Here is a 136,332-nt window from a genome sequence, read left to right as displayed (position 1 = left end):
AGTGCTGCCTCCTCATGGTGCCTGCTCTGAGGTTGCGTCGCCTCACGTTGCCTCAACCCATGAGGCAGTGGCTTGGTGTGAGGGGTGCGCTCCCCTCAGAGCAAAGAACACTTCCTCAGCCCTAAAACGGAGTAAACCACCAAAATCATCCCTGCAACTGCTGTCTCCCTCATGGGAGTTTCCATGGCTTGAGCAGCCCTTCAACAAGTTCAGATATGTGGCTTTTCCTTTGAAAATACTCGAAGTAACAAACATAGAGGGCATTAGAATCCTTATGGCTGGAGAAATTAGCCTACTATTTCAAGAGCATTTTGCAATTTTACTTCATGCTTTGCTCTTTTATTCTATATGTAGCTACAGTTTAGCGACAAGCAAACACAATGAGGTTCTGCTCATAAATGGGATTGCATTTACAAGGGAGATGGGCTGTGCGGGCCTTTCCCGCTGTTGAGTTTGCCTCTCTGGTTGAATATTGTTTAATTGCTTTATTTACTCCTCCTTTAATTTGCAGGGCTGGCTGTGACAACCTCTTCCCTCCTTCCTTCCCTGTGTGGATTCCTCCTGCCGACAGTTATACAATATCCGTAACAGCTTATTGCCGTGGTGGGGCCAGAGCAGAGATTGAGTTCATGAGGGTGATAAAGACTTGCAGTCTCAGCACAGGAGGAAGGAGAGAAGAGGACACTGAGCCTACCTGAAACCCAGCTTCAACACTCGACTTCCCTGAGCCAATGTTTATTGTTACGAGCACGCCCAAGCCAATATGCTAATCTCAGTCACGCTGGTGTAAGCCCGAAGTAACCCCATTGAAGACAATAGAGTTACTTCAGATTTACCTCAGCGTGACAGCCTTTGCAGATTTACATCTATTTTTGTGCTGCACCTTCCCGGGGAGCGCCCCCCCCCCCCAGCTGTTTTGCACCAAATGCTTTCTTTCTCTTTCAAATCCTCTCTCATTCTGCAGGGCAAGTTGTTCTCTTGGACTTAGCTGAATTATTTAGACAGGGAAATTTGTCCTGTGTTTCCAGAGGAACCTTCCTGGCCTTTCTGGAAAGATCTTCATCTTATCCTTCAGCCGTTATCCCTTCTCCAGGGACAAGTTCCTCGAGGATTTGAGCACTTTTGGTGGGGTGCTGAGCCCATTTCACTCCTTTTAATGCTCTGGGAAGTGGGGTGGAAGGGAGAGCTTAGCATCTTCCAGGGCGCAAACTGGGAGATGTACTTGGGAATTCAGTGGAAATTGAATTCCCAAGTACATCTTGGACTCGGGAAGTACATCCGTACTTCTGGAAAGAAGGATCCGACTCTTCAAATAACACCATTGAGGGCAAAGAATATATCTCACTCGCTGAACCATATCAGGCAAGGTCCAAAGCACCGTCAATTCTTGTTAAAGGAGGCGTAGCCACGAGGGAAGGAGAGAAGTGACAGATACAGGCAAATCTGTCAGGGCCCCCTCATCACCTCGATCACCAATGTGTCTCCACAGTGACGGCCAGTACTCGGTGTCATGTTTGGAGGGGGCTGTCGTTTTTGCACAAAGTCTTTCACATTTAGGTTTTTGCTGTGTCAATATGAAAAATAAGGACTCTACAGCAGCAAACTCTGCGATGAGCCAGAAATATTAAAATGCCACCACAAAATTATCTTTTAATAACCTATCTTTTCTCTGCTGGAAAGAACAAGCCTCGCCCCACACCAGCTTCTCTGATTAGAAAAGGGACCCAGCCAAGGTATTATAAATATAGACTCATAGGCTCATAATACCAGGTTGGAAGGGACCTCAAGCATCATCTGGTCCAACCTTTCTTGGCAAAAGCACAGTTGACACAATGTTCCAGCACCCTGTACAGCTGAATATTACAAGTGTTCAACGTTGAGGAATCCATCACTTCCCTGGGGAGATTATTCCAATGGCTGATTATTCTCACTATGGATAATTTTATTCCTATGTAATTTGTAGTAAAAGTACCAAACAAGTAACTGAAGCCACAATCTTATGCTGATTTGGTAAAACAACAATATGGATTGAATCCACTATGTTTTAATGTGAGTTCCCAGGCCAATATGCAAGACTAATTTGTTCTCTGGTGTTGCTCACAACAATGAGTTATTTGTAGAGGGGGAACAATGAGGGAAATCCCTTTGTCCTTAAACCCTGCACACTGCTTAAAGCCTTCTGTAATTTTGAAGCTGCGGTTCACATATTCCCCCCTTTTCTATTTGTCTACAATTTGCATTCCACTTTACTACATACATGATGATGTACGGTTTATCTCACTCGCAGCTCTGAGACCTTTGTGTCTTTTCCTCCTTCCCCTCCCCGAAATTCCGCAAATAAATCACTGCTTTGGTAACGTTCCTTGGAAACCTCCATGTAAAATATCTTTCCCCACTGATTTGTCCTCCCTATCTCACGCGCATGCCACTTGGTTTATTGTATGGCTGTTCATAATCTGACTATGTTTAAACATACATGTATCATATATATAATACCCACCAACATACATTATAGTTTTGTACATATATATACATAATATATACTCACACATACATAAACCATGTGTATAAAATAATATGTATGTACACTATATACACATGTATTTGTATATATATGCAGATAATAATAAAGCTCCTTATTTTATCCCTGTATGTAGGTGGATCCTAAGAAATGCGAATCACCCACACTTCCCCTTCTCTTAGATTACATATTTGCTAAGTCCATGAAATTCAATGTGTTTGTGTACATTTCAAACAAAGATCTACACAGGCTGTTCAAACACAGCAAAAACAAGAGCGGGTGACTTGTGGGTCAAATGTTATTTTTCCTCGCTCAATACACAGCCACAATTTCAATGTTTTCATAACTCCTACTGTTTGCCGCCAGATTTTCCTTGTGTTACAATCAAGATAAAGCTTGTTCTTCCATCCTTCTTGCTTCTGATGCCTGAAATATTTTGCTGACCCTCAAATTACAGGTGCTGCAGAGATTTGGGGTAGACGGTGCTGATTTGTCAGGCAAAAGAAGAGCAGCTGGAACATGCCGCGAGGCTGATGTGGAGATGGAGAGGTCCGTGTCCTGCTTGGAAGGGAGCTGATGACGCACAGGCAGGTGTTTTCTTAGTGTCATATTTTATTTACAAAACATGCAAAGCAATGATCTCCCTCCAGCATCAAACCCTGCAAACTGCAGGCAGGTGGCTGCTCCGTGTGGATGTGGTGAGGAGCTGCTGCTCCCGAGCCTCTGGCTTCACCTCGGGTCTCAAACCATGTACAGAAGCCAATTGAAGCCTCATCCCGGACAGCCAGCAGCAGGATTCCTGTTGGAGACACTCTCTCTTCCCACTGGTGTAGCTGCACACCTTGATTTCCACCCAAACCATTGCGCAGTCTCAGCAGCTGGTGTCTGTCTGCAATCTCCCACCAACAGAAGCTGTCAACAACGATGACGAGTTCATCTCAAGTTTGTTCAAATCACATGTTTGATAAAAGATGTGAAAAGATTCTGCTTGGAAAATTTCGAGACAGGCTATTTTGATGTGGGAGAAATGTGATTTGCCATTCCTCCCCTTCTACTACTTCCTTTGGGGTTTTTTTAAAGATGTACTTCATGGGTTTCTGCTGAAAGGTATTTTTCTGAATGAAAACATGTTCTGTTGGTGAGGTTTGGAAAGTTCATACTCCAAAAATGCTACCAATAAAAGTAATAAGTCACTTTTTTTTCTACTATAGTAGTGGCCACAGTAGGATTTTTCCTGCTATAGCTATTTGGATTAAGAAAACAGAGCACATTCCACCCCCTTGGTGGATTTCTTATACAAATCCAACTTTTAAGGCTGGACCAGTCGCAGGACTCATTTTGGTATGTCCTGTCCACACAGGAGCATCCCCCGTCACTTAGAAAGAGAGGAGAAACGGTGCTAAAGGAGGCTTTGTCCTCCTTTAGGTGGAGAACAGCCATGGTGAATCATCAAAGCAGTTGATGCTGCCTTGGGGAGGAGAGGAGCCCCCGTCTTCCCCTCTTTGGTCAGGAATCTCTCCATTCCACCAAAGCCTGAGTTTCATAATGGGTGACAAAGCTCATGTGGCTTTCCACGTGGCTCAGCTGAACTGTTCATGGATAGGGAAAGGGAAAAACGTATGTTTTCAGCCCTTCCTCAGCTGGTTTGTGGTGGAGTGAGGCATAATCTGCCTTTTCTCTTTGCTGTGCAAGGGGAGAGGTGCTGGGCAGTGGAGTGGCTCTCACCTTGGTCTGCCTGGATGTGGTTAGAGGGATGTGGATTGTACCATGGTGTGGAGCAGACCTGGCAAGATGGGGAGAGGCAACTGTTTCTTAGAAAGACTAAGTGGGATTTACTGTGTAGCTTCAGCTTCATGTGGCTTGAAGAAAGCACCATGTGGATGTTCCTCATTGCATTGGCCAGAAATGCACATTAGCAGCCTAGGACACGGCTGCCTTCTCTGCTTCCTCTGATTTTACCCCAGCATAACTCTGCTTCATGGATGAGCTGCTTCTCTAATTAAAACAGATGAAAAAGGAGGACCAGGAGAGCTGTCAGGGGAGTAGGAAAGTGGAAACAAGATGAAGGTCTGTTGATTTGCTGTTGGTCAAAGGGCTGCTGTGCTTCTGCAGACCCCAGTGGGAGGCACATCACTGAACACGAGATGCAGGAGTGAGAAAGAGATCTTCCACGCAGCCTGAGGATCCCTAATTCCGCTGGGGATTTTGAAATGCAGATTAAATACATGGGAAATCCCAACTGCAGGAGCCTGCAGGCTCCCCAAAGGCTGGGACACGCAACAAGTGTTCAGAAGGCAGTGGCTTTCTGGTTCAGGTTTTGTTTTAGCTTTACACTCCTGAAAATCCAGAACAATCCCACTGACGGTTCTTGGACTCCTGGAGTTTCTGCATTTGAAAACGTGGTCCACTGTGCAGGTAGCTGCCATGTGTACTTATTTATTTGTTTCTATTCTCACCACCTCCTTGCTGCTCATGAGCCTGGCACATTTTCAGGAGCTGGGCTGCTCTTACATAACGTGCCAAAATCCGTACAAAAGGATTTGGAGGAATCTGTGACTGGAATCACCTCTGATCCCTGGATTCCTTTCCAGCTTGTCTGCACAGCTTGAGCATGACATTGTGGTGCTCTGGGGCATCCTCTGCCATTGGGATCCTTCGGGATGAGGCACAGTGCAGAGGATGAGGTCTGGTCCCAGCAGGTGTGGTCCTGTGCTGGCTCCCCTGGGCACGCAGCTTCTTACAAGAGCAACATCTCTCAGGTCCCTGAGAGAGTGTGGCCAGAGTTCAACCTTGTATAATTAATGGTAATTATCTGGTTGAGGGAGTGGGTATGAATGGATTTAACTCATCTGAAATCCTCAGCCTGAGTCACACTGAGCTGTGTTCTCGGCTCAACAGACCTGCACCTGCAGCCAGAGGATGCCTTCCCTGATGGAACCCTCTTTCTTCTGGGATGGTTATGGGCAACTTCAGCTGGGCAAAGGCCCTGGCACCCCTTGGAGAGATTGTGGAGGCTCAGCCCAACAGCAGAGAGGGTGACCTTGTAGGTCTCCAGCATGCTGGAGAGCTTGCAAAGTGCTGTGGGGTGCACCCAGTGGAAAGGTGAGCAGGACTTACCACAGACCCACGGTGCTCTGCATGCTGCTGTGACCTGGTTTGAAGCAAACGTGACCTTGGTAGCTGCAATCCCATCTCTGGGTCACAGCACATGGAGCCAAAGCGATGGAGCCAGGCTCTCTCCCATGCTGGTCTCCAGCCAGGTGTCTTTGGTGATAAATCACGAGTGTTTTGGTTTCAATGTGGTAATAAATCTAAGGGCTGTGAATGATAACGTACACAATAGTGGGTTTTAGCCAATAAATTGGTCTTTTACGTAAATGCTTCCATATGCACGTACACTGTCAGGAGGCAGGTGAGGCAGGAGAGTTGGAAACATTAATCTATGGAGAACAGGGAACCTTGGAAACCTGCCACTTTTGTTCCAGTCTCTGCTCTCTCCGGGAACTTGGTTTTCTTCTTCTTTCCCTGCGTGTTTTACTTCATGTGATTTTTTTGCCCTTTAAAAACAGAAGCCTTGTTTGCAGTAAGAACACCCTGCACGTGTTTGCGCGGCGGGTGAGATTCAGCCCAGAGCTAGACTGGGATTGGGTGAGACTTCAGCATTGCATCAGTTCTAGGTCAGCCAGCTGGACATGAGGGCTGATGTTAAACTTCTGCCTCAAAGACAATGTGGGCACGGGCAGTCTGTTTCTTACATCTAAAAAGAAAAGAAACTATTAGAAGCAGCATTCACCCTGCAGCCAGAACAGCTTTAATTATTCAAGGCTGCATTTAGGGTTCAAATATATCATTACGTCTTGTTCCCGAATTCCCATCCTGCCCTCCCAGTCCCTTCCAGGAGATGTTCACCACCAAATTTGGTGGGTTTGGGTTTATTATAGAGGGGATTGCAGAAATTAATGTGCTTTGTGGTAAAGAGAGAGGAGTACAAACAATGGGCAGAGAGTGAAGCCTGAGTGTATGTTGCCTTGGACAATACAAAAGGGGAACACGTGTTATAAAGCAGAGAGGACTGTGCTGGTCCTTTCAGCTCAAGCACTGAGCACTGTCGTGTCTGATCCAGCTGCAGCGGAGGGATTGGCCTCGTGTTGCCATCCAGACACCCACCAGGCAGGACTCATGGCCAGCCACCAGGAAAAATCCCATCTCAGCCCATTGCCACCAAGCTGGCACAAGCAAGGATGCACCAGCTGGCAGTAGCTGTCACATCAGAGTTGGAGTGGACACCCCACACAAGACTCTACGGGTGAGGATCAAACCGAACCTTCTCGTGGCACCTCCCAGCACTCTCATTTAACTTTTCTAACATGGAGTGAGGAAGAGACCAGGGATAGCTGCTCCTGGGTTACTCCATGCACCAATGGATTTACACCACAAGCTCCCCAGGAGATGGGGTTCTCTCTGGGCAGTGCCTGCATGGTGGATGCTTCACCCCACCTCCTGGCTCGGTGACCCCCCCTGCTGAGCCGTGCTACCTTTGCTACTTCTCCCACTGCAACCTCAAACAAATGTTGGGTATCTTTCCTTCTTGGTAGCATGTAGGTCACTGCAGAGCCTTAGGGACCTGACAGCTGACATCCATCCTTGGTTGTGAATCTGTGCGTCAGGCTTTCTGGAGGCGATAGAAGTGCAGTTGCTGGTGAGACCAACTGCCTTTTGTGTGGCTTCAATTAAATGTCTTGGCATGGGATAGTTGCCAGAGCTCTTTTTTGTTGAAATAAATGGTTTTATTTAGATATACATAGAAAAAGTCCCACCTGGCCTTCTGGAAGGGTTTCAGCTGGAATGTAACAGATCCCATATTCTTCTATAAAAAGGTGAGCTGTGTTTTTCAGCTGAACTTTTCTCCCTTTTATAGCTGTGATTTGGCACACACGAGGCATAAGCAGCGGAAGGTCACTGCCCTTCCCCAGATGAGGAAGTAAAGCCATGGCACGTGCTGGAGGCAGCTGCTGAGGACAACCCCAGGGGGAGCATGAGCTGTGGGCTGACCCTCAGGACCTGCTCAATGTTGGGGTCGGCACAGGAGCATTGGGGTGGCTCAGAGACCCCCAAAGGCTGCTGTGGAGCCTGCCTGCCCGATGAAATGCCTTCACAGCCATGATCTCTGGAGAGGACCCATGGGGATGGTTATGGCAGAGCACGTGCTTCCTCTCCCAGCCTTTATTTGCTTGGTTTTCACTGCTCTTTCAACCCAGTTTAACACCAGCTTTCTCTCTATTTCAACAAGAGTGTAAGGATGGGCAACAGGTTAAAACAAGGCAAGCAGCCACCATTGCCTCTATTTTCTTTCTTCCTGCACCCTCGTAAATTGTGGTTGCTCAAATGACATTTTCCAGACCTGGGTGTTCTCCCTCATGAGCCGTGCTGCCTGGTGTCCTTTACACCATGACGGGGTGCTTCCGTCCCTGCTGCCGTCTGTGGAGGAGGAGGTGGTACAAGCCGTCAGCTCTTTGCTGCAGTGTTACATTGCTTGACTGCAGGCATATTTTGATTAATTAATTTCATTAATTTTTATCAAGATTGCACTTATTTTTACTATGCATTTACTTATTATCAAGTGTGCAGTCTTTTCCCAGCCCCAGCTAGTGAAGCGTCCTGCCCCATCTCATCCAGACTTGCTCCTTCCAGCAGCAGGCAATGCCAGAAATGCTCCAGGAGCCACAGCATCTTGACCCAGTGTACCATTTGCATGAGAAAGTGGGGAGCAGGGAGGAAATAAAGACCAAAGACATGTGAGTCACTTGGTGAAACTGCGGTATTGCTGTTGAGCTCCCCAGGGCTGAAAACCAGGGAGCAAGGAGGGATTGGAAATTCCAGGGGTGCAAGTGACCAGGATGGTGAGAACACACTCGATACTCACGTGCTGGGAGCTCAGCCATATGGACAAGCTCAGTTTTGTTTGGTGTTTTTTATTGTGCTGTTATTAATATGGAAACTGCCATATGTACCCAGGCTGGATGACCACACATCCCTGTGCTTTTACTGACCCTGCTCTGGATCTGGGGTGTCCCTGGCTCCCGGTGGGAGTGCAAAAAGATGCTTTAAATCCTCTGCTTGCTGCTCCCAGGTTCTCCCAAGCACAGCCTTTAAATGCTGGGCCATCAACTGCTTGATTAATTAATGCTCTTCTGTTGCACTTGTTTGATGGTGATGTTCAGTGATGTGACTGAAACTCACCTCCCAGGGCGGAGACAGTCTCGTGTACTGAAATGGGCTGAACATGTATTTTTAGTAAAACAGTATTTTCGGCTCAGGATTTGAAGTTTCTGGTCATTTCCTTGTCCTTTTCTGAGTCACACACCAAGTTTTCTCTGTTTATTGCAGATGTTGAAGGTTACAATAATCTGCTCAGCTTTTGGAGGGGGAAGGAAGTGAGCAGCAGGATGAGCTCTGTCATCGGCACCAGGCACACAAGCTCATGGCAAAACTTCCAGGTAGCTCCAGTTTATATATATTGTTATAGAAATAATGTATTGAAAAGGCACATGGCAAGATTTAAGGCCATTCCACATTATTGCTTGGCTCAGCGTGAAAGAGGTGAGAGATCAGCCCTGTTGTCCTGGCCTGGAGATGAGCACAGCAGGGCTGTCTGTCTGTCCTGCAGGGCTCCACTGGCTCATGGCACCAGAGGGGCTGGGGGCTGCAGCACTCGTGGTGACCCAGGGTGCTCTCCTTTACTGCTCTTCAGCAAATATTCCTCATGCGGCTTCTCGCCTCTGCCTGCAGGCAAGGATTTAAGCCAGAAACGTTGTCGATTGTGTTTGTCCTGCCAGATTCAGCTCACCTTGGAGGTGTCAACCCTGCAACAGTGTTTAACCTGCAATGCATCCCTGCAGCCTCTCCAGTGGGGTGCTGGCACCCATCAGGGCTGGATCCTAAAAGCTGGTACCTCTTCGCCCTTACACCCCAGATTTCCAAATTCTTTATCAATAGACATTCAGAGCACCAAGAAGCTTTCGTAGATGGATGGAGCAGGGCTCTGCAGGCTACTGGCACACTGGGCTTGTGCTGCAGTGTTAGAAGGGAGCAATGTGGTTGTGGTTTGGTGCAGGCAGGAGCAAGCAGAGCTCTCACCATTAGGCAATGTGCTCTTCCCGCTCCAGTGGGTCTGTGCTTAACTCAGTGTCAGTCAGAGAAAGAGGACACGTGTGGGGACGAGAGTGTGTGGTAGTGCAGGACCTTCCCAAAGTGTCAGGCTCTTGTGTTGGAGAGGACCAGACAGGCTGTCGGGAGCACTGAGCATCAAAGACACCATGCGGCCTCTGGAGCTTCAGGACTGGGTTTCTTTTCCCTGGGGGTGCATTCCAGGGCATAAAGCCCCCATTTCTGACCCATGGAGGTGCAATGCCTGGGGATGGGAGCAGCAGGGATACAGGGACCACATGGCAGCAGGGCCATCTCCGCATGGTGCTGACTGCCTGCTCCATCACTCACCCCAGCTTTGGGAGCACCAGTTTTTGCCAGAGGGATGTGTGGGACTCTCTGCAGAGCCCTGTGTGCCCTCACCTCTCCCTGGGGATTTCAGAGTGTGTGGGATCATTTTGCAACCCAAAAGAGGATTTCCCACTGGCCTTCTGAGAGCAGCACATCCAGCTACCTCCTGTCTTCCTCTTGGAGGAACAACAAACTCAGCAATGAAAATGGAAGCTGACAACAGCACTAATTGCTAGAGAGAGATGGCATGGAGGCCTGGGGCCGGGGGAGTGGCATTCCATGGTGTTTTAAACCTTCAGATGGGTGCCCAGTGGGATATTTTGCCAGCTCAGAAGGAAGATGGGAGCAGGCTCTGCGCTGGGCCAGGGAATACGCTGCACCGGTGGGATTATAGAAGCAGCACAAGTCGAGCTGGTAAATTATAAAATGCCACGCTTGAGGTCTGTTATATAATGTGCCTTTACAGAACCTGGGAGCTAAATATAAAAGAGAGTTACGTTTTGGGCTGGTGTAAAACGATGCTCCAGAACAGGTTTGTGTGGGAAGGAGCGCTCTGCAGCGCCGCTAGAAGCGGAAGGGATTTCGGGACCCTGGGTTTGCTCCCAGCACTTGTTTTCTCTCCAACCTTGCAAAAAGCATGTACTGCCCGGGTCTCAGTTTCCCTCTCTTTAAATCAGGAACAATAAAACCTCCATTTCCTTGCAGCTGCATTGTCAAGATTAATTCATGTTTGCAAAGTGACCTGAGAATCTATAGAAACCCGAACAGTATATCATTATCCCGATCTAAACTTGGCATAAGATATCAGCAGGCCAAATTCTCCTCCCACGCTGGAGGAGAAGGGGTTGTGTCAGCATAGCCGAGAGGAAAATTCCAGCCTCTCTTCCTAACCAAAAAATCCAGAAGAAAATAGCCCTTTAAGGCTGAGACCATTTTGTTTTCCTCAAGGAAATTCCCCCCTTCATTAGCTCTGAGCAGAAGGATCAGCTCCACACAAACTGGGCAGGTGACAAAGCCAGGAGCATCTCCCATGGGAAATGCAAGCAGGAGCGGAGCAACGTAGAGATGCAGAGGCATGCTGTATGTGTTGGGATCCAGCCTGCTTCGCAGTGATTTGGGGCCATTTTGTGTTTCCTTAACTCCTGCCCTTTCTCTTCAGCTGTATTTCCACCACCAAGCTCAGCATGGCCCCTGCTTTGCTCAGAGGATGCAACCTGGCCCATCTTCTCCTTCCTCTGTGTACTCGGAGTGAGGACTGCTTGCTGGGCAGTCTCAGAAGAGCTAGATGGGTTTTCAGGTCAGGTTTGGCTGCTCAATTTAGGGGCTTAAAGAAGGCAGGTACAGACTGAAGGACAGCTGAAGCATGGGAAGTCAGAGGAAAGCCTGGATGGGATGAGCAGGGAATGGTGCTGCCTCAGCCGTGCTCCATTAGTGATGGAGGGACACAAAGGCTGAGGTAGTATCAGCCTAGTTCAGCTTCTCTTTCAGCCTAGAGAGAGCAAGGAACAGGTAATGGAGAGGCCAGGGAGCAGCTCGCCTGGGCTCACATCAGCCACTCATGTCCCCTCCACAGATGGGGGTCACATCCTATCCATGGGTTGCCTGCAGATGAGAGAAGGGGAGACTGCTCTATCCCCTGTCTTTTGCTAGGACACAGATGATGTAGAGCATCGTGGTCCCTGAACAGGGGCTGAAATGGGGATGTAGGAGCCCCAGGAAGCTTTGTCACCCTCCTTACAGCCCTTCCTGATGTGCGGTGCCCATTGGGAGCTGTGTTTCACAGCCCTTGCCTTTGGCCAGGACCTGGCCAAAGCGGTTGCATGGCCCCTCCAGGTAGGATGTGTGGTTTAACACCACCGGATCAGCCAGGCCTGATCCTGCGCCTGTGAAACCCATTGAATGGCTGGAAAAAATGTTTTCTGACAGGATGGAGATTTTCAGGGGAGTTGCCAAGCAACTGGCGCAGCTCCTCTCCTCCCTCTGAGCAGTGAGCAGGCAGGGGATGGCTGCATCCCTGCATCCCTCTGCCTGGCCAGCCCCGCGCTGGTACCCCATGGGAGGTATCCCTGGGAAAGGCAGGGACTGCTCGTGGCTGGTGGGATGGGATGCTCCTGGCCAGTGGGGATGACCATTCCTGCACACCCAACCCGTGGTAAATCACCATCAGCAGCAGGGTTAGAGACGGGCTTTCTCTTCCAACCCATTTCTGAGCTGAGCAGCTTCCTTTTGAACTAGTCCTAGAATGTGTGCTAACACATGGAGCAAAACACCCAGGAGGACTCATTATAACCCAAGTTTCATTAGTGTCACCTCTGCATTTCCTTGGGAGTAGCTTCAGATTTACACTAAGAGAAATATGCAGCCCAAACCTTTGGGATTTTCTTTTCTAAAGCTTTAATTTAAATCGACTCTTGAGTAACAACAAAAATCAGCTGATGTCCCTCATAAAGCCTTGGACCCGCAGTGAGGGGCATGAGGCAACGGCTGACAGGAGGGAGGCAACTGATAGCTGCAATCTTGCAAAAGATAGTTGCTGAGTGAGTGGCAATAAACAGCAAATCCAGCCAGCTCCTCGAAATGGCAAATGGACCAGACTGTTCAGAACAATCTGTTCCTTCTCCAGAGAAGGGCTGTGGTGCTGGCGGCAGGCTGGGAACGCGGCTATTCTCGGCGTGAGCTGGTCTGAAACTCTGCTTCAGAAAAATGGCAGGGCCGAGACAGGCTAATTACAAGGAGACATGTCCTAAATCAAAGAAGTCTGCAAGTGGCTTTGATGGGCTGACTCTTCTCCAGGGAGGTTTGTGCTGAAGGAGCCCTGCTCTGCCTTGTCCCATGGCCCTGCTCGCTGCTGTGTCCATGGCTTTCTGCCCCGGCTGATGCTTGGGCAGGGAAACCCTGCTGACCCACCTTGTTTGTGTTCGACCGTGCACTTCACTGTCTCAATACCATCACCTACTTAATCAGGCACTAACATCACTAACCCAGAAGGGGAGCAGTTGGTGCACCCAGTTTCTTGCCCACTGCTATGATTCCTGTTGGAAGGGGACACCCCAGAGTTCCTGAACCTCTCCCATAAAGCCCAAACTGGGGAGCCCATCATGCTGGGCTGGACTTGGGGTGCAACTCCTCCAGGCAGCTTTATTTCAGTTGTCCTGCTTTCCTTGGGGCTTGTGGGCTCCCCCAGGATACTTCCCTCCTGTGCTCAACCCAGAGATCAAGTGGCCTTCCTTTGATTTGGAAAAGTAAAAGAAGATAACCTGAATGCAGGTGGTGCAGACTACTCATGCAGCAGCTTAAATAATTGCCTTTAAATGTTAATTCAAAATAGTTTCCCTGAGTGATCTTATACAGGTAAATCCTCAGTTGTCTTAAGCCACTTGCAGAGCGTGTTCAACTAGTAAGGTGGTATTAGTCCTGGCCAAGAGCATTGCATGGGATGGTAATCAGGAATGATTAATTGGAAATAGCTCTTCTAAACCAGGCTGTACCTGCTGTGCTCTCCTGTGCTGCCCAGCTCTGCCCAGAGCTGACACAGAGCTGTTGGGGTTTGTGGAGAAGGGACTTTCCTTCCCAATTCCCATGATGTCCTGCTTTTCCAGCCACAAACCACCCTCTCACCTCTCCTCCTAGTGCTCTCCAGATAGATCTGGCACGGAGGGTTTCCAGCACAGCATCTAGATTGCCAAGAGACATCCCTGGGGAAGAATGGGATCTGGGAGGTCACGGTGGGAATTTGTTAGCTCGGCTTAGCCACAGCCAAGTGCCCTGCCAGACTTTCAGAGCTATTGCATTGCACATCCCACCCCTGAGCAAAAACCCTGCCTCCTGCTTGGGTTTTATGCTGTAAAATGGCTGCGTCCTCCAAACCTGCTGAGGGATCAGCAGCCCTGCTCAGAGTGTTACTTTGTGAGGCTTTGTCTAAATCACAAGCAAAACCCTCATATTATCTACACAGAGAACCCCGTCCCAGTCCGGCGAGACCCTGTGTGGCAGCAGCTTCTGTGATGGCTCTGTCCTTGAGTCTTCTGTTCTCTTCTCTTGCTCTAGCTAAAATCCTCCCTCCTGCAGCAGATGAGTGCTTGCTACGTGCCAGGTTTGACCTCAGGCCAGTGAAATGTTCTGAGGTCTTTTGCTTTCAGATGGCAGCACGTCCTCAGCTATTTTGCTTCTGTGTTTCCCCCCCCCCGCGGCGGCAGCCTTTGAGCAGTAATTCAGCACGGTGTACCTGCTGCAGGCAAAGTTAGCACAGGGAGATGAAGCAAATCCATGTCATTAGGCTCCGCTGGAGGGGCTGAGCCTGCAGTGGAAAAGAGTTTTACTTTCCCAAAGTCGAGCCCTGGGGAACTTGCTCCTAAAATGACCCGTTAAACACTACCAAGTAACGCCACGGAGTCGGTTCACTGCTGGAAATCACATTTTGCTTGGTGTCAGCAATTCAGAAGAGACCCATCTGCAGGAAATTATGATGACAATTTCCTCTTTGAGTGAAGAGGAATTACAGCTGTAATCGAGGAGGCAGTGAACAGCCTCCCCTGCCCTTGCTTAGTACCAATTCCTCATAACACTTAAAGCCATATGTAGAGACATCTCTACCCCATCCTGCTACCTAAAGACCATTGCTGCTGCACTCACAGTCTGTCAGGAAAAACATACCTAGAGGTGAAAACCAACCACTTTTGTGCTATTTTGTCATCTCTAATGATAGATATGATGGATATGCACTTGTTATTTTTACACTGTAGACTTCCAGTGTGAGAATGGTGTCCTGCTGCGTGCTTGTAGAGTCTCTGGCACATTTGGCTTTGATTTTGTTGAGATTTTAAGTGTTAAATCAGGAAAATTGCATCAGATGTTTGCAGTGTTGTTGCAGATGCTGGGCATGAGAGCCTTTTCTCCCAGAAGGGTGCGTGCTGAGGACGGGCAGGCAAGGAGTAGTGATATCATGCAGGGAAAGAATGGCTCAGCATTTGAGGATTAGATGGTGTGTATTTTAAGAAACCTTTTCTGTAAGAAACACACAGCAAAACTGAGCAAAACTCAGGCCAATTGCAGGTCTACAAGTCTCAATGCATTTGAAATGCTTTTAGGACCAAAACTGGTCTTTGTGCATGAAGGTTGGTATGGTTCATGCACGTATCAAGACAGCCATTCTTTAGAGGAAAGAACAAAAACCTGGGTAGAAGATGTGCTCATGGGAGGCCATTCACAAGCCAAGTCTTTGTAAGGTGGCACCATGAGGCCAAGGAATCACTCCAGGTCCATGGGATGACATTTCAGCAAAGATGGTCTGAATCTGGGACCTCTTCTATCAGGTTTTGCCATCGGATTGCTGGTTGAGAAGATCTTTCCCCATCCCCAGCTGCCTTAGCAGTTGTGAACATCTTCCTGCACCTCCCAGTGCTGCTGCTGGAGCTGCCGGGAGTTTGATTATGATTTAATCCAGGCTTTTAGAGGAGGGGAAAAAAGAAAGTTTTGACAGTTCCATATATAGTCCTCTGACTCACAGATTTCATGTGTCAACCACCAAAGACGGGTTAAGTAGAATTAAGTTCTGGATTTGTTATAAATAGGCATTAGGTAACATGAATGTATTAAATTTGCATGAAAATATGGGCCTGATTCCCTAGCTTACCCCAGAGATCTTCTTGGACGTCAGTGGGATGCTCCCAGGTGAGCCCAGGTCAGAGCCAGCCCAGTTCTGACAGTCCCCTGCAGCTACCATTTAACTGGACCCAGTGAAATGGGGAAATCACTGCTGGAATCAGAAAGGATTTATGCTGCTTGCAGAGATCAGAATTGTGCCCTTAAAATAGTACCAGTAGTTTTAATTAGACCCCAAATCTGCAGCTGAAGGAATAATTTCTCCATGTCAATCAGTGCTAAATGTACCTATTAAATCAGGGAAGATGGATTAAGTGAAAATTGCATAGAAAGTCACTTTTCTTCTGTTTTTCCCAGAAGACAAAGGTTTGTTGGATTCAGATGCTGCAGACTATCTCATCCTGCTCTGATTACTGTTCTGCTCAGCCACAGCTTAAAGGTCCATCCAGACAATGAAGTCACCCTCTCTCAGAGCAAGTCTTGACAGTTGAGCATTGTTTGGGTGAAAACAATCTCCTTTAGTAAAATAAATGAGTGTGACAGACACAGACTCTACCAAATCAAAGCCCTCCTCAATAGTTTAATTTACTGACTTGTTCATTGCTAAACAATTGAGAATTGGTCCATGGAGAAGGAACACAAAAAGGACAGATAATATGGGCTGTATTTTGAGGTTGGACTAGTCCAAGCCAATGGAAAACAGGCTTTTGAGCCACTCAGCAGCATTGTTTCTAGGAAAATAATGACCACCACTGCAGCTCTACCTTTATTCTGAGCTGGAGGTTTGGCCTTGTTTCTGCTGAGGGTGAAGAGAAGCAAACTGGAGGGAAGGGATCTGCAGTATGACACAGCCAGGGCCACCGAGACAGAGTGACAACTTCATCCCTGGAGAGGCTGCTGTTATTATCCCACGGAGCTGTCGATCATGCAGGAAAGCACAAAAAGCTCTGGGAGCTTCCCTGAGCCCCTGTGGGACCCTCAGGCTCTGGTGCCTTCCCAGCATCGCTCTGCCCTCGGTTAAGGTTTTTCTTATCTAATGTCACATTCTGCTTTCTGCCATGGAAATCATTTCCAATTAAATGCATCCTCAGAGCCTATCTGGCTGTGAATTAGCCTGGAACTTGATGGCTAGCTTGTTAGCTCATCAAAATCTCCAGGATAACAGGGATGGGCAGCCTCAGGAGTGATGTGCTGGTTGGAGATTTTGCTCATCGCGTTTGAACTCACTGCAGCCCTGCAATCTGGGACACGGATGCCCTTTGCTCACCTTCAGCACTTCTCTATTCCCCTTCATCCCACAGCTGAGTAAGCAGCACCAGGACTACAAAACACAGCCCTGCTGCAGCCTCCAGCTCTGTCTCGTGCTTCTGCCCTCCAGGGATCACAGGGTTTGCCGAGTCCCTGGGAAGAAGCTGGACACGCGCTCCGGCTTATGAGGAAGGGATTATCATAGCTTTTGTGATTCAGCCCACAGCTCCCGTGTGCTTCCCTGCATGGAGAGGAGAGAAGCGGGTATGAATCCTTAGTTTGTTCCCTATGTTGGCTGCCTAAACAGTCTCTGTCTGCAGGCTGGCAGTGCCAACCATTGCTGCTCTCCCAATGACAGGCATCTCGAGGGTGTCCAGATGCTGAGGCAGTGGCAGCGATGTGGTGATTGCTGCTTCTCCATGAGCAAAACAGATAGAAACTAGGTAGGAAGTCCAGGGAGCTGGTGGCAAGGAAGGGAAGGGAATGGCAACTCTATGGCTCTGAACAGCAAAACCCTGGGTTCTGCTTTCCAGTTGGAGCAAAAGGCTTCAAAGTCCCAGGTTATGAGATGATTCAAGCATTGCAAAGGGAAGCAAGAACCAGTAAAACGAGGGCTTCTGCTTGCTGTGGGCATGCAGCCAGGGAGACATCAGAGCACATGCTTCAGGGCTGGGTTTGGGGTATGGAAACCCCTTTGGTCCATTTAATGGGGGCTCCTAGCACTCCCCTGGACACCCTCCTTGGTGATGGTCCCCATGGAGAACCCGTCCACATTCCGGTGTGATGTCGCTGTAGCAACCAGGATCGGACTGGTACCCACTCTCTGATGGGTTCTTACCTCTCCTGTGCTTCCCACTGGAAATAGGGGCTGTTCTTTGGGAATAACTGACTGCCATCGCAGTCCTGTCCCCCTGGAGAGGAACTGCAGCATCCTGCAGCAGGGTGAGCAGCACTGGGGAGTACAGGGGAACCTGGGGGGCTGCAGCGGAGCTGGGGGGGACCAGCTTTGGGGGTGAGGGCTGCGGGGTTGGCCCCAGTGCTGCAGTGGGATGGGGGCTGCATTGAGGCTATTTCCCTGCTCATGCTCCCTGGGGACTCTGCCCGCTGGCACAGGGGGTCTGGCCTCATTGGGATTTCTATGGAAACCCAGGTACCAAATGGGATGGAATAGCTCAAACCATCTGTTTTTCCCCAGCTTATAAGCTGGATAAGAGGAGCGTGCTTCGTGATGACATCCCTACACATGTTCTCCTTTTATTCATTGTGCAGCCATCTGTGATGGTTTCCTCATGTGCCAAAACACCTGAAGGATGGGCAGGGGGACACAACCACACCACTAACCCCTTACCCAGGTTTCGTTTCTCCCCTTGGAAAGCAGGGCTGTGCCCGTGGAGGCTCTTTCTTCCCCTTCCCAAGGTGCCTGCAGAACGACTGCAGGAGTAGCTGGAAGAAATGAAGAAGTCAAAGGTAAAAACTGAAGCACAAATCAAAGCTAAATTGGATCTGCCGTGGAGATCTCTGCAGAAATAAATGCTGTGGTGCAGTGAGCTGGATGGGAGGTGGGGAGGGAGCCAGGCTTTCTCTCGCCAGCAAGGTGCTGGGTTGTGCTGGGGCTGATTCTGCTGGGGATGAGGCCATGGCCTGAGATTTGGGTGTTTGGGAGGGTTGGGAGTTATACCTGAGGACACAGGTAGTGGTGGATCTAAATGTCACAGCTTCAGTGCTTACCTGTTGGGCAGTTTCTCAGCTAGAAGTCACCTTCCCACCGCTGGGGATGTGAGTGCTCCTGCTCCACTCCTGGGCAAAGCTGGGTTTGTTCACATCCCCAGCACGATGGGGTTTGCTCTAAAGTGGGTCAGACCCACTTATGGAGTTGGTTTCTGTGGCTCAGTGGTTTTGGTGGTGATGAACATCTCAGGTGGCAGCAAAGAGCTGATGGTGGTGACAAAGAGCTGGAGGTGATGCCATTAACCCACTCCCCTGTGTCCAGCTCCACTGTCTACCACTGCTGGTTGCATTTGCTCAAGTGACCAAACTCTCCCTCTCTGTGGCAGCGCCGAGGGCCCCCCTCGAGGCAGGATCTTTCAGATGAGCCTGTGAAGGAGTCAGAAAGGATGGTTGTGTCCGAGATCAAGAGACTGCAGAAGCAGTTTCGGATAGCAACGGAGAAGAGGAAGTCTTACAGTACCAACCTGAGACAGCAAATACAGGCTCAGGAGTGAGTTCAGCTTGACTCAGCTGCATTGTGCTCGGAAAGTTCCTCCGTGCCAAGATCTGGGGACCCCGGAGCTGAGACTGAGGGGGTGGGTGGTGGGTGTAGGACCTGCTCTGGTGTTGTAGATGGGATGTGCTAAATGTCATTTGTCATTCTGTTTTTACAGAAAAGAAATAGAGTCTCTGACTCAAGAACAGAGAGAGATGTCACTAACAATAGGCCAGATCATGTCTCCGAGAAATAAGATGCTGGATGACAGAAACCGTAGAGAGGCCCGATACCTTTTGCAGACCAGATATCAGTATGAGTCTCTGATTAGAGAAAGAAAAGCACTATTAGCTGTCCTGGACAACCAGGTAAGAGCATCTGGACTGTTCCCTGCTGAGCATAGTACAGCAGAGCAGAGTCACAGAGTGAGCCCTGGAGGTGAAACTCCTCGATGTAAAATGCATTTCGTTCAGGCCTTGGAATATAATGCTGCCTCCTGGCAAAAGACACATGACAACGACAAACGGATAGAGCCAGGCTCCCGTTCAAGTCAGCAGTGCTGGCTAGAAATGTAAGGTCTGACTCTCAACCTTGCTGTCCCACTGGTCTCTGCAGCTGCTCTTTGATGGCACACACCTGCCTGGGGTCACACAACATCCCTCTGCTTTTCCCTTGAATTTTCCTCCTGAAAAAGAGGCAAAAGTGGAACATTAGTTGTGCAGCCTGAGCCATGGCAAATAGAAGAGCAGCAGCACCTGAGGGATGTCCCATTACTTCTGAGGACAACCTCAGAATTTGGCCAGCAGTGGGGTCTGAGGCCAAGGGAAACCCAGTGCTACAGAAGAGACAGGTCCTTGCTGCTTTCTGCTCTGAACAAGCTGCCCATGACAGAAAGCAGGGAACATGCTTGCATGGTTTATAGTTGCTAGAAGTGCTGCAGAGCTTTCCACAACAGGGTTAGCTTTCAATCAGGGATGTCTTGGCTGAGTCATACCTCTCCCACCTGCTCCCTGCTTCGTTGTTCTCCAACTACTTCATTCTTCTCCTGGATTTATTTCCTCTGGCAGCTCCCCACTTCTGGAAGAAGTTTTCCTCCTCTCAGTCCCAGGGAGGACTGCACAGATCCCTGTCTGGCCAGCACAATGCCACTACCAAAACCCCATCCTCATTGCCTCTTCCACGCTACACAGAGTGCTGCTGTGCCTTGTCCAACACCTGCCGAATTTCCCTCCAGAGGCAGCTGCATTTCCTTCGTGACATGAAAATAAACCCATTCCTAGTTACAGTTTATGTTTCTGCATGTGCAGGATGGGATCCTTTGGGATTAAAGCTGCTTCTATAACTGTGAGCTCATTAATGACATGGTTGCTGTAGTTCAAGTCAACAGAGGGTATTTTCTTTGGCTAAGTGTCCTGACAAGAGTCCAGAACACAGGGGTGGAGATTAAGCTTTCCTTTTATTATGATTATTATTATTTTTAATCCGTGTTGCAGATACAAGAGCTGGAAAAAAAGGTTGTGAAGCAAAACCTGATAGCAACGAAAATAAAGCAAGCAAACTGTAGCAAACAGCTGCAGAAGCGGATTGACACGCTGGAGATGCGTCTATACAACGTAAGCAAACCTATTGCAGACCTTTGGAGACCACGTGTGGGGCCATGCTGGGACCTGTGTGAAACCCACTTTTTGGTCAGGACAAAGGGTAATTGTGCAAATGCATTTGGTTGACCTGAGCTGCATAAAGGACCTGGCTTGTTCCCCTGGCCTGATTGCTCCCAGAATATCTCAAAGGCTCCTTCAAGCTTGGTGACCCAAATGCAGCACTTGTGCCATGCCAACAAGCCTGAAGGTCTGCACCTGTGTAGCGATAAAACCACGCTGCCTGAAGCCACCTTGCGTTGGACAACGCCAGCTCCAGGTCTCTGTTGTGATGAGCCTGACTTACTGTTGCCTCCCCTGTCTTGGGGAGGATAGTGCAGGGCTGACTTAAGATCTCTCAGGCTGTGTTTGTCCTAGGTCTGGTCAAGGTCTTTCAACAGAAACCTGAGTCCTATACCAGCTTCAAGCTTTTTGCATCCCTCTCCCCAGGCCAGTGTCCATTTCAATACCATCCTGGCCAAAAATAAGAAGCTTCGAGAAGAGATTGAAAGCTTGCAAATCCGGAAAGCTGTTTTGGACAACTTCTACTTCAAGCTCCAAACAAAGCTGGATCAGCAGAAGAGAAGGATGAACGCTGCTGTTGAGCAAACCACACAAGCCTACGAGCAGCGGTACGTGGCTTTGAGAACCCTCTGTGGCAAACTCAGCACCAAGAAGCAATGCCAGTGATGAGTGTGGGTGTAAAGAGAGTGATTGCGACTTCAGAGAGAGGGTTCGGTGCTCTTGTCTAGAGCTGGGTGCTAAGGATTAGGTGTCTGATCAGTGCAGGGAGACTGGTACACATGGTGTAACCTGCTGCTGCTCTCTGTGTGCAGGTCGGAGGTGCGGGCAAGGATTGCAGCCATGAGTGAAAGGCACAGGAAAGACACTGCCCAGTATCACATCGAGATGCAGGAGCAGGAGCGTATCCTTGCACGGGAGACCAAACTGAAAGCCTTCATACTTGCTAAATTTACTGATCGCTCTGAACTGGAGGAACAGGCCAAAAAGGAAAGAGGTATCAGAGGAGAGAGAATATGTGCAGCTGGGACTGCCAACCAGGAGTCTGCACAGCTGGCAACGGGGCTCTTTATAGTGATTTATAGCACTGCACCCCAAAGGCAGGACCTCTCCCCTGTCCGAAGGCTCCTTCACCCAACCTTCACCCTACAAGTGAAAAGGATGAACAGTGATAACCACCCATCACTGTGTGTGCCCTTGGGACAGAGGGAGGGACGGGGATACTGCCCCTATGGGCAACCATGTCTCCTTTTATCCTCCTGGGGAGGGATCACACTGTGTTTGCCCCATTCCAATGAGGACAGTGACCTTCCTGCTTAGTTTCTGGGTGAAATCAGGACACCTTCTGCCGCTCTGGCACTGCTCCCCCCTGCCCTGAGCACCACACCAAACCCCACAGCACCTGCAGGAAAGGCTCGGCAAAGGGCAGCCTGCAGGGACACGCACAGCTTGGGCTCTCTGTCTCTCCCTCAGACTTGAAAGCAGCCCAGAGGGCCAAGAAGAGCCAAGGGGAGTGCTTTGAGACCCGGGAGGTGGCTTACAAACGCCTGCTGGAGCTGACAGAGGATGGGAATGTCGACCAGCTGCTGAATAGCTTCACTGAGAAGGAGCAGAAGAGCTTTGCCTGCTTCCTCTATGCCTCTGAGCTCAATGACGATATGGAGAAGATGCAGCGCAAGATCAGGGAACTCCAGGTCTGTTCCAGGCTCTTCATGTCTCCCCTCTCAGCTGGTGGTTTTGGGCTGGAGTGGGTTTTTCCTCTCCCATGTGTCCAGCATTACCACGCACACCAGAGCCCAGCTCTCAGCCTGCCACATGGGTGGGATTAGGGGAATGCAAAGAGGTAGCCAAAAATACAACTCCGATAGACAGAACTCTGTGTTCTCAGAGCTAAAAGTGTCTCAATGCTGCCACCGTGTACCCAGCAAAAATACTGCAGCATCCAGGAGAGTCAAGAGCTGCCTCTGCCTCACTCCTCTGGCTGGGGTGAGAGGAGGGGACATCACCTGCCCTCCTGGCATGGGGACAGTGGTCCCCAGAGGGGTCAAGTGGGATGTCCCTGCTCCCAGGGCGGAGGGATGGTGCCCAGCCTCTGTTGGGCACATCTGATGGGCATTCAGCCAGTATCCCCTTTGTGTGCTTGTGTTTACACAGATTGAAATTGCATCCCTCGTGAAGGGTCGGAAGCATGCAGAGACCAACAACATTCATCTCCTGAAGGAGCTGGAGGTATGGTGACCAGGATTTCCCTCTGCAAGGGCAGCAGATCCCTGTCTGTCTTGGCATGTCTCCTAGGGAGTCTGGTCCTGTCAATGCTGCTCTGGCCAACGGCAGAAAAGGGCCCTGCATTGGCTTTGGCAGCCCTGGCTCCCAGTGCATGGTGAGAGGGTGATTGGAGGGCTCCTGCCAACCCTGCTCCTCCTGGAGCCTTGTCCCTGGCATGAGGAGCTTGGGATCCCCTTCACAGAGCCTTTCCCCTGCAGGGATGGGAGCATCCCACAGCCTCTCCTGGGATGTCTCCACTGTCCAGACTGGAACTGGACAGCACTGGGGTTGTGGGGAGAGCAGGGAACTGGTGTGACACCTCACAAAACCTTTGCTGATAGAGAAATCTAACGGAAACCACTGAGGAAGCCAACCGGTACGAAGACTTATGCAAAGAGAGAAGCAAAATCCTGGGCCAGCTCAAATCCAGCATGGAAGTCCTGCTCAGAGAAATCGGCTGCGATGCTACGGACATAATGAAGCAGCTTGGAGAAAAAGGGGAGATCACAGATCTGAACCTGATGCAGTATTTTGGTGGGTCAGGGCTGCCCATCTGCCCATGCCACATGGCCTGGACCTTGTATGTCCACCACTTGCTTGCACTGTGTTTTAATTGGGCTGTTTTTTCCCCCCCTGCCCTGTCATGGATGAGTGTCCCTAATGTGATTTTGTGATGCTGAATTCCCAGCAAATTCAGGAACTAACCTGGCTGTCCCTGGAAGCGTTCACAAATGCTTAGTAAGGCCCTTAGTGACATGGGTTAGTGGTGAACTTGTCAGTGCTGGGGTAAAGGTTGGACTTGATGATCTTAAAGGTCTTTTCCAACTTAGTTGATTCTATGATTCTATGATCCTAGCGGACCCCCAAGCCCTCATCTTGGCTTTGGGTGTGGGACCCAGCCTTGGATTCTTGTCCCTGGGGAGACAGGCTGCCTGATAGCACTTCCATGGGAAAATCCATGGAAACAGCATGGATTTGCATGCTCAGCAAACATCTGGGGGTGGGTTTGGGCTCACAGAGGCCCTGTAGGATGGTGCTCCTTCTCACCCAGGTCTCATGGAGAAGAAGACCAACGAGCTCCTGCTGCTGGAGTCCATCCTGCGCTATACACTGACTGAAGGCTCCTCTCCGGACCTGCCCTTCACCAACCCACTGCTGGCAGGCTCCGAGCTCCTCCGGGCGATAAACTGGTCCCAGGTCTGCCCACCACCTCCCACCCCGGACGGCAACAACGACGCCATCGATGCCTGTGAGTGCGGGAGGCGGGAGGGAAGAGCTCTGTCCATGAAGCCAGACAATCCATGATTCCTATGGCCCGCTGTCACCCGTCCTCCCCAGCCAATCCCACCCAGCCTGTCCCGCCCCAGCAGGTATATAAGGTGTGTGTGATGGGGTGGATGTTTTCTTGGGCAGTGGAGGTGCCTCTGGACCATGGTCAGCTTTGCCAGATGGTTCTCCAGAATCGCGAGAAGGACTGGGACAACGCTGCTGGCACGGATGAGAACGCACCAGGGATGGAATAAATAAACAGTTTTACTCTTGAGTTCCCCTCTGCTTCTGCATCCTGGACATCATTCCATCTCCCTTCTCCTCTGGAAGGAGCCCAACGCCTTCTGCAGGCTTCAAAAGGTGATATTTCGGCATGGCTTCACCCACTGCTGACAGCCACGGCGGCCAGGGCCCACTGCTCTCCAGTGGGATGCTGTCCCCATGGCACAACCCAGCGTACTTCCTGCAGCCAGGCATTGTGTAGCTGCAAGGGAGGAGATGGAGACCACAGTCCCAGTCCTGCCCCATACCTGCCCAGGGGGAATGGGGGGATATAAGGGGAATGAGTGTGCTTGCTGGGTGTTCCCTGCTAACCTGGCAGGAGCGGGCAGCTCTCTGCTGCCTAAAGTAAAGCTGAGCTCAGTGCTGGTCCCAGGCTGGTGGGACCGGATGGCTGCTTGCCACAGCTCGGTGCCGAACAGGCTGTTTGGGGCTGGGAGGTAGGCCAGGCTGGGTCATGTTGAGGCAGAGGGACTGAGGGCACAGGAGGATGATGTGCAGTGGGGCTGTGACGCTGGGGTGAGGGTCTGGGAGGGATCCAAGGGCACAGACACACCGCACAGACACACTACAGAAGCCCAAGCACCGCTCACACCAGCGGCTGGATTCCCTCTTGCCAAAAGGCAGTTTAATGTGGATGCCATTCGTGTGTTCCCCAGGGAAGGAGGCACAGGGACCTGAGGTGATCTCGCAGTGCCCAGAGACCATGGGTTAGTCCTTCTCTTCACCGTGTGTAATGACATGGACGAGGTTTTTGTAATCCAGGTTGCCAGACATGTCTGGAGGGAAGGCTGCGAACATCTGCTCCACCTAAAGGGAAGGAGACAGGTTGAAAAGGTGGCACAGAAGAGGTTTGTGGCTGGGGGTCTGTCGGGATGGTGGGAAGGAGCTCGTACCTCTTCCTGGGAAAACCTCTCGCCCTGTGTCATCAGCATTTCTTTGATGCTGCAAACAAGAGTGTGGTGAGCACCAGAGAGGCCTCGGCGGGGACACCCACCCTCCCCCTGGCCACCCCTGCACTTACTAGGCAGATTTCAGTCCTTTTCCCTCTGGATCAAACACCTTGAATGCATTCAGGATCGTCTCCTCTGGGTCTGCTCCTGCGGGTGACATGGGCACAGCCATTGGAGGCAGTGGAGGAGGAAGCCACCTGTAGGCTCCTGCTTCCCACAGCCTTTGGGGGGAGAAGGGGCAGGCTGGGAAGCATCATTCCCACAGGAATGTCAACCCTGCAGCTGGGGCCTCAAGCGGAGGTGGTGGCTGTTGAGGAGCCGATGCAGGGCTATGGCGTGGCCACAGAGCAGGCTGTCACCACTGCCCGGCAGCTGGCGTCTATCTTATCTTTGGGTGTATTTATAGAGCTCCAGGCTCTGGGCCTGCAGAGCCTCCTGGAGAGCTGCAGGGAGGCTGCATACCTTGGGTTGTGTGTCAGCAGGCTCAGAGGCACTGCACGATCTCTTTGTCCCCTCTTACAGGGACAGCAGCATCGCAGCCTGTTGGGGTTTTTTGAAGGCTGGAGAAACTGAGGCATGGAGACCTGCTCACACCCCACAACAGGTTGGGGAGACATAGAATGAGATCCAGCCCCAGCCCTGCCTTTGGGACTGTTGGTATTGCAAATCAGTGTGGATTTTTGGGATGCAGGGACCTCACTGGGGTCCCTGATACTGCGTTTGTTCTATCTGTGGTGTCTCAGGACAGGGAAGCAGGGAGAACACCAAGATGTGGAGGATGAAGACTGGAGCTCTTGGGAGGAGAGGTTGTTGCTGGTGAAATCCCACCATAGCCTCTATCTTTGGGAGGTCCCTGTGCTGCCTCTGGGAGAAGGTGGCACTAAGGGATGTGGGAGGGATGGGTAAGAGAGGTAATTTCACAAGTATCCCATGGTTGTCCTCACGTGTGACCTTTTTCCCTGGCATGGGAAGCACCTTTGTTCTTCCCACTTCCCATGCTCTGCATGCTGCAGTACAGCAGCCAGGGCCACTTGCTTTCCTTCAGCAGCTCCCATCTGATGCCTCCATGGACCCTTTGACGGGTCTCCCTGGAAGGGTGATGGAGGCCTTGGGAGTTTGGTGACTTCCTTAGGTGGGACAGGATATTGGTGATGGTGTTGGTGCCCACCGACCCCGCAGCTGCCCTCTCACCCTTGAGTTTCTCCCCAAACATGGTGAGGAACACGGTGAAGTTGATTGGGCCGGGCGCCTCCTTTATCATCTCCTCAATCTCCTCGTTCTTCACGTTCAGGCGCCCTAGGGGAGAGCAGCGGTGGGTGAATTGGGTGTCCATGTCCAGCTGCAGATGTGTGCAGCCCTCCAGGCTCTGCTCTATGTGCTGGAGGCTAAAAGACACACCATGGGAGCCTTCTCCGGAGGTTTTTCCCCCATCTGAAGCAGCACAGCCCTAGGGAGCCACCTCTGACAAGGAAGGGCAGTGGCAGAAGTGAGGATGGGAGAATCATGTGCTGATTTCCATCATCTCCATCTCTGCTTTCTACAGCCTCAGGATCACAGAAAAGAGGGCTGCAAAGGGCTGAGCTGTGCTGCTTCCTTCCCTCACTGCCCCATGGAGCAGCCTGCTTCAGCCCTCCTTGGAAGATGTTTTGGGTTGAAACAACCAGTGCTGCTCCTCCCTATGTCAGAAGGGAACAGGACTGAATACCTACATCCTTTTAGCCAACTTTGCATGTCTTTGGGATCCCCCAGCCCCATCACTGGTTCATGCTGGCCTCTGTGATGAGAGAGCCAAGCTCACAACTTCACAGCTTCCCACAAAGCCCATAAATCCCCCTAATGCCCATACACCCAGGGATGCTGTAGGATGGGCCCAACCAGGTCCTTCTTAGCACACGAAAAGGCAGGAAGCATTTGGCTGTGTATAATCCAGCAGTTGGGTCTCTGGGATAAAACACCCGCTGCTGTGGGATCTGCTCCCTCATGGGAGTCATCCCGGGTGGGATCCCACCAGCTAACAGAAGCGGGTTTGGATCAGGAGGTTTTCAGTGAAGCAACAGATCCAGTTACTGCTGGGGCTTGGTTAAATGGGGGGTCACAGCTGGTTTCTCACGTAATAGGCCTGATGTTGTCTAAGCTGTTAGGAAGGATCCTAAAAGGGGGCTCACCGAGTGCAGCAAAGGTGTCTCTTAGATCTGCCTTGTCTATGAAGCCATCCCGATTCTGATCCATGATGGTGAATGCCTGGAAGCACAGAGGGAGGGCAGGGAGCACAGGGAGAGGGAGACTTGTCAGCCTTTGCAAAGGCTTTAGTACCCTCCTCCTCCTCCCTTCGACTTGGATGGAACAAGAGCACCTTGAGCCCTCCCAGGATGGAGTAACAACCATCACCCAAATCCAGCAGCAATCCTGGCCCCTGCACCCTTGGGTGTTGTGGGGTGATGGCTTCCTATGGCAGCCCAAACCCTAACGCTGTACAGACCCATGTGCCAGCAGTGCAGGGGAACATCATGAGGAGCTGAAGGTCACATCACATCATGGACCCTCGGTCATCCAAATCCACCTACCTCTTTGAATTCCTGGATCTGGGCCTGCTCAAACATGGAGAAGACGTTGGAATTAGCACCTTCAATCCTCTTCTTGGCTTTCTTGGGTGCCTGCAGGGGTTCAAGTATGTATCACTAATTCACTGGCTTTTTATGGTGTGGAATAAAAGCATGAAACTACCCTATTTTTAGGTGAGTCCTTCATGGTAGCTCTGGGCTGGTGCTGCTGCTCTGCTCTCTTCCCTGGGTGCTTGGTGCATTGCTCAGCTCTGGACACATGCAACCCTCCCATATTGAGGGAGATTTAAGATTCCTGCTTAAATTACAGCTCTATCTTTGCTTTCCTGATGAATTTAGCCAAATAGGTCCCAGGAAAGATGAGCTGGGAAATCGCTTCCCTACCAAAGGCTATGGCAGGTAAAAGGGTTGGTACCAGGGTGAGATTGAGATCTCCCTGGGTGGAAATCCAGGTTTGGGAGCGCGCTGCTGAGGTTGCACCTAAGGGCTGTAGTAATTAGGTGCTTCCTTACCCTGCTGTGCCTCACTGAGAGCTCTTATTAAACTGTTTGCTTAATAAAAGAATCTGCCTCCTGCTGCAGTGAGGCTTGAAACAACCAGAAACAGCTCAAAGTGTCTTTTATAAGGAGCAGAGGGCAGAGCCACCCGCCATCCCACCCTGCCCATCATTCCTCTTCCCAACCACGCATGCCGGCAGCCTTTCCCTCTAACTGGGGGGGGGTCTGCCAGAGAAGGGATTTTAGGGAATACAATGGCCCTTCCTCTTGCTGTATGGAGGAAGGGAAAGCAGAAGGATGGTGTTTGGAGCCCAAAACCCTCTGCCCCAGTTAGAAAGCTCTGCTAGTGTGGGATACACCTCTCTGTTCCCCACAGGATGCTGCCAATGCAGCCACATTGCTCACCCCCTCCCAGGGCAGGAGGGACCTTTGGCCATGAGATCCCTGTCGCCTCCGTCATTCCCTGCACGTTAAAGCTATCCTGGTGAAAAAGCTAACAGATTTTGCCTCTTCCCGCTGGAATTCTGGGCGCTCAGTACTCACCATGGCTTCGCACAGGCACTGATGTTGCTGCGAGAGGTGTCTCAGAGGCAAGTCCCTCCTTCCCCTTAGGCTGAAACAATAAATACATCCCACCCCGGGTTAAAAATAGCCTCATGCCCACTTTTGGCTGTAGTAGGTAAATCAGCCACCCCCAACCCTCTTGTCTCAGGCTCTCTCTGTCCCCCTCTCTCTAATCTGGAATAGCAGCTTCTTGTCAGCGGCTGACGTGACATGTGAGAGCCAGAGAGGGTTTCAAGGTTAATCAAGTGGCCCCACAGCTCCCACACTGGAGATGCTGACCCATAGTGGGGACTGCACAGGAGCAATCCCACCTATGTTCGTCACTTGGGATGGGAATGGGCTTTTCCCCTCTGCTGGGACATGCAGGGAGGGTTTGGGCTGTGGGGACCCCCAGATGCAGTCCCCCAAGCCTTGGGATATGGGTGTTTTGTCTCGGTCCTGCCAGGCAGCTTTGGGAGCCTTCATCCTTATCACAGCGTGGCAAAGCAGGATGCTGTGGGTGGCGGAGACCCCCTGCCCAGCCTGCAACCAGGTCCTATCACTGTGATGCTCCAAGAGCCTGAGCCCCTCATCTCCAGCCAAAAGGCAGCCATCCTGCTGCATGCAGCACCCCATTCGATTGCTCCGGGACAAGGCTGGATGTGATGCTGAGCTCCCACAAAGCAGGGCAGGCACGCAGGGCTCCTCTCTCATGTGTCACCCCCCACCGGGGCACCTGTCACACACTTAAGCCAAACACTTGCTCACCCTGGTCCCAGAAAGACGCATGGGATTAACTCTCCCCATCCCGGGTGCGGAGCCGCATCCTGCAGCACCCAAAGGCAGCGGCACTGGTGTCACCAGCCATCATGGCTCACCAGCCCAGGCATGGCACGGCCACCGTGGCCTGAGGCTGCATATCTGCAGCAGGAGCCACCAAACATCAGGGACTGTAATGATAGGACAAGGGGTGATGGATTTAAACTGAAACAGGGGAAGTTCAGGTTAGATATAAAGAAGTTCTTCCCTGTGAGGGTGCTGAGGCGCTGGCACAGGGTGCCCAGAGAAGCTGTGGCTGCCCCATCCCTGGCAGTGTTCAAGGCCAGGTTGGACACAGGGGCTTGGAGCAACCTGCTCTAGTGGAAGGTGTCCCTGCCTGTGGCAGGGGGTTGGAATTGGATGAGCTTTAAGGTCCTTTCCAACCCAAACCATTCTGGGATTCTATGACTCTATGGCCTTGACCTGGTGGCTGGGACACGGGGCACTGCTGAACTCACTGCCTGGAATCATCCCCTCCACATGCCAAGGAGGCTGGAGGGCTGGAACAGAGCTGGGAACAAAAGGGACCATGAAACCAGATCCCCGGAGCTCCAGGCTCTGCCAGACACTGCCCTTGTTCCCCCAGAGGACACAAATACCTTGTTTAATCCCTGACACTTGCCACTCGGATGCACCTCGACTCTGGGCTGCTGCAGCCAAGCCAATGAGGATGGCATTATGGAGAGGATTTAAGAAGCCAGCAGGGAAATGCGTAGGCAAAAGTGCCCAGAGAGGGGAAAATTCCTGATCCAGGAATGACTGCCTCGTCTGGATGGAGCTGCAGCTGAGGGAAGGGATTTCAGGATGGGTTTTGGGGTCTCTCTGAGCAAAAGGGCAGATGAGAGAGCCAAGGGGCAGAGACAGGGCGAGGACCAGCCCTGGGCATAGCCAGGGATGAGAGGGATCAATCTTGGTGTGGATGCTCCCTTCTCCTGCCAAGTTCAGCTGGATTCATCGGCCAGCCGAGCCCAATTACCTTAATTTGTGGCATTAAGGAAAAATCCATAAGCATCAGGGAAGTGATGTGTAGCAGTTAAACGGGACTGGTCGGCCGTGAAGCCGCCGGCGCTGCCTGGATGCTGCCCATCCATGGCTCCATGTCCATGCCCAGGCATGGCTGGTAGTGCAGGAGGCAGCCCTGGAGCCATGGAGATATCCCAGGTTGGGCTTTTTTTGGGGGGAGAAGCACCATTTCTGCCTGCCCAGCCTGGAATAGGTCAGAACTTTGTCTCTCCTCAGTGTTGCCCGTGTTGTGGTTGGGGGTACAATGGTGGCTGGGGGCTTTGAGGGGCTGGATGTACTGAATGTGGCACAGGAATGCTGGCTGGGAATGGGGTGCAGATGGCTGCCTGTGTTTCGGCTGCGATTTGTAAGACGGTGCATCTGCTCCACTGCTCACTTCTCACTGTCAGACCTAATCCTCTGTGCTGCATGGGCCGGATCCTGACCCCACAGTGAGGATCCTGGTCCAGCCTGGGGATGGAGGCAGCTCAAGGCGCATCTTTTCCTTCCGCTGCTGTGGATATTGGGGGATTTATTGGCATCCAGTAAAAAACGAGTGCTTTAAATATGTATGCATGTACATATATGCCTATGGAGCTCCGTAGTGAACAAAAGAGCTGTTGGGAAGTGGCTGCGGCTTGTGAATGGATGTCAGGGAATAACACACATATCTGCGCTGTGGCAAAATCAAGCGCTGTCCTTCTTATCTGCAAAAAAAAGGCCTGTGTTTTACATGAAAAAGCCTTTCTAATTAATAGGACAGCCCCTCTTGAGCTCGATAAAAAATGGAGTCAAAAGGATTTGATTAACCCCTGCTCTGTTCGCGGCGCGTGCTCTGCCTGAGCCAGACGCGTGCCTGAGCCCAGCCACGTCCTGCCCGTGGCCGATAACGGGCTCCATCATCCCATGGAGCCCAGCAGCATCACGCCCAGGGGTAGCCCCATATTTGGACATCAATGGAGATGATTTGGGGTGTTCCAGGCCCCAGGGCTGGCCATGCACAGCCACATCGGTGGGTCAGGGTGCTCTGGAGCCACGGCTCAATCCACGCCATTGCAGTTTCCTTATGAATATCTTCTGCTCCAACGGGTATTCTTCTCTGTGATCAGATACATTTGAATAAACTGATACATATGTATACACACCAGTACATTCCCATTCAAACCAATGTAAATTACCTTTGACCAATACATTTTCCCAGGAAATCGATGCATTTTAACACTGGATAATATTTATGAAATTGAATTTTTTATTGAAGCTAATGCAATTCTCTTCTATTTTATGCATTTTTATTAAACTAATGCATTTTAAATTAAACTGTTGTATATTAACTACAATGGCTGTTGGTACTTACCGTGAAATAATATATGTTTGCTGAAATCAATACATATTCCAAACCTAGGAATTTCCAGTTAACAAGGCTATATCAAATATAACAAATGCATGTAGCTACTTAATTTGATGCTTATATACACTGGCTGCTGTATTTGTTTATTGGTGATGATTATTTTTAAAGGGAGAAAGATTATTAAAGATTGAAGGATGGATTCCTGTGCAGCTGCAGTTTGAAGGTGGTGGTGGTTACTCTATCCCCGGTGCTCACACTGAGGGTGGCCATTGAGGAGGCCAGTGTATCCCAGTGATGAAGCCCATCTCCTCTGCCACCGATGGCCTCTGTGTCCTTGGTCACATCCCTGTGCCTGATTTCCCATTGCATGGGGGCTTGGGGGCATCCTTCCCTTGGGCTCATCACACTGCCCCCACAGCCCCTTTCTGCTGGCAGCATCTTCAGGAGGGTTTTATGCATCTCCCCTTGGAGTTCAGAAGGTTTCCATGTTTAACAGCTTATTCTAGACAGACCTAATTTAGCAGCTTTTCCTGATTCAGCTCCATTTTCACTTGGAAGGATATATCACTGCGGTAATGACCAGGAGTGTTTGCCCAACTCAGGAGCGTGGGGAAGAGCTGCCACCCACAAAACAGAGCTGGGGACCGGCTGACCTGAGGATGGGGATGAGAATGAACAATACCCCCATCCCCAAGTTGGCCTGTCCACGATGTGCCTTGTGCTGTGCACAGGATGTGGCCCCAGGAGGAGGTGGCCATCCCGGCCTCTGGAGCTGCGGCGTTGACAGGGAAAAGCCATAAATAGCAGCATTATCCACCATGCGCGCGCCGAATGGTGCCATAGTTGAGATAATTTGGGAGAAGCAATAAAAGAGGAAAATTAATTAGAGAGCATGTGCTAATTGTAGGGGGAATGTGCCTGGATATAAGTAGCCGTGGCAAAAAGGCGGCTGGTGGAGGGGCCCGAGCATCCCTCCCGCACATCCTGGGTTACCCGGGGGGCACCAAGGGCTGAGGCCGGGCACAGCTCAGTGCATGTCCCGCGGGAGTGATGGGCACGGAAGGGAGATGCTGTGTGTCCCCAGCGATGTCTCAGCCTGCACTGCTGTGCCCCCCATGAACTCCCTCATGTCCCCCAGTGTACCCCACGGGAGGTGTGTGCGTGTCCCCAGCCGCTCCGGTGCCCCCCGGTGCCCCCGCCCCAGCCCTGTGGGACGCGCTGCAGCTGCCGCAGTGGCCACCAGGTGGCGCCGTTGTAGCGGGCGCGGTGCGGGCGCTGCCTGGAGCAGGCGGGGCGGGGGAGAGAAGCAGGGAGAAGGGCAGGAGGGAAAGGGGCCGGAGGGAGAGGGCAGGCTGTTGGAACAGGGGAGATGCCATGAAGCCACATCACCTGCGGAAATGGGCTCCTGCGCCACCAAACACTTTCAGTCATGTGTGAGAAGATGGGAAAGAGACTGAGCGGCCCCATATCCCGCTGTGGGGTTGGCTCCTGCTTCCCCTGGCTGGCAGAGCCAGCCAGCGCTGGGATAGCCCTGGTTTCTCCCACTGGAAGAGACAGAGACCCCGCAGTGAGGGCACTGGGCAGGCAGCCCCTTGTGACAACTGACAAGGGTTGCGCTGCCTTCTCCTGCATGGGATGGGGACAGAGCTCTGGAGCAGTTGTTTGGGTCTTCGCGAGGGTCTTCCTGCTCTGAGAAGCTCCTGACCAGCCCCAGGGCCTGATTTGTCCCCACTCATCCCTTGGTGGGGCTCCTGGTGTCCTACTGCCTGTCCTGGGGACAAGGCCAAGCAAGCCCACCATCACCACTGGTGTCTGGCTCTTGCTGCCAGCATCACCCCTCAGCTGCTATATGGTGCCAGATCACTTCACAAAGGGCTTATGTGGGTCAAAACCATCAGGAAGATGAGAATAAATTAAATGGGAATGTGCTGAAATCTAACTATGATTATATTCTTTTTTTAAGTACACAGAAAAGCCCCTTCCATATTTTAATTAAAAGCCTTTCAGAAGAGGAGGCAAGGGGCTGCCATTTACAACGGGCTATTGTCAGGCACACAAAGCAAACCCTTCTGGAGACAAACTGATTTATTAACCTGCACCTCACAGCACTCCCTGAGGCAGGGGAGCTGGGGGGGGGACACAGTGGGATGGGGGTCCCCCTGCTCTCCCGGGGTGCCCCAGCACCAGCAGGATGGTGCCTGAGGGGACATGGGGACAGGGGGACACATGGGGAGCAGGGATGGAGTGTGCCACCCGCAGCCCTGCATCCCTCTGCATGGCACAGGGTGCAGTTTCTCTCCTCTTCCTTATGGCTCCCATTGATTTGTTAATGATTTGGCCAAACAGAAACATTCCTCCAAAGCCCACAATTTAATTTGCTCACCAAAGATGCCCAGTTAATTTGATTTCTGATTTATGAGCAGGCTCTTCTGCTGCCTCCGTGGCAGAGAGGGGCAGTGATTTATGGGTGTGAGATCAGCTTTGTGGGTGCAGGGGGAAGGCCCCCTTGCTGGGACCTCTCTCTGACAGTGTCCAACAGCAGATGTCTGGAACATCTTGGTCATGAACAGCCCAATCCCTGTCATTAGCTTGGCAAGGACACTTTGGCATCCAACAGCAGAAACCAACACTCACCCCAGCAAAGACCATCCACCCCACCTGAGTTTATTAGCCCATCTATAGCCAAACCTCCCCCTGTGCATGGCCCTTAAAGGGATGAAAACCATTTCCCATGGAGGGATCCTCACCTTGCACAACCTGTGCTCTCATCCCTGCTTAACTACAGCCTCATTAAGCCAAATGTGAAGCACCTTCCTGGCACCACCTGCAGCCCCAATCTCATTACGAATCTCAGTACCTCCCACTGCTTTGGGCTAAGAGAGAACCTATTTATAGGGTTTGGATTCCCAGAGCAAAGTTGGGTCCTTGACGTGGGTGCACCCAAGCAGGGGCAGTGCAGAGGCATGTGGTGGCTGAGGTCTCAGAGCATCCATGGGGTTTGCTGCTGATGATAACAAAGTTGAGGTTTCAGCTTGGCATTTTGAATCTGCACCAGTTCCAAGTGGATGCTTTTGTTGCAGCACCATGAGGAGGATGTTCTGTGGGAGCCCCCTTCTCCAGCCAGCTCTGGAGGTGGGAAAGAAGCTGGACCAGAGCTCGCAGGAGCATTCCAGCTCTAACACAAACTGCCTTGGTTTTTGCAAGTCTTTCCTTTGAACTTTGATTTTCTGTTCACTTGTTCTTTTGCCTGAGGCAATTTGCAATTGTGGGATTGCGAGCAGCTCTGAGTTTCTCTGAGTGGAAGAGATGAGAAGGAGGAGATCATTTGCTAGCTGTTCATGCTATTGCGTGGTGCCAAGGTCACTTTGGGTGTCTGCCTTATTCTTTTGGACTGTTCTCCCAGCCCAGGTGAACTTCAGACAGCAAGAAGGGAAGGAGCAACCCTGTCCCTGTGGCAGCTGGATGTGCCTGCAGAGCAGGGTGCAGTTTGGAGGCTATTCCTTTGATGCCTTCTGAACACAAATGGTGCTTTTTGGTGGAATCCCAAGAGTACCGCACAATGCAGATAATAGCAGCAGAATGATACCTGGGCTGCCAGGTGAGGCCAAGCCACAGGGGCTGTTTCATCCCTGCATCTCCAGTGCAAGATCTCCTGCAACAAAGCTGAGAGCTTTGGGACTGGGATGGTGAAGGACTGAGTGAGAGCTGCAGGAGCACTCGTCCTGGGTTTGCTGGTGTCCACACACACGGGCAATGGAGGCTGCCAGGATCTCTGACCATCTCCCTGTGAGCACTGGGATCTCCACAACGGCAAATGGTGACAGGTAAGACACAGGGGACCAGTGTGATGGTGAAGGATGGGGTGCTGCAGGATGCCCTCATCCTCTCTGCAGTTTTAGAGGAAAAGCAGCTCCTGTGGCTTGCAAGCCCAGAGCAATGCTTCATCCCCTGTTGCGGGGTGGTGGGGACCGCAGCTTGCCCCACACTGGGTCTCAGAGCAGCTGGGAGGTGGGTTTGTGTCACAGCCTGGCAGGAGCCGCAGGCTCTTCCATGCACAGGGACATGCGTGTGTCTGCACGACAGCTTGAGGTGTGCCCTGCTTCTTGGCAGGAATATTGAACTGCTGCATTTGCTTGGGCTGCAAATACCCACCTGCAAAATGTGCCCAAAGGGGCAGCTCAGCCCTTCTCTACTCAACAGTGACTCTTGGCAATCACAGCATGGCTCTGCTTGCAGTTTTATGCTCAAAGCCCTTTCTTTGGATGTTGGTGTGGTTGGTACAACAGGATATGGGGAAACTTGAGGCAGAAACTGTAAAGTTGGGGGGTTTTTTGGTAGGAAAGCAAAGGGGGTGTTTCTTGGACAGGTTTTATTACTGCCCAAATGCTGATATCTGAGCCCCACTGCTCTGTTGAAGTTGGCTCAATTCTTCAGAGCCCAATTGCATTGAGTGATTTAAATACATAGTCCTAAACCAATCTGAATTTGGGGATTTTCCCGGTTGGGCTGTGCTGCGACCGTGTTTGCTGTAGCAATTCCCACCAGGGTCAAAGGTGCTGTGGAAGTGTCAGGTTAGAAGGGAAAACCAACTAAAGTTTAACGGGCGGCTTCTGGATGCCGATTTCCCACCTCCCCGCGGCGCGGGATGTTCTTGAAACACCGGGAAAACCCAAGCCATCAATCGCGCCCCTTTCCCGGCCATAGCGGGGGGGGGGGTCCCATGGACCCGAGCAGGGCTGCGGGCGGGGCGAGGCGGCGGCGGGGCCGCCCCCGGCGGTGGAGGCGGGCAGGCGGCGCGGTGCGGTCCGGTGCGGTGCGCTCCGCTTCTCTCCGCGCCCCTCCGCGCCGCCGGTCTCCCCCAAGATGGCCGCCGACGTGGGATCGATGTTTCGATACCGGACGCGATTTGATGTCCGCCGGCTCCAGGTTGGTGGCGGCGGCGGCCGCGGGGCTGGCGGCGGGCGGAGGATGGATGGAGCGAGCGGGGCGGAGGGGGGGGGGATCCGGGCGGCCGCCCCCATCCCTCCCCTTATTCCCCCCCCCCCATCGCTCCCGCCCTCCCTCCGCCCGCCCTTCCCCATCGATAGGTATCAGAAATTGATCCCCGCCGCCGCCGCTCTTTGTTCGGCGCCGCCCGGGAGCATGGAGCAGCGCTAGCGGCGATGGAGCCGCGCCGCCCCGGCCCCCGCCCCGCCGCCCCCGAGGTGACAGCGCGGCCGCCGCTCCGCCCCGGCGGGAGGGAGGGAGGGAGAGGAGGGAGAGGAGGAAGTTGCGCGGGATGAAGTTGCGGGGAGCGCGGCTCCCCGCGCCGCTCCGCCAAGTTTCTTGCGGTCCCCGCCCGAGGAGCGGAGCCGCAGGTGCCCGCGGGCTGCGAAGTGTTCCCGGTGTTGTCCGTTCTCCCCCCGGGAGCGGGTCTGTAGCGGCATCCCCCGCTCGTGTCTGGAGCGGGCGCGGCGGGGCAGGGGCTCCTCGGTGAGAGGATGGATGCGCGGTAGCCCGGGGATGGCGGAGCGGGGCTGCCCGGAGCCCCGCCGCGCTCCCATTGTTCAGGGCCCGGGGTCCGCGGTGCCGGGGCTCGGTCAGCCCTGAACGTCAGGGAAAGGCGATCGGGACGAGCCCGCTGTTGGCCGGTGCTGCGGTGCCCGGGACTGGCGATGGATGCGGCGGGAGAGAGATCCTTTGTGGCTCCGGGCAGGTCACAGCTGCCGTATCCCGCCGTGGTGCCCTCGGTGTGTGAAATTACCGGTAAGTCCTTTGTTAAGGTGTGAGAGGGAAGGTTTGCTGGGGGACGCTGGCAGTTTGTGACCTTAAATAGGCACCGATGTAGCGGGGAGGCGGATAATTGACACAATAGCTCTCCCAACATAATGGGATGAAACCCAACCTGGATCCACTACAAAAGCTGAAATGCTCATTTACATGGATATTAAATGGGCTTATCCCTGTCGAATATTACGGAGTTTAAAATGTAGCGTGCTTTGTAGGGGAGTAAACAGATTGAAATGCGATTTATGGGGCTTCGGTACTGTATCAACAGTTCCAGCATTTAATGCATTTTGGCTTTTAAGCAGATTACGTCCTATGTCTGTGATATGCGACCCTAAAAGTACTGCAGGTACCACGGCCGGTCGGCTTGCCATAACTGCTCATTGTGGTTGGGAAGGGATTACGGGTCTAAACGCTTTGGATACAAAAGCATTCCCAGCTAAATCACGCTAATGACTTTTCCTGGATGTGCAGACCTTTATTTAAAGGCAAATATTGGCAGCTACTTTTCCGTGGGTCTGTTGGGGGGGAACTTTCCTGGAGGGAGAGGTGGGCAGGGCGGTGGGTGCTCTGCTTGGCTGGGTGGCCGTGTTTGGTGCTAGAGCTGGAGATGGAGCTGTTGGGATTGACTTCTGTCCAGCCGGGATCACGGTGGGAAAGGTGACCTTGTGCCAGCTTGGCCTAATGCCCTCTATTAAAAAGGAAAACAAAAATAAAAGGAAGGGAAACAATCCATTTATTATCTTTCCAAGAGCTTTTCCCGTGTTTTTTCCCTCCCTTTTCCTTTCTAATGCGTGTGCCTGAGCAGCTCTGCTGGCCTGGGGCTGCCTGGGAATGGCAGAGTTTTGAGCAACCCTGATGAATGGTGGGCATATGTAAAACATGTAGATAATGTGCTACTCGGCAGCACTTTGATCGAAACGGCGTTGAGGCTTTTTACAGCAAATAGACTTGGAAATGAGAAGAGATAAAATTCTATCAAAGATAATACCAGACATATTTCATTGGGTTATGAGATTGTTTTATTGTGTACATTACTAATGCAGTATTTTTTTACAGCTTTCTTGTGTATAATAGTCATAGCAGGATTCAGTCCTTTATGGGGTTTTTGTGTTTTAATTTGCTTTTGGTTTATTACGTTCCGGTTGGCACTGTATGGATTACACGCTCCGGATGCCGCTTTAATCTAACCCAAAACTGCAAAAAATGGGAAGAGTTGCAAGCTGCTGATTTGGGATAATAAATACAAGAGCGAGTGAGGGGAGAGAGACTGATTATAGCCATCTTTTATCAATGTCTTCACATCTCATTATGCAGATGAGCTCTGGCTATATGGCTCCAGTGTTTGGTTCGTCAAATAAAATGCTCTCGGTTTGATTTCCTGTAATGCAAATGCTCTCGGCATTCCGGAGTGGAGTTGGGCAGAAACTTCGTCAGGAGCCTTGGAATACGGTGTGGTTGCTGGAATGTTTTTGCTGTTCAAAGTTTAGGGGAAGAGAGGAAAAAAAAAAAAACCCCAACCAACCCCACGACTGTGGATGTGATTAAAATATTATAACCTTATGATATTCTGAAGTGCATAAATTTTACATATCAGCTACAGAGGGAGTTTAGACATCCATTAAATGATATGACAGCTTGACTTATCTAAATGTGCATCATTTAACAATGTGTCAAAATTCTTCTTTATATAGACGACAGCAGTAAATAAGCTATCAGTCCTCTTGGCTGAAGCTTAATTCCTGGAGCTTGGACTAATAGACTTAACCATGTTCTTGTGGTGGGCAGGATAACCTCAGGGGGAGGCCAGGGTGCTTTTGGGGCTATACATGGGGTGGAACTTCACCTCTGCAAATTCCCAGGTCCTGTGGTTTCTAGGGATCTTATGGAGAGAGTGGTGGCACCTTCCAGTTTCCTCCAGCACCAAGGCTGTTCATTCCCACCCCTGCAAAGCGGAGGGTGAGGTGGTGCCTGTGGTCACTCTGCCCAAGGGGAGGAAGGGAGGTGTTGGAGGGGGCTCTGGGTGCCCCATTTTGGGAATTTCATCTTTCCAAGCGGAATGCTCAGGGTTTGTGCAGTTGCGGCCCGTGCCCGGGGCTGGCTGAGAAGTGTTGTGGGGTTACGAATGGTTTGTGCTTCCCGGGGGCTCCGGCTGCTCCCTGTGCATCGGGGTGGGAGCTGCAGAATCATCCTGTTCACACAATTGATATGGATTTAGGAGCAACGGTACTAAGGATGCCTGGTTCTCTGCACATGTCTGTTGTCTGATAGTTGCGTGCTCCTCTTGAGAGGTTCCCAATGACCTGATGGTGCGCTTTATGTGGATTCTCCACTGTCTCCTATTGTGGCTGTGCTACACAGCCTGTCTTTTGGCAGGGACATAAGTGATGTTTCTTTCCTTCACCCAGGAACCCAGTTTCCTTAGACATCTAGGGCTATGGCAGCTAAAAATGCTTGTCCTTTCCATATACCACCAAGGAGGTTCAGCTGAAGTGACCACCAAAGCGTAGCTGATGCTCCAGCATGGCTTGTTCAAACCTTGGTGACTGGGGAATTTGTGTGTCTCTGGATGTCACCATCATTGACTTTGTGATGTCCTCTTCCTCCGCACTTCTACTGCAGCTCCCTGCTTGAGACAGGTTGTGGTGGAGCATCCATCTCACATCCCACTGTTCCTCCCCAAATCGTTCATTAGAAGCAATTACTTGATATTTCTAATATCAAGAACGACCGGGATGGGTCCTGTTCCTGCTCCCACCTGCCATTGGGTTTGGGTTGTACATTGTCAGAAAGTCATTCCATGAAGTTCCTGAAGTCAAATGTATATTTTCCCCCTCTTTTTTTTTTTTTCCTGTGGCTGAATAATTGAGACACTGCCAGACAAGAAGAGAGCTGCAGAAAATGAGAGTTTATCTTTAGCTTCACAGCTCTCGCTTTAGAAACTGATGACCCCAATTCCAGCCCGAAGAGTGACTTCTTCCCTAATTAATAAATCCATTAATTAATTGTGTGCGTGCTGCAGCCCATTAGAGATGTACATGCTGGCCTGCTGATCCAGTTTAGTGAATTGTCTCCATGGCCTTGGAGGGAGAGAGGGGGAAAAAAAGGGATTGGGATCAAGAGGTGAATAGGGGATAGGGATGGGGATGTGATTTGATTTTTATGGGACTGGAGGGAAGGGTATCAGCCCCGGTGGGTTATCCAGTTTGGAGATCAGAATGGGGACAGTGAGCAGAGTGCTTGGGGTTGCTGTGCCCCCTAAATAGGGGAGATTATGGAATGGGGTTCATGGGTGGAGGCAGCTGCCTGCTGCCCTAACTCAGGCCAGCCTGGCCTCTTGCATCAGTGCCCTGCATGGCTTGGTGGCAAGAAGGGAGCCGTTTCACTGTGGTCCCCGGGTTCCTCATTGCCTCCTGCTGCTTGTGGCCATGAGTTTGGCCGGGCTCAGCAGGGCCTTTGTGTTGCAGGTGGAGCTGAATGTTAAAACGTTTGGTGATCTGAATTATTATTTATGACCAGATTAAGCAAGCAGCACACTCCCAGCCCGAGTCCTTTAGGAGGCACTTGCTTAACTAGATAACCTCAGCGGAGCATGCAGAATGCGCTATTCATCTCCCTCCATATGTTGGCACAGGAGCTGCTCCTTTCAGTTAATTTTTCTTGCTGTCTGCAGAGACTTCAACTCAAAATGCAGGCAAAATTGCTGCGTGCGTTGGTCCCGTAGCTACTGTCTTCTCTGCTGAATGGAAAGTTAACTGTTGGCAAAAGAAGCACCAACTTTAAATGCAGAATATGGATTTGGGGGCCTGGAGTGACCCGTCTGCTCCTCAGTTATCCCCTCCTGTTTATGTTGGTTGGAGAAAAGCAGAGTATTTGGGTTCCCAGAGGTGGCTTTGTGTCCTATGGGATGCAGTGATGCTGCTCCCCTCCTCCCTTGGGTGCTGGTATAATAATGGTGCTGTACATTCTGGGCCATGGGAATTCCCACATCTTGAATTCGAGGGAATTATCCCGAGAGCTGCTGATTCAACATGACAAATTGAAAATGCAGGACCATTGTTTGCAGGGCAGGAGGGTGATGGTGAGCTGCAGCATCCTGCTCCTCAACAGTCTGCCTTGAGATGAAGTTAATTTAGGGTTCAGCAGTGATGGTGTGTACTCCCCCCTTGCCAGACCTTGAGATAGAAACCACACAGCAGCTCACTTGCTGTATTAATGGTGTAGCACATTCCCTCTCGGATTGGAAAAGGCACATTATAGGCATCCATCCCCCCAGAAAAAAGCCTGTGTGAAGTTTCTCAGAACATTTTGTACCATCCTGCTCCTATTACCGAAAGATGTAATTCCCCAACTTGGGAGATAATAAGCAGGTATTGACTTCTGCTGGGGTCATTATCAAGATTTATTCAGTCAATATGGCTTCTCAGGTCAATAAATCTTGAGGTTGATAAAGGAGGAATATATACTTGCAGACTTTATTAAAAAGTTTTCCCCTTTTGTAACACTTTCTTGTATGTGTTGCATTAGGATCTATGAGACTGAGTTCTCTTTAATTACCTTTTTGTGCAGCTTTTGGTGTCTCTTGCCAAGACAGCAAGACCTGCGAAGCAGGATTCAGCCCTGTGCTGGGTCTGGCTTGCTTGAGATCACTGCCTTGAAGAGATCTGCCCCCCACCCTGGTTTAGCTTTGGTGATGGAGTCTCTGATGGGGGAGTCACCATCTGATGGGGTTCCCCCTACTCAGGGAGAGTAGGGTCCATGAGTGCCTCACCCCATCATCTTGGGGAGGATGGGGCTGAGCATGGGGTGTTGGGGTTTGCTGTGAGAGGGTTAAAACTCAGGATTCATATTCCCAACCCATTGTAAGATAATGGCATTGTGTCCCCTTCCCCATTGCAGGCTCAGAAACCTCTGGGATTCAGGATGCAATGAAACAAGCATGATGCTCTGTGCTGGGTTGGGCTCTGTCCCAGCACCCTCTTCCTGCCTTGGGTGATGGCTTTGTGCCTCAGTTTCCCTGCTTCTGGGGCACAAGGGATGGAGTATCTCAGGGCAGACACCCCCAAAAAGGGGCCTGGCAGCTGCATGGTGGTTGTGCCCGTTGCCTGTGTGCATGGCTATGTGTGTTATCCGTCTCCTGCAGCAAAGGGCTTTTGGAAGAGTTGCATGTGCCATTTTGGTTGCCCACGCAGAGGATCTTAGGGGAGCATCTCTGCAAAGAGGTCCAGGCTGTATCAGCGCAAGGAAGAACTAGCTCTTGAAGCCAGCAAGCCACCAGCCACAGGAGGTCATCAGCAAAATCCAACCAAAAGGCTTTAGATAGCCTGGAAAGCTCAAGTGCTCGTTATTTACTGCAGTGCTTGTTAATGAACAGGGGCACAGCAGCATCCACCCCTTCCCAGGTCAGATCCAGGTTTGAGGTGGGCAACAACTGCTCACCCCGGGCTTGCAGGCAGGAACCCCATCGGATGATGGGCTCCTTCAACTTCATCTGTATATTTAACATGATTTATTGTGGCCGTGCCTGCTGATGAGCTTTGCAGTATTCCCACAATTGATGGCTTTCCTTTTAAGTTGAAGCTTCCAGATTTCACACAGCTGAATGCCTCCTTCCAAAATGGTTTCAGTGCTGCTTTTCCCCCGCCTCTTAATACGGCCTTGCTGTGTAATTATTTTTTTGACTACTTTGGAGTAGCACTTAATGATTTCCCCAAAGCTGCAACAGGACCCCAGAGTATTGATTTAGCTGCAGTTTAAGCGACTGTATGCGAACGCGGGCCGTTCTAATATTAATTGCTTGGTGGGTGCGTGCTGGTTGGTTTCTTCTGCAACATGGGTTTCTAAAGAAGCAAATAACCAATTTGAACCCCGGGTAAATATCCCTCTGGTGGGAGCTGCGCCGTGCGTCAGCCGCTCGTAGCACGCTGCCGTTGCCTTTGGTAACGCTCCTGTGGTTTTACACCGGAGTCAGGACCTCAGGCATCCTTTGTTTTCTTCCGTCGGGATAACATAATAAAGTATTACCTGGTGCTGGCAGCGGGTCTTGTAATGTGTGGTGTAAGCACAGCAGCTCATTGGCGCCAGAGCCGGTGTGTTATTGCTTAGCCTGGCTGCAGAGGACATTTATTCTTTATTAATCACGCTGACGGGGAGAGCTGCCTTCGGCTGCGGCGCTCAGAGCGCTTTGCAAACATTGCTTCATCCCTGGCAGCTGGGTAATCATTACCCCTCTCATCCGCCTTGGCTGAGGGAGCAATGGGCTCTGCTCTGGGGGGCACGGTTTGGGGAGCGGTGTTGCTAAAAGCCCCCTATGATGTCCACATGCAGCGCATGGTGGCTGGAATGGGGTGATGGGGAGGATGGTGCCCTCCAGGAGCAAGGCTCTTGGGGACCCCCACCCCCAAAGACAGCAGCTTATCACTCTCCCTGATGGGGCAGAGCATCATGTTGGGCCCCCTGAGCAGCACCCTTGGGCTCTGAATTCAGTGCCCAAGTTGCTGTTGAAGGTTCCTCCATCATGTCTCTCTTCCCATGAGTGTTTGCTGATGCCGTATTCATTGTACTGGAGCCAGAGCAGGGTACCCTGGTGGTAATGCTCCAGTTCCCATTCTCCAGCGCTGGTGATGGGCTGTTCTTGGCTGATCCCCTCCACCTCCTCACTGCCCCCAACCGCAGCCCTGGCAGAGTTGGGGCTGGTGGGTACCCAGGGCTGGTGGGGCACAGCTCTGGCACATGTCCCAGCATCCAGGATGGCAACAGCCATCCAGGACCATCAGCTTTGCCCACTCCATCCTCTGCTTGGCGCACGCCGCAGAGGTAGCGTCTCCTGCCACTGCTCTTTTCTTTCAAATAAAAGCAGCTAATTAACATTATTCTTTAATTATTGCCTTTATCAACAAGGGGTCTGGTTTATACCAGCAGGATAGTCGCTTTCCCTTCCACTACCCAAGCGAATGCTTCAATTCCTGTTGCTTTTGAAATGAATTTGATGTCATCTGCCCATTGTCACTTAATGGGGACACTTGGGTAATGATTGCGCGCTCCAGCCCTGTTAGCAGCACTGCGAGCGTGTAATTTAGCCCCTTAGGCAACAGTACTTTTGAAATCTCTGGATAGTTTTGAACTCTCTGTTCTTAATTAAATATGCAATTTTTCACGGTAACCAGGTTAATTCTTTTGTGTTGTGTTGTAATACTGTTAGGAATTTTCATCGTTCTTATTAAACATTATTCAGGCATTGTGAATTCCATAATTAAAAAAAATGAAAAGAACAAAGCTTGATTCACTTCTTTCTTTTCCCTGGTTAATTTATCAAATGAATTTTGCAAATTTTCCTTTTTTTTCCCCAGACGGCGTGCCAAGTGTTTTAAAGGGGAAGGATTTAATTGCTCTGTAGGGATTGGTTGGTTATGAAGGATTTGGCTGTTTGATTAGTAAACCCTATTGGGAATGGTTTAATGCTCCATGATCTTAAAAATTGTCTGATTGTTAGGCTCTCCAAGGATGTTTTCTCTTTTCCTTCTGTACGGCAACAGCTTTGCACAAGTGTGATTATTAGATAGTGAGGAGGGAGTGGAGGGGTAGATGGTTGGTGCTGGGTGAGCCTGGCCTGTCCCGGCAGTGCTGAGGGAGCCGCCGTGGCCCCTGGAGCAGTGGTGATGGTGAGACAAACCAGTGGTTGCTGTGTGCATCCGTATAGATCAGGGGGCTGGATCCTGTGCTCAGTTTCACTTCTAAGACTTGTTCTCCAATATCTACCTTGTAATATATTGAAATTACACAGAAGATCTGATTTACCAAGAGGCAAAACCCTGCTGTGTTCTCCAGGTCTCTGAATCACTCTGGTATCCCACTGGGCAGCATCCCATAAGGATGCTGAAGTGTGTCAGGAGGTCTTGCTGCATCCCATAAGGATGCTGAAGCGTGTCGGGAAGTCTCACTGCATCCTGTAAGAATGCTGAAGTGCGTGGGGAGGTCTTGCTGTGGGGAATCCATGCTATCCTGGGTGGGCAGGACAGCGCATGAGGAGGGATGCAGGGCTGCAGCCTGCTGGGGGTTTAATCCAGGTACCTCATAGTGGGGGGTTTGTAGAGCCCTGGTCCAGGAGTTATGTGTGTGATCAACTTGCTCCGACTGGGGTTGGTTTTGAAGTGCTTTTTGACTTAATATAGGAAAAGCCCCTCAATATCTGGTGGTTTTAGCTATATGGTGACATTTGAGGTGTCCCTGAGGTTGTAGGGTGAAGGATGGTGATGGGCTCACTATTAAATAACTGAAAAGCCCCAGCGTGGTGCTGACCCCCAGCAGCTTTGAGGGGAGGAAGGAGGGGTTTCACCTGCCACCCGATGCATGGAGCATCCCTGGGAGGTGCTGGTGGCTGGGAGACGGCAGTCCAGCCGGGATCGATTGCGGCGAGTCTGAGGGGGCTCCCCAGGGCTTATCTGGGCTTTAAGGAGAGGTCAGAGAGTCATTAAACCCATAAATATATTACTATTTAAGAGAAGAGCCATCGTTACCTTCCAGCTTGGTTTCTGTGACGCCAGTTTTTCCCCATTCTGGTTCCAGCCTCTTAAGCTGGATGGATCAACCAGCAGCTGACCAACCGGGCTGGTGCTACCTGTGACCAGGCAGCTCAGATAGAAAATAAACTGTTCAACAGTGTTGGGCAGGGGATTTTTGCCCCCAAACCTATCAAAACCTGCACTTAAACCTGCTGCTTCCATCCCTCCCCCCTTAAAACTTGCAGAGAGATGTTGATTTGAGGTCTGGGGAGCCAAGCAATGCTGTTGTGGCTCAGCTCTGGATGCTGGCAGCGGTGCTGAGTCGGAGCTTGTCGTTCCTCTGAGTTCCATGTGCTTTTGGGTGAATGGGGTGGTTTTGGGGAGCCCACAGCACGCGGGTGTCAAGGATCACTGCTGGGATCCCAAGCCTGGTCTGTGCCAACTGAGTGTCCCCTGGGCACGGTATGAGCATTGAGGAATGTCACCAGCCCATAAAGCAAGATCCAAGAGTCAACCTGCAGGGTAACACACAGTGGTGGCATCAACCCATTGCAATGTCTCCATCATTGTGTTGGGCAGGAATGCAAGTGGGGCTTAAAATAATGATTTGAATTTTAAAGCATCCCATTTGCTCCTCCAGTTTTTCCCTGTTCCTTCATAGCTGAACAGGCAATGCCGGGCTATGGCTAAAGCAGGGTTGCAAACCATTTGCTATGTATTTTGCTCAATGGCAGTGGCACAGGGCTGCCTGGGCTCTGCTGCACCACTGGCATGGGGCTGCTCCCTGCTGTGCTGTGCTGAATCCATAAAGTCATTTAAAACACAAAAAAACCCACCAAAAAGAGACTAGACATTTGCAAGGCAAAGCTGAGCAGATGCTGGTAATGTATTCCCAGGCATGACACAGAGTGGCAGCGTGTCGTGAACCGTGTCCCCAGAGACCCCTGGGTCTGTGATATTGGCTTTAACCCCCACCAGCTTCGGTCGGGGTGTAAATTCATCAGGCTTACGGGTATTGCTCTTGGACTACTGAATAATTTACAGTTGCAGAGCCCAGCCAGGTTCAGGTCATCGGGGTTCATGGGTTAATAACAGGTTTGGTTTTTGTTGTCAGCAGCTGCCTTGATAACATATGAAAGAATCCTATTCTGTTGATTAGATTTTGAAATGGATCAATTTTTAATCAGCAGAACATCTGACTCACTCAATAAGAGGAGCGTTGGTGGAGACAGGACGAGGGGCTCGTTATTTACAGGATTGTTTGTTTTTACTAATACGCAAATCCTCGCCGGGGCCGGAGCCTGGCCCCCGCCTCCCCTTGCCCTGGCTCCCCCAAAATAAATCTCTGGGATTATCACCATGTATTTCATTCATTTACTGATTCGTTAGGAAATCCATGATGCTATTTGAGAGATCCGAGGGTAGGCTGAAGCTTTGATTTAGCTATTCCGTGATATCGATGGAAAAACATTTACTTACCGATCACTAAATCTTATGTATAAAAGCATCTTGGGGGGTGTTTGGCTCACCCCTTCCCAAGCATCCCTGCAGGAGTTTGCCTCCCCAAAAAAGGGCCTCCAAAAGCACGTTCAAGATGAGCTTGTGGGTGCTGGGAGAGCAGGGGGCAAACCCCAGTGGGATGCAGAGAGCTCTTGGCCAAATTCGTGGGTGCGAGCAAAGTTTGAGGGAATAACTTTGATTTCACCATTAATACTAAAAGAGCTGGATTCCCATTACAAGTTAAATACTGGGCGGGGACCTGGGCAGATGCTTGTTTATTATATTATTACGTATATATATATTTTATATATCTATATTATATTATTACAACAAGCATCCCAAACTTGACACATCGCATTGAACCTTGAGAACTGGGTGCATTTATTTGTGTAAAGACATGTATAAAACCTGTTAATTTTTTTTCCTAAATGGAATCCGCTGCCTTGAAGCATGTATTAACAATCACTATAACGAGACTCCCTGAAAATGAAGCTCTATTTTTTTAATAACAGAAAAGGTAAAAGTCTTGTAAATATAACTTTGGGGAGAGTATCACCGGAGTATGTCTGACTGTGTGGTTGCTGGCTGGGGACGGTCTGTTGCTGGCAGATATAGATATAAATAAGGACTCAGTTGTGCTGGTAATTTGCATGGTTTTGCCCTGGGTGCTTTGGGATTTTACTTTTAAAACTTGTGCCTTCTGGCAGTCTCCTTAACCTAAATAAACATTTTCCCTCTTGCCACAGATCAATTAAGCTCGTGGCTGTGTGGGGGCTTGCTCCTGGCAGGTTTTCCTTCTTCATTTTTGTTCCTGAAAGAGTTGCCTTTTATTTAAAATTGAATGTATTTATGAATTTATATATATAGTTTCTTGCTGATTTGGTGAGGGAGTGATTTAAGCACCAGGAAAAGTGTGCTGAAGCCTTTGGCTGGTACTGGGGATGCCAGTGATGGGATGTGAGCATGGGGATGTTCTCCCTGGTCCCACTGGGTGCTGTAGCCTATTCTAGCCCCACGTGGGCACTCACATCCCCTGTGTTTGCTGACCTCTGGCCACAACCAGCCATGCTCCAAGGTCTCATTTGGGGGCTTGCAGTGCCCGGTGTTATTACAGTACCATAAGCACAAGGGCTCATTTCTTTAACCTGGAAATAACACTGCAGGTAATGAGTGTTTGCTAATAGCCACAGCAGTAGCTTATGGGCTCTTGTGCCTGTCAGTGGGCATGGGCGATATATCAGTTTCTGCTAAAAACATTAGCAACATCAGAAGGTTAAATATGCATATTATATCATCCCTGGCAGTTTTATTTTCAGGAGAGCAATGGGTGTCACAAGTTCATGACTTCAAAATGAAGTTTATTTTAGTGATGGAAAATGTGCTTCTCTGTTAAACATCTGCTGGTTATATTCTGAGGAGAGGTGAAAGAAAAACACTTTTGCAAAGAGGAGAGGGGAAGCTGACCTGGGTTTTATCTAATAATGGGTGCTTAGGAAGCATGGATGGAGGTGATCAGTCTATAGCATCTGTTGTCAATGGGGAGCTGCCCAGTTCTTGTGCTTGAGAGAGGCAATGGCTCCTCTGGTAACTCATTAACTCTCAAAACTGCCCTTGTGTTTAGCAACTGAGTAAATGAATTGCTGATGGGCCCCGGGGTTTTAGTGTCATTGCTCCAGGCTGGATTGACCCAAAACTGAAGTGGGAAATGGGTCCTGTGTGTGGTGGGAGCAAACTGCACTGATGGGGTTGGAAACGGTGCTTTGCCACTTCATTTGTGATTTAAGGGCGTGCAGGGGGTTGCTCCTTTGCAGCTCAGGGTTTGTTTTGGGTCTGTGAATTTGTACTTGTGACAGTCCCGAGGCTGGTGGGTACAACCGTGTGTGTTGCTAGAAAGCTGAGCTGATTTGATCTGGAGTTACTGAGGCTGGTGCATAGTCCTGTCCTTTTTTCTCCTTGATTTTTAAGCCATTTAGCTAGATACGAAGCTCCAACAGTTTTGGGCACCACAGGGTATTTGGGCCCATCAGGTCTTCCTATGGGGGACATGCAGGTTGCCTTTTGGCAGCAGTCCTCCTTACCCATCCCTTGTTCTTCTTGAAGAACCCTCCTTCCCACTATGCATAACCTGAGCCTGGAAGGGTTTCTGTGTTTCAGTCTTTTTTTAGGCTAATAATTAAACAATAACAGAGCCCAGCATCTCTTTATTTAAAGAGCAGATGGAGCATCCTGTATATTAGCATGGTCCTGGCTCTGACAGCGCCAGTGAGTCCTGGAGCTCAGGGTTTGGATGTGCCTCCTGAGGACCATGTTATTGGGCAGGCAGCGGGCAGCAGCCCCATGGGATGCTGCTCAGAATTAAAAGGGCATCGTTAGGTAGAGGTGAGCTGAGATGTTTTTCCTGCCTTCCCTTCCTGTGCCATGGCTGAATCCCAGCGAGCTGCCTGAAAAGCACTTTTAGGCCCTGATGGGTTGTAATTCCTTCCTGCCATGTGAGTCGGCAAAATCCAGCACATGGCGGGTGCCATGGGCTCAACCCAGTGTTGGGCATCTCTTCCTGCATCCCGCCTCTGCAAGCAGCTCCCGAGTGACTGGAGGAGCCGCAGCTTTGATGGTTATAACCGGTGTGGGGTGTTTTTGGTGGCAGACGTTGTAATGGATAATCCCAGGCTGCTGCTTGAAAAAGCTATAAAAGAAATGAGCACAGGCGCTGGCTGCTGAGCTTGCCCGAAGCTGGTCGCTCCCTCCTCACCATCGTGATGCGTTAGGGCTGCAGATGCCATCAAATCAATCATCAGCCAAACTCTTGTCTTTCCCGTTTTGTCTCTAACCAGCATCACCATCTAGCAACTGTGTTGTTTACCTCCCACACTGGCTTCTCATTGAAATGCCCTATTTTTATTTTTTTCTTAAGCAGCTCCAATTGATAATTTAGCTCTGGATAAAGCAACCTTAGAGCTTTTTATTTCTCAGAGGCCAAACATTGGTGTTGTGTGAAATGGGAGCTTTGAGGAGGCTTTGTATGGAACTTAGCTTCCTGAAAAATTTATTTACTGCGACTGTGATCTGCAGGAGTGAATTGATGTTTATCTATAGTAGTTCTTGCCAGAAAAAGAAATGCATAACTGCACTTTCTTGGGAAGCCTTGAAAGGCCTTTTAAATAAGTGTCTAATAGTAGGCTCTCAATAGCAAACAGCCAGCTTGATAGACAGTATACAGTATATTAACTATAAGCAGGCTTAATCTTTTCCTCATGTTTTAGAGAATGCTTTATAACCTTGTGGCCAAAGAATTCATGATCACCAGGTACTTGAAGCTAAGCAAAATTATACTGGCTGTTACTGCTGAGAGATCGATACTGCTGGGAAGCATGCGAGGCTGCGAGCTCCTGCTCGCAGCCCATGTTCTGGCTGTGGAGCTTGGATTTAGGCGGCTCATCCATAACACGGAGGTTACACTGGTGAGGGATGTGTGGGGAGGGTGGTGTATTTATGTAGTTATTCTCTTTTGCAATTGCCACGTGGGAGATGGGAGTCCCGGCATCACGCTGGAGTCATGTGCAAGTCCCAGTCTGGCGATGGAACTGCATCAGAGAGCAGTATTTGGGTCTGGTGGGGTGGAGGCAGGTCTGGATGATGGCAAGTCTGGCTCATCTGCATCTTCCCATTGCTGGAGGTGGCAAAAATACAGCAGTTTTCTGACTGGCAGCATTTGCTCCAAGTTGAGAGCGCTGAAGTCCCTGGTGAGCATCCAGCCGTCACCTTCACTCGCGGTCGGGGGCCTTTGCTTTCTTCGGGGTGATCTCAGCTGTGTGCTTCACTGCCCTCATTTGCAGTCATGTTTTTCTGCTTTTCCTGCCCGTGCTGTGTTGGATCCTGGGAGCTCTGGCCAGGAGTCAGGGAATCGATAGATGGTTAAGGTGATAAGTGGCTTTGCTAAAAACCAATTTTGCAAGAGGAGTTTGCAAAGAGGTTAGTGGAGAGGATCTGCATCCATGCCCCAAAGAGCTTGCTCCAGCCAGGAGCTCAACTCTGACCTGAATTAACCTGGGAAGCATCCTTAGTGCAGGCTGTGGCTGCTCTTCTCCTGCTTCTGTAAATCCGTGTGGATCCTATGGGAGGGTGAGCCTGAAGAATAGTTCTTCTTCCTCCAGATAGAGTGTTTGGGGAAAATCAGAGAGGTGAATGTGCCTGAAGGCGATATAAAATGAAACAAGCAGAATTTGTTCAGCTGATAACTTCTAGCTGCTCTCGGAGCCGGCGGATCTGCTGGCATTACAGTGGCAGTATTTACATAGGGATGAAGCGTTCCCGTACGGCTCCTCCAGTGCGGCCAGGTCTAAGCAGGCTTTTCTCTAATCTCCACCATGGCTGGCTGCTGCTTCCAACTCTATTTTCCCTTGAACAAACATATTCGTTGCACTGTCAAGAAGATCCCATAGCCCGTTTGTGGGGTGCTTACGGGTTTTGGCATAGCTTGGTGGTGCTGATGCCGTGGTGCCGATGGTGGGATGATGCTGTGCTGAGGCGCTGTGCTGCTTCCTGGCACCAAGCACGAGTGCCCCTTAGGCACCTAGTTCATTGGGCTGGTGATTTAGTCGAGGGCTTTGTAATGTTCCTCTGGTTCATCTGTTCCTCCTGCATCCTCATTTCTGCCACACATGGGCTGCAAGGCGGGAAAGGTGTGAGCTTTCCCACCTATGCATTTGATTTTCCGTGGGCAACAAGATTGGTTTTAGGCTTTCTGGCATTTCTCAATCTTGACTCATCTTTTCTTACCTACAAGGCCCATATTCCAGCCTCAGGGCACAGGGGCTGGTGACGGGATGAGCCAGCAGCAGTATCCCCTCTCCCCTCAGGCAGTGGTTCTTTATTTTCGCTCTGTTTCCCATTCATCAGCTGGAGTTTCCCTTTGGCCAGTGAGCCCAGAAGGAGCATCGTGGGATGCTCCTGCGTTGCTGTTGGGTTTGCTTTTGTGCCATTATTTATTACTACGCTGCTTCATTACACAGCTGCGGTTCGAATGCTGTGGCTGAAACCACCTTATTATTTGATTTTTTTCTAATCATCGTGGGGAGGCTGTTTCTGGATGCTGATTGATGGAAACATCTTATCTCCTCTAGTCAAAGTGTCTCTGCTTTGCGTGGTAATGAAATAGTTTGACACTTTGACACGAGTGTCAAACACTTTCCCGAAGATGCAGACAGCGGAGGCTTTGATCTAGGTGCAAACTGGTTTCATTACAACAAACATACCCCCCCTTTCATCCAGAGAAGGAGATAAGGGGTTTCAATTGGTGCTAAGTAGTAGCTGCTCTTAATGGTTTTAGAACTAAAAATAAGAAAAAATATAAGACTAGAATAGTTAAGCTGTTATATCATGTTAGAAACTGGCCCCAGTGCTGTGCAGTGGAATACGGTAAAGCCAACAGTATGAACAATAAACATGAGAGAATCCTCCTAAAATAAACCAGAAATCTTCTCTTCTGTTTGGATTTGGTTTTCCCAGTATTTCAAGCAAGAACATTTTCAGAAATGCCTTTTCTGGAGAAAAATGCGTCTTGTTTTTCATAAAAGTGACGTTTTCTGTGAAAACATTCCTACTATTAGCCTTTTTTTAATGAAGAGGGGAGGGCAGGCAACCCTTTTGGGCACTCTGGTTTGGTGCTATCATCTGGACCTCAGGTCCTGCCCTGAGGCTGCATCTGGGATGCCTCCAGGAGATGCTGGGGCACTTGTGGGATCTGCAGGGCAATGACAATGGCCCCCACTTTCCCATCCCATCCTCTTTCTGGGGAGGGGATGCAGCTTTACCTTCTCTTCCCCCCTATTGCCTCCCAGCCAAGCCTGGAGATATTTTGGGTCCTGGTGGGAGGACTGGAGGGAGAAATCCCAAACATAACCCCAGGATGACAAAATTCTGCTCAGTCATGAGCTTTTTCCAAGACAATTTTGAGGAGTAATGGGTAAAATTCCTCCCTGGCATAATTATTTTGGCATTAGGCTGTACTATGCCTGGATTCGGCTCAAGTGTGGCTAATTAAACACAGCAGCACCTTCTTTCTATTTTGAGCACTGAGCTGAGCACAAATACCCCATGAGCAGCTGAAGAGAATTTAAGTGATGTATGGAAATCATTTGGTTACAGCAAATCCTGAGATTTACATGAAGGTTTCCTCTTCCCTCTCTGCTGTGTGGACACGAGCAGTGTCAGCTCGGGCAGTGTGTTCAGTCTTCTCACTTTTAACTGTTTTCTTAGTCTTTTCCCTTTGAACATCTTGGACTAGGTAATCGTTGTAGGTCCCTCTCAACTGAACCATCGCAGGTCCTGTGCCATGTCCCATCTTTCACTTCCAAGAACTGGTGCAGCAATCCCAGCCTGGCACCGGTAGCAGGATGTCCCTTTGGCAATACAACACTATGGAACCATGTCCCCTCTCCTAAAGAGCGACTGTACATCCCAAGCAGCTCATCCTGGGGTTGGGATACTGGGGACAGTCCCCTCCCTGTCCATCCCATCACCAGCTAGGATCAATCCTGTCACCATTCAGTGTCACTGTGAGGGTCACTCCATGGGCTGTGCTGACCCCTGATGTCATGCCCAGCATTCGTGACCCAGGACTGGCTTTGTCCCCTGTTCTGCCCTTGGGCATTGCCCCCTGAGGTGCCTCTGCCCAGAGCCATGGGGTGAGCAAGCAAGGAAGTGGTCACGCATGGGCAGAAGCACTTAATTTAGTGCCTCCTTAATTAGAGCAGCAATTCCTGCTCCTTGCCCTCATCCCTGCCCGCTTCATGCCGGAGGCTTGGAGCACAGCAAAATCCTCCCCAGGAGATGCTGTATTCGGAAATGACAGGAGATTTGGGGCTTAATTTTAGCCAGAACATGTGGCTCATTTTCAGATGCTTCTCAAGTCAAGTCGTGGTGGCTTTGTTACAGTCTGGGAAAGAAAACACAAAAACCCTAGAAAGGCAGCGCGGTTCAGATGGTATCTCTCTGCAGCTGGAGTTATGGAATTTAATACAAGGAAGCTTTTGCGAGTTTCCCGCTCTGCATCAGAGCACAGAGAGCCTGCATTTGAGATTAAACCTCACATTTCATTTTTATACACTGTGCTTAATCCAATAATGATTCCATGTTACAAATGGCAATAATATCTTTCAGCATAGTTAATCAGAAGAGACTTAATGCTGTCACTATTTATTAACCTTTGTTGAAAAGCAAGAAGTTTTCTTACTAATCTGTGATTGTTGCTCTTGTCAGGCTCTATCAAGTGCAAACCAGATTTGGCATTTGTTACAGCGGGGACGATCTGCTGCTTTCCCTGCTGTCTGCTGCATCCGACCCGTGTGTAGGGATGTGGTCCTGTGCCTTGCAAGGGGAGGATGCTTTGGGCGGTACAGGGTCCAGGCTGGCTTGTCCCCTGTCTCCTGTCCCCATACTTGCAGCTCCCAGATGGGTTACAACCTCATCTGCTCCTGCAGCTGCATGGATCCTGGTGCTGTATATAACCCTGAGGGTTATTTTTTGGCTGCCTGACCCATGGTTCTGCATCTAGGTCCCTGTTGTTTGAGCTTCCCAGTGTGGGGAGATGCTCTCCTGGATCGGTAGCACTTGGGGCAGCAATGTTGGTCTCTTATGGTTTGCAGGAGATTAAGTGACTTGCAGTGGCTTCCCAAAAAGCTCGAGTGATCCCCCATACCCCACTGCCTGCATCCATGCTGGGGGAAGAGGGTGTTACTAGATGGACTGGAGAGTTAAAGGGGGTTTTGTGAGGATGCAGTGGCAGGGGGTGAGCTGAGGCACATGGAGGTGGCTTGTCCCTCACATCCAAAAGGTCATCCCCTGCATCTGAGCATCGCCGCAGTGCTCGCTGCAGGCCTGCAAGGCAAGAGGCTGCAGGCAGTGCTGCCCTTGAAATCATGGCCCAGGATGGTGGCTCTCGTGGCTTTGCAACACCGATAGCCAAAATGTGTGGTTTGGGAAGGGGAGCAGCTGAGAGTGCGTGGGTTTTGAAGCTCTATGGTGATAAAAGGTCAGTGCGTAAAGGAATTTCAGCCTTTGATATTCTCCCGTTCATCTCCTGTTGCAGGGAGGCCAGTGCTGGAATTGGCTTGTAGGAGCACCTGGAATTAATGAGCCAGCTTGGTGCCGTGCAGAAATCGATGCTTCCTGCATTAATTGCGCTGTGTTCGAGCTCTGGCTTTTTATTCTGAGTTATGTAGTTACAGGGAGAGATGTCTCTCTTCAGAGCAGCCCTCACTCTGTTGGGAAAGGATCCTTCTCCCTGTGCCCATCCCGGCTGTGGGTGGCACATCCCACCTCACTGCTGGCCATGGGATGGGGATGCCCAGAACTGGCCAGAGTGGGAAAACCAAAAACCACAACAAAAATAAACCCCAAGTGTCTGCTCCTTCCTCTGTAATCAGCCAAACGAAGAGGCCACCAGTGATGGTCATATTATATGGTTGTGGGTATATGTCTCAAGGTGGAACAGCCATTGGCACCCACCTCTGCGGCACTGCTGGGTCCAATGGGAGATAGATGAACAGGTCTCTCCAGAAGGCTGGTGTCTCCTTGCGAGTGTGTTTGCAGCAGCTTTTACATTTATTTGCAAATGATTTTGCATTTAATTGCAAATTGTTTTTATTTATTTGCAATGATTTGTGATTTCTGTGACCAAGCATCCATGTGGATGCAAAGCGGAGTCCCCCAGACCCTTGGGGCTTCAGGAGCTGGTTTGGAAGAGCAGGCATTGCTGGTATTTCTTATTTTAGGGTACACCAGCATGGAGAACTATTCTAATCTCAGCTTGGGCACTCAAACAGGTGCAGTTATTTTATACACAGCCACGAAGAATCCCACTTTGCTAATATCCTTAAAGCCTCAACATGGTATTTATATTTTTAGCAAATTGTTCTTTATGGTATTGATTTACATGTAATGTAGCCCTTGCATGAATAACTACCATAAATCTGGAAGCATTTATTATCTGAAATAGCTGCGAACTCAGTCAAATCCTTTATTTGTTAGACACAATTATGGAGTTTCAACTGCAAGGTAGAGAGTAAAATGTAAAGTGTGTGTTTCTGTGACTGGCTCAGTGTTTCTGCCAGGCAGCCCATTGATCCGTGATAAGAGGTAAGGGTTAAGATGATTTGGTGAAATGAAAAAGTGGGGAATAAATTACAATGAATGGGATCTTTGATCTGGCCTGTCGATATTGGGGATGGTGCCTGCCTCTGCCTCCTCTGCCTCACCGGAGAAATTAACTTTTGAACTCAATGGCTCCAATCTTTTTCTCCTGACTTTCATCCTTCGTGTTGATGGGCAGCAGGGACAGGCACTTGCTTGTTATCCTATTGATAGTGAGCCCAGGAAAGCCAGGCTTTGTGGACCCAGGGCTTACAAAAACAGTGTAAATCTCGTTTGGTATTTGTGAAAGAGTGATCGTATTAAAACCCCCCAGCTCCTGAGCCCTCGCTGGTGCTGTGTGCCAGACGTGGAGGGCTGGAGTTGGGAGGGCTGGAGGGTTTCTTGGTCTAAATTTAGCCATTTAAAAGAAGATTATGGACTATGCACTTGGGACTTTTAAAAAGGCTTTCACAATAACTCCTGAAAGCCTGATGCCTTTAATCCTGAACTTTAATTTAAAATAAAGAAATCTTTTCAACTCGCCTCTTTCCCCTCCTCCATCCCCACTCTTCCACATTTGAGGTTCTTCCCAGCTTGCTCACGGAGCAAAGATGTGCTAAACTCTTTTAATTTATTATGAAGATAGCTATTCTCTTAATAGGAAGAAAATCAAGTCAACACTCGAGTGTACACAGCAGTTTACCGCGATAGGAGGAATTAATCAGTCTGTAAAGTTCACAATGTACAAAGAGGGAAGGGGGGAAAAAAAACCCCGACTGATCAAACACGAAGCTCTTCTCTGAGATGGGAAGATAAAAGCCTTTTCCTCTGCGAGCTTCTCCGCTATTGGCAGCCAGTGGGATCAAGCTTATTTTTTGTTATGGAAAGCTCGAGATAATTAATGTTGTTGAAAGAGGACCGTTGGGTTGGCGTCTAGCAGGCTAGCCCCCGAGTCTGGCATCTTGTGAAGCAGCAGCGAGTCGGGAAGGGGAAGGGGGGGGAGAAATATTCCCCACAGAGGGAACTGCCAATTTAACGGAGCAATAAATATCATTGAGGGATAAAAAAGAGCGTTTAAAAAGGGCTGCAGTGCTGCTGTTGCTGGTTGAGCCTCTGCTCCCTGGCTCGAGCTCTGAGGACAGTGCTGGTTTGGGATCTGGCAGCATGGAATCATAGGATGGTTTGGGTTGGAAGGGACCTTAAAGCTCATCCAGTTCCAACCCCCTGCCATGGCCAGGGACACCTTCCGCTAGAGCAGGTTGCTCCAAGCCTCTGTGTCCAACCCGGCCTTGAACACTGCCTGGGATGGAGCATCCACACAGTGTAACTCCTCCAGATGCTTTTGCAGGGCCAAATATCTCCAAACTTGCCCTAGATAGTGGGAATTGTCAGATGAGGCTGTGCAGACCTGCTTGCTGCCTACTTGATCTCTCTCCTCTCCTAAAGCTCGTTTGGATATGTCCTATTACAGTGCTTGTGTTAAATCTCCCTGCACTAATAATCAATAGACGTATGGTCACCCAGGCTGTTTATGTATCTCTTCTATCACAGCCCTGACAACACGAGATCAAGATGCGAGCAGGCAGGCTCATACATCGAACGCCATTTAAAAAGTGGGATGAATTAATTACCACCATTAATGACTGGGGAGAGACTTTAGGAAGCTTCAGCTGATGGTTCGGAGCCTTGAGCATGAGACAAACCGACCAGGTGGTATCTTGCGATGCTTCGGTGCTGATGTTTCAGCTCACATCTGGGATGTTGTGGTCCATGGTCCCCATCTGCAGAAGACCAAGCAACATTTGTAGGGTGTGATAAGTCCCTGTGGATCTGACAGGGAATAGACCTGGGGATAAGGTCTAGAAATGCTAGAAATGAGGGCATATATATATATATTTTTTTTCCCCAATTCCTTGGGTCCTGCATCGGCAAACCTTCCTCCAGCACCCCTGCCTGAGCATCCCTGTGGGATGATACATGACCTGTGGGCTATGATGGTCCCCAACCATCCCACCAGCGCACTGGGGCTGCATCAGCATCGCTACAGCAGAGAGGTTGCAGCTGGATTTGCCACATCCAGCTGTTTGCTAAAGATTGTGTTAATTATAATTAGCTTTTAATTGCTTTGGGGGTCTTTCTGTCCTTTCCCACCCCTCTTTGAAGGAGCTGAGATTGTGCAGCTGATGGTCCCATCCTCCGCCACCTTTTCTATTCCAGTTATTTATTAAGCAGCATAACCAGAATTGCTCTCAGACAGGACTTGTCAGCTATAAAAGACACTGGCAAATTTTATTAGTTGACAGAAGGGGATTTTCTTTTTTCCCCTTCCTCCTGAAAATATTAAAAAGTCATTTTAGTTTAGAAACCTAATTTTAATTTAGTTAGGTTTTAATTTAATTTGGTTTTTAAATTCATTTTCCAGCAGAACTCAATTTTTCAAGTGTAATTTGATGCCGTCAGTGGCTATAATATTTAATGTCCTACCTATAAATTGTGAGGATGGCTTTGAAGTGATTTACAGGATTCAAGGAGATAAAGCCATCTCTTTGGCCTCGCACGTGGGAGAGGCTGGAGAGAAAAGGGTTTTATTGTGGCAGCCGCAGTGGTTGGTGCTGTTACCTACAGAAAGATGGGAAAAAACTTCATTTTCCTCCTGGCTCAGCACTGGCTGGGGATGGATGGGAAGAGAGACAGGGTCTGTGCTGGGTGGGGATATTCCTGGGTACTTGTGCTCTGCCTACCTCTGTGCTGGGATATGGGGGGACCTCAATGGAGGTGAAGAGGGCTTGGGGTGGTGGCATCACCCCAAAAACCCGTCTGCTTTCCGAAAAGCAAGCCAAGCCCTTTCTGGGCATGGGATGCAGGCAACAGCTGACTGCTCGGGGAGGGTGGGGTGAAATCCGGGCAGATCCTTGGAAAATACAGTGTAATTGTGTAAAATACCCTCTCGATTTCATCCATCTGAGCATTGCATCTAATTACTGGGTTAGAGAAGTCTTCAGACCATGTATCGAACATTATAAATGGGGATAAGATGATTCTGGTAATGGCTTAATAAAACAGGGGAGGTAGTTGAGGCTGCCTGCATGCATCTTTGGGTCGAGGCCAGATTGATTTGGCAGAGGAGGAGAAACCCCTTGGTGCTTTGGAGAGTGTGGCCATGGGGAGGGTTTGATTTTTCCCTCTTGGTTTTGGCTTCTGAGCAGCAGCAGTTGGCTCCTTTCATTATCTGGGTGATGTTCCGGCCCCTGGGAATTCTTGGCTGGTGGAATTTGTCTTTGGTTTTTGTAAGGAAGTGGCTAAGCTGTGAGTTCATGTGTGGGAAGGGAGCATTTGGGTGCTCCAGTGTGGGGTTTGGGGAGCCTGGGATTGGGCTATGCCTGACCAGGCATCACCAAGGGGGCTGGTGGTTTTGGCCAAGGGTTGGTGCAGCCATATCTCCTCTCATATCAACAGAGCTCCATTGTGTTCATCCCACTGGCCCATGATATGTGCCATCGGGCAGGGAGCTCTGTCCCCCAGTGCCTGGTTTCCTGCAGGACTGAGGCTTGTCCTTGGTTATCCATTTGCCTCAGTAACATTGGATTCCTTCAGTTAACCCAATGTAAGCTTTTTAAGAGGTACTCCAAAACCGTTCATGAAAATGGGCCAGAGAAATCCACCTTAAACTGTTGTCCTCTGTGGAGAGAGGGAGCACAAGCACAATCATCATATTAGACACTGGAGAATTATCTGCCATAGTCTGGGCTGTGCCACCATCCTTTACGGCTTCTCCCAGTGTCCCCATGTTGACTTTGGGCTCCTGCATGGTCCGTAAGATGCATGGAGGGGTCTCATACCCCATGTTCAATCCCAAGGCTGATATTCCGGCGCCAAAGGTGAAATCCCACCACCCCACCGGGGTGCCCGTCTCTTCCCCATGAGATGCCATCGCCGCCTGGCGTCCCCCGGGTTGTCATGGTTACTGACACATGGGACCCCAGAGACCTGGCTGGGAATTAATGGCAGCCCAGGATAAAGGATTCCTGTCTGGGCCGAGTTGATGGATTACATTGATGTGCCATTTGTCATACCGTAATTGTTCTGGCAAATGTAATACCCACTAGTATAAACATTGTGCTGCTTTGCTAATAAAACTGAAAATAGGAAGAGAAAGGATGATGCAGTGTTATGGTCAGTTAAAGAGACACTGCCTCCGCTCCGTGCCAGCACTGGGGGCTTCTGACTGGAAACCCGCCCTGTCCTGCCCCTCTTCATCCGTGGAAAATGGGCAAAGTGACCAGCTAAATCCTTGTGGGATGCGTGTGTAGCCACGGCAGCTCTCAGCATCACTTGCAAATCACTGGCTTTGTCTGGGGGGCAGACACCTTCTTCACTGCCCAAATGGGCAGGTGAGGAGCTAGGGACCCCAGGGGTGCCCATGCCAGGGGCTGAGCCCATCCCTCCTCCTGCCTTGCACAGGCTTTAATTGCCATACAAGAGGTAAACAAGGGCTGCAGCATGTTTGGCATCTGAGTGGGCTGCTCACTTCTTGATGCTGCTTTATAAATGAGGGAATGTACTGTCCCTGGGTGCCCACCTGCCCTTGTTTTGAGGGTACCAGGTTCTCCTCTGCCTCATCAACTGATGCTGCCAGAGCGGCCGGCGCCCAAATCCCAGGTAGTTTTGCTTTCTGAGGAATCAACCTATGGATGAGGAGCCCAGTGGGATTTCGGCAGGGCTGAATTGCTCATCCTCCTGCGAGCAGGTCCCAGTGCTGGCTCTGGGGTGGAAGCGATGGAGAAGGCTTGGAGAGCTGCCACCAGTCCTCAATGATGGGACCTTCCATGACCGTGCAGTGATTCAGTGCATCACCCCACAGCCATGGATCAGCTGCGTACCAGGTCATGACGCCATGCCCATGTTTTGGAGGACAGGACCATCTCATCCCTTCCTTCTCCCATTTTTCTGGCACAAAAAGCTACCGGGATGATGGTGAGGAGGAAAACCAACCCCCATCAATGCAGCTTCTGCACCCCTTTCCTCAATCCGGGGGTAGTTCAGAGGCATCGTGGTTTATACCATCACATCTCCAAATGTTTTTAAAGTTTCTGGTTGACCTGATTCATAGGAATAAAAAAAAAAAAAGATAAACACCCTTTCTGTGTTTGCAGTCATATGTAATTTTTATCTCTTGACCTTTAAACGTAAGCAGCAGTGAAATGAAGAACTATGGCAGTCATTTAACACCCTGCCTGTACTAACTGGTTTCTTCCTGTGAGCCGTGGTTTTAAATTGGCTAATGCAGAATACTTGCAGAGCTAATAATAATTCAGATGACTTCTGTCAGCTATTCCGGTTTCATGGGTAATTTAGTAGTTGAATAAATTTTTAAAAAAACTCATTCCTTCCCCTGCCCTGTTATGAATCAGTGGATGGTTTACCATTGGCAGCAGTAACTGTAAGAAGATTTAAATTGCTACTGAAAAGGATTTGAGTGAAGGTAATGTTTTATAATGTTCTAAGCCATATGCACTACTTTCAGGCCTCATCAGTTTTACATTGATTCCTAGTGAAGTGTTTAATTGCATCATGAATGCAATATAATTCAGTTCTTTTTGCTAATATGGTATATATCTCAAAGTGATATACAGCACTGACAGTGAGGACTCAGGATTTTCTTAGGATTTTGTAATATGTGTCTGTGTTTGCACGCGCGTGCACACATCTGTGCATGGCCAGGAGCTCTTCTCTTGGGGTAACCTCTGGGCTCCGGGTTGGGAGCTCAGTGCTGGGTGCTGCATCCTTGGGATGTCTGCATGGGCATCAGCAGGCAGGGGAACTTTTTTCAGATATATATATGAGAAATATATATAAAAAAACATATAAAAATGTATTAAATATATATGTAAAAAATATATTTAAATATACATTAAAATATCTATTAAAATATATATACAAAATGTGCTGATCTCACACAGTGACTGCTCTGCTCTTGACCGATGCTCGATGGGCAGCTCTGCTGCGGCCCTGGTGCTGGTTTGGTCCTTCCCGGCCCCGATGGGCGATGGAATCTTGGTTGGAGACACAGACATGATGCTTTCAGAGCCGCACGGGCAGTGGATTAAAAGAAACACACTTTCATGTTAATGTGAAGACAATTTATTTGAGTCCATAAAAGAGCTAATTAGGGATGCGGCAGATTGCAAACCGTTACCCAGTTGCTCTACACCAGCGGTGGGGAGATGTGTGCTGGTGATGCAGCTCCAGAGCTGCTCATCCTCACATAAAGCCCATTACTGTTCCCCTGCAGTGGAATCAGCTCTGGAGCCGCCAGTCTATGCCTGCCAGTGGCCCTGTGCTGGCCCTGGTACCCTTCCCTCCCTCCCTGAGCCTCTGCACCCTGCAGGGCAGAGACCTTCCCTGTCCCTCCCTGTCTTCCTCTCACTGCTTGTTGTCATTTCAACTTCATCAGCTAATTAAGAACCAGGCCCTGCAGAGCCCTTTGTCATCCCGATGGAGAAACTGAGGCTGGTGCTGGCTGGGGTTTTCCCATGGGATGTTGCCAGCTCTCGGCTGCAGTGGAGCAAGCATTCCCCAGCCCTGCTATAACCCCAATCTACCTGGCTGCATCACATTGTCTCCTTGGCTCTTAATTCCCAAATTGATGTCGTTTTGCAAGGAGAAGAGCACCCAGTGCTTCCAGGCATGCTTCCTCGTAGGGTAGGTTCCTTTGGGAATCATTTATTTTAGCTGAGTGAGTTTAGCTGAATGAGTTGTTCAGGATGCAGCACTTTTTAGTTTGGTTTGTATTTTGCCATTATGAGGGCGGAAAGCCTGCCCTTGGTGAGGACCTTGGCACCATGGGGCTGGGGGAGTTCTGGAGGAGGTTGTTGAGAGCACGATCCAGCCCTACATTTGGAGTATTCCCACTGCAGGCTCCTCCTTGGTCGCGGTACTCCCCACCCAGTGCTGCTGGGGCCGGGATGCATGCCGGCGGTAGAGCCTAATGTGATATCAAAGTCACTAACATGATTATGCTTATATATCATATTAGGGAAAATGAATACTAATTCAATACAAACTACTAATTCAGTAGAACAGAAAATTGCTGAGAGAATAGAAAATTGCTGAGCGTGCCGAAGCTGGGCATTGCTCGCAGGAGATACACTGCCTGCCTCTCCCTGTGCTGGAGCTGTGCTCTGCTGGTTGGTGGCACAGTTGGCTGGGACAGCACGGAGCATCCCTGGGTGCATGCTGATGCCAAGCTGGGAAGTGGCTCCGGAGATGGCTTTGCCAAGGAGCTGGGGAGAGAAAAACCCCCTTTGCTGTTGAGCCTGAAGCTTGTGGCTGGGACTGAGAGATGTTAAATGGGACTTGTGGGAGAACTGAAGCAGAAGAGCAGGAAATGGGTCCAGGTGCTGGAGGTGAGGGGAAATAAAGCTGGTATAGGAGGGTGAGCTGTCTGCCCCAGCTGGAGGAGGCTGCCTGATGAAGCCAGTATACTAAGACGTTTGCTTTTTCCAAGCATCATATCTCATCCCTGACCTGGTGCTGAGCTTGAACTCCCTGAAGTCCAGGGCATCATCCCTGTCTCAAGGACTGTGACACTGACTGGGAAATGATTCCCATGATCCAGCCTTTCTCCCTAGCGTAAGCTCTGGATTTATCTCCACCTCATGGCATTTCTGCCGGGGGATGTTTCCCCCTTGGCATCTCAGATGATGCTGCTGCAAACTGGCTGTGGAGTCTCCTGCTCCTTGGGACAGTCTTCAGAGCCTCAGGTTTATGCCGGGGGCTTGAGGACCATCGGGGGCTTGGTGAGAGGCAGCTACTAATGCCCAAATTGTATGACAGGCTCTTTGTTTTTTTTGGATTTCTCTTTCCAATTATTATTGCTTGTAGGAGTTCTCAGGCCATGATGTTTCCTGGAGCCATGTGGCATCCCTGCGTCACGGTAGGTGGCTTGGCTCTTCATCCACCACCACGGCCAGGGATATGGTCCTGATGCTCAGTTGTATGGTGGAAAGGACCCAAATTTCACTAACATACTTCTGAAAAAGGAGTTTTCTTTGTAATTTAATGCATCTGCTCTATGGGGGCAAAGAAGTGTCCCCCTATCCCATGTGTGCACCTTGGGACACGATGAACATGGTTGGGTTTGGAAATGCTGGGTATTTACCCAGTTCAAAGAGAGCTGTAACTGGGACACACAATGTTTCTGTACTAATATGGCAGAAGAGTCTTATTGTATTAGCAATTTCCCATCAGATCATGTCATATTAGTATTGTATTGTATTAGTATTTGTTTTCACTAATGTGATGTGAAAGTTGCTAATATGATAAGACTCCTGCATTGTATAGTGAAAACAAATATTAATATGATAGGATGGAAAATAGCTAATAAGAAACTAAGTTGCTAATCTGACGTGATGGATCTCCTAAAGGAATTGGTTGTAGCTTTCCTGTACTTTTCCAGAACCACCTTCAACCCTGCTCAGAGGGGTGACGGGAAGGCAGCAGCACTGATGGGTTTTAAAGAGATGAACCTGCCCGGAAAGCAAGAGCATCTCTTTTGGGCTTGAATCCAGGCTTTTGTTGGGCAGGGGAAAAAAAACATAAATCCCATGCTTACGGGATAGTGCTGGGAGCCCTTCCCAAAGGTCCTGGGGCAAGGTGATCCCTGGAAAACTGGAGCAAATAGGAGTTTGGGAGGAATAGAATCTGCCTGAAGCTGCGGTTACAGCACACTCTAACTATGAGACGACATAACCAACAGTTTCCGAATTTTAGGTTGATTTTCCCCAGCCACCAGAGCAAAATATCAATGTCTGACATGGAGAGGCAGGGTAGGTGAACCAGAGCTAAATAAAAATAAACATTAAACAATTATTGGAATTTAGGTTTATTTAAAAAATCAGCAGGGTTGAGGGAATGAGCCACCTATTAGTGGGGAAAAAAGCTATTGGGCTTTTTAACAACATGCTGTTTCTTGGCGGAGGCTGGGGCTTAGGCTGTGTGCGCAATCATGTTATTGATTAAAGATGATGTAGCAGCAGCACAATTATATCACAGTTTGCACTCGCCGCGGTGGTACCGTTGGCCTCTCATTTGTCTGGCAGAGATTGGATTGTTTGCCTTGCCCTTCCCGGGTGTCACGCGTTCCTCCGATGGGTCAGATCCCACGGCACCAGCGGAGGATGCTCCGGGGCAGGCGGGGCTTGGCTTGGTGTTGTGGTGTTGAAAATGGTTTTTAATTGCTGCTTTTCCCCCTGTTATTTTTCCATTAAATGGTAATTCCAAATTCTGCCTGTCACAGAATTGTTAGGGCTGGAAGGGACCTTTGGAGATCATCTAGTCCAAACCCAATGCCAAGGCAAGGGCCACTTAGAGCAGGTTACATAGGAACATGTCCAGGTGGGTTTTGAATGTCTCCAGAGAGGGAGACAGTGATGCAAATGATAACGGAATATTGTGTTTTGAGAAGAATCAAGCTACTCTGGTCAGATCCATGGTGGCACTTGCCCTGTACTAGGGGGTCTGGTGTTTTCCTGAGGTTGGGATGGATCCAGCCCTGCGTTGCTGCAGCTGATGCTTGAGATGCCATAGTGGGCAAAACCATGGGGAAAGGTGGTTTTAAAGTGTTTCTAGAAAATTCCACGCAGGTATTAAGAGGCCAACATAGAGGCAATGAGAACAGGCTGTGTGGCACGCTGGAGCAAGCGGATAGCTTGCGGGGAGCGTGCATCTTCAAATCAGTCTATAATGCAATCAATTCTGTATATCCCTAGTGAAACAGCAACATTTATTTAACGTCTTTTATAGAGCAGCTGAGTTTTATCACAAATCACATTCCATTTCTATTCATCAGGGACCCCTTGAAGGCTAAAACGCACTTACTTTCCTCCAAGGAAGTTTACCAATTCTTCAATAAAGCCCCATTTACCTCCCTATGTAAAATTGACACATTTATTGAATATTAAGCATTTGCTGGTTGCTTGTGAGCTTCTTTTGACTTTATCAGCTACCCTTAAAAGTCATTAAGGGAAGGATATATCAAAGTTGCAATAAAGGCGTGTTTATGGATGGGAAGGGGATGCTCGAATCCGCCAGAGAGGCTGGTTTATCCCATTTGGTGGCTCCATCCTCGGAGCAGCCCTCTTTCCTCCAGTGCCTCTTGGCAATAACCACTTGGTAGTGGTTTTTCTCTGATTATTAGAAAGGCTTTTCTGTGCGTAAAAGCTGTTTGGTGTCAGGTGCTGATCGGGGTTGTGCCAGGGTGCAAAGGATGCACTTTTCTAACCTGGAGTCAGTCAAGCTAATTAGCAGGAGGTCCATTAAAACAAGTTTTTCTTTTATCACTGTTACTAAGTGCTGTTGTAAATCAATTAAAATGTATTCTAGTAATTCTATTTTTCCTTGGCGACTCTGTTTAAAGAAATACTGAGCCATTATCAGCATTCTGTGTATGTTTGATGGAAGAATATTGAGCTGTTGCTGTGGAGTTTGGTGCCTGGCGATGAGCACAGGAGCATGCACTGCCCCAATCTCTTCCCGCAAGACACACGAGTCTCTGCCCATTTGCTTGGAGAAAGGAGAAGTTGTTGTGAAGGTAGTAAGAGGGGAAATTCTTTTCCTTGAAACACAGATATTCATGCTGATAGTTGTCCTGGTTATTAACTCCTAAAGATGCAGCTGCATCCTTTGGGCATGTTGCTGGAGGTGTTTTTTGGGAATGTTAACTCAGGAGGATGTGAGAACAATGTATGGTGGTCCAGTGGTAAATGGACCTTTAAGTCCATTCCCTGAAGACATCGCAGCTTCTGTGCAGTGGGAAAACCCTTGGTGGCCAGAGGGAAAAATTTGCCAGGAGCAAAAAGTTTGGGATTCACATGCCTTCCATGAGCCACCACTTCTCTCTCTCTCATTCCCCATCTTTTCTCTTCTTTAATCCACTTTATTTTAAGTAGAATTTACAAATGTGGGCTGGTTTGCCCTGCTGTATGGGTAATTTCTCCCAGGCCAGTGGCTGATTGAGGATGCATCGTTAGACAGGGAGGTGGCTGCTGGGTGGTTTCATGGATTCCTGAGTATCAGCAGAGCACAAACAGCCATTTACTGGTAGCCAGCTTGGCATCTCAAAGACCTTCCCGCTCTATCAGCCTGGAGAGATGAAGGGGCTACTAATCCCATCTGGAGACAAACATCCTCCTAGCCATGGGTTAACTCTTTAGCTCCATGTGGGATGTGTTTTGGCAGCGTTTGGGAGAAATGTCCCTAACCCATCCTTGTCCATTGGCCATGCTTACAAAGAATGAACTTGTTAAATGAATACTTTATTGAGCACCAGGATGGGACCAAACTATTGGGTTTTGGGGTGGGGTATTTTTGCTAATGTTACCAGCAGGAATAAGGAACATTAAATTTGAAATTTAGGGGTTGCTTGGTTGTTTTGAAGGATTTGTCCCTGCTTTGGAGTAAGGTGACTCTTGCGTGCCACAGGGATATGCAGTTGGCTGCAGGATGGAGTCTGGCTCCTGCTTTGCCGTGATTGCGGCTCCATCTCTGGATGCTGTGAATTATAATGTTGGGTTAGAAAATTAAGCTTTCAAGGCTGAGACACCCTAAATTGTCCCAAATGGAAGAGCAAATGGGCGTGCAGAGGAGCCAGCCCATCTTCACAGTGGAGAGGAGGATATTTGGGGCACTTGTCCATATTAATTTATAAAAGGAGCTGGCATAATAAATGTCACCTAAACAGAGCTCATCTTGAGTGGATAATAAAAGTAATATACAGCTGCCTCTCAGCAGCTCCTGTTTCATTGCTAGCCGGGTGGAGAAGCCCCTTTGCCAGGGATGCCGCTGCCGGCACGACCCTCATTCCCGGCAAGAAATACCCAAAAGCAGCTCCCGGCACAAATAACCTTTCCGGTGCACCGAGAGGCTCTTCTTTATGGGTGAGGGAAAGTGCTTAAAATGCTTAGAGGGAATAAACAGCTTTTAATGAAGTTACATTGCCACATAATGGGTATCATAAAATTGCCTTCATAGCACAGGGTCCCAGGATGGCTTTTATTATCGACTGAGCAGGAATCCTGTCTGTAAAGCTCCGGCAGCTGCAGAGAGGAGAATGCAAAGTCTTCTTAAATTACCTGATTGAAATAACGGGCAAATATTCTGCTTTGCTGCTTTGTTGAAGGCAAAGCTGCCTTTGGGGTGGTCTGTCAGACCTGGTTTGCAGCTTCTGAAGAACACAGGAGTTTCATTGCAGCAAAACAGATGTTCATCTTGTTTCTCTATCGGCTGTTTGATGAGAGATTTATTGCTCTTCTGCTGGGCTGGTGCTCCTCTGCTGCGGAGTCTATTAGGCAGCCCTGGAGCTGGCGGGGAGCCAGGGAAGCTGCGTTTTGATGAAACCCATGAAAAAGCCTCAGCTTGGAAGGCGCCAGTAATAATGCATCGGCTAGACTCTTCGGATCGGGCGATTGATTGCTGTGATTTGATTTATTGATCAATACCCTCAAATTTGGCGTCTGAGAAGCTGAACTAATCTTTAACTGCTGTGAACATCTCTGCCTGGTGGAGAATTAGAGCTGATAAGGAATGTATGAAAGGAATCTGTGCTTATCTTAATCACACAGTGCCCCGGCGCTGCCTGTGCCGAGCGGGAGTGGATGTGTGCAGAACACAATCACCAGGCAGAACAGAGCAGATCTATAAATTGATGGAATTCAAAGCCTCCAGCATCGATTACCATTATAACAAACAGTGGTGCGCTGAATGTCTGATTATTTTTAGACAAAGATTCTGTGCTCTCAGCAGCAATTTTGCTGATGCTGTCACTGTGTCAGATGTCTGTTGTTGATTGCAATTAGATGCAATACAAAAAAAAAAAGAAATTAAAACTATCTCTGCCTATAGTTTTATTTCCACTTATTAAATCTCCTCCTTTGTTTGCCTCCTCCTAATGTCTGCAGCTGGATGAAATATTGCATTACCAGAAGAGATCTCTTATATTCAGTTGGGTATAATCACTTTACAGATCATTGGATTATATCTGATATGGTTCAGATAATCCAGGGGAAATGTGGGACATTTACTCTGCCTTGGTTAAATGTGCCCTGGTTTAGGGTTTCGAATGCAAATCTGCATAACATTTGGGTTTCTGAAACAGGTCTGCAACCTTCCCAGTGATCTAATTCTATTAAAACACTAATCAATTCCCTGTGACGTCAGCCCACTTTCCTGCTGGTGCTGAGTGTTGGGTCCAACGTGGATTTAGCCTGTCCTTCTAAAATGGCTTTTGGAGCTGCCACAGCATCAGCTTTAATGGTTTAAGGAATGAATTATCTGGAGTGGTGACAGGGTGTGGGCAGTGGGAAGCATGATACGCCGGGCACCATGGTTTGGTTTGCTAGGATTCCATGTGCCGGGATCCCATAATTGCCAAGTGCATCCGTTGGTTTGATGCTTTCCAGTTTCTCGCTGGTGCATAACTGAGCAGATGTGTTTGGGCTGGTTCGTACTGTGGGAATGGCTCTGTCAGGGAAATGCAGCCAGAAAAGGGCAGTTTCTGACATGGATATTCCTGATGATAAAAGCTGTTTAGGAACCCTCTGTGAAGCTCAAATGAGCACCTAGGTCTGTGGGTCCATGAAGCGATGCAGAGGCATCAGGATTGAGGGTGATCCCTAGGATTCCTCATTGGACCTGGCTGGGTTTGTCCTGCTGGGTGCTGTCTCTCCGCACCCCACAGTGATGCTGGTACAAGACATTAGGGGAATTTCGCATCTGTATTTCACCCCAAGGAGGGGGACGTGGGCTTTGAGACATGGCGAAGTGGTGGCCATGGCCCTGGCCCTGACCTGGCTGCTGGGGGAGCAGGAGGTCTCATCTTGAACGAGACCTCATCTTGCACAGACACGCGCGGCTTGGGGGATTGATGGAAAAATGCACGGTGGTGGAGGAGTTATGTGCTGCTGGCAGCTGGTGTTTTCTTTCTTTGGGAAATCTAATATATTGATTAGCTTTCTTCAGAACAGCATCAATAAAGCGTATAATGGCATGGCTGGTGCCTGCGGCGTCTACTCCCCTGGTCTTGAGCCCCCCTGGAGCCGGGAAGGACCTTGGCTGCTCCGTGCCAGGCTCCGCGTCCTGCCGGCTGCTCCTCCCTTTCCTGGCAGCTACAGGCTCTGCTCTGCCTCGTGAACGTGCTTGGCTGGACACCCTCGTCCTCTGCAAGACGATTATCCCAGGCAGCCTTCTTCCTCCTTTCTCCTCCTCCTCCCATCCTCTGCTGCCATCGGCAGCTTTGGCTCCATTGTGCTCTGGCATGGAAGCACTTGGCCAAACCCTGGTATATATCTCCAGGGCCTGGTTGTGCTGTGGGGCACAGCTGTGATGTGATCCTGTCCTGGTCATCCCCATCCCTGGGCACCAGTGGAGCCACCATCACCCAAGTGGTGGCACCAGTGATGGAAAACTGGCACCGTACCGGATGGCTTATTGCATCCTGGGTCGTTTCCAGGAGCACGTGGATGCTCTGCCCATGCCATTGTGGTCCCCAGCATGGTACAGCCTCTTCTGGCTGCAGCCTGGCCCAGGGCACATGGATTGTGGCTCCAGCCCCGTGGTCACGGCCAGGGAAGATGGAAGGAGATACGTTTTCCATTAAAGTGTCTAAGAGAGTTTAGAGGGTAGTTTATTGTTGTTTTTGCGGTTGGGTTTTTTTAAGCTGATTGATTGCTATAATGAATGGAGCCCAGAAATCAGCTGGAGTGGTGGCTCGAGGCTGGCTGCTGGATTTAAAGTCCTGGCTGGCTTCAAACCCTCTCAACTATTTCAGCTTTCATCTGTAAAATACGCAGGAAGCAAGCGGGATCTTATTTAGGGCTCTCCCAAGCCCAGATCTGCCCTTGGATGCCAGTGCCTGTAGGAGCGGGTGCCTTGCACTTGTCAAGAGCTGTGTTATATACTGCTGGCTTATTTATTTCTTTGTGGTTCGCTGGAGAGTGAATCCACCTGGAGCAATGGCCCGTTCCACCATGTGGTACACTGGCATCATGCAGCAGGTAAAGGCAGCACCATCCAGGATTGATTCAATTTATGGATGCTTTTCTTTTCTTTTCAAGTCTGCTCCGCTGATAAAGGGCTGGAGGAGCATCCTGGTCCTCCACTGTCCTTGGATGACGGTAGCCAGGCTGCATCCCACTGGCTGGGAGCCCCGAAGGGTTTTCTCTCTTCTTCCCAGGCATCTCGCTGTGAGCTCGTTTGAGAGAGAGATTTTCAGGGGAAATTGACAGCTGATGACTATGGGAAGATGTTTTCAAAAGGAGAAACAATTTGCAATAATTAGAAATTTATAAAATGTCTTTAAACATGGTGGTAATAGGGATAAGAAAACACTTGCTGCAATGTAATCAGTTATTAGCAGCTGATCATTTATCTCGATGGATAGTTGCTGCTGGTACACGAGACACGTGATAAAAGGGCTCTTGATTAACTAATTTGAATATCTTTTGAGAACAAATTCTGAGTTCTCTTTTTTCTCCATTGTAACGGATCCGTACATCTGTGAGATAAACACTGAATGAATATGGTAATGAATATTATTCTGGAAGTGGAGCCCTCGAATGCTCCCGTCGCCGTCCCAGCCCTGGCCTGGGGAAGCCACTGTAATAGCTGTAATAAGGAAGGGACCTTAAAGAAGCTGGCCAGGAGGAGCAGAGGCTGTGGGATGCAGGGATACAGGGTCCAGGAGGGCAGGACCAGGCTGGTCCCCTTCATCAGTCCCTGTTTGGCCTCCAGTAAGGAGCAGGATGGCAAGTCAGCGGGGTGGTGGAGGAGCCACCAGTCCAACAAATGAGATAGCATCCCTTGATATATGGGATTTCTAAGAACCAACCTTTTCCTATCTCCCGGGGAATGGAAATCTGATGAACGTCTCAAATCCCTGCCCTCTGCAAGATCCCATTATGGCTCTTTTGATAACAGGCTGTAAACCCCGATTCCATTTTAGATGCTGAGACCTGGTGGCTCAGCATCTGTGCTGCAGGATTGTGGACCAGGGATGGGCCCTGGGGTGACCGATGGCAGCAGTGGGACAGATCCCTGCTCCCTTTCGCTGTGTATCTATCCGTGCTGGTGGTTAGAGGATGCGGCCACACATATACAAGCAGGAAAACACAACTCGTATTTCTCCCTTTCTGGTAAAGGGAGGAGGCTGCTGCTGGGTGGGCATAAATGGGATCTGGTCCTAGGCACGCTCTGTTGGCTCCTGGCCCCTCAGGAGCAGTTCCTGCTGCCTGCGAGTTATTCGTGGTCCTCAGCCACTAATGGAGTCCATTCAAATACTTCTCCCTCATTCCCCCCTCCCAAATGTTATGATTCACGTAGTGGCTGAAAGCAGATTCCTTTTGGCAGCAAGAGCCCCAGATATTTCATATTTACGCATCATTTTCTACCCAGGATCCCAATTTTTCCCTTCTCTCACCTCCCCCTTCTCCTTTCAGCTCTATCCCACATTGGGTCGTGGCTCTAGCTCCATCACCCACCATCCTCTCCCCATGTGGCCGGCAATGATGCTGAGGGATTTGGGGCTGGATAGAGTTACTCCTGCAGGGATGGGAAGGTGGTGCTCGGGGCTGTTGGCACTGCTCCTCCTCAGTTGTATTTACTGCAGCGAGGAGCAAAGTCCATGTAGCCGTGGATGCAGTTTACAGGTAATTAAACTCAGCTTGGTGAGGATTTAAACATTAATATTGATGCTAAAGTTTTTAATAAAATATAGGTAGAGAGAGAGAGAAAGAGGAATCGATTCCTATAGGCTTTTATTTTTTCTTTTCTCCTGCTTTATTGTCACAGGGAAGAGGTTGATATATTGGTGAGCATGAAATAAGGACGTCCTGTGCTGGCACAGGGGTCTGCAGATGAGGAGAGATATGATCCCAGAGGGACAAATTGGGGGAAACAGTTAGGAAAACGTATTTGGGATTGATCTGTATGGTGAGGCCATTCCTGGGCATCTTCTGTGGTGGGCACAGGCTCAGGCCTGGGTTTGGGGCTACTCGGGAATGGTGCTCAGCCTCCAAGGTTGCTTCTGTGTCCCACATGTTGCTCTCCATCATGATTGGATCAAGATACAACCACTTGGACCCGACCACTGTCCACGTGTCCTGGTTGCACTCTCAGAATCGCTCCCATTCCCAGCATAGCCCCATTGTGTCCGGGATGCGTCTCACTGTGCCACTGCAGTCATCAAGCCCCTTTCACCCGTGCTCCTGTACCGCACCAGAGGCCATTAAAAAGATGCTGATGGTCATTTTTCACTCCCTGCTTCTCTGTATACACACAGGAGCTAGGTTTAGCTGCTTTCTCGCCAATATTTTTTTATATAACGGTGAAATATTTATATTGTCCAATAAAAGGCAGTAAGTTTGCAATCTCACGCAAATTCATCTGAGACCCGGAGCTTCCTGCTCTGAATTTTACGCCAGCACTGACCTCTGGTAATTGGCTGCTCAACATCATGGATCTACATAAGGCATTAGAGGGTGATGGATGGCTGGGGTCACCACACTTGCCCCACAGCCCATCTAGCAGGGCATGGTGGTAGCTGCCCTACATGGTGTCTTCTCCTGCCCCATGTCTCTCCAGGTGGGTAGGGTTTTGGTGATGGCAGGGAGAAGGAGCTGGTCCACTGGCATTCAGGTAGTCATGGCTTAAATCCAGGGCACAAGGCTGGCTCCACGCTGAGAAAGGGGGGTCGTGGTCTTGAGGTTTTGGTGGGAAATGAGGATGGCAAACTGCAGGTCCTGCATCTGCTGCTGATCCTGGTGGTGGTGGCTTCTTCCATTGCAAACCCAATTTGCCCCAAAACTGCCTCTTTTGGGAACTGGGACAGGGAGGCATGGGGCAGGCAAGTTGGGGATGGGATGTGCATTGTCAGTGGCCAGAGCTTGAGCCCCACACAGACACTTCCTGACCTCTGCCACCAGCACCTCATCCCCAATTTATCCAACAGCAATTAATAGCCTCCCCCCAGCTCAATTTTGATGGTTTCTGTCTCTTCCCACTTCCCAGGCAGTAATTAGAGTCTGTCTAATGAGGTTTTCATGGTGGGGACATGTTCTTGTGCCGTATCTCCCCATCAGACAAAGGCTTTGCCACAGTTTATGGTGCCAGCATCAATTCTTTCCGGCTGTTTTCACCATGATACAAGCCAGATAGGAACCGGGGCATCCCCCAGCACAGCCAGGCTGCAGGATTTACCGGGAAGCACCGGAGAGGTCGTGTCACATCACATCAACACCATCATTTTTAGTGTTTCTTTCTTTTCCTATCACATTCCACCAAAATTAAAAAGCCATCTCTATCTTAAAATCCTTATTTATGAACACTTAAGCGTAAGTAAGTCAGCGTTGGACGGCTTCCCTCCCCGCTGATGGATGTAATCTGGCACCGGGGTGGACCGGGAGGGAAATCTGGCAATACAATATGCTGTGCTTGACTATTTTGACACTCGGAGTGCGATGTTTTTTTTACAGTTACTGATGAGCTTATGGCACTGCTCCTTTTGGAGAAGCGAGGAGGAGGCTGGGGCTGGGAATATTGATTAGCAAGCTCCTGATAATCTCAACAACCCTCTCGGCTTGCCTTTTCTTTTGCAGGGAATACAGTATTCCTTCAATTATTCATATGAAGCCCCTCGTCGATACGGCCAACGCGCCGTGGCTGCGCGACGCGGAGCAAAATCAGACCAGGGGAATTAGATTCCTGCAATCTTAAACCCCAACCTTCCCAAACCGTCTGTATTTTACTATTTCCCCTCTTTTTTCCCCCTCCTTTTGTTTTTGTTTTGTTCCAGAAGGAGCTTAATTCTGTGGCTTTGGTGCTGGCAGCTTGGTGGGGTAAAGCACACGGTCTCATAAGCATTTAATTGAACTCAGCCAGGAATTTAAGAGGAATGTACCTGAGGTACAGGAGATTTGCTGTTGGAGAATTAACTCAGCAGGGTGGCGATTTCCTCCCTGGCAACTAGGTTTTTGGGAGCCATAGATGTAAGAGACTAACAAGAATGGAAGCTGATTAGCCACAAAGACAAATTTACCCTATAAATTTGGGGTATTCTGGCTCTTGCTGCCTCTAGTAGCTCCTTTGGATGGGGTAGAGCTGGGTCGAAGGGTGAGGGGATCCACCTGTATGCAGCATCCTCTTGGATGCCTCATGGCAATGCAGGGGGAAACATTGGGTTTGGAGGCGTTTATAAAAAGCAAACGTTGAGCACTCGGCGCCGCGATGCTGGCACCCAGCTCACAGCCCAGATGGGGGGAGATGTGTTGTTTTTGAAAAAATAGAGGAAAAAAAAAGATGAGAAAAATAAAAAGAGCAACTCTAAAATAGCTCCTTGGAGGCTGTGTGGGGAGGGGTGGTTTCTGCCTGCCTGGGTGGGAGGAAAACTGGCAGCCTTAGAGGGGATGCTCAAAGGAGAGAGGTGGGCAGGGCCTGCCCTCGCTCCTCATCATCTCGGCCGTGAGCCCAGTCCCTTCCCACCCCGTTGGCTCTTGGGGGGTTGAAATGGGAAGGGGAAAGCTCCGGGAGGAACAGAATGGACCTGGATTGGTGTGGCCAAGGCACAGGGTCACTATCCTCAACCACTAAGGGATTTCTGCAGCCCATAAAATCCATCTGCTTTGTGTTCCTGGACAGTGCTGGCTGGTCCTTGTGCCACGTATGGGCAGGGCCCTGCTGCCAGTGGGCTCCCTGATGTCCTTCAGAGGTGGCACTGCCTGGATTGCTTCCAGGCAGGGGATGGAGCCAGGAGGTGCCATGGTGTGGCCAGGAGATGCCACGGTGTGACTGGAGGTGCCATGGTATGGCCAGGAGGTGCTGTGGTGTGGCTGGGAGATGCCATGATGTGATCAGGAGGTGCCATGGCATGGCCAGGAGATGCCACGATGTGGCCTGAAGGTGCTGTGGTGTGGCCGGGAAATGCTATGATGTGACCAGGAGGTACCACATTATGGTCAGGATGCACCAGAGGAGGTTGCAATGAGCGATCTGAGGAGGAGCCAAGCACTGGGGTGGGACAACATGGTCCCAACCTACCACCTTGCTGCAGAGGGCATCTCATTCCTCCACCCTCCATCCTGACCAAGTGCTCCCCAGCCCCGTACCCCTGCCACATCCATGGCAGCTCTGCGGGTACCTTGGCTTTCTTTGGTCCCCGATGCTGGCAAGATGCATTGCACTTCAGGATACCTCTTCTTCTCCCCGTCTTTTTAATGCTCTCTCTTCGGGGGCTGCTTTCTCTGCTCCTCTAATGTGCTTCGATGGAAACCCCTGGAGAGCTGCCGGTACTCGGAGCTTGCCAGCAGCGACACATTAGGATCTGTCATCTGCTGAGCATTACCTGATTTTAAATCTGTCTCTTTGGAGCCACGAAACTGCATAAGAAAATATTAAAGTAAACAATAAGTGGATTTACACAAATGCGACTGATTTCCATATTTTTCATCACTTCATTTTATTACTGGGTTTACTGATATGCTCATTTATTTATAGGGCAATCCAGTATTGATTCATTCCGATGCACCACGCATAAACACATAAAAGAGAGTGATAACAATAGGAATACATTTCTAGTCTTTTAAATACTGCATTTTTTCCAATAGTCTTCATTAGATCCGCTGCGAGAATTGAGCTATGTCCTTCGGGAAGCCCCAGCCCCTCCGCCCAAGTGGCTCTGGATTTATGGGGGTGTAAAGGAGAGCAGGATGCAATTCCTGGCTGACAGCAGCCGCTTGCCGGGCTCTGACACCTTCCTTCGCCCCTGGTTATCTTTTTCATGGGAGGTTTTGGGGGATTTTATCCCAAAAGGTGGATTCTGCTCCCTGAGGTTGAGTTTCTGGGCTGCTTCTGTGTGGGATGGACACCAGAGCAATGCTGCTTCTCCTGGGACGAGGCTTGCCAGGGCCTGGAGACTTTTTTTCCCCTTCTTTCCCTCTCTTTTCCCCTCTTTTTTTCCCTTCTCTCTTTTTCCCCTCTTTTTTGTCCACCCTCCCCCCCCTTTTTTAATTTTATTTTTGTTTTTAACTTCTTTTTTCCCGTCTCTTTTTCTCTTTGAAGATATTTTTCCCTTCCTTTCCTTCCTTTCCCTCTTTTCCCTTCTTTTCCTCACACTCTCATCCCCTCTTTCCCCCTTCTTTTTCCCCCTTTTTTCCCTCTTCTTTTCCCCTCTTTCCCCTCCTCTCCCTCCTTCCCCCCTTTTCCCCTACTTTCCCTCTCTTTTCTCTCTCTTCCCCCCTCTTTATTCCCCTCTTTTATTCCTCTTTCCCCTCTTCCTTTCCTCTTTTTCACATTTTTAACACACTCCAGTACATTTTTCCCCACAAAGCACACTTCCCACCGCTCCCCATGAATATTAACAGGGAGAGCAGAGCTCTACATCACCTGCATCACAGGAAGGAACCCATGGAAGCGTGGTGACGGATGGTGAGCACTCCCCCTTTGCTCCTGCTTGTAAATGGGAACAGAAAAAATATCATCTTGAAATATTAACCCAGGTGGGGGCAGATGCGCTGTTCAGGCCGTTTCTCTCTGCCATTCCCAAATACATCTCGTATACATTTAAGTTCCTACATCCTTCCTATGTATTTTTTCCTCGAGGAAGGAGAAGCAGGGCCAGGAGGATAAATTGTAACTGCAGAGAACAAACCCAGCTTTTATTCCCCACTCCGATTAGCTAAAGGGCAGTTTCTTTCTCTCACCAAAAGCTGCCCGTGACGGCAGTTTGATGGCAACAGCTTGAGACGGACAAAGTTTGAATATCCTTGCGACGGAGAAAAGAGCAAAGCGAAAGCCCTGCTAATTACAAAAGTTGCTTTATGAAAGATAATTCAAAGCAATAATTTAGCAAACATAATCAAGTAGCGCAGATGGGGATTTTGATGAATAGTTTGCAACATGCAATTAGCAGCTCTTGCAGTTACATATCATTAACCCTCAGAGCACAAAAATTATTTTCTCATTATTAGATGAAAAGGTAAAATTAAGCTGACTAGACAGTAAAGGAACAAACTACAATTAATTACCTTCATTTATTACAGTCATTATTTTAAACTTTTTTTTTCTTTTACTCTGATAGATAGATGAAAACATCTAAATTAAAAGTTTTGTTCTGCTAAATGGGAGGTGAAACTTTGCGATGCTCTGGGTGCGCCCGCATCCCGGCTCCATCCCGAACCTGGGGACCAGTTGGAACCCCGTCATCACCCTGCTTCATCTGTGCCAGCGATGCTGAGCCCCGCTCATCCCTGCCCATCTCCTGGACTGCTGCCACCAGCCACACAGGGGATTTTGCATATTCTTGCAGGAAAAGAACGTTGTGGGCTTGCAGGAAATCTGGGAATGAGCCCATTTGGGTGGCACCTTCTCATGCCGATGGTCAGAAATGAGCCTGTTCTTTCAAGCCGTGTCGGGTTCGATGCTGAAGCTTTTCGTTTCGGTGTGTGCGTCAGTAGCAGATGGTTTGGAGTTGCCAACTGTCAGCAAATGCACTGAAAAAATAAATTAAGGAAAAATAAGGGAAAAAAAAAAAAAGAAGAAAAAAACCTCAACTAAACCAGTGGAAAAAAGGTATTAAATTATGATGGTGAGGATGGTAAAATAAGCTTGAAATATTTTCCTTGCTTGCTGCGTCGTGACTGGAGGCTGCGGCTCACCTGGGGATGGTGTTGGGAGGAGGCAGGAGGATGCTGCTGCCCGGCAGCAGGCTGGCAGGACCAGTGCTGAGCTGGGGGCTCAGCCCAAGGAATCCTGCAGTGCATGGGAATGGAAGAGCTCCGGTACCTCCTCTCAGAGCCAGCCAGGCCGGGATGCTGCAGGAAAAGGTGGGGGAAAAATAACCTAATGAGCTGAACATCCTCTGCCTCAAGAACTTTGCCAAAGCGTCATTGGACTTGTCAGGGAGTATTACAACAAAATTAAGAACCAGCAGTGATTTTCTTGCATTCGGGATCCTTTACTTTATAAAGTAAATTATTAATGCATTTTTTTCCTCCGTTAAGCAGTTATTTGCAGCAGTCTCGGTATATTTCTCATTAGAAATAACATCATCTGAAGAACTTCTATTGATTCTTTTTCCCCCCCTTTTTTTTTTAATCTGTGAATCGTGAACGTGAACAACATATTTCTATGATGTTCCCTTTAACTAGAATTCTCAGGCTTTATTTTTATATTATTGATCTTTTTTGACGTGAATTGCTTTTTGGCCTTGTGAGAACATTGTGAGCTGCTTCTGCCTTTGGAGAGATGGGCACAGGGGTGCAGTGGGAGGCAGGGTGAGTGTGAGAGGAGTGTGTGATGGGTCTGTGGTATGCAATGGGACTGTGTGTGTGCAATGGGTCTATAGGTATGTGATGAGTCTATGGGTGTGCAGTGGGTCTGTACAGGTGTGCAGTGGCTCTATGGGTGTGCAACAGGTCTGTGCAGGTGTGCAGTGGGTCTATGGGTGTGCAACGTGTCTGTGCATGTGTGTGATGGGTCTGTGTGTGTGTGATAGGCTTGGGTGTGTGATGGGTCTATGGTTGTGCAACAGGGGTGTGTGCGTGTGATGAGTTTGTGCATGTGTGATGGGTCTTATGGGTGTGCAATGAGTTTTTGGGTGCGCAATGGGTTTGTGGGTGTGCAGTGGGTCTGGGTGTGCAACGGGTTTGGGTGGATGTGCAAGAGGTCTATGGGTGTGCAATGGGGAGATGTGTGGATATGTGATGGGTCAATGTGGGTGCTTGATAGGTTTGTGTAATGGGTTTGTCGGTGCATTATGGTTCCATGTGTGTGTGATTGATTGTGTCCATGTGCAGTGGGTGTGTACATGTGTGTAATGGGCGTGTGTGTGTGCACCAAGGGTGTGTGTGGGTGCACAATGGGTCTGTGGGTGTGTGTGACGGGTCTGTGTGGTAGGTCTGTGTGTGTGCGATGGGTTTGTGGGTGTCTGTGATGGGTTTGTGGGTGTGCGATGGATCTGTGCATGGTTGCAACAGGCTTGTCCACATGCAGTGGGTCTCTGGATGCAGGATGGGTCTGTTTATGGGTTTAAGGGGTCGGTTGGATGTGTGGCACTGGCAGAGCAGCAATGGTGGGAAGTGGGGAGTCCAGATCTCTCCCCTGGGACAGCTCTTCCCCCTCAGCTCTCCCCCCTCACCCTCCACATCCCCCCCGCTCTCCCCAACTTCTTTACACATCAGCAAAAAAAAAAAAAAAGGCGAGGAAAAATAGCAAAAGGCTTGAATGAATTTTTTCATCAGTTTTCTTCAACATTTGGGGTCTCTGCTGCCGCTTTCTCCCCCGACAGCTGTTCCTCTCCACTGAAAAAAGAGCTCATTTGTGGTTTACTGCCACCAGTATTTAGATGGAAATAACCCACTACTTATCCTGCACTTGATCTCATGGATATAAGAATAAACTCACCGCCGGTGCAATGCAAATCCCGCGCCTTTGGAGAGGAGCTGCTCAGACGGTGGGTCCTCACCGCCGTGCCGGGAGGAGAACCGGCTGCGCCGGGGGAGTTTTACCACTTTGTCACTCAATTATAATAATATTGCTGCTTCCAAATGTTTAAAAAGTTGGCTTCGGAAGGTATAATCATGGCACAGAGGCCAGCCTGACAATAGTAATTAATTAGGCTATTACGCATTCTACAGTGATAATTGCTTTGCTGGAAAGTCACCAGCCATGAAAAGGACCCAGCGCGTAAATGTAATTTATCACGCGGCGGCGATCCCGCGCTGCTGCTGTGCCTCACCTTGAGCCCGGGAATGCTGCGGAGGGAGGTGGAAAGGGGGAGAAAATAGGAATTAATAGTACATGGATATATAATGCAGAGGCAGAGCTCACTGAGGGCTTTGCAGGCAGAGGGAGAGCAGTTGTGGTGGGTTTGCTGTTGCCGATGGGCATTGTGGTGATGACGGGAGCAGGCACGTTGCCATCCTGACCCCACCATGCTTGTGGGGACATTCGGCTGTCCTGGTTTTAGCCATTTTCTCCTCTTTTTAGCAGGATGCTGGTGATGTAGCCTTCTCAGATGGGGGCACAGGGTTTGGTCCGTAAGAAAGCAAGGATTTGGAGTTTTTTGTTACTAAACCTTGATTTTTAGGGCTGATGTGGGCTTTTTTCAAGTATTTATTCAGCTCTACATGAGGAATAACAGTGGTTTCAGGGCTTGGGGCGAGCTGTCCCTGTGCAGGACTTGGAGCTGCTCCTCCAGGAATCTCCCCCGGCATTTTGGTGAATTATCCCCATCTGGAAAAGGTCACTGAAAATTTTAAATATCTGCTTTTCACTGATATTACCTTGAAGTTTATCGGGCCTCCAAATGCCTTGTCTGAGGGAATGGCCCTCAAAAGCCTCCCCAGCAGCGAAGTGTGGGTCCTGTGGCTCCAGTTAAGATGCTGATGGTAGTTAATGGGTGGGAAGGTGTTACCGTGTCCATAGATGCTCCGTGGAAAGATGGGCTGAGTGGCTGGTCAACCCCTCACATGTACCAGGAGGAAACCAAGACCCATTCCCTGTGGTCCTCCTCCTCTCCCATGCAATGTCCAAAGGATGCAGGAAGTGGGGATGACCACACAGTGCTGGTGCCATGGAGCACCCCAGCACCGCTGTGTCTCTGCATCCTTATGGACACCCTGGCAAAGCTCCCTTTGCCACCCCAACACCACGTGCTGCTGGTGAGTTCAGCAGGCACAATGCTGTCCTGCTGCAATGCACAGGCAGTGCCGCTCACCGGCTGCTTTCTGCCTCCCCCCTTTCTTCCCCACTTTATTATTATTATTTTAAAGCACCCTGAAGCCAAGGTTTTTTTTGCAGAACACTGAAGAAAAGCCCCCAAATTCCTCCTGTGCTGGAAATGTGTTGCTGAGAAAGTAGGTTTGTGTACGAGATGCTATAAAAAGCCCAGCTTATACAATTTTAACAATAGAAAAATGATCTTTGTGCTCCAGTGCCTGCAAGCTTGGAAGGAGAAGGCGGTTTGTTCAGGTGGCTGCTGGATTACAAATGAGTGGTTTGCTTTGGGTTTGAATGACAAGCAATGGCAAGCCGGGGCTGGAGGGAAAAGATGCTCCGGTGCAGGAGCTGCCACCAGGCTGAGGCATGAAGTTTGGGCTTTGTTTGATGATTAAGCCATTGGTGGCTTAAAAATGGTTTAATTGGCTCATCCACTGTTGGTAATAGTGCGTCTGTCAGCACCGAATGCTGGGTGGGCAACTTATCCTCCATCACTGGATGGTGTGGGCACCCAGTTTGGATCAAACTGGCCGTAGAGTCATAGAATGGTTTGGTTTAGAAAGGACCTTAAGATCATCCAGTTCCAACCCCTCTGCCACGGGCAGGGACACCTCCCACTAGAGCAGGTTGCTCCAAGCCCCTGTGTCCAACCTGGCCTTGAACACTGCCAGGGATGGGGCATTCACAGCGTCCTTGGGCAGCCTGTTTCAGTGTCTCACCACCCTCATAGTAAAGAATTTCTTCCTTAGATCGAACCTATATCTCCCCTGTTTTAGTCTGAGCATTGCCCCTTGTCCTGTTGCTACAGTCCCTGATGAAGAGTCCCTCTCCAGCATCCTCGTAGCCCCCCTTCAGATACTGTAAGGCTGCTATGAGGTCTTCACACAGGCTTCTTTCTCCAGGCTGAACAGCCTTTATTTTCTTAGCCTGCATTTTCCAGCTGGGAATGGGTCACCTCCATCCCCAGCTCCTGCGCCTGAGGCAGCAGGGACACAAAGGTCTCTGTGTCCCACCGGTGCCCCATTCCACAATAGAGTATGGCAGAGCCCGGTGGGCAGCAGCTCCCACCTCAAGGTGTTGTCACGCCTTGAAAAATTAAGGGGTGTAAATGATTCATGCTCATAAATGTTGGATGGAGCGTGCAGCAGATTGATATGTTGTTCAGTTATTAGTGATGCAGCACACCAGCTCCCCACCACCCACCCGGCGCGAGCATCACCAGCAACCAAGGGGGACAGGGACATGAGATAGAGGAGATGTCCCGGTCTTGGTGCGAGCATCACTTCTGCCCCAGCATCATACTGGGAGTGTGGCTGGGGAGGGCTGTGTGGTGAACACAACAGCAGGCTGGCTTCTTTATTTCTTATTTAAGCACCAACATTAAATTATAATTTTCATTTACTCAGAGCACATCAATGATTTAGGGCGACGTGACGTGGCCGCGGTGCGAGGAGTTTAGCTAAAGGCAGTGAGTGGCTGTGTAGGGCATGGGGTGGATACTGGTGGGACCCATGTGCCCATCATGGGTGGCACCAGTTCACCAGAGCCAGTTCCCTCCTCCGAGCCCATCTCTGACCCCCGTTTCCCATCTCCCTGCAGGTGATTGCACTTAGTAAGAGAAGCAAGGAGGCTGAGACGGCTTTCCTGAGCGTTTACAAGCAGTTAATCGAAGCTCCAGGTAAGCAACACGGTGGTGACCTGGCTGCCTAACGCGTTGCGTGCCGAGAGGAGCCAGCGAGGACTGGCCGTCCCCGTCCCGCTGTGGCTGGTGTCACCGACCTCGGCTCATGCATGGTGCTCTGGAGATACCAGCCGAAGAGAGGAGTGGAAACAGCTTTTGCCATCGCTGTGTTTCAGCCCCTGAGCCAAATGCATCTTGACATTAGGAAAGGAATACATTTGCTCAGCCCTTGTAATAACACTGCGGCTATCCCCAGTTGTCTTTTTGACGGTAAGTTAACCGAAACGGCCGAGCGCCGGCTCGCAGCACGGCTCCCAGCACCGGCCGTGCCTCGGGGATGGCTTCCCCTATATCACCACTGTGCCTGGGTGCTGCTCAAAGCCTTGGGAGGGGGAAACTGAGGCACAGAGCAGCCCTGAGGCTTGTGTTGGCATAGTCGGTGTGAGGGGATGGGACCCCCTTCCCCACTGCTCCCCACTCTTCGCCATGGGCTCTGCTGGGCTCTAAGCCAGGGGTTGGCTGCTCAGGGCATGGAGCATCCTTGAGAATGGTGAGGACAGAGAGCTGCGAACGGCTGAAGATGCACAGAAGGGCTCCTGCAGGGCCACTAATTCATTTTCCCGACATTTAGGAATAACAAAATGTTTTAATGATTTCTTAGGGGAATTAGGGAGACATATTTTTGTCCTCATTAAATTTTCTCCTGTGCTACAAGAACCAAATGTCAGCTTGGTTTCCAGAACCCAGTTATCTTCCCTCCCCACCTCCCCGCGCTCATCCACCGTGCTCCTCCTGCTTGCACACACATGCACATGGATGCACACACGTTCATGCACATTCACACCCCAAAACTGCTCCCTTCTGGTGTCTGCGCCCCTCCTTCTCCCCTCTCTCCATCCATCTCTTGCTCCCCTCGGTCCTCCTGCTCCCCAAATCCTCCCACCTGTCGTTTTGTCCCCGTCTGTTACATGTCCGTGTGTCTCTCGACAGGCGAACTCTTTGTGGAATACTTTACAAGCGCCACATAAGTCCTGATTCGACATTTTTTGCTTTGAATGGCTGCTGTCAACACAAATCTCTGGCAGAGACTGTAACGGAGCCTGATTGCTCAGCAAGTATTTTGATAAGTGAGCTGGCTGTGTGTCTGTAATTACGGGAGAAAACCGTAAATCTTTTGGATATTGTTCACACAGATGTGGCGTGAAGGGAAGGGGGGGAAGCAGTAAAATGTGTTAAAAGCATAATTAATGTCATTGTTGTTGGGGATGATTTGATTTAAGGCTGGCTTTGACTTGTGGAGGGATTCGTAGGGCACCAGTGGATGTGTTTGAGCAGGTTGGGATGGGGTGATGGACAAGGTGCTGCCCAAGGGGAGAGGTGATGACACTGTAGATGTGCTGTGGAAGTACTGTGGATGCAACATGCATGCATCATGGATGCTCCATGGGTGTTTCATGGATGCCCCATGGGTGTCTAGTGCTTTTCTTGGAGCTGAGCAGCAGCATGGAGCAAATGTCACCCTCCAGCCTCCCAGCACAGAGACCTCTACCAAAGGCCGGATCAAGCATCCAGGCCCCGGCACAGGGATGAGCTGCTGGTCCCCAGGAACACGTGTGCTCCCTGGAGCTGTGCATGCTGAGGAGAAGGTGATGAGCACCCAGGACACCTCCTGCCCCATCCCACTATCACACGGTGCCTTGAGCAGCTCCAGTGGCTGCAGGGTGCTGTGATGGGGTGTCCAGGAGTGGGTCTGTCAGTGGCCCAGACTCCCTCCAGCATGGGGAAAGGCTCCTGGCCTTGGTGCCGGGGCTGGGTACACCAGGAAGGACCCCTGCCCACCGCCCTGTCCCTGCTGCAGCAGTGCCGGTGCCACTAAAGGACAGCCAATAACGCCAGCTAGTGGCAGCACTTATAATATCTATAGATACATAATATATATAGTTTTATGTATATAAATACATAGATATGTATATATACAGTGGGCGAGTGATAGATAAGCAGGTTCTGCTTCGCTGGCTGCGCTGTCGGGGGGGTGATGCTGTGGCTCCTGAGGGTGTGGGAGCTGCTGCAGGCGGATGCAGCGCTGGAGCATGTGGAGCTCCAAGGTCCTGTTTCGGCACAACCCTCTCTTCTGTCACCCGTCACCCAGCTATGCCACCACTGACTCACTGCTGCAGCAGGGTTGCAGCTGCGTGGCTGCTTGGCTGCAGTGTCAGTGCTGTCTCCTCTAACCTGTCCCAACTGGGGACCATGATGCACGGAGGAAAGGACTGTTGTCTGCACCATGGGTAGTGTCCTGGGCCCTCCTGGTGGCTCAAAGTGATGGCATCCATGTACCTCGATGTGAACAGATGATGTGCGTGGTTTGAAGTGTATTCTCTCTCCAGCCCTGCAATAGGAGGGTTGGAGAGCTGGTTTGTTCACCAAGCAGCATGAGTATGGTGCAGGCATGGCCTGAGCTTGGTGCTTGGTCCCAGTAGCATCTGAACACCTCGCATCTGGTGGTGATGCCAGCCACACAGCCAAGGACAGTGCTTTCCCACGGGATGGGCAGCATGGTATTAGCATGATGGAATTAATCCAGCTGCGTATATAGCTGGTATAGGAAGTGGAGCCAAAGAGCTGCTTGTTATTTGCCCATCTAAAAGCTCTGTTCCTGGCCACTTCATGCCAGGATTTTGGCTCCAAATGGGAAGCGGCACACTGGGAGATTGCCTTGGTTGTGTTTCAGCAGTGGGGCTGCAGGTCATAGGAGGGAAAACGCTGACCCAAGGAAAACCCCTGGAGCTTTATCGCTCAGGCCAGTTCCTCCCATGTTGTTTCTCATCACGGAGGTGAGAGGAGTTGCCAGCACGGATCGGACAGGCCTGCCCTGGTGTTTATCCCTGTGGAGATGGCTCACAGGCTGGCATGGAGCATCCTGCCAATGCCCCCAGGAGTGCAGGGGGGACCCTGCGAACCGAGGCCCTGGAGCACTGGCTTTAATTAACCATATCGTTATCTCAGCTCGTGTACTTACGGGTGTTATTAATGGCTGTGAGAGCGTCCAGTCCGGTTCGGGGCTGTGCTGCACCGCCATGACCCTCTGATGGTTCACTCCCGCATCCTTGGATGGTGAACCAGCCTGTAGGACGCTAAGCCAAAGGATGCCATGAGCAGCCTGGGAAGGTCCCAGCTGGACCTGAGTTCCTGTTTCAGTGCCAAAGCCAGCAGTGTGCTGGCTCAGCACCTGCTCTGGATGCATCCCAGTGGCCAGAATCTGGGCACAAACCTTTTATCCCAGCCTGTCCATGGGATCTCTACGACACTCAGCAGAAAGAAGGGAGAATGTTCCCTGTGGAGAAGGATGCTCTGGGGCCTTTCGGCATTAGCATGTGGGGTCTGGTACTTGCTGGTCCTGTATAGGGAAGTCGCGTGGCGGGTGCTGCAGTGGGACCCTGCACCCCATGGTCACAATGCTGTGGGATGGGACGGCAGCAGAAGAGCTGCTCTGTGTCCTGTTCCAAGCAGTTGTTTGATTTCTTTTCTATCACCATTATTATTTTTCACCCTTGGATGCCTGCCATGCATCCCTGATGTACAGTAGCGCACCCGGCTCCGTCCCACTTCCCTGTTTGCCTAACTTTTTGACCCTGGAGAATTCAAATCTATTTTCTTTCCTCTTCTAAGAAGAGAAAAAAAACCCCACCAAACCTATATTAACCTGGCTCAATAGGAGGCATTTTCTTGAACTTATTAAAAAATCCAGACTTGTAAATTAATTTGTTCATGTTGTACAATGGCAGTGCAGATGGACTCATTAGCATGCACACAACAAATAATTATAGATGAATTTTTAGCTGGCCTGCTTAATGGGCTTGCTGGGTTAATTATGTCAATGTATAATTACATCAGCCCTGGGAGACATAATGGCACACCCTGCTGAGCAGACACTAGCTAATGATGGTGTAATGCTGACAGAGGGAAGACGGACGGCTCTGAATGCACCTGCTTACCTCGGCACAAACCACCATTGTCTGCGCCCAAACGGGCCAGCACTGGTGGCACTGGGGCCACTGGTGCTGTGGGTACCACTGGCTCGCTCATGGAGGTGATGCTCCCTCACAGCCTTGCCAGTCCATTGGGGGTGGTGATGGAAAGCGCAGGACTGAGGGGTGTCCCCATGGCACTTGGTACCCCGAGGGGTTCTTCAGGGCCGGGAGGGCACCCACTTTGATTATAAGTGTAAGGTGGGTGGCAAGGAGGGTGGGCAGCGGGTCCGCAGGGAGGTGGGAAAGGGCTGGTGGTGGGCATCCCTTCCGCTCACCACTGCATCCCGTGTCCTGCAGATCCTGCTCCTGTGCTGGAGGCTGCGCGGAGCCTGGAGGACCGGCTGCAGCAGCTCCAGCGCCTCGAGCCTGCAGCTTCTCACCTGAAGGATCTCAGCCGCCCCTGGAAGAAGCACCCGGAGCTTGTCAGCACCAAAGGTACCCCCTATCATGGCCACCCCTTCAGACAAGGGTGGCAGCAGCAGTCCCCAGCCGTATCCCCCCATGTGCCTCCAAGCATCCTTGGGACATGGGTTGAGTCTCAGGGCCAGGACCTGTCCCTGGCGGCCACCGCTGCTGTCCCCTATGCAGCTGTATGAAACGTGTCCCTCCACAGAGCGCAGGGAGGGGACGTCGCCAGCAGTAGCCGAGCCCCTGCAGCCCGGCATCGACGGCAAAGCACCGTGCGCAGAGACCTTGCTGCAGAGAAATGAGGCAGAACAGCAAAAGTACGTGAGTACCGGGGACGGGGTCATCTTGGGGTGCTGCGGGGACATGTGGTTCCTGCTCCTGCATGGGGGTATCCGTCTGTCCTTCCCTCTTCTCCTTCCCTTTGCACCTCCTTTGTGTCCCAAAACCTGATACACAGTCTTGGGTACTCTGAGCATCCCTCTGTCCGTCCATCCCTGATCCCAGGTGGTTTTTGGGCAGTGGCAAGGCATGGGCAGAGCCAGGGCAGATCCCTCCAGCCAACTCTTTGCACCATATCCCTGGCATGTGGCTTTACTCGGACAAATGGGTTAAATCCAGGTTGTCGGATGAACCTCATTAAATGGCCTTTTAATTTGGAGGCTCCCGGCTTTCTTGGTGCCTTCATTGTTATTCCTTAACACGCTGCACCGGGAAACAAATGAGGAATCTTTAAACTCTAAATTGCAGATCTCTGCGAATAAGTTCCTGGCAAGTGCAGGCTATAAATAATGCAGAATAACTTTTCCCTGATTGCTTCCCCCTCCTCCAATTAATTACAGGCGGGGTGGGCTGCCATCGGAAGGGGTTCAGCCATGGGGAGCAGGGACCATTTTCAGCCCAAAGTGAATTCTTTTACATCTGGGGCAATACAACTCTTAACATCAGGGGGTAGCATGGCTTGAACATGTCCGGCATCCTCTGGTGGGTCTTTCCTTGGTGTTACGGAGTGATGGGGTAGAGGAGGGGATGCAGAAAGGGGGTCTCTATCTGCCTGTGGGGGCTGTGGCATCGGCACGCCGCTGATGCCCGTGTCTCGCAGGGGGCTGCAGGAAGCACAGGTCACTTTGGCCGCTCGGCTGGGGGAGGCAGAGGAGAAGATCAAGGTGCTCCACGCAGGTAGGGGGGCTGGGGCAGGGGCTGCTGGCCATGGGGGGCCAAGCCCCAACCCCATGGCTCACCCTCCGCTTCCTCTTCCCAGCGCTGAAGGCCACCCAGACGGAACTGCTGGAGCTGCGGTGTAAATACGACGAGGAAGCTGCATCCAAGTAAGTCACTGGCAGTATCTGGTTGTGCTGGGAGGCTGTTGGTGTGCCAGAGGCTGAGCCAAGCTGCCTGCAGCAGCACCAGGACAGCCCGATGGTGCTGCTAAATGACTTGAGGCGCTGAGATACTGTAAGCATCCCAAGTCACAGGGTCCCTGTATCTAAGATGCTGCAGCACCTGCAGGATCCCTCGCTGGCCATGGAGGGCTGTGACCGTCCCTCCGTGCTGGCTGACACCTCTTGCTTTCTCATCACAGGGCAGACGAAGTAGCCATGATCATGACAAACCTGGAAAAAGCCAACCAGGTGAGCCTAGGAGCTGACTTTTACAGGACACATACCCTGCTCCCCTTCCATCGTGCTCAGCCGCAGTCCCCTCGGGCTGATGGGCTTTGCCCTGCAGAGCCTGGATGCTGCACCCACCACAGCACCCCAAGCATCTGCATGGCATAGATATCTGTCCCCAAAAATGGAAGAGGTGGCCAGGCTCTGGGACTGGGAACCATAGAATAGAGTTCATAGAATAGTTAGGATTGGAAAAGACCTTAAGATCATCTAGTTACAACTCCCTGAAGCCCTACAAAGGATGGTGGCCCTGGTTTCCTTTGCCTGATGCCTCCTCCAAACCAGCCCTGTGGGACCCCCTGCCCCATGTTGAGGGTCACTGGTGTATTTGGGCTTCTGCCAGGCTCCATTTTAGCTGCTGGAGCTGATGTTTGTCACCTCCAGCCTCTCCTGGGCATTTTAGAGCACAGCCCACACCACCCTGGAGCTAGTGTCTGGCATAATTACTTCTGGTCCTACCCATTTCTATTCATTAGTTTTATTTAATCCTGAAATTGTAGGTGCAAATAAATGCACATGGGTAATAAAAGGGGCTTAAACAGCAATTTGCATGTAAATAAGGCCTTTTGGGTGGAAAAAGGCAGTGTCCTGGTGGTCTATGGGTAGTGTCCAGGGATTGGGATCAGGAACTGTGTTAGGATGTGGGGAGAGGAAATATATGGCGGGGCTTATGGTGATGGGAGCAGGATGCTTGGGAGAGACGTGGGTCCTGGAGCCCCGCTGTGCCCTGTGCGGGGTGGGACGAGCTGTGGGTGCGTGGCCTGATGCTCCTTCTGCTCTCTTACAGCGAGCGGAGGCAGCGCAGAGGGAAGTGGAGAGCTTGAGGGAGCAGCTGGCGGCTGTGAACAGCTCCCTGCGCCTGGCCTGCTGCTCCCCGCCGGGTGCCGCCGGGGTGAGAGCACCCCTCGGGCACAGCAGCACCCCATTATAGCTGTCAGCACCCCGTCACAGCCAGGAGCATCCCTCGGGGCCAGCAGCACCCCATCATGGCTGGGAATATCTCAGCTAGGAGCATCCCACTGCACTTAGGAGCACCCCATCATAGCTAGGAGCATCCCATAGCAAACAGGAGCATCCTAGCATGTTCAGGAGCATCTCACTGTGCTAAGGAGCACCCCATTGCACTCAGGAGCACCCACTGTATTCAGGAGCATGCCCAAAGTGTCCATGACTAAGGCATTTTCCCACTGTGGGGTGTAGCATTGGTCATGACCTACCTGCAGACCCAGCCTTCTATGGGGAGGAGGGACTTGCAGCCCCATAGCACCAAGCAGATGTACCTGGGAGATGTTTAGTGGCAGAGGAGGGGTCTGTCCCTCCCCAGGGCTGTATCGCCTTGGGGCCCCATCAGCAGGTCTGAGTCCTGGGCCCATGGGAACATGTCTTATGGGGAGGGCGGCCCTTGTCCCCACATTGGGTGACCGGGAGCTGACGGTGTCCCCTCTCCCAGCAGGACAAAGTGAACTATTCCATGTGCTCAGGGTCGAGGCTGGAGGCAGCGCTGGCTGCCAAGGACCGGGAGATCCTGCGGCTCCTGAAGGACGTGCAGCACCTCCAGAGCTCGCTGCAGGAGCTGGAGGAATCCTCTGCCAACCAGATCGCCGAGCTGGAGGGGCAGCTGGCCGCCAAGAACGAAGCCATCGAGGTGCGTCCTCAGGGGCTTGGGGTTTGCCAGGGATGGGGGGGCACGGGTCTGGCTGTGCCGGGTGTGCACCAGGAGCCGGCTGTGAGGAATCCCCTCCTCTGCTCTGCAGAAGCTGGAGGAGAAGCTGCAGGCACAGGCGGACTACGAGGAGATCAAAACAGAGCTGAGGTATGGCTTGACCAGCACCCTGCCTGCTGCCTGCTTGTCCCCTGCCTGGCCGGGTGCCACCAGCACCCATGGCACGCTTCAAGCATCCCTAACAGCTTGACAGCAGCAAAAAGCCATTCCTGCCGAGTCACCCCCTTGTCTCCCTCCCAGCATCCTTAAGGCGATGAAGGTGGCCTCCGCCAGCTGCAGCCTTCCCCAGGCAAGTGCCGCGGCGCGCGCCGGCACGCTCACCGGGCTATGGCGCCCGTGCCAGCCCTGCCGCCGGTGCCTCCGCCGCCCTTTCCCATCTCGGCTTGGCTCCTTGCAGAGCATATCGAAGGCAGAGGAGGCCCTGCTGCTGGGGAAGGAGGCGTTCTACCCCTCCCAGAAGTACCTGCTGGAGAAGCCCAGTCTGATGGCCAGCACTGGTAGGGTCCCCATGTCCCGCGGCAACCGCGAGCATCCTTGGGAATGTGGGTGGAAAGGCTGGATCCTGCCCTGGCTATGGAGCCAGCAGCATGGCAAGGGGTGGGATGCCACCTGGGGAAACTGAGGCAGGAGATGCTTCGCTGCAGGACTGTTTCCCTCTCTCTCATTCATCTCTAGAGGAGGATCACTCCGAAGATGAGTCGGGGAAGGACTCGCTGGGCATGGAGCAGCCGTACCCATCCCCGCAGCATGCCCCGACGGAAGAACCCACGTCCCCCACTCCCCTTCCACCTCTGCCCGGCCCTGGCTTGGCCCCCGATGGACCACGGACATTCTCCCTGTCCCCCTTCCCAGGGAGCGAGCGGCTTTCGGGGGATGCCAAGGCCCCCCAGCTCCCGCCATCCTCCTACAAGAGCGAGAGCACCACTGTGGGGCCATCCTTCCCCTCTGGCATCTTCGGTGCCAAAAGCAGCACCACACACCCCAGTGGCACCGCACCGGCCACCAGCCCATCCGGAGAGCCAACCGAGGGCAGCACCAACAGCAATGCTGAGGAGGAGCAGTTGGACACGGCCGAAATCGCCTTCCAGGTGAAGGAGCAGCTGCTGAAGCACAACATCGGGCAGCGGGTGTTTGGGCATTATGTGCTGGGGCTGTCGCAGGGCTCCGTCAGCGAGATCCTGGCCCGTCCCAAGCCCTGGCACAAGCTGACGGTGAAGGGCAAGGAGCCATTCATCAAGATGAAGCAGTTCCTCTCCGATGAGCAGAACGTGCTGGCCCTGAGGACTATCCAGGTGCGCCAAAGAGGTGAGTGGTTGGGGTGGCCCTGGCCAGCGGGTTCTGCACCGGGATGCTGCATGTGGTACCATGGGATCCTATCCTGATGCATCCCGGTTCACCCCAGCAGCACCCCGGGGTGCCTAATGCCATGTGGGGATGCCCAGCAGCCTGGAATGACAAGACAGGCAGGGACACACACAGGGTCACCAGTGGCACTTGGGGATTGTCCCCAGTGGTCCCCCCACTTGCTGTGGCGTGGGATGGAAGTGGCTGCCAGTGGGATGGAGCCCTGGCAAACAGTAGCAATTAACAACAACCCATCCTTGTGGAAGCTGCATCTCTGGACGTGCTTTACTCATTTATTCTGACAAGTGCCATTTAATTATTCATTGGGCTGTTCCGTGGTGCATGAATCAATGTGTTTGGGAATATTTTGTTAGGATAATGAAGTGTTAATGCTGCGGGACCTCGGTGCGGTGTCGGCACCACCATGAAATGCTGACGTCTGGCTCCAGGGATAGTGGCTTCTGGCCCTGTCTCAGAGGCGGCAGCAGTAGTGGCTGGTCACTCGTCCCCTCGGTGACACAGAGACTGGGCACCGCACGTCCGTGTCCATGCTGGTGTTTCAATCCATAGGGCTCTGATTTATCCCTGGATCCAATCCAGCATTAACCCTTTACCTGCACAGCCAGGGGGGCACAGTGCCAGGAATGGGGGACATGGTCCCCATGCCCATGTCTCTGCTCAGCACTCCACATGCCAGTGGGGAGTGGGTGCCCTTGGATGGGGCAGTAAAGGTGGCTGGGAGCTGGTGCTAGCAGGTCTTCCTGTGCTCCAGCTAGTGACTAACCAGGAGTGACATTTGTCTTAAAACCAGCATCCCTAAAAATAACTGAACACGAGGAGCAGTAAATACTTCTTGACATACAAGCGGAGCTTGTAAACCAGCGCTGGTGACAAAGCTGTTATCCTGCCTCTTTGATCAGGTAGCATCACACCACGGATCAGGACGCCGGAGACCGGCTCTGACGACGCCATCAAAAGCATCCTGGAGCAGGCGAAGAAGGAGATCGAGTCACAGAAGGGAGGTAGGTGCTGGTGTGTTGGGTGGCCATGGAGGTGGCCAAGCCCTTGCTTTGCCCCATGGGAGCAGCACCCAGGTCCCATGGGGGAACCCACGAAACACCCACAAAACCAACAGTGTCCAGCACGGGGGTCTCTGCATCCCATGGTCTTATCCAGACTGTGCCAAGCCCAGCACTCATGGCATTCCTGGACAGGGTGGCCATGGGCTGACCCAGGAGCTGGCACCCAGGATGGAGCAGCACTGGCATGGCAAAAATGGGCTTTTTGAGGGGAATTTTTCCCACTGATAACCATAGAGGAAATCTGGGGTATGGTGGGAAGAAATGCTGGTTAACAGTTAGGGATGGAAGATTACTCCCCGTGCAGCAGCACTTGTATCTGGGCTTTTGGAAACTTTGGATCTACCCTTTTTCTCCCCCCTGCCCCAAACCAGATGATTAAATGAGGATGCAAGATCCATCTGGCACAAGGAATCATTAAAGCAGCTGCGCTCGCAGTCAATTACAAGAAACGAAATACATTAAAACAGGTAGTCTGCTGAGAAAGCAGAATCCCGAAGAATTGAATTAGACAGGAATGGTGGAAAAACAGACAGGGAAAACAAACATGTTTGTCTATTGCAATCGTTGGTAATGGGATTTATTTTGCAATCATCAAAAAGGAAGCTTTGAGCTAGGGGTGTCGCAGCTTTTGCTTTGTGGGTGCTGCTTCTCCTTCTGCTGTGCACCCACTCCATAGACAGCACTCCAAATCCCTTTTCTCCTGCATTGTGTATTATGGCCACATGGTAAAACAATATGTGCTGCACCTTGGGGCTCCCCTCACCCCTTTTCTTTACAGGGGAACCCAAAACACCATCGGCATCGCAAGCGGTGGCCAACGGGGCGGGCGGCAGCAGCTCGGAAGATGCCATCAAGAGCATCCTGGAGCAGGCGCGGCGGGAGATGCAGGCGCAGCAGCAGGCGCTGCTGGAGATGGAGTCGGGGGGCAGCGGGCGCCCTAGGGACACGCCACCCGCTGAGCGCTCCACACTGGCCACCGTCAGCCAGAACATTGTCCCCCGCTATGTGAAGCAAGAGGAGGGGAATGGGGCCAGCCCTGGCCCCCCACAGACACCCCTGGCCGTCCTCTCCCCTGCCGCCTTTGTCCAGAGCATCATCCGGAAGGTGAAGTCAGAGATCGGCGATGCCAGCTCCTACTTTGACCAGCACTGGGCATCGGAGCGGAGCCTGCTCAGCCGACCCTACACCTCCGTCTCGCCTTCGCTGTCCTCCTCCTCCTCGAGCTACTCCAGCATGGCCAATGGCCGGGGCTGGCCTCGGGGTGAGCCTGGTGAAGGTGGCACCAACGAGGATGAGCTGCCGCCAGCAGATGATGAGCCGCACCGGCTCACGGAGGTGAAGGCAGAGGGAGCCGGTGCAGAGCCGGCGGCTGGTGGTCGTCTCTCCTACTACCCCACCTATGTGCCACGGACCCTGAAGCCCACGGTGCCGCCGCTAACACCAGAGCAGTACGAGATGTACATGTACAGGGAGGTGGACACGCTGGAGCTGACCCGGCAGGTCAAGGAGAAGTTGGCCAAGAACGGCATCTGCCAAAGGATCTTCGGAGAGAAGGTACCAACCTGGAGGAAAGGGGTCCATTGTCCCCTCTGCTCCATGACCAGAAGCCCTGGCCTCATTAGTGGCCTCCGTCAGATCCTTTGAGGGTCCCTACTCTCCCTGGAGGGTTTCCTCTGGGAGGATGCTGAGTCCTCAAGGTCTGACCCAGCCCCAAATGGTCTCCCAGTGGCCACCACCAACTGGTTGGTGGTGCTTCCCACCAGAAACACCTTGTCCCCTGCGCAGAGCCCTGCAGGGACCGTCCTCCCATCCCAGTGGGTATCCCAGGGCTCACCATGTCCAGCACCCATGGACATGCTTTGGACATGCCTTGGGGCCATGAGTGTGGCAGTGGGTGGCAGTATGCTTCTCCTCCCTTGATGTGGGGATCGAGGGCAGGCAGCAGCCCGGTGCTGGTGGGTGACACATGTGTGGTGCCTAGGTGCTGGGGCTGTCCCAGGGCAGCGTGAGCGACATGCTGTCACGGCCCAAGCCATGGAGCAAGCTGACGCAGAAGGGCCGGGAGCCCTTCATCCGCATGCAGCTCTGGCTGACCGACCAGCTGGGCCAAGGCATCAACCAGCAGCCAGCACCTTCCCAGGGTAAGTACCGCTGTGATCCCTGCAGTCCCCAAGTGCCATCAGTGCCCTCAATGCTTCTGCATCCATCCCTCGCATCCTGGCACAAGGGGGAGTTTGTCCTGCTACCACACCAGTGCCGGGAAGAGCTTCCCCAGCACCCACGCCCCAATCCTGGCAATCCCCTTTCATCCCCCTCTCCTCTGATGCGTCCAACTCATTTTGAACCCCCTTAATTAGTCATTTAGACAATTTTGGGCTGTTATACAGATGTTATTTTGTCAGAAGGGGGTTTTGAAAGTCATTTAGGTTAATAATAAAAAGGAAAGTCACAGCAAAAATTGTTGGCTTTGTGCCTGGCATAAAGTAGTAATTGGGTTTTATTTTATATATTACTGGTGTTTTCTCTCTCTAATTATTCCGCTGGCACCTCCTGCTTTGCCATAACTGCTGGTGAGGCTCGGCCAGCATCCCCAAAACATCCTTCCTGCTCCTGCCGGGTCCCTGCCCTCTCCCATCCCACCATCCCCGCTGACCCCTCTGCCCGGTGTCACGCAGCCAGCCCTGTGGAGCCCCAGCCGTCCCCCTCGCCGCCCCCCAGCCCCGCCGAGCACGAGAAGGGCTGTCAGGAGCCCCTCACCCTGGCCTTGGAGAGCAGCAAAGAAAACCAGCAGCCCGAGAGCCGGTCCACGCCTGCGCTGGGTGGGAAGACGTACCCCAACAGCCAGGGACCTGTGGGCATCCAGGAGATCGTTGCCATGTCCCCTGAGCTGGACACATACTCCATCACCAAGAAGGTCAAGGAGGTCTTGACGGACAACAATTTAGGTGCGGATCCTCTCTCCGCCCGGGTTTTCGGGAGCTGCTGGTGAGGCTGCATGGATGCATCACCCCAATTCCCATAGCCACAGACCCCTCCTTGTTCGCTGTGGGTGCTCAGTGGGATCCTGGCATGCTGGGGAGGATGCTGGTCGGGAAATGGGGTGCACCCACTCCATGGGGGGACTGTAGCACCCACCACACTGCTCTGCCCCGCTCTAACCACCTCTGCTTCTCCTCTGCCAGGCCAGCGGCTGTTTGGGGAGAGCATCCTGGGCCTGACACAGGGCTCGGTGTCCGATCTCCTCTCCAGGCCCAAGCCATGGCACAAGCTGAGCCTGAAGGGGAGGGAGCCCTTTGTCCGCATGCAGCTCTGGCTCAACGACCCTCTCAACGTGGAGAAGCTGCGTGACATGAAGAAGCTGGAGAAGAAAGGTGAGGGTCAGGGTGATGCAGCCTCAATGGGTCCAGGGTGCTGGGCAAGCGGGGGGCTCCCCGGGCATGCAGCTGGGTCTCCTCTCCTGCAGCCTACCTGAAACGTCGGTACGGGCTGATGAGCGCCGGCTCGGACAGCGAGTCCCCCAGCGCCCGCTCCGAGTGCGCCAGCCCCAGCCTGCAGCCGCAGGACCTCAGCCTCCTCCAGATCAAGAAGCCACGAGTGGTGCTGGCCCCGGAGGAGAAGGAAGCCTTGAAGAAAGCCTATCAGCTGGAGCCTTACCCCTCGCAGCAGACCATCGAGCTGCTCTCCTTCCAGCTCAACCTCAAGACCAACACTGTCATCAACTGGTTCCACAACTACAGGTATGGACGCTCCTGAGCTGTGGATATCTGATGGTGCTGGGTCACCAAGGGGGTGTCGTTGTTGCTCTACCAGTCCTCCCAGTCCTTCTTGCATAGATGAGGAGGTGCAGACCTATGCATGGTGCTGGATTGCAGCTGAAATGCTGCGTGTGCCCTGGTTGATGGGTAGTCAAGAGGTGTTGACCACCTTGACCAAGTCATGTTGAGCATCTAAAGCAATTACCATGCTCATATCCACCTTCTCACTGGTGTGGGACACCACTTGCCACCAAACAGGAGCTCTGTGGTGGGTGGAGGAAAGCTTTATGGAGGCTCCAGGAGCACAGGATCCATCCCCGCAGCAGCCTGGCCCAGGGGAGCAGCAAGAGCTTCATCCTTAAGCAGTGTTACAGGTGCATACACGGCTCTTGGGTCCTCCTCAGACCCACACCAAGTGCTGCCTGCTTTAAGTCAACAGCCCGGGTGATGGGTTGTCCCCCCTTTCCCAATATAAACCAGTATTAAAAGACACATACATTGACTAATGTTGTTTTCAAGCCCATAACCTTTCCACTCAGATGGTTCCAGAAAAGCCTGCAACACAACTGTTCTAAAGAAACCTTTGAAAAATGTTATGTATTAAACAACAAAAACTGGCTCAGTTTGGCTGGAAACATCCCCAAAGTGTTGCAAAACCCATTCCCCATGTTCAAGCAAAGTATTTTTCCCCAAAATAAGTTTTTTAAAGGCCAGCAAGGTGGAGTTTTCCATCTCAAGTGATGTCTTCACAGTTTTCTGGCTGGAGATGCGTTTTCAGGACATGTTGTGCCTGAAACATGGGGTGATGGTTGGTGGTCACTGACCCTCCGTGGTTGCATCCCGACAGGTCACGGATGCGGCGGGAGATGCTGGTGGAGGGCGCACCGGACAACGACACGGATCCAGAGCAGAGTGGCGGGACACCCGTCCCTGTGCGCCGGGCTCCCCATAGCCCCGATTCAGACACCGAGGACCGTAAACCTGTGCTTGGGGGGGGCGAGCACCCCTGTGCCACTGTGAAGGTGAAGGAGGAGCAGGGGGAGGCAGGCGGCTGGGGCCGCCGGCGGGACTCACGCAGCCCGGCCGGGGCGGCCGAGGGCACTGGCCCCCCGCAGGAGGATCGGGGGGCAGCCCCCCACGCCGCTGCCCCCAGCGCCAGCAGCCTCCCGCGGCGGGGGGGCCGTGCTGGTGCTGCCACCGTGGGACCCCCACCACCGCCACCGCCGCATCCCGACAGCTCCCAGTCCTCATCGGGATCATCCCGTTGCAGCTTGGAGGTCTCCCCAACGTCACCCTCGGCAGCATCCTCGCCTGGCCTTGCCGGCTCAGCCTCCCCGGGGCCATCCTCCGCTGGACCGGTGTCACCAGCGCTACCGCCAGCTCCTGGCCCCCGGCTCAGCACCAGCGTCCAGCGGCGCCATGAGAAGATGGCCAACCTCAACAACATCATCCACCGCCTGGAGCGGGCTGCCAACCGCGAGGAGGCCCTCGAGTGGGAGTTCTGAGCCCTCCAACACCCTAAATATATATATAGACACCCACATATATATATATATTTTGTTAAATGCAGCACGCACCAAGAGGCGACAGGCAGCCGGCGCCATGGACAGGAGCACCCATGGAAAAAGGGGGCGGCCTCCACTATGAAGCCACATCTCCCCCAGCTTTGTTTTAAATGTGAAATACTGGGAACGATTTTAGAAAAGAAAACAAAAAAAAAAGAAAACAAAAAATATTTATAGACCTCTTTTAGATATTTTAATAAAAGGATACTTTGGAATTTATTAACAGCTTAAGCTGCTTTGATATTAAAGATAGCTATAAAATGAAGATGATGTAGCAGTTGTGTCATTAAATGTACACTGAAGTCTTGTAGTTTGCCACTGGATGAGATTAAAAACAAAGATAAAACCCACAGGAAAGACTGAGCAAAGCCATCGAGAAGCACTATGAGACTGACCAAATTGACTAAACTTTTGCTGAGCAGTTTCCACCTCTGTCTGTAAGACACCGCATCGCTTCTGCCCCAGCCAGAGACTGCGACATAGTCCCTGAAGACTCTAAAGCGACCCCCCTGATGCCATTGAGTACGTATTTAGTTCTGGTGGTTTATGTTTTTGGAAACCTTTGTAACACAGAATGTCCCGTGCGGTTGTATATGTTGTAGAAATGTCTGCACTAGCCTTCTGGAACAAGATGTAGCATGGTCCCAACGCTGTCCCTCGTGCTTCCTCCAGCCAGCAACCGGTGGCAGCCCCGATATGGCACGGTGCAGCTCCTGCCAGCTCCCAAAGGAAGAGGAAAACCAATGCAAAAGCAAAGAGAGAAACCTGTGCTTGTGATTTTGGGAGTGAGATGGGAAGAGGTACCCGGGTGCGATGCTCAGGGGTGGCTCTGGCTCACGGGGGATGGAATCCATTGGATCCCAGTTCCCCACACTCTGCCATTGTCCGTTTAGGAAAGAAAAAGAGATGGAGCCTCCGAGCTTTGCCCCGGGGTTACCAGTGCTTGGGGATGAGCACCCAAAAATCATGAGCTGCGTGCTCACAGGGGGTCAAACCCTACTCGGGGCTGCTCCCAGCATCACAGCCAGCTCTGGTGGCTGAAGCACTTTTATTAGGGAGAGCACCTGGGCAGGAGGACCATCCCCTCAATGCAGTGGTATTCCCAGGCAGTGGCTGCCCGTGAAGCCAGGATGAGCCCCAGAGTGTCACACCAGGCTCCTGCCTGAATTGGGCAAGCTCAGACCTGAACTGGGCAAAACACCATTGAGCTTTGGCTTCCCAAGGCTGACCCTGCGCCACCTCCTCACCCCACCACCACCAGTGGGGCTCTGCTAACAAAATGCCTTTAAAACACCGTGGGGTGGCCCATGCTGGGCTGCTTTGCCCTGTCCCCTGCCTGCGTGGCATCAGCCATCACCCAGCGTGGCCACCGCCATCGGGAGGGCTCCCTGCCAGGCTCTGAGGCTATGCATTGACTGATTTATACATTTTTATCAGAAGAGAAGGTATTTTTATACTTGGGTGGTGGTTCATGAGCGATGCTAAAAGCGGCTCCGTGGGGGCACGGCTCTCCTTGCCCACCTATCCTGCCCCAGCAAGCCCCAGCTTGCCCACGGCCACTCTTTTCCCTGCCACCACGTTGCAGAAGGTCGAGGCACGACCATTGACTGCTCTTCTCTGTTGTGTGCTAGCAGGAGCTTTAGTGGAACGGGATTCAAGGAAGCACTTAGGATAGTCTCGGACATGGCAATCCTGTTGTATTAAAGCTGGCGGGACATACCGGTCACGTTTTTGTTAGGCTCATGTACTGTACTTCAAAAGTTTCTATGAGATCGATGAACTTTGTTTAACAGTTTTGGAAGGAACAAGTTCTGTAAAGAGCCACTAAATACAGAAGTTGGATACGACTCTGGCCTTGGGGTGTGTTTTGTCTGGAGGCAGCTGGGATGGGAGCTTGGTGCTTGGATTGATGTTGGAAGTCGCAGCCTTGCTTTGGGTTTGTGGCAAGAGCTCTCACTGCCATAAACACCTCCTGGTGATTGAGGGAAGAAAAGAGGGTGTGAAACAGGGCTAGTCCAGCTTAAGGTGAGAACATAGAATCATAGAATGGTATGGTTCGACCTTCAAAGGTCATCTAGTGCAAACCCCCTACAATGAGCAGGGATCCTGCCCTTTGGAAGTCCTGTGCTCATCCCTGGTGCAGGTTTGCTCCTGCCCCTGGGGTAACTCAGCATCCTTTGGCATGAGGTTTGGCTCAGTGGCACTGCACCCTGGCATGGCCCTTCTTCAGAGCCATCCATCACCGGGCACATTTGCAGCTCCCGACACGAGGCAGGGGTGTTTGCATTTGATGGATTAATAAATCCATATGTTGCGTATCTGTTTAAGCTTGTTTGTCGGCTAACATGTTGGGACGGATTTATTTCTAATGAATATCTGAATGTCTGGAGAAGCTGGGCCGGCTGCCATGGAGACCAGAACCTTCCTTCACAGCCAACTGATGGGGCCACATTAACCATCTGGATGCTGCGGGTACAGCTGCGCCCCACTGCCCTCGGCAGCACTGCTCCAAATGCCAAAACACATAGTGGGGTGGCCAGGAGCAGGGCTCCATGTTCTACAGTGCTCTCAGCAAGCAAGTGACCTGCCTGGCTTCATGCCTTGGTTTCTCCAAGAGACATTGCCCTCAATGTTGGCAAGAAGCTGGAGATGTTCATGCAGATGGGTGTTGTGGGCAGGGACATGGGGTGATGTTGGCTACTTCCATCAGGGCAGGGTCCCTGGTGCCTGCCTAGCACCAACACTGTCCCCAGCAAGGGGACAGGTATTTCGTCCCTGGCTAAGACCCCTTGGTAGATGGCTTGGGACATCCCACCATCCCACCAAGGGTATAGGGCCTCCTGAGCAGAGGCACTCAAACCTGGTGGCATCACACAATGCTGCCTGTAACCCTGGTTTTGGAGGGGTGGTTGTAACACCCCACTGAATCTGTAAAGCACTAGCAACTCATACTGGGGCACCCAGTGCCATTTCCATGGGTGAAACTATAGGAGCGTTGTGCTTCCAGTCAGTCTCCCAGCTCTTGTCCAGTGCCCAAACCCCCATGTTGGTCACCTGTGCCTGGCTGTTCAAGCCACCACAGAGCAGCAGAACCATGCTGTCCCTGCTGTGGGACCACCCTGGCGCTGGGTGTCTTGATATTCCCAGGGTGGCACCATCCCAACCCATCCATCTCATCCTGTCCATCCCATCCCTGAAGGCATGTGGGGCTCCAGGGCACTGTGAGACCCTGGCGTTGGCTGTGTCCCACTTGGGTGACACTGTCCCTGCCCAGCCCCGTGGAAGGAAGAGGATTAAAGGCACAAACAAGAACTTGGGCCAGGCAGGAATTTCTGAAACAACTTTTATTGTAGCAAAATCCTGTGCTTGTCCCAACGGGGCAAAGGGAGCCAGAGCCACCCAGCTCAAACCTAGGTGACCCCAGCTCCAGGCCAGCAGCTTCAGTGTCAATCTAAACCACTGGGAAAAGAAAAGAGCATCACTGGCACGAGACACTGGCTTCACTCCAGTTTGGCACATGAATCACTCGACACGCTCTGTGCTGACACATACGTTCCCATTACCACCGTGAGTGATGCTTCCCCTTAGGAAGCCAGCTCAGGGATGATGCCCTGCCCCGAAATATCCATCCAACACAGCAGTGCCTGCAACCATTGTGTTCCCTTGGGTCTGCCCTCACCATGGGTTCACCCATCAGGCTGCAAGCAGCGATTGCCCCGTGTAGGACACCCCGGGCTGGGTGTCACCAGCTCCCCGGGGAAGCTGCTGCCATTAAGGAAGGGCTGTGCTCGCTGATATTTTCATTTTCAGACCACATCCTGCTGGAGCAGAGGGATCCGGCAGAGCTCAGCGCAGGGAGGGGAAGGCGGTAGCAGGGTCCCCAGCTGTGAAATACCCACACATGGGCTCAGGCTGGCGAGATCCCATCCAAATCGTCCTCTAAAAGCATTGCCAGTTGATGATGCCACTGCAGGAGCACCAAGAGGCCCCACCAGATCCAGTGCAATGGTTGAGTCCCAACAGGCATCAACCAGCAAGTGGTTTCTAGCTTGATTGCTTGCCAGGCATGACTGGAGGGGTGCACCCATGCAGGGAGCATCTGCTGCCTTGGCACGAGATGCCCAAGATCCTGGCAGCTCCCAAAGCCCAGGGGCTTCATGCCTGGCTGTTGGCATGCTGAGCCCAGTTGCCATCAATGCTGGGCTGGTGTTTCACCATCACAGAGCAGCACCAGTGTCTCTCAGTGCTGAGCCCTTGCTGGCACCATCAGTAAGTGTCTATCACCACCATAGACAGGGCTGCACATCCCAGGGTGAGGACGGGACCGATGCAGCACCAACAATGATCATTTCCCTGTCACAGGTCCTGGCAGGTCCCGAGGGCTCAGCCATCACTCAGGGCCGGGAACCACGCTGCCCCTCCAGCCACTCCCGCCGCAGCTGGGCCACCTCCCGGCCATACCGCTCGTGGAGCTGGCAGAAGGAGGACGGGCTTTCCACCGCAGCACTGCCCACCTCGGTACTTGCCGCCCTCCTGCGTGGTGGCAGCAGTGGTGGCCGCAGTGGCGGCCGCAGTGGTGGCCGCAGGTTCCCACCACCAGCATCCCCACCACAACCCGAAGCTTCACGTGGCTGGTCCACTCCCGATGCGTTGTTCCACGCCGCACAGCCATTCTCCTTTGGCAAGACAGTGGGCAGAGCCGGCAGCCGCTCCAGGGACCTCTCCAGCTCCGAGGGCTTTGGCTTCTCGGAGCCGGGAGACCCCCGGCATCCCCCAGCACACCCACCGGCCATCCCATAGCGCATCTCCTCCAGCTGCTTCTCCAGCTCCCGCACCACCACGCGCATATAGCCAAAGCTGGCTCGCGAGAGCGACTTCACCCACGACTCCATAGCAGCCTGGCTCTCGGCCGCCAACACGTAGGTGCGGGACTTGGTGCCATCAAAGCGGATGGCGAAGGTGAATTCCTCAGCCGAATCACAGAGCTCCACAGTGCAGCCCTCCAGCACGATGACACCCACCGGCTCCCGGCTCTCCCGCTCCTCAAAGTAGAAGAGCATGTTGCCCTTCAGCACGAACCAGCGGCGGTGGTACGCCGTGTGCCGCTCGCCGCGCTTGTAGAGGAAGCCAGCCTTGTCAGCCGGGGAGTCACAGGTAGCATAAAAGGCCAAGCTCCGCTCGTTCAACTTCATGGCTCCGTGTCCTGCAGGGATAGAGGGTGGATGCTGAGGATGAGTGTGCCTTAATTGCACCGTAATAACCCTTTGGCTTGTTGTTGTTGTTGGCAGCACCTGGAAACCCAGGCAATGCAGCTGGTGAATAAACAGCCCCGTGATAGCTGGGATAACCCCACACCCAGCCAAGGTGCTGTGTGCCGTGGGTGGCTCAGGGCTCCATGGAGAGGGGGTTTATCCCCAGGTGAGTGTTTTCCCATGGAGGAGCCCCAGGCAGGGCTCGCCCCAGTGCTCCACGTCACCCGGTGCAGGTGACCTTACCTCCAGCGCTGTGTTTGCCCTGTGCTGCTTCGCTCCTCCCCGCGGCACACAAGGAGGAATTATCGCCTGCGCCGCAGATCCGGCTGCGGCTCCAGAGAGCCGTGGCCATGAACCCTGTCACTCAGGCAAGGCCACTCTCCCCTTGTCCCGCAACCAGCCGTGGCCTCGCTGTGCCAGGCTTTTTGCCTACCTGGACTCAGCCTCTAGCTCCGGTCTCCGGCATCCGCCAGCATCGGTGATGTGCAGGTGGCTGTGGGAGTGCTGGATCCCGGATCGGATGGTGTAAGGGGGCTGTAAGGACCGGCACCCTGTGTCCCCGTTCCGGCTACTGGCTCCAGCGGGTTTCACCGTCCCCCCAGCCTGCAGAAGGCAGATGAGCAACAGGATTATTATTTGCCTGGGATCGCAGGGATCAGGAAGATGAGACGGGGGCTCTCGAGGGGGACGGGACCCTTTCCCCCCGGTATCTTGGGGATCTTTTTGGGGTCCCCGAAGTCTTGAGGATGTTTGGGAGCGGGAAAGCCGCCTTCCCACGGCTGCCGCCCGCTCAGCTCCGCTCCGCTGCGGACCCCCGCTCCCGGCCCCGCTCCCGGTGCCGCACGGCCACCTTTGTCCTCGGTTCTCCGCCGCCTCTGCTCGGCTCGGCCCGGCCCCGCGGGCGGAGCGCTGCTCTCGCCCGCCTCCGCCGCCGCCACCGTCACCGCCCCTCACCGCGGCTCGGGGCGGCCCGAAGGGAGGGAGAGGTGGCCCTTCTGCCGAATGAGAAACCGCTTCGGAGCTCAGCCCCGGTGCTGGGGGGTCCTGGCTCGGTCCATAGCCCTCGGAAGTCACAGCTCTGAGCACCGCGGCCGAGCTCCGGGCAGTGTTGGGGAGAGATGGGAGCACGGATGTGCGGATGCAGGGGGTATGCACGTCTATGGATGCATGCATGGATGTAGGCATGAATGTAGACATGGATATATGGATGGATGTAGGCATGGATGTACACGTGGATGCACGCATGGATGTAGGCATAGAGTAGGCATGGATGTACACGTGGATGTACTCATGGGTGGGAAACCTGGGAGCTTAGTGCTAAAGTGGCTGCAAACCACTGAATTTCTGAGTTAGGTTTTTGGGGCAGAGAGGGGGTGCCTAGGAACATCTGGCAGGGAACAGGAAAATGTTGAAGATGGGAGGACTGGAGATGAAGGCAGCAGGGCGAAGGTTAGTCCTGCATAGGTGGGAGATGCTGCTCTCCAGAGCTTTCAGCCATATCCTTGGGAGAGGCTGGGCCAAAGCAGGCTGGGAGGGGGTCTCTGCCTTGGTGCAGAGGGAAAGAAGGAGCTGTGTGGGCATCACGGGGAAGGTGACAGCTGGCCCAAGGAGCTAGGAAGCACGGGGTGACAAGCCATTAGCTGGGCACTGGAGCTGCCAGGCATTGTGCAACCGCATGGGCAGAGATCACATCCCCCTTGCTCCTTCCTGACCATGGATGCCACACGGCATTGAGCCACTGATGTGCCCTTGGCTGGGTGGCCAGCACTTGCCCCGTTTAGGCCAGGGGTGACCAGATGATGCTGAGCACTGAGGCTGGTACCCACATCGCAGAGCTGGGAGAAGCCTCCAGGCTGACTCCTGCTCTTGGTTGTCCTTCCACGCTGAAAGTGTCACAAGCAGTGCCACTGTCCTCACCATGTCCCAGTAAATACCAGCAGCAAGGATTTGCTCTCGTTATCACTGTCCCTTTTTGCCCTGCTTGGCTGTGTGTATATTTTAGCAAAGAGGCATTGGTGCTCATCTTGCAGGCCTCCAACTAAGAAATCCTGCCATCAGTGACCTCTGCCACAACCACCACTGCCTGCAGGTTGTGGTCCTCACCAGTCCTTCTCATATATGCCCCATTGCCCTACACAGCTGCTCAGGGCTTTGCAATCTTCTGCTCATGGCAGTGGTTTTCAGATCACCGAGGGCTTTCCCGACCACCTGCAGCCTTTCTCTTTCAGACTATAAAAAGGGATTTAAACCACCTGTGCTTTATCTTCCCTCCTGAGCAGAGCAGCTTTGTTCAAGGTCACTGGTGGGAAGTCTCTGGTCTCCCTGGGCCACTTATGTCCCTGCCTTGCGGAGAGGTGCCTCTTCACATGGCAAGATTAGGAGGTGGAAGGACCGTGGGAGAAGGAGTATTGCTGTTATACCAGCTGGGGTAATTGATAAAAGGAATCCACACTCCTGGCTCTGGGACTCAAAACCCCGGCTGTTTCCTGCAGCCCCATTGGCCACGTTAGCAGAGGTTGTTCCTCCACTGCAGCCGCTTCCCAGGGACTCCTTTGAAAACTGCTTTGGAAAATCACACCAATTCCTTAAAAATTTCCCTGTGGGTTTTCGCTTCCCTTTGGGTCTCCTTTGGGACAGTCTTGTGTCACTGCATGGGCTCCAGCACTTCCCCTTCTGAGTGGTTCCATGATATTTTCCCTGTTGTTCTTCCAGCGTCCCCCCAGCAAGGAGCCCAAAGCCTGTGCCTCAGTTTCCCCTGCCAAGTCTTGATGGGAAAGATGGGGAAATTAATTCCAAGGCTGAGCTTGACCAACAATGGGGATAAAGGAGAAGAAAAGGGTCTGAAAGGAGGTAAGGGGCTGCTGCTTTGGATGCAGGTTGCCCTTGGCCTCTGCTTCCTGTTGTCCCATGACTGGTGACTTGGTGTGGTTACGCAGCAGTGGGTGCTGGACGAGGTGAGTGGGAGCTCTGAGTCACAGCGGGTGCTGGCTCAGCAGCGGCTTCCTGGGAATCTGGGGGTGCCGGGGGGGTACCCAAGGTCTGCTTCATGCCCTGTCCCCAGCCGGCAGATGGAGGAGAAGGGGTGCGGGTCTCCGATGGCCCTTAGAGACCCCAAAAGAATTCACCGTCCCCCGGCGGTCTCCAGCCTGGCAGCCCGAGGGCCGGGGTCCCCCCCACCACCACCGGGGAGGCCTGCAGTGCGGCCGGTGCCCGGGAGAGGGCGGATGGAGCCCGGCGGCAGCGGCAGCTCCAGGCTCGACGGGACTGCGGGGGACAGCCGGCTCGGGGGGCACCCCCTCCATCAGCACCCTGTCCATCAGCACCTAATCCATCGCCACCCGACCCATCACCACCCAGCCCTCTAAAGGGGTGCATGAAAGCCAGGCTGAGATTTTGGGGGCATTGGTCTGTGCATGGCCAGTCTCAGGGCACAGCACCAATACAGGGGGGTTCTGTTTCAGTCTTTTCCTTGTTTGAAGGATATGGATTGGGAATGGATGGGGTGAGTGACTGGGCTGTATTTTAAACCATCATGGAGGATGGATCCCACCGGTGGTGTCACACAGATGCCCGTTCACAAACAGCTCAGCACAGATTCCCATAGCCAAGCACTTCCAGATGTCATCCCCAGACATGGTGGGGGGACATCTCATTGCATGATGGCAGATGTCACCTGCAGCCGATCACATCCCACCCTGCGAAATGCAGATGTGCCGCTTCCAAACCACCCCATGCATTCTGAGAACGAAACAGGCCGGGGGGCTGGAGTTGAAGAGGAAAGTGGGAAAGACATTTGGAAGCTGGTTGAAGCTTTTAGAGGAGAAGCAAGCAGCAATGGTTAAAAGCTGAGCGCGGTGCTGAGCGGAAGGGAAGCAGCAGCATGTGTGTGTGTGCGTGTACAAAGGCATCTGCGCAGCTCTGCATAAACAAACAGAAAAAGCAGAAGTTGGTGGTAGTGAATTAGCAGTTAGGGACTGTAGAAAATCCATACAGGAAGCAAAATAGAAGAGAAATCTCAGGCCACGGGGACTGAGGACGCTGAGAGGGCGCTTTTGAAATAGATGAAGCTCATCGAGTGTGCAATAGCTGCAGGCTGGGACGGCCGCCCATGCGAAGGAGGGCAGGCACTGGGCTCCGCCGACTGCTCATCCATGCTCAGGAAAAGAGCCAGAAGGTGCAATTATGAATAAAGCCACAGCAGGAGGAATTCAAAAACAGCTTTTAAGGTAAGATTTTATCATGTCAGCCACTCTCAGCTACTTCCCTGTGCGGTTTGGGGAGGGCTGGTTGGATGCAGGGTCGCCTGGATGCCCAAGGAGTGTGAGGTTATAGCCCTGCAGGGAAGCTCAAACCTGGTCCAGGGGTTTTGTGGGGCTGGAGTGGGGAAGCAGGGTTGTATTCACCCTGGCAGCAGCCCAGGGCTGTGGTCTGGGCATGGCCAGTCCCAGGGAGCAGCACCAGGTCCTGTTTCAGTCTTTTCCTCGTTGGAAGGAGATGGATTGGGAATGGATGGGGTGAGCGACTGGGGTGTATTTTAAAGCATCAGAGCCCATCGGTGGTGGCACACAGGTGCCCATTCACACACAGCTCAGCGTGCCTCAGCCCGCTCTCCAAGGGTCAAATCCTGCAGCTTCCACCTTCCCAACACCCACAAATCGACCGTGTGGTGGCTGTAAAATCCCAGCTGCTGCTTCCCTGGGGTTTTCCAGCTTGGTGTGCTGGGTGAGTGCCAGCCCTGGGCAGGGCTGCTCAGGGTACTTTCCAGGAAGTCTGGAGGCAAGGAGAGCCGCTCCATCCCTGGTACTGCTGAGGGTGAGGCCCCAGAGGAGCTCTTGGGACAACCAGTGGCACGGGTGGGAGATGTCAGTGGGCCAGATGTGATGGTACAGACCAGAAACCAGCCATTCCCTGGGAAAAGGTGCAGTGCAAGTTTATTATCCTCCCATTTCCCATGGCTCACAGGGTGAGTGGCTGCAGCTCTGCTCCCATGGGATGGGATGACAGCAGCAGGATGGCCAGGCCTGGTTTGTGTACACCCACCCCAGTCCCCAGCCCTGCTTGGGGCCAGAGGGACACTGAGACTGCTCTGTCCCTCGCCCACAGTGCAGGACAACCACAGGCCCTGTGGCCTGACCTGCTCCGACGGGGTGTAGGCAGAGCCCCGCGGTGCCTTTCACAGCAAGATAATTTCCTTGACTGAAAAGCAGAGGAAAATGATGAGAAATGGGGTTTGAGACAGTGTCTCGCCCACTGCTACCACCGCAGAGGTCCCTTGGGACCCAGCCTGTGGAGCCGTGGGAGGACACGGCCAGGCAGGAACAGGAAAGCGGGTGTTTTCCTGCACATCCCTCCCAGGCTCCCAAACGACCCCCGGGACCGGGCTGGGGGGGCTGGGTGCGGGGGGAGCTGCGATGACCAGACACCCCCAAACTCACGGAGGAAAAAAAACTCATTAAAACTTAAAAAAACCCCAAATCCAACGAACCAAACCCGAACCAAACCCAAACCAACCCCCACTAGGCAGCCGGGCTGTTTATGCTGCTGCCTCCGCGGGCGCGGATGCGATAAGTTAAAGGAACCGGCGGGGAGGGGCGGAGCGGAGCGGTGCGCACCCGCGGAGCTGCCGGCGGGGCGCGGGCGGACGGGCTGATGGGCGGACGGGCTGACGGAAAGGACGGACGGACGGACAGACAGACTTAAGAGACAGCGCGGCCCCTCCGCTCCGCCCCGCGCAGCCTCCGCCCTCGGCCGCTCCGCTCCGCTTTACATAACGCGGCCGGGGTCCGCGTCCCGCGCCGCCGCGGATCCGCTCGGCGGAAATGTGGAGCCGCCTGTCCCGGTTTCCTGCCTGAGCTGAGCCGTCCCGAGCTGTCCGCCCCGTCCCGTCCGCCCGGTCCCGGCCCCGGGCGCTCCGCCGCGCTCCACCATGGGCGAGCGGCAGCCGGACGCCTTCTCCTGCAGGTAACCGCGGGCGCGCAGCGGGTCCGGGCTGCGCTGTACCGGGGATGGGCTGTACCGGGGACGGGCTGTACCGGAGACGGGCGGCCCCGAGGAGCGGCCGCTGCAAAGTGAAAGTGGTGGCGGCGGCGGGGACCGGCCGGGCGGGGGGAAGCTGCCCCGGAGCTATCCCGGGCGCGGATCCGCTCCTGGAGCGCAATCCCCCTCCTTTGCCAGCCCCGACCCCTCGGACCTCCACCCCCCCGACCCCTCCCATCCCTGTTTCTTTGGGGAGCCCCTTCCTCTGTTCCTCTCCTTCCATCCTTGGGGACACTGTCCTCTTCTCACCCCTCTCCCCCGTGGGTGCTTCCTATCCCAGGGACCCTATTCCCCAGTGGGTGCCCCCCATTCTGGGGATTCTCATTTCCTAACACCTCTTTACCCCACAGCACCCCATCTTCTGCGGTCACTCTCCTCCCCAGGTCCCTCATTTCCAGCACCTTTATTCTGGGGACCCCTGATCCAGCCCTGTCCCTCTCCTCCATCTGCCCCCAGACCCCTGCAGCCCCCACAATGGGGGTGGCCCCTCTTGGAGGGCGCAGGACCATGTGGGATGATGCTCACCAGCCCCAGCCACCTATGTGGGGTGCTGCCCTGCCCGTAGGGGCCATGCCCTGCCTGCTCACCCCACTGCCCCCTTCTCCTTTGCCCCTGTGCCTGCTGCCAGCACCAAGCAGAGGTGCCAACCAGAGCCTGCCAAGTGGCTCCTCTGGCTTTCTGCTCCCTGCAGACTTTGTTGGCTCGCAGGCACTGCCTGTTGGCAGGCGTGGGGGCTCGGAGCATGAGGCCGATGCACCGGAGGACAACATCCCAGCAGCCTCCCTTGCACTTGCCAGCGTGCCCAGTCCTGCTCATGCCAAGCCCTGGCGGGGTCACCCACAGAGAGCCCGGACCCACTGGCTTCCACAGCGGCAATAACATGGTCATTGCTGCCCGGGCTGGGATTTACTGTCAAGGAAACCGGGACGAGTTCGATATTGTTGTTGTAAATTGATTCAAGATGTGCCGGAGTTGTGGGCTGGTGGCCCAGGGACTCTTCGGGCTGTGCTTAGGTAGGAAAAGCAGCTGGAGGAAGAGGTGGCCAGCCAGGGACCTGGCACTGCCGCCTCTTGCATGTCCCTGTTTGCTGGCAAGGATTGGAGTTTAAAGACCAATGACGTTACTGACAGGTTTCACTTTGACTTGTTTGGGATTAGATCAATGCCTCGGATTTCTTTTTAACTTGCTTTTGGTGCAAGAGAGCCTTGTCCCGGAGCATTCCCCCCACCCCCAGCACTGCTTTTATTTTCTCCTTTGCCTTTATGTATTTACTGCCTCTGAGAAGATCTGTTTTGGTTTCGCCAGAGCGCGCAGGGCACCGGGTCTGCCAGTGCCCTGTATCACCCCAGAGAGATTGGGGTGCAAGTGCTGGTGGCTTTTGAGGGGTCATACATCCTCCTCACCCAGAGCAAACCCCCCCCCCGAACCACACACCCCTGGGGCTGCCGCGGGCTGATGGGCACCACGGAGACATCGGGATAAATCCCAGCGGCTGAGACAAAGCGAAAGCACAAGAGCTCAGCAGTGGGGTTTGTGGTCCTGCTGCGGCTTGGCGAGGAGGAAGGGCCCAATCCTGCCCTGGGGCACTGCTGTGGTGTGGAGGGAGAGCTGGGTTGGTGGGGAGCTGAGCTGCTCCCCACGGGACCCCCATCAGCCGCTCCCGTGGGAGTGCTCCCTGAGCCCGCGTTCTCCCATGGCTGTGCCGCAGAGATTCATTTAACGCAGCAAAACAAACCCTGTTGAAAGAGGCCATCCCGCTGCTGGGCTTTACCCCATAGGCAGTGGGTGTGGGAGAGTGTGATGGGATAAACCAGGCTGCAGGGTGCCAGATGCCACGGTGAGGGGTGCTCGGGTGAACAGAGGCAGGCAGAGGCTTTCTAGGGATCAGGGCTGGCCACAGCAGCTCGTCCTGGTGAGCTCCTGCAGGTCAAGTGAGCATGGAGCTTGCGTTTGGCCCAAGATGGGTTTGGGATGGACTGTCTCCATCCCATCTGTCCTGGCGGAGCAATCGGGAAGCCAAATGGGTGGGTTTCCCCTGGATCTAAATTGTCTGTGTCCTCAGAGGTCTGCGGTGCTGCTCAGCCCACAGAGATGTAAATTAAGGCCAGCCTTGGCCTTCAATAGAGCAACTTGTGTCAAATGAGAGGGGTGTGCATGTCCTGCAAGAAAGGAGGGGTAGGAGAGCAAAGTCAGGCTCCCAAAACCTCCTCCTGGCTTTTATCCTGATTTCCTCAGAAAACACAGCCCCTGTGGGTGTGCGATGGGGGGATCTCTCCAACCTGCTCCTTTGTTGCTTTTTAATTTGTGGGTTTGGTTCAGCCAAAGCAAAGGGTGGGGGGGAAGGTCCTGAGGCACTTCTGGGGTCCTCCAGCTTGTGTGGAAACAGCCTTTGGGTTGCAGGGAGTGATGGTGCTGTGCCATCACCCTCCATAAGACCCCAGAGAATCCACACCACCATGGGGGGCTGCTTCCAGAGAGTAGAGCAGGCCAGGGCTGGGCAATTCCTGCTGTGGATTCTGCTGGCCTGATGCACAAATGGCCTTGGTTGCTTTATAGTGATGCTGTAAATATGTAGCTGCTCTTTTGGGGGACCCCGTCACCCTCCTTTCTTCCCTTGGAGTCCCCATGCCCTGGGTGCATGGGCTGCTGAAAGGAAGAAGCAGCTTGGCTGAGCAATAAAACTTCATGGGGCTTTCCATGAGTGTAGAGCCAGGACTGCTTTCCACGGCCATGCTGCTCTGTCTCGTGTTATGGTCCGGCTTGGAGAAGGGTGAAATTGGGGTGCTCCCCTCTGTCCCCATCCTTATCCTACATCAAGAGGCTGCAGCCAGACCCTTTCCCACCTCTCTCCCTGCACCAGCCCTTCCTGCCTTGCTGAGGGGATGCATCTCCACCCCCAAATGGTCCCTTTCTGCGTTCACATCCCAGGGTTGCATCCAGCCAATCCTCCAGTATCCACCCCTGCACCCCAGCCCCCAGGGGATCGGGATGCAGAGAGGGGCTGCACCAGCCCCCTCCTGGGGGGATGCTCCGCACCACCCAGCCCTTGTGAGGCCACCACTTTCAGGCTGGATCCCCTGGGGACCCACAGCCCCCTGACCCCCCCCCCCCAGGGACCTGCATCCCCCCAAGTCCCCCGCACCGGATGCTCTCCCATTGAAAAGTGCTGTTCATTGTAACTCAGCCTTTTATAGCTGCCTCGCGAGCAGGGTGCGGGGCTGTGCCAAGAAAGGCTGCTGCCGGCTCAGAATAGCTCTTTTCATGGAGGACATCCTGGGAAGGAACAATGTTCCTGCTCTTGGGATTGTGGGAACTCTGTATTTCTGCCACTCGGGAAGCAGGGAGCTGTGGGGCTGGTGAAGGCGTCTCCCAGCCCCTCGCTTCACTCCCTTCTCAAAATAGTCCTGGGGGTGAATGTTGAATAGCCTCGTGCTTCTAAAAAGGAGCTGAAAATGCCGCCGGCTGCTTCTCCTCCGGTTTGGGAACAGTAATTTCTGGGAGAGTCGGCACATCAATCACATTTCCTAGTTATGCTGCTGGCGTGGAGACCCGCGGCTCAAGGGTTGGGGCTGGTTTCATTTTCGGATCGTGGCTGCACACGCTCTGGGGCTGCACATGCAGGAGTCGGGCTCACTCAGTGACACGGGCTCTGCTCCATAACATTTCCCTTTGAGGCCAGGTTTGCAGCGCTGGGTGCTGGACGGTGTCCTTCTCATGCAGACACAGCCCTCTGCATGGCTCTCTTATGGTGGGAAGGCAGCAGGATAGATCCTGCAGCTCCTCCATGGCGTTGCTGGCTCTGAACCACTCATCCTTCCATCAGCGTGTGGCAGAGCTCTGGTGCTGGCTTCAAGCATTACCCTGGTGCTGCCGGCTCCTCTGGCTGCAGTTGAACAACAAATGTATTTACTGGGATTTTTGCTATCATAAAGGCGCAAATAACCCATTGCCGGATCTGATCCTGCCGCAGGGACACTCGCCGGGTTGAGCAAGAGTTTAATGGAATCTCCAGGGGCGGCTCTGCTGCCGGGATGGATCCTGCACAAGCCGGGGCTCGCCATCCCAGCCCACATCAAAGTCAGCCTGTGGCTGGTCTGTCCTGTCCTGCTCTTCTTGGAGTGCCTAGCCCAGCAACCCCAAAACACCCCCAGCACCCCAAAACAGCGCTGAGATGGGGCGGGCTGGGTGACATACAGCTCTTCCAGTGCTTGGGAAGGACATAGCCCTGCATCCAGCCATCCCGTGGTGCATCGAGGGTGGGCTGGATTCCTCGTTTAGTGCAAATTAAAGCCATTAGTCCCTTGGCTCGGTGCTGGCCTGCAGGATGGCTGGAAGCCATATCAGGTATAAGGGATGTGGATGCATATTCTGCCTTAAAGCCACTGGGTGCTGAATTCCGGCATTGTGGGCTGGAGCAGGGAGAAACCCACCCATCAGCAGGCACTCACATCCCTGCGGCATGTCCCATGGAGCCAGGCGGAGGAGCAGGATGCTGCTGCAGTAGCTCAAGCATGGATTCATCCAGGATAGCTATTTCCACATGGGAAGTGTGCCGGGTAGGAGCAGGGAGGACAGCATTGCAGTTTGTGCTCATCCTGGCAGGTGGAAGCACTGGGGATGTATTTCCCATTGTCGAGCCAGTTGGAAAAGCACGTTGCTACCAGAGATGGCCTTTGGCTGCTTCCACCGCATGGCTCAGGCGAAGCCCAGCTATTCCCATGCTGCAAACCATTCCTAAAGCCGGCGTGGCGCAAGCCGCAAACCTTGGAAAGCGAATTCCCTGCCTTGGGAATCTCCCCCCATGTCTGAGGAGCCATCCGTGCGGGTGCCCCACTTCCTTCAGTGTTTTGGGGGAGCATCCCACTGAGTGTGCTGGTGGTGCCGTCAGCTGTGGCGGCAATTCCCGGGTGCTGAGAGGAAGCGGGAGGATGCTGAGTCAGGGCAGGCTGGCAGTGCTGATAGACGGGGCCCCGCCGGGGTGCTCGTCCCGACCACGGCCGGGCGCATGCCCGGCACCGCCGCAGCGCCAGCCCCGAGCCTCGGGCGGCTCTTCTGAGAAGCCGGGGCTGGCGGGGGGCAGATAACATCTCCCCTCACTGAGAAACCTCACGGTACGTACTAGGAAGGGCGGCGGGTGGGCAGAGATAGAGGTTGGCTTCCCGGCGTTATCACCTCGCTGGCTGCAAACAAGCTCTGCCGTGCCGCACGCTCCCCATCGCCACGCTCGCTTCCACCCAACCCTTTGGTTTTCTACTTAATTCTTCCTCCCCGTGACCAATGCAATCACTTTTCCTCCCCTCCCAGCAGCCGGGCGCTACCGGGTGACTGTAATTTCGAGGAGGTGGTGGCACCCGTGCTGGTGTAGCAGGATCCGGGTGGGTTGGCCGATGTTTCCTGCCTGAGTGGAGTGCACGGTCCTGATAAGTGCGGTGGCGAGCATGAGGTTCAGCAGTAAGCAGCCCATGGGGAACGCCACTGCCGGGCTCAGCCACGCACACCAGGGCGACCATGGGTGCCGTCAGATTGGCCTCACACCAAAATCTGCTCCGGGCAGAGATATGGCGTGGTTTGCCAGAGCCTGATGGTCCCACGAGCAGCAGAGCATCCCACCAGGGGCACATGCTCGTGGCTGGCAGTGCCGGCGGCGTGGCTGTACCTCCCCCAGCCGCAGGGATCTGGCAGCGAGGCAGCTCCATCCCTGGATTCCTGCATCTTTTCCTGCCGTTTCCTCCCCTCCCGCCCCCACTCCAGTTTTATCAGCTGCGTTGAAATAGGTCCCTGGAGGGAAACCCATCGGCGCTGCGAAGCCTTGGCAGGAGCAGAGCGGATGTGGCCCTGCCGGGCGTCCCCGCTGCAGGCAGCTGTGCTGGCAGGAAGCCCCATAGACACCCCGCTCCGGGACCTGCCCGCACCCCACCTCACAGGTGGGGAAACTGAGGCACGGCCCTGCCAGGTCGGGATGGGGGTGCTGGAGAGGGACTCTTCATCAGGGACTGTAGAGATAGGACAAGGCGTGATGGGTTTAAACTTAAACAGGAGAAGTTCGGGTTAGATGTGAGGAAGAAGTTCTTCCCTGTGAGGGTGATGAGGCACTAGCACAGGTTGCACAAAGAAGTGGTGAATGCTCCATCCCTGGCAGTGTTCAAGGCCAGGCTGGACAGAGTGACATGGTCTAGTGTGAGGCGTCCCTGCCCATGGCAGGGGTTTGGAACTAGATCACCTTAAAGTCCTTTCCAACCCAAACCATTCTATGATTTATGATTCTATGCATGGTGCTGCCACAGGGCTGGATGCTCCATGTCCTGTCCTGCATGGCCGGGTGTTGAGCCATAGTGGTTCCACTGTGCTGCTCACCGGGAAGCCGGCTGTCCCCAGACTGGCTGCAGCATGTCGCATGCTCTATCCCAGAGAATGAAGCGGCTTTGATGGGGACCAAGCCAACCATGGTGCACCCCAGGCTGCTTGCCCTGTGGGTACGTGTTTGGACTGGTGTATGGCCACATTGGCCAGGGGTTGGTGGGACAGGGGGGAGGCATTGGGGCTGCCCTGACCCTGCTGGTGTGCTCTGTCTTGCAGCGCGTCCGCCTCGCTGGAGCCACGGCAATGAATGGGCACACTCTGCCAGCCGGCACGCCAGCGCATCCCCGGGGCTGGCATGAGTTCTGCGAGCTGCACGCCATCAGCACCGCCAAGGAGCTGGCGCGGCACTACCTGCGCTTCGCCACCGAGCACCCGCACCATGACCTCCTGGCCGCAGAGAACTTCTCGGTGCAGTTCACCGACCTCTTCCAGCAGTACTTCTGCCATGAGGTGAAGGAAGGATTTGCCATGAACCAGCTCCGCATCCTGCCCGCCGGCCCGGCGCGGGATTACCGGGAGACGCATCGGCGCCACACGGATGCCTCCTTGGGCAATGTGGCCACCAAAGCCGAGGCAGATCCAGGCTCCGAGCAGCCCGGCCGAGCTCCTGAAGCCACCCCATCAGGGCTCCGCAAGTCCTGGAGCTCGGAGGAGCTGTCGGGGCCGGCGCGGCGCCCGTTCTCACTCAGCCAGTTGCGCAGGAGCTGGCGCAGCCTCTTCCGACGCCGTTCCTCAGATGCTCTCCCTGGGGATGGGGATGGGGAGGCAGCGGAGGCAGCTCTGAAGCCGGGACTGGGGAAGCGCATCCTGCCCTGGGGGCTGTCGCGGGAGCAGCCCCCCGAGGTGCGCAAGGAGGGGATCCTCAAGTACGGGCTGCTGGATGAGAGCTCCTTGGACAGCGGGACGCGCTGGCAGCGCTGCCGCCTGGTGCTGCGGCGAGCGGGGACATCTGATAGCGAGGAGTATGTGCTGGAGCTCTTCGACCCACCCAAGGTAAGGACCTGCTGGTTCTTGCCTGTATTAGCTGGGTGATGCTGCAGGTTGGGGATGATGCCGTGGGTCGGGGATGCTGCTGCAGGTTGGGGATAATGCCGTGGGTCGGGGATGATGCTGCAGGTTGGGGATGATGCCGTGGGTCGGGGATGATGCCATGGGTCGGGGATGATGCTGCAGGTTGGGGATGATGCCGTGGGTCGGGGATGATGCTGCAGGTTGGGGATGATGCCGCGGGTCAGGGATGATGCTGCAGGTTGGGGATGATGCTGCGGGTTGGGGATGATGCTGCGGGTTGGGGTTGATGCCAGGGTGCCAGCATGTCCTGTGAGAGGAGCAGGGCCATGCTGCATCTCTAATCACAAGAGTTTGTCACCGTGAGCAGTGTCTGGGCACAAGCCCAGGACCCAGATGGGTTTGCTGTGCTGCTGCTCTCCCTCCTCTGCAGCCACATGAGGCTGCACCCAGTTTATTTAAGACCTCTGAGACTGAGAGCCACCACTGCAGGACCATGTTTGGGGGGTGAAAGATGCTGTGACCATGTGCTGTGGGCTACATGCGCGCTAATTATTGCAGTCAGTCAAGATGCAATTGCATTTCTCTGTGCTGGGACCTCAAACCTAGGTTTTCCAGCTAGAAGCAGAGCATCTGCATTGTGAGCTGAGGATAGAGGCTGGTGGCCTCCATCCCACTCATCCCCAGCCCCATGGACCTGTCCCAACAAGGGTTTGGCAAACCCCAAATTCACCCTGTCCCTGGTTTGCCATGGCTTCAGCAGCCAGAGCATGTGCTCGCCTGGGCAAGTTGGGAAAGGAAGGGGAAAAACCTTCCTCTGTTCCCCATGGGTCCTGTAAGGGAGGTTAATTTTAGTTTTGTAAGTACTTTTGTAGCTCAAAATTCAGCTCTTGGCTACGCCAGGGAGCTCCCGTGGTGCTTAGAGGCCGGCTGGAGCGGAGATGATGCAGGATGTGAGTGAACAGGGAGCGATGCGGGGGGAGCCGTGGAGTTTAATCTTTAAAAAGACAGTTCCTCCACATGGCAGGTCCTACGCAGGCGTCATGGGCTGTGTTTTCCCTCTTTTCCCGTTTTCTTCTGTGCTCGTTTAACTTTGATGACTAAACTTTTGCTTCGGAAGGAGGAAACCTCCGGTAGAGGTGGAGCCTTATCCCTGCCTCTGGGCTGTGTTTGCTGCTCACTGTGGCAGTGGGGTCAGGGAGCTGCAGGCTGAATTCCTGCTATTTCTACCAAATGACTCCAATATTAAAAAGAAAAATAAGAAAAAGCACCAAAATTGCACAGTCTGAAAGTAAGAGCTGGTTTTGCTCTGTTGTGTCAGTGGTTGCAGTTGTTTGTTCCCATGGGAATGCATGTCCCCGTCCTGGGGCATGGGAAGGTCTGGCTCTGAACAGCATCACTTTGGGGTGCTTTGAGGGTGCTCCTGGGTAGCATCACTGGATGCTGGCATGGTCCGGATCCTGGCTCACTGGGATGGCACTGGGCATGTCGGACCATGCCGCAGGGAACAGCCTGGCCAGTGGGGAGGAGGTATCTGATGTTATTTCATGCACTGCTGCCAGCTTTGCTCCTCCACATCCTCAGTGGCTTTGCCCAGACCTGCCCTTGGGGCTTTGCAAGAGCCAACACTAAAGCCAAGCAAGGGGATGCTCCCCAGCACAGGGTGCTCAGCAGTCAGGGCTGAGCACACCCTTTCTGGGCACCCACCTATGCTCCCCACGGCCCAAATGACAAGTGCCCCTTTGGACCCCCACTGTGTGCTGCCTGCCCCCAGGACCTGGTGCTTACAAGCACTGCTTTTTCCCTTTCTTTTTCCCTTTTTTTTCCCCCTTTTTTCTTTATTTCCCCCATCCACCTCCCCTTGGGAAGCAAGCTGAGCACAGAGCACATTCTTCCTCCCGGCTGCTTTGACCCATGGGCAGGAGGCATTTAAAACAAGCCATTTAGCAAGTTCACCCAGCTCTCTGCAGCGTTACTCCTTGCAGTTTGCTCCAAATCTCCATCCCACAGAGGTTTCCTGGTGAGATCCCATCACTGTGAGGCCGAGGACCCTGTTTCTCAGCCAGGTCTGCGAAGGGGGGATGTTCCTCACTGGATTTTGCGAGTCTCCGCAGTAAATTGCTTCCTGTGCAAACACTCTCAGGGTGGGTCCTTCCTCTCTAATTAACTGGGCCGGGCCAGATCCTTTCTCCTTTACAGCACAATCAATCCAGCCCCTTTTCCAGTAAGTGTAGTTGAATTCTGGGGGTGGTAGAAAGCCCCCACGGTGCTGGTGGGTCCCACTTCCCAAATGCAGCAAGGGGGCAAAGAAGAGAGAAGCAGGAACAGAACAGCTTGTTGGTGATTTACTTTTGCTTTCTTTTTCCATGAAAATAAGTTCTAGGGAAGGATGCAGGGAACCCCCGCTCCTCCATCCTTTGCCCCGCGATGCTCACAGGGCTTTGCCACTGCCCATGTTGTGGATCTGTTCCTGATCTGATGATGCTGTTAATCATAGACTAACAGACTAGTTTGGGTTGAAGGGACCTTAAAGCTCATCCAGTTTCAACCCCTGCCACGGGCAGGGACACCTTCCACTAGAGCAGGTTGCTCCAAGCCCCTGTGTCCAACCTGGCCTTGAACACTGCCAGGGATGGGGCAGCCACAGCTTCTCTGGGCACCCTGTGCCAGCGCCTCAGCACCCTCACAGGGAAGAGCTTCTGCCTTAGAGCTCATCTCAATCTCCCCTCTGGCAGGTTAAAGCCATTCCCCTTGTCCTGTCCCTACAGGCCCTTGTCCAAAGCCCCTCTCCAGGTTTCCTGTAGCCCCTTTAAGCACTGGGAGCTGCTCTAAGGTCTCCCCTTAAGGAGCCTTCTGTTCTCCAGGCTGAACAAACATGGTACCCCAGCTTTTTGTCCATCCACAGAGCTCCAGACCCTTTAAATAATACAATGTAAATGGAGTTTCGGCTCAACCTCATGGCTTTACAGCATCAAGCCAAGCCCTCAAATATTTAGCACCTTGCAATGACCTGAGAAGGGCAGGGTGCCTCCGGGAAGTGGCCATGGATTGGCCTCTGCTCCCTCATTCTGCTTTTGGCAGCTTTTATCTTATTCTCCCCCAACCTCCACTTTCTCCCCAGTGCACTTCAATGGGGCCTCAGCCTAATCCCATAACGTGCCCGGCATCAAAGGGAGCAGGGTGCTTTGAAGAGCCCTAATCCCTTTTACTGCTTGGGTGGCCAGCGCTGTGCTGGGTGAAGGGGTGAGTGTCAGTGAGCCGTGCTAGTGCCACCCATGGTCCCTGCGGCACTGCCCAGTGTGGGCATCCCATTCCCTGTCATGCCACCGGAGCTTCAGCAGGATGAGATGGGGTTTTGGGCAGAGGGAGCAGCTCACATTCCCGTGCTTGCAGCCGCTGCTGGGTTGATTTTGGCATTGCTCCTTCCTCCCTCGAGCGCTGGAAAAATGATGTTGCAAAGGAGGGATTTAGAGATGACTGGATGCGGAGCTCTCACGGGAGCGTGTCACAGCCTGGCTGCAGGGCACCACTGTGCTTGGGACACCCAGATATCAGGGTATTTATAATGCTTGTATGGGTGTATATATAGATGTGCAAAGGAAAACCAGTGAGACCCTGGGTATGGTCCTAGGAGTGCAGCCCAGGTGGATTCTTTAATGTCTATATGAGGGCAGTGCTCACCTGCTTTCCGTGGAGGCACTAAGAACTTTCTCCTCCACCACGCTATTTACTCTCTTATCACTTATAGGATTGGGTAGCTCTGAGGCCTCTCCACCTTAGCAAATTTAAGCCAAAGCTGGCAAAACAGCCCCTGCAGGGTTTCAGGGCTGCTCTGTTCATCAGCTGAGCCCCAGCTCCCAGTGCCTTTTACATGGCCAAGTCCTGAGCTCCCTGAAAACCGTGATTTGCAACGGAAACGTCCTGAGCCATTTCTGTTGACCAGATGTTTTTACAGGAAAGGGGAAGGGAAATGGGATTTGCATTTGCGCTGGTTTCTTTATAGCATTTTAATGAAATCCAGTGCATCCCGTAAATCGATGGCATGCCGAGACAAGCCGGGAAGACTCTTTCCGGAGAAAACCCACGGAGCCTGTGTCATGGCTCGTCTGCAGCCGTGGCCGCAGGAGCAGTATTTTTATCTCTGCTCAGCGTGAGACTGCTTTGACTTCCTTTTTTTCTCTTCATTTTTTTTTCTCTTCTCTCTTTTTCCCCTTCCTTTCACCTGAAGCTGGTTTCTGAGAAATGCCACCTCCTGAGCAAGCAGGTCCTGCGCTGCTGGGCTCCCATTCGCAGTGCTTGGGACCAGGCGTAGGGTGAGGGGCATCCTGGCACTGAGGTCCCCATCCCAGCTCCTCCAGGAGCTGCTTTGTACCTTCAGGAGCAATTGGAGTTGATGCAGTGATTCAGTTGAGGATGTATGGAGGGGCAGTGGTGGAAGGAGAGATGCCTTCAGGGATGGAGAGGCCACATTATGGGAAGCCTGGACCCCAGCAGCAGCTGTGTTTGCATCCCTATCCCACGCAGGGATTTGAGCAATCCCTGTCTTTTGCAGCACAACACTTTGTTTCAAATCCAAAACATGTTTCCTTTAATTAGTGACCTACAATTATGCTTAAAAACTGGACATGGCCACTTGGATGCACAAATGCCCTGGCTGCTGCTGCAGCACCATGAGCTCCTTCATTCCTCTATTCCTGCAAAAAACCTGATGCAAAATGGTCTTTTCCTCCCAGGACCACCATGAGCAGAGCACCCACTGTCTTCAGGCAATGGGTGCCCCATAAGAAGGTGTTTGCTAATGACGGGAAGCATCTCAGTGTCCCATCATGGCTCTGGCCCAGGGAAGAGCATGTCTGTGTCAATCTGGATCCCATTTGGTGTCCTCCATCTTGTGAGCTGGAGCAGACTGGACCACGTGTGCTCCTGCCCTTGTCCCCGTGGTTTGCCCAGGGGCGAGCCGGCTGCACGGCATCTTATTTTGTCTCTTTGTTGCCATAAAAATGTTGATCCCAGGCTGGGGTTTGCTGCCTTGATCCTCTGTCCAAGAGCAACCCTGTTGCATCATCCCTTAGCGGCTGGACACGTGTGGCCAGAGAGCTGCATCCCTCTCCTGGCATCCCCTTGGGTTGCATCCCCAGGGACTGCATCCTTCTCCTGACATCCCCTTGGGTTGCATCCCCAAGGGACCGCATCCTTCTCCTGGCATCCCCAGGGCTGAAACCAGGAAACCTGCCATGCGATACAAGCTGGAGGGGTTTGCCTGTACTGTGATTCCCTTGGGAAAGGTGAAACAGCACCCAAAGGTGCCCGGAGCTGCACCGAAACCCACCGCAGACTTTCACTGCAGAGCAGGGTGAGCAGCACATCCCCAGCTCTGCTTTCGGTGCTGTGCTGCTTGCTGTTCTTCGAAGGCGAAGGGCTGGGGCATCCTTTCAGCTTCTTTGGTGAGATTTTGGTGGTGACTTTCTCTGTATTTCCCCCCCCCTTCTTTTTTTCATTTTGGGTATTGCAGGGTGGGAGCGCAATGAGACAAAAGGTTATTTGTCATTTATTAACCACAACTTTTTCCATCCTTGGTCATACACGGAAAAAACACTTTTAGCAGCTTAACCACAGCCCTGGTGCTAATTGCTGAAGAGCAGAGTTTCTTATTTTGGAAACCGTGTTGCTGGGATGGGGCTTGGTAGAGTTGTGAGGGGATGGGTGCAGGATGGAGCAGCCCCAACCTCCTGCTTCCCCTGGTGCTGGGGTTGTTGGGGTTTGCAGGAGAGGGGCTCAGAGGGTTTCCTTTCATTTTAACCCCATCCTTTAAAATCTGTCCTGTTGTTGCTGGCGGGTTCTTGTCCCGCTACTGTGACCCCCATGCTCATGGCAGTGATGCTTCACTGCCTGCCAGCACATGGATGCTCGTGGTCAGGGCTGTCTGCCTCGCAGGGATGCTGCAGAGCTGCTCAGATAGAAGAGCACCATGGGCAAGCTGAGGATCATTGAATCCTAGGATAATTTGTGTTTTAAGAGACCTTAAAACTCATCCATTTCCAACCCCCTGCCATGAGCAGGGATGTCTTCAACTAGATCAGGTTGACTGGAGCCCTGTACAACCTGACCTTTTGAGTGTTTACAGAGATGGGGAATCTACCCCATTTCTGGGCAACCTGTTCCAGTGCCTCATCACTCCTATTGTAAAATATTCCTACCTTGTGTCTAGTCTAAATCTACCTTCTTTTAGCTTAAAACCATTATCCCTTGTCCTAAGTGAGAAAAAAATCAAGAGAATCATAAGAAAGGGGACTGGGAAAGTGCTCAAGGACTGTACCTGAGCCTCTTGCAACTGGGGATGCAGGGTGCTGGTGGGTGCTGGGTCCCGCTCGGCCCTGGCACCCAGTGTGAGATGCCCGGTGGTGTTTTTTTGGGTGGTTGTCTCTTTTTACCTTTTTTCTTGTGCTTTTTACGGCCCAGGATGTGGTTGTTTCTGGGTGTTTCGAGGCTGAGCGCTGCTTCTTTCAAAGGTAAATACTGATGAGAGGCTGCGCAGGGTCTGGAAGGGTTCCCTGCTCCTCCCAATCGCTCCCAGTTCCAACCGATGCCTGATGGATATCGTGATGTTCAATGTTGTCTTGAGATCATGTTGAAAATGAAGCATTTGGGGCAAGATCTACTTCATGCAGTCAGGGCACAGAACAGGGCAAGGGGTCACCCCACGATGGTGCTCACTGCTGCTGTCAGTAGGTTTCAGAGTGAACAGATACATGCAGGCAGTGAGGTGGGAATGTGCCACTGTGGGGTCTTTGAGGGGCTGAGCTGAGTTCTGGGTGCCCTGCAGTGGTTTTGGGGTGCAGGAGGCACATGAGAGGCTGGGGGTGTGCAGGGAAATGACCTCCTGGGTGATGCAGAACCCCCGGGTGATGTAAAACCTCAGGGTGATGCAAAATCCTGGCACATCCTCGGGATGCTGTGGGGTCCATGTTGGATACCCCCTGTTCCCGAGCCCTCTGGGGCTGGGTTTTGGGTGACTCAGTCCCTGGCTGCAGCCAGCTCTGCTTGTATGCAGGCACCTTGTTGATTTTCCATGCTTGTTGTTTATTCCAGGAAATTATTAAAGCAGCCCACGCTGGAAGCGAGTTTGGCTTAAAATAAGACACAAATGAAAGGGGCTGGCAAATACTGCCTGTTTACAGATCCTGTTTACAGCCCTCGTCTTCCCAAACCCTGCTGTGAATGTGAGCCACTGGGCTCTCTGGTTTTGGGGTGGTTTGTAGGGTTTTGGGGAGGGAATGTTGACTCATTCATGTGGATGTCTGCATCTCTTGGTGGATGTTTGTCAATGCACAAAGAGAGGCCATCAGCCCTGAGGATGGGGTGGAGGTTTCTATATGGAACCCCCAAATCCCTCCCCATGGGTATGGATTTACCCGGTGGCTCTCGAGGTGTGTTTTGCAGTGTCCCAGGTTTAATATAATCAATCAGAAGTAAGTGGTTTGCTGGGGTCTGGGCTGTGTTTTCTTGCTCGGCAGCCGCTCAGGATGGGAACAGAAGGTGCTTTGTGCCCTGTCCACCCCCGAGCCAGCGCTTCAGGCTGGCACAACGGTGCCTCTTGTCACCGCTGAGCCTGCTCCCCTCGGCGATGGCTCTGTCCCTGCCGTGGGCTGTGGGGATGCTCGGGGATGGGGTGTCTTGGAAACTCCTTTGTGCCTCTGGTGTTGGTGGGTTGAGGATGCTGGCTGGGGTTTGGGGTGCGCAGAGAGGAGGTTTTGGGGAGGTAATGGCTGGGGTCTGGGATCACCTCTTGTGTTTCTCTGCTTAACAGAGGCAGAAAACCTCCTACCTCCAGTTCCACAAGCCCAGAACACAGAACCCCATGGTGGTGCTCACTGCTGCTGTCAGTAGGTTTCAGAGTGAACAGATTCATGCAGGTGGTGAGGCAGGAGCGTGCCAGCTTGGGGTCCTCCCCAAGAGCTTTGAGGGGCTGAGCTGAGCTCTGGGTGGGCTCTGCAGTGGATTTGGGATGCAGGAGGCACATGAGAGGCTGGGGGTGTGCAGGGAAATGGCCTGAATCAGGATCCCAGACCATGTCCCCAGTACTAGCACGAAGGACCCATTCCCTTGAGATCAGCCGCGGTGCAAATGGCTGAGGAGGAGCATTGAGATTAGCTGTGCTATCATCAACCCCATGGAGTGCCACGATTAGGCACTCAAGGATAAATGCTGCAAGGCTGAACGCTGGGATTAGCCATGGTGGAAATCCCTGAACACTGGGATTAGCCATGGTGCAAACACCACACCCAAGGACACATGCTGGGATTATCTATGGTGCAAAGTCCTCAAGCATGAGCATTGGGTTTAGCCATGGGGAAAACCTGCAAGGCCAAACACCAGGATTATGTGCCATGCAAAATTCCCAAGGATGAACACTGGGATTACCCACAGTGCAACCCCCGAGGACAATCACCAGTGCAGCAGACACCTTGTACCCTCCAAGACAACCCTGGGTGCCTCCCAACAGGACCCTGCTACTTGCCCTGTGCTGAAGCAATGGGATGTGTTTCCCCTCCAGTTCACCCGGCATCCCCCTGGGACCAGGCTGTGTCCCGCAGTGCTCCTGGGAAACTTCACAAAACTCCCTGGGGCCTGTGGGTGCAGGATGTGGTTTGACAGCGGCACAATCCGGTGCTTGCAATGCTGTGGATGTTGGTGGCCATCCGTCTGTCTGTCCATGGCAGCTCAAGGGGCTGAGCTGTGCCCGGAGATGCTGCAGCTCTAGCTGAGGTTTGTCCCTTGTATAAGGGGTGCTTGGTGGGCTCTGGGATTTACAGAGTGACAGATCTTGCCCGTATCCATCAGGGACCTTGCACAAGGGTTGTGGCACGTCCCGTGGTGTGACTCAGAGTGGAAGTGAAAGAGCCAGCACAGGGAAATCCCCAGCACATGGAGGGGCCAGCACCAGTGCCTGCCGCTCTCGAAGGATTTGCTCTCTGCTCTGCACAGGGCTTTGTCACTGCCATCATCGCTGTGGAACTGCTGTCATTGCATTGCCACCACCATCATCACTGTGGAACTGCTGTCATTGCATTGCCACCACCATCATCACTGTGGAACTGCTGTCATTGCATTGCCATCACCATCATCACTGTGGAACTGCTGTCATTGCCATCACCATCATCACCGTGCCACTGTCATCATTGCTGTGCCACCACAGTCATTGCCATGCAACTGTCGTCATCACCATGCCGCTACTGTCATTCATCACCATGCCACTACCATCACTGCAGTGCCACCACCATCATCACCGTGCCATTCTTATCATCACCATGCCACCACTGTCATCACTGTGCCACTGTCATCATCGCTATGCTACCACCCTCGTCACTGTGCCACCATGGTCATCACTATGCCACTGCCATCATCACCATGCCACTACCATCATCCATCACCATGCCAGTACCGTCACTGCTGCGCCACTGCTGTCATCCCCTGCCACCACTGTCATTGCCGTGCCATCGTCACTATGCCACTGCTGTCATTGCTGTGTCACCACTCTCATCCCTGTGCCACTGCCACCTTTGCCAGCATGAGACTGGGCAATGTCCAAACCGACTGGGAAGGGTCCAGCTCCCTCCTGTGCAAACCAGCACTGCGGGTGGTGGCAGCATTCTGGGGACCTGGCAGAGGTTGAGCTGAGCCTGGGGGTGTCTGGGTGGGTGGTGGGTGCCAGCACCCTGCTGGTGCTGGTGCCGGTCAGACCTAGAGGTGGCTGCGGATATGGGCACTGTGGCAGTGTGATTTCGCTCTCATTCTTGGAAAGCTGCCTGCCTCCCTCTGCAACGAGCGAAGAACGCTGTCCCTGCATCTGCGGTGTCCCCTGTGCAGCATCCAGGCCATGCTCCTTACAGCAGCGGCTCAGAGCATCATGGCAAGAGCTTTCCCAGCACATATGAGTGAGCTGAGACGAGTTTTGCTTCCCCCAAAAAACATAATCCAAATATCCTTGGAGAGATGCGGAGGGACCTGCAATGCCCTCCTGGGCGGTGGTTTCCCACTGCTGCTCGCATGGGAGAGCAGGAAAGGCGAGCGGGGAGAGGTTGCGGAGGGAGGATCACGGAAGGAGCCGCGGTGCTCATGGGCCGGGTGTCAGCGCAGGTACCAATGAACGCGGAGGGGCAGGAGCTGCGGTGAGAGCTGCTCGAGCGGAAACGCAGCAGCTCCTCTGCGCCTGCAACGCCCGAGCGCAGCTGTGACCTTGGCCTGACCTTCAGCTCCCGGCGCGGGATCCTTCCTATAGCCATCAGATGCCGGCAAACCCCGCTTTCTCCCGGGCACAATGCCCGCTCCAGGTGTGCGGGGCTGTGCCGGCATTCCCTGTGCCGGCATTCCATGTGCTGTGCTGCTTCTCCCCATGCTGTGCTAGTGCTCCCTGTGACGGGCGGCGCAGTGGGGTGTCCTTCCCCAGTAGCATGCTCACGGTAGGGAGCAGGAGGGAGTTTCATCCTGGGGGTATTTTCCTCCATCTTCCAGTTTTCCCCATGTCCCCTGGCACTGGGAACAGCACTGGCTTCGTGGTTTTAAACTCTGGAAGAATTCCCTGCTAAGAACAAAGATACGGATCCTGGGGGCAGCAGATCCACTCTCAACACTATATTTAAGGAGATGCCAAGAGCTCATCCCCAGCTGATGGTATCATATTGTCCCCATTGGTGGCTCGATGTTCCCAGCATTGCCTGGCTGCTGTCAGCCCTGCAGGGAGGAGTTTGGAGGAGCAGGGCCAGATCCTGCTGCCCTCAGCCCTATGAGCTGGAGATCGCTGTGTCACATCCCAGGATGGCCCATTTTGAGTGCCAAGAGTCAGGAGCAGGAGTGCCGCAGTGATGGCACGGTGTGGCTGTGTTCTGGGTTGCAGCTTCATGGGGTATTGTGTCCCCAAGTGATTTTGGGGGATGTTCAACCTTGTGCTGGGGTTTCCCCCATGGGCACAGGATGCTTTGGGGAGCAGTGGGGTGAAAAGAAGGCTACATGGAGACCTCATAGCAGCCTTCTAGTACCTGAAAAGGACCTACAAGGATGCTGGAGAGGGACTCTTCATCAGGGACTGTAGCGGTAGGACAAGGGGTATTGGGTTTAAACTTAAACAGGGGAGATTTAGGTTGGATATAAGGAAGAAGTTCTTCATTGTGGGAGTGCTGAGGCACTGGAACACGCTGCTCAAGGAAGCTGTGAATGCTCCATCCCTGGCAGTGTTCAAGGCCGGGTTGGACAGGGCTTGGAGCAACCTGTTCTAGTGTGAGGTGTCCCTGCCCATGGCAGGGGTTTGGAACTGGATGATCTTAACCAAATCCAAACCATTCCGTGATTCTATGATGCTCATGCGGCTGGAGGCTGAACTGGGGCAACATCCCAAGCATCCTGAGCATCCCATCCTGAGCATCCCATCCTGAGCATACCAAGCTGGCAGCAAGGAGCACCCAGCCCCACGGTGCTGCTGTGGCACCTCTCTTGCCAAGAAGCAGCCCATGGGTGCTGGGTGAACACGCGGTGTGTTGAGTATGCAGTTTTGCTTACCAAGAAATCCCTTTCTGGGTACTGGCCACCATCGAGCCGGGCATCTTGTGGTGCAGGGGGCAGGCACACCGTGCCTGTGGTAGGCACTTCTCCGAAGCCAGACTGCTTTTTCGGGTGCCATATCTCTCTGCTGCATCATTTCCTTCTCCCTTCACGCTCCCCATCTGCACCATCCCCGGGGAGGGACGCAGGGGGCTTCGCCGAACTCCCTTTTCCTGGAAATTCCCCAGTTCCTAGGAAAGCAGGAAGCCAATCCCAATGCTGCAGTCGGCATGCATGCCGATAAAACCCTGCTGCGCCGGCAAGCATGGGGACGTGCTGGGTGTCACAACCCAAGATCGGGAAAGCAGCCAGGATGGGCAACTCCTTTGCTTTCTGCCTGCAGGACTTTGCGCAGGGCACGGTTATCATCCAAGGATGGCAGGAAAATGAAAGTCCTTTGGGATAAAGTATTGGTGCCACTGTGGCAGCTCACGGCACCCCCAGCCCCGTTGGCGACAGTGATTGCAGCTAAATCTGCAATCACTGTCGCCAGTGGGGCTGGGGATGCCGTGAGCTGCTGTGGTAGCACCAACCCCGCTGCATGAGCAACTTCTAAGAACTTTCTTTTCAGTGCTGATAAGGGCTGATCCTTCTCGTGCTGCGTTTCCGGCCCCAAAGTACACCGAGTCCTCAGTTGAGAGTGTGGAGGGAGGGAGAAGGGATGGGGGATGGGGGAAAAGAAAGCAACTAAATACGGTTTGGTTGGGTGTTGGAGTGCTGAGTCCCTGCTGGGGACCCCCTTGGCATCATGCAGGTGGTTGGGGATGTGGTGGGGTGGCTTTGCTGTGAGCATCACAAGCTTTCAGCAAGATACTTTGGTTGGCAGATGCCGTTGTGCAGCGCAGCATCCTCATAGCATGGTTTGGGTTGAAAGGGACCTCAAAGCTCATCCAGGGACACCTTCCACTAGAGCAGGTTGCTCCAAGCCCCTGTGTCCAACCTGGCCTTGAACACTGCCAGGGATGGGGCAGCCACAGCTTCTCTGGGCACCCTGTGCCAGCGCCTCAGCACCCTCACAGGGAAGAGCTTCTGCCTCAGAGCTCATCTCAATCTCCCCTCTGGCAGGTTAAAGCCATTCCCCTTGTCCTGTCCCTACAGGCCCTTGTCCACAGCCCCTCTCCAGGTTTCTTGTAGCCTCTTTAGGCACTGGAGCTGCTCTAAGGTCTCCCCAGAGCCTTGTCTTCTCTTCTCCATGGTACCCCAGCCTTTTGTCCATCCACAGACCTCCAGACCCTTTAAATGCGGCTTAGCTCTGGCTACAGGGGTGAACATGGAGGATTTGGGGTGCAGGGTTCCCCCAGGGGCTTTGGCACTCAGGATGGTCCCTGGCACCCCAGATACATCCTGATCCCCGCGGTTGCCGGTGGGTGCCACGTGCCACAGCCTCACTTGCTGGCACACGGAGCGTGCCGGGCAGGAGAGGAACCGAAAGCTGCTGGGATGGGTATTATTAACCTTTGTGGAAGTGCTTGCTCAGCACTTCGTCATGTGCCTGTGTCAGCACGCTGCTGACGCCTGCACCCATCAGCGCGGGCTCCCTGCCTGCATCCCAGTGTCCCCATCAGTGACACTGAACCACAGCAGTCTCCCTGAACCACACTGCTGAGAACCCCCATCTTCCTGCCCTCCTCTACCCATCCCTTTGCTGCTGGCTCCTTGGGGCCACCAGGATGGGCCCCACTCCATACAGGCTGCCCCAGCGATGCCATGTGGGGTATTTCCATGCCACAAGGGGTATTTCCTCGCTGGTGGGGTATTTCCCAGCAGAGCCGGGTATTTCCTTGCTGTCTTCGGTTCCTCGGGTGGCTCCTGGCAGGCTTGGCCGTGTCCCAGCAATGCAGCGGGATGTGGGGTGGTGGTTCAGGGTGTTTGGGCTCAGCTCATCCCCTGTGCTCCCCTCCATAGGGCTCCAAGCCGAAGCTGCACGCCGCCTGCTCTGCCGTGCAGGAGGTGCGGAGGTGCACGCGCCTCGAGATGCCCGATAACCTGCACACCTTCGTCCTCAAGGTAAGGACTAAATGAGGGGGTCCAGACCCAGCCCCAAGGCTTTTCCCACCCTCCAGAGCGCACGTGGCTGCTGAAAGCTCCCGTGCCAAATTTCAGTTCCTCTTCCCAGCCTGGGAGGCAGCACATGGGGGGATGCTCTGCACCCGCTGGGGTCAGGGCTGGCGCCCAACATGGGTGGGAGGGATTTGTATATAGAATCATGGATTGGTTTGTGTTGGAAGGGACCTTAAAGCTCATCCAGTTCCAACCCCCTGCCACGGGCAGGGACACCTTCCACTAGAGCAGGTTGCTCCAAGCCCCTGTGTCCAGCCTGGCCTTGAACACTGCCAGGGATGGGGCAGCCACAGCTTCTCTGGGCACCCTGTGCCAGCGCCTCAGCGCCCTCACAGGGAAGAACTTCTGCCTTATATCTAACCTGAACTTCCCCTGTTTAAGTTTAAACCCATCACCCCTTGTCCTATCACTACAGTCCTTGATGAAGAGTCCCTCTCCAGCATCCTTGAAGCCTCTTTCAGATACCGGAAGGCTGCTACGAGGTCTCTGTGCACCTCTCTCTTTCTGAAGCCCCCTCTCATGTCCTTCTCTGATGTCCCACAGGTCACCAATGCTACGGACATCCTGTTTGAGGCAGGGGACGAGCAGCAGCTCAGCTCCTGGACGGCCGAGATCCGGGAGTGTGCACGCAGGGGGTAAGCACCCAATGGATGTCCCCAAGCCCAGGGATGGGGACAGCCCTTCCGTGCCCCCCAGCGCTCAGCCTGGCTTCTCCCATCCCCAGCAGGTCTGATATGGGTGACCCCGATCTGCTGGCATGCTGGCACCCCAATCCTGCAGCCGCCAGCCCCACTACCAGCACGGACACCCAGAGCCAAGGTGAGCAATGGGGACACCCTAGGGATGGGGCATCCCTTGCTGGGGGGGCGGGTCTCTGCATCCTGCCATGGCCAGCTGGGCTGATGGAGCATCCCCACATGGCATGGCCGGGGGGCAGAGCCAGAGGGGAGGTGGATGGGGCTGACGGGCAGGGGGTCCCCGCTTCCCTGGGGCACTCATCCCTGTGCCCTAGCAGGGGCGACGCCGGGGGTCCCGGGGGAGGCGGCGGGGCCGAAGATGGAGCAGTTCCTCTCCTCCTGCCCCTGGTTCCATGGGCCCATCTCCCGCGTGAAGGCGGCTCACCTGGTGCAGGTGGGGGGGCTGGAGGGACACGGCGTCTTCCTGGTGCGGCAGAGCGAGACGCGCCGCGGCGAGTATGTGCTCACCTTCAACTTCCAGGGCAGAGCAAAGGTACGGGCGGGAGAGGGGATGGGATGCGGGCGGGAATCTCACAGGAGCCCCTCAGACAGCACCCCCACCATAGCATGGTCCATGTCCCATCATCCCACCCATGGAGATGCTCTTCTTGCATGGTCTCTACCCTGATGCTTGCAGCGGGCTGGTGGACCCATCCCCGCTCCCGGGGGGCAAAATCCATGCAGTGATACAGGCACTGGGGATGCAGCACATCATGTTAAGCCCGTTTGTCCACCTCCACCCCAAATATCCCTGTGTCCCCCATCATCTACTCCAGCAATGGAGCCGGTGGAAGGGTAACTGGTCCATGTTCCTCCCTGCAGCACCTGCGGCTGGCGCTGACAGAGCGGGGCCAGTGCCGTGTCCAACACCTCCGCTTCTCCTCCATCGTGGAGATGCTGCACCACTTCCATCGCTACCCCATCCCGCTGGAGTGCGGGACAGCCTGCGATGTCCGGCTGTCCAGCTATGTCGTCGTCCTGCCCCAGCCACAAGGTACGTGGGGACGGAGGGATGGGGACATTCCATGGGGTGTTGGAGAGAGACTCTTCATCAGGGACTGTAGCAATAGGACAAGGGATAATGGGTTCAAACTGAAACAGGGGACGTTCAGGTCAGATATAATGAAGAAGTTCTTTACTGTGAGGGTGCTGAGGCGCTGGCACAGGGTGCCCAGAGAAGCTGTGGCTGCCCCATCCCTGGCAGTGTTCAAGGCCAGGTTGGACACAGGGGCTTGGAGCAACCTGCTCTAGTGGAAGGTGTCCCTGCCTGTGGGAGGGGGTTGGAACTACATGATCTTAAGGTCCTTTCCACCCCAAACCATTCTATGATTCTATGGGGTGCAGGGATCAGGTGTCAGCAGGAGGGTCCTTGGGGTGGATGTGGGTGCCCTGGGGCTGGGCAGAGCTGGGCCCTTTGGCCGCACATGGGACAGGGGGAAGCGGAAGCATCAGAGCAGCAGCCCAAAAGGTGGCTCCCGAGCTCCCACTTTCCTCTTTCGAGAAAGGAGAAGCTGCCCCAAACCACTGCAGATGGGGGGTGGGGTACGGGATGCATCCAGCATCCCCACCCCGATACCCAGGAGCAACAAGGGCAGGAGCATCCCACTGACTGCCCATCTGTCCCCTTCACCTGCAGCTCCTGGCTCCAGCACCACGGTCCCTCTCCCGCTGCCCATTCCCAGCTGGAGCCCTGACTTCAGCCTCGTCCCCACCAGCTCCTCCTGCCCCCACGGCCCCAATGAGCCCCCTCCGGGTCCCCCATCGGAGCAGATCTTCCACGTGGTGCCGCCGCCGTCGGAGCTGGCGCAGAGCCTGCGCCCCAGCAGGGCAGCCCCCAGCCCCCGGCACCGCGATTCGGACTACGAGGTGGAGGCACCGGGCCGGGGCCACGTCCGTGCCATTGACAACCAGTACACACCGCTCTGACGGGGGCTGCTCCGGCACCGGGATGCACTTTTGGGCAGAGAAATCCCAGAGACCTTCTGGGTATCCCATCGAGAGAAAGAATGTACCGTTTCTTCCTTCTGGTTAGGGATGATTATTGTATTTTTGCAAGGAAGGGGGTAATTTTTCACTCCAGTACGGGTGTGCTCCCTCTCTTCGGCCTGTTAAAGGGCCTCTTAGTTGTATTTTCTGGTTGTTATAATCAAAGCTTTCTTCGTCACTGTTTACACACGCCGCTCGTGCCTGCGTCCCTGCGTGCCGGGCATCGCGCCATCGGGCTCAGCATCCCACCCAGCGAAGGAACCGGGGTCTTGAGTTGTACTCATTTGATTGGAGAAAGGCATAAAAAAGGAGGAAAATAAGAGAAGTGGGTTATAAATTCATCACCAGTTGCTGCTCCGGCGAAGATGAGCCCCGTCCTCCTGCCCCAGCACGTGGTGCTGCTGCTGCCAAAGCCACCTGCAAAGCCCAACCTGCTGGAGCTGAGCTCCTGCATTGATGATGGTCACGATCAGAGATTGGGCTTTGTTTGTAGATAAGGCAAAAAACTGGCTTTTCTCACTCTTCTTTTTAACCCAGAGCAGCTGCAGTGACTCCCTGCACCAGCCAGAGGAATACTTACACCATCAGCCTTGCTAATTGAGACGTGAACACTAACTGCTCCATCATTAATATGTCACTAGGTGAGAACTAATGCGGAGACTGACGGCAAACCACTCCTCCACATCACCACAGATGGTGATGGAGGTGTTTTATCATGGTGATGGAGGTATTCTATCATGGTGATGGAGGTGTTCTATCCCAGTGATGGAGGTGTTTTATCCCCATGATGGAAACATTTTAGGCCTAAATCTAAAGTGAGTTTTTCCCCCAAACATTTTGTACATCTCCAGCACTCACCCTACTCTCACTTGCCTTTTATTTCACCCTTAAACCGCTGCACAACCAAGAGTTTGGTGGTATTTAAAGCTATGCAACGGCCTCTTGCAGGCAAGGGGGGGTCCCTATGGTGTACACCTCCCTGCCTGGAGGAAGAGCATCTCCCAGGCAGTCCCTGATAGCAGAGGAGCTCTGTTTGCTTGCACAGGTTGCACACCAAGCATGACATAGGCGCTGCCGTAACTCCCATGGGAGTAGCCGTGTATTAATCCCTGTGGAT

The 136,332-nt window shown here is 52.6% G+C and overlaps 5 protein-coding genes across 21 annotated transcripts; 3 read left to right on the top strand and 2 right to left on the bottom strand.

The window, feature by feature from the left end:
• Positions 1-18,211: 18,211 nt before the first annotated feature.
• On the top strand, positions 18,212-24,547 carry CCDC63 (coiled-coil domain containing 63). Its single transcript, XM_030501841.1, has 11 exons — positions 18,212-18,334; positions 18,922-19,085; positions 19,249-19,438; positions 20,564-20,683; positions 21,158-21,339; positions 21,544-21,725; positions 22,202-22,422; positions 22,883-22,957; positions 23,335-23,527; positions 24,045-24,242; positions 24,407-24,547. The coding sequence occupies exons 1-11, from the start codon at positions 18,320-18,322 to the stop codon at positions 24,514-24,516; spliced, it is 1,650 nt and encodes a 549-aa protein (XP_030357701.1). The 5' UTR covers positions 18,212-18,319; the 3' UTR covers positions 24,517-24,547.
• A 376-nt stretch (positions 24,548-24,923) lies between these two features.
• MYL2 (myosin light chain 2) lies at positions 24,924-29,210 on the bottom strand. Its single transcript, XM_030501842.1, is given in 8 exon segments — positions 24,924-25,351; positions 25,438-25,486; positions 25,566-25,641; positions 26,686-26,790; positions 27,660-27,735; positions 28,059-28,148; positions 29,096-29,146; positions 29,148-29,210. Coding segments are annotated over 8 exon segments (609 nt in total). The 3' UTR covers positions 24,924-25,252.
• Positions 29,211-37,116: 7,906 nt separating this feature from the next.
• CUX2 (cut like homeobox 2) lies at positions 37,117-102,027 on the top strand. 13 transcript variants are annotated; one of them, XM_030501715.1, is made up of 21 exons: positions 37,122-37,190; positions 84,524-84,602; positions 85,596-85,732; positions 88,934-89,071; positions 89,250-89,361; positions 90,144-90,220; positions 90,303-90,369; positions 90,624-90,672; positions 91,499-91,603; positions 92,165-92,356; positions 92,466-92,524; positions 92,675-92,723; positions 92,832-92,931; positions 93,110-93,739; positions 94,699-94,800; positions 95,639-96,414; positions 96,842-97,001; positions 97,536-97,805; positions 98,043-98,231; positions 98,324-98,597; positions 99,463-102,027. In XM_030501715.1, exons 8-21 carry the CDS (start codon positions 90,640-90,642, stop codon positions 100,118-100,120), a joined length of 3,597 nt encoding a protein of 1,198 aa, XP_030357575.1. In that variant the 5' UTR covers positions 37,122-37,190; positions 84,524-84,602; positions 85,596-85,732; positions 88,934-89,071; positions 89,250-89,361; positions 90,144-90,220; positions 90,303-90,369; positions 90,624-90,639; the 3' UTR covers positions 100,121-102,027. The 13 variants fall into 13 exon arrangements, 12 of the variants coding, with proteins under 12 accessions (XP_030357568.1, XP_030357575.1, XP_030357567.1 ...); XM_030501713.1 differs by lacking the exons at positions 37,122-37,190; positions 85,596-85,732 and adding an exon at positions 37,610-38,009; XM_030501712.1 differs by lacking the exons at positions 37,122-37,190; positions 85,596-85,732 and adding an exon at positions 37,610-38,009 and having other exon boundaries at positions 92,162-92,356.
• A 1,479-nt stretch (positions 102,028-103,506) lies between these two features.
• Positions 103,507-106,327, bottom strand: PHETA1 (PH domain containing endocytic trafficking adaptor 1). 2 transcript variants are annotated; one of them, XM_030501180.1, is made up of 3 exons: positions 106,283-106,327; positions 105,866-106,035; positions 103,507-105,383 (listed from the first exon to the last, which is right to left on the bottom strand). In XM_030501180.1, exon 3 carries the CDS (start codon positions 105,370-105,372, stop codon positions 104,575-104,577), a length of 798 nt encoding a protein of 265 aa, XP_030357040.1. In that variant the 5' UTR covers positions 105,373-105,383; positions 105,866-106,035; positions 106,283-106,327; the 3' UTR covers positions 103,507-104,574. The 2 variants fall into 2 exon arrangements, with proteins under 2 accessions (XP_030357040.1, XP_032776104.1); XM_032920213.1 differs by having other exon boundaries at positions 105,866-106,312.
• A 3,066-nt stretch (positions 106,328-109,393) lies between these two features.
• On the top strand, positions 109,394-135,992 carry SH2B3 (SH2B adaptor protein 3). 4 transcript variants are annotated; one of them, XM_030501378.1, is made up of 8 exons: positions 109,394-109,658; positions 118,045-118,821; positions 132,337-132,438; positions 133,036-133,127; positions 133,217-133,311; positions 133,505-133,722; positions 134,052-134,223; positions 134,866-135,992. In XM_030501378.1, exons 2-8 carry the CDS (start codon positions 118,072-118,074, stop codon positions 135,153-135,155), a joined length of 1,719 nt encoding a protein of 572 aa, XP_030357238.1. In that variant the 5' UTR covers positions 109,394-109,658; positions 118,045-118,071; the 3' UTR covers positions 135,156-135,992. The 4 variants fall into 4 exon arrangements, with proteins under 4 accessions (XP_030357238.1, XP_030357240.1, XP_032776103.1 ...); XM_030501380.2 differs by lacking the exon at positions 109,394-109,658 and adding an exon at positions 111,163-111,393 and having other exon boundaries at positions 133,508-133,722; XM_032920212.1 differs by lacking the exon at positions 109,394-109,658 and adding an exon at positions 111,163-111,393.
• Positions 135,993-136,332: the final 340 nt, after the last annotated feature.

Source organism: Strigops habroptila, chromosome 11, assembly GCF_004027225.2.
Source record: "Strigops habroptila isolate Jane chromosome 11, bStrHab1.2.pri, whole genome shotgun sequence".
Classification (NCBI taxonomy): Eukaryota; Metazoa; Chordata; class Aves; order Psittaciformes; family Psittacidae; genus Strigops; species Strigops habroptila.
Note: the sequence above shows the minus strand (reverse complement) of the source record. Positions and strands in the feature narration are given on the sequence as shown.

Bases quoted from the DNA above. Each gene is read 5' to 3' on its own strand.
- SH2B3 (XM_030501378.1), top strand. From the start codon at position 118,072: ATGAATGGGCACACTCTGCCAGCCGGCACGCCAGCGCATCCCCGGGGC. The intron at 133,128-133,216 runs GTAAGCACCCAA...TCCCATCCCCAG, and splicing joins CGGGAGTGTGCACGCAGGGG to CAGGTCTGATATGGGTGACC. The intron at 134,224-134,865 runs GTACGTGGGGAC...CTTCACCTGCAG, and splicing joins CGTCCTGCCCCAGCCACAAG to CTCCTGGCTCCAGCACCACG.
- CUX2 (XM_030501703.1), top strand. From the start codon at position 85,327: ATGTCAGCTTGGTTTCCAGAACCCAGTTATCTTCCCTCCCCACCTCCC. The intron at 94,801-95,638 runs GTAGGTGCTGGT...TTTTCTTTACAG, and splicing joins GATCGAGTCACAGAAGGGAG to GGGAACCCAAAACACCATCG. The intron at 97,002-97,535 runs GTAAGTACCGCT...GGTGTCACGCAG, and splicing joins GCAGCCAGCACCTTCCCAGG to CCAGCCCTGTGGAGCCCCAG.
- PHETA1 (XM_030501180.1), bottom strand. From the start codon at position 105,372: ATGAAGTTGAACGAGCGGAGCTTGGCCTTTTATGCTACCTGTGACTCC.
- CCDC63 (XM_030501841.1), top strand. The intron at 19,439-20,563 runs GTAAGAGCATCT...TCCGTGTTGCAG, and splicing joins TAGCTGTCCTGGACAACCAG to ATACAAGAGCTGGAAAAAAA. The intron at 21,340-21,543 runs GTACGTGGCTTT...CTCTGTGTGCAG, and splicing joins ACACAAGCCTACGAGCAGCG to GTCGGAGGTGCGGGCAAGGA.